At 36.9% G+C, this 144,179-nt stretch overlaps 11 protein-coding genes and 1 long non-coding RNA gene across 17 annotated transcripts in view; 7 read left to right on the forward strand and 5 right to left on the reverse strand.

The window, feature by feature from the left end:
* LOC130986623 (V-type proton ATPase 16 kDa proteolipid subunit) overlaps positions 1-2,002 on the reverse strand; it is a 2,091-nt gene extending 89 nt beyond the window's left edge. The window contains exons 1-3 of the mRNA XM_057910081.1: positions 1,676-2,002; positions 1,293-1,578; positions 1-375 (exon numbers count right to left, since the gene is read on the reverse strand). The exon at positions 1-375 is cut by the window's left edge and continues 89 nt beyond it. Coding sequence (XP_057766064.1) covers positions 243-375; positions 1,293-1,578; positions 1,676-1,754 — 498 coding nt within the window. The 5' untranslated portion in view covers positions 1,755-2,002 and the 3' untranslated portion in view covers positions 1-242. The remainder of the gene's footprint in view (positions 376-1,292; positions 1,579-1,675) is intronic.
* A 5,971-nt stretch (positions 2,003-7,973) lies between these two features.
* On the forward strand, positions 7,974-9,929 carry LOC131025630 (glutathione S-transferase T3-like). Its single transcript, XM_057955426.1, has 2 exons — positions 7,974-8,711; positions 9,918-9,929. The coding sequence occupies exons 1-2, from the start codon at positions 7,974-7,976 to the stop codon at positions 9,927-9,929; spliced, it is 750 nt and encodes a 249-aa protein (XP_057811409.1).
* A 9,523-nt stretch (positions 9,930-19,452) lies between these two features.
* LOC130986624 (uncharacterized) lies at positions 19,453-25,121 on the reverse strand. 2 transcript variants are annotated; one of them, XM_057910082.1, is made up of 8 exons: positions 22,137-22,366; positions 21,953-22,052; positions 21,155-21,867; positions 20,792-21,035; positions 20,593-20,722; positions 20,182-20,505; positions 19,986-20,093; positions 19,453-19,907 (listed from the first exon to the last, which is right to left on the reverse strand). In XM_057910082.1, exons 3-8 carry the CDS (start codon positions 21,183-21,185, stop codon positions 19,524-19,526), a joined length of 1,221 nt encoding a protein of 406 aa, XP_057766065.1. In that variant the 5' UTR covers positions 21,186-21,867; positions 21,953-22,052; positions 22,137-22,366; the 3' UTR covers positions 19,453-19,523. The 2 variants fall into 2 exon arrangements, with proteins under 2 accessions (XP_057766065.1, XP_057766066.1); XM_057910083.1 differs by lacking the exons at positions 21,155-21,867; positions 21,953-22,052; positions 22,137-22,366 and adding exons at positions 24,629-24,682; positions 24,791-25,121.
* Positions 25,122-26,294: 1,173 nt separating this feature from the next.
* Positions 26,295-28,336, forward strand: LOC130986625 (aldehyde oxidase GLOX-like). The gene has a single exon (XM_057910084.1). The coding sequence runs from the start codon at positions 26,485-26,487 to the stop codon at positions 28,090-28,092; it is 1,608 nt and encodes a 535-aa protein (XP_057766067.1). The 5' UTR covers positions 26,295-26,484; the 3' UTR covers positions 28,093-28,336.
* Positions 28,337-49,298: 20,962 nt separating this feature from the next.
* Positions 49,299-51,854, forward strand: LOC130986626 (uncharacterized). Of its 2 annotated transcripts, XR_009089324.1 has the most exons (6): positions 49,299-49,350; positions 49,404-49,499; positions 49,990-50,047; positions 50,348-50,428; positions 50,507-50,549; positions 51,418-51,854. It is a non-coding gene; the product is annotated as an uncharacterized LOC130986626 (long non-coding RNA). The 2 variants fall into 2 exon arrangements; XR_009089325.1 differs by having other exon boundaries at positions 49,305-49,499; positions 51,418-51,853.
* Positions 51,855-56,935: 5,081 nt separating this feature from the next.
* Positions 56,936-57,911, reverse strand: LOC130986627 (histone H3.3). Its single transcript, XM_057910085.1, has 3 exons — positions 57,682-57,911; positions 57,488-57,564; positions 56,936-57,383 (listed from the first exon to the last, which is right to left on the reverse strand). The coding sequence occupies exons 1-3, from the start codon at positions 57,751-57,753 to the stop codon at positions 57,122-57,124; spliced, it is 411 nt and encodes a 136-aa protein (XP_057766068.1). The 5' UTR covers positions 57,754-57,911; the 3' UTR covers positions 56,936-57,121.
* Positions 57,912-75,709: 17,798 nt separating this feature from the next.
* LOC130986628 (bZIP transcription factor 29-like) lies at positions 75,710-79,644 on the forward strand. Of its 2 annotated transcripts, XM_057910086.1 has the most exons (5): positions 75,710-76,027; positions 76,283-77,360; positions 77,443-77,575; positions 77,663-77,747; positions 79,218-79,644. In XM_057910086.1, exons 2-5 carry the CDS (start codon positions 76,438-76,440, stop codon positions 79,421-79,423), a joined length of 1,347 nt encoding a protein of 448 aa, XP_057766069.1. In that variant the 5' UTR covers positions 75,710-76,027; positions 76,283-76,437; the 3' UTR covers positions 79,424-79,644. The 2 variants fall into 2 exon arrangements, with proteins under 2 accessions (XP_057766069.1, XP_057766070.1); XM_057910087.1 differs by having other exon boundaries at positions 75,743-77,360.
* A 12,794-nt stretch (positions 79,645-92,438) lies between these two features.
* On the forward strand, positions 92,439-99,801 carry LOC130986630 (protein IQ-DOMAIN 32-like). Its single transcript, XM_057910088.1, has 6 exons — positions 92,439-92,722; positions 96,010-96,345; positions 96,480-96,704; positions 97,202-97,285; positions 97,387-98,959; positions 99,424-99,801. Exons 1-6 carry the CDS (start codon positions 92,639-92,641, stop codon positions 99,441-99,443), a joined length of 2,322 nt encoding a protein of 773 aa, XP_057766071.1. The 5' UTR covers positions 92,439-92,638; the 3' UTR covers positions 99,444-99,801.
* A 12,461-nt stretch (positions 99,802-112,262) lies between these two features.
* LOC130986632 (uncharacterized) lies at positions 112,263-114,428 on the forward strand. The gene is made up of 2 exons (XM_057910092.1): positions 112,263-112,734; positions 114,123-114,428. Exons 1-2 carry the CDS (start codon positions 112,291-112,293, stop codon positions 114,153-114,155), a joined length of 477 nt encoding a protein of 158 aa, XP_057766075.1. The 5' UTR covers positions 112,263-112,290; the 3' UTR covers positions 114,156-114,428.
* Positions 114,340-118,633, reverse strand: LOC130986631 (uncharacterized). 2 transcript variants are annotated; one of them, XM_057910090.1, is made up of 7 exons: positions 118,243-118,633; positions 117,385-118,002; positions 116,187-116,374; positions 115,666-115,889; positions 115,355-115,548; positions 114,707-114,832; positions 114,340-114,628 (listed from the first exon to the last, which is right to left on the reverse strand). In XM_057910090.1, exons 1-7 carry the CDS (start codon positions 118,396-118,398, stop codon positions 114,530-114,532), a joined length of 1,605 nt encoding a protein of 534 aa, XP_057766073.1. In that variant the 5' UTR covers positions 118,399-118,633; the 3' UTR covers positions 114,340-114,529. The 2 variants fall into 2 exon arrangements, with proteins under 2 accessions (XP_057766073.1, XP_057766072.1); XM_057910089.1 differs by having other exon boundaries at positions 117,382-118,002.
* A 575-nt stretch (positions 118,634-119,208) lies between these two features.
* Positions 119,209-121,400, forward strand: LOC131025631 (uncharacterized). The gene is made up of 3 exons (XM_057955427.1): positions 119,209-119,220; positions 119,322-120,125; positions 120,204-121,400. Exons 1-3 carry the CDS (start codon positions 119,209-119,211, stop codon positions 121,398-121,400), a joined length of 2,013 nt encoding a protein of 670 aa, XP_057811410.1.
* Positions 121,401-125,684: 4,284 nt separating this feature from the next.
* LOC130986633 (auxin response factor 5) lies at positions 125,685-131,589 on the reverse strand. Of its 2 annotated transcripts, XM_057910094.1 has the most exons (15): positions 131,245-131,589; positions 130,448-130,686; positions 130,237-130,349; positions 129,394-129,492; positions 129,238-129,294; positions 128,948-129,100; positions 128,778-128,862; positions 128,528-128,618; positions 128,216-128,380; positions 128,003-128,125; positions 127,844-127,919; positions 127,616-127,751; positions 126,282-127,528; positions 126,023-126,210; positions 125,685-125,953 (listed from the first exon to the last, which is right to left on the reverse strand). In XM_057910094.1, the coding sequence occupies exons 2-15, from the start codon at positions 130,548-130,550 to the stop codon at positions 125,833-125,835; spliced, it is 2,757 nt and encodes a 918-aa protein (XP_057766077.1). In that variant the 5' UTR covers positions 130,551-130,686; positions 131,245-131,589; the 3' UTR covers positions 125,685-125,832. The 2 variants fall into 2 exon arrangements, with proteins under 2 accessions (XP_057766077.1, XP_057766076.1); XM_057910093.1 differs by having other exon boundaries at positions 130,448-131,556.
* Positions 131,590-144,179: the final 12,590 nt, after the last annotated feature.

The raw sequence follows: 144,179 nt of genomic DNA on the forward strand, positions 1-144,179 counted from the left end.
CAAATATGGTCCTTCCAAAATACACCAACATAAAAGTATTAAACAACTTTATTCCCAGGAAAATCAACTCCTCTACATCCTACCAACATAACATGTCAACCCTCAATTCCACTGGCCAAGCACTTCCCACGTGTGCAAAAGAAAATTTGAGACTCAGTAGCCATGGCCAAACAGGGACAACATACTTATAATTCTTAATTTAAGGAAAGAATAGCAACTCGCATCAGCCGAGATTTACTCATCTAATCCGCTCTAGACTGACCAGCACGAGATGAGAGGATGATGCCAACAATGAGACCATAGAGAGCCAAGGCTTCAGCAAAAATGAGGATAAGAATCATGCCGACGAAGAGCTTTGGTTGTTGTGCATTGGCTCTGTCATATAGAATAGCAAAGTGAGTGCATATACCATTGTAATCTCAACAAGACAATATGCATAAAAAGAAAACATAAAGTTAATCTCTTCTTCTGGTTGAGGAAAGCAGTTATAATCAAATGCAACATAGGTGCAACATAGAGTCGCAACCATATCTCGACTGAGAATGGAAATGGCCAAAGGTGCACTAAACAAGAGAACTATCTGATCTCTTTCCCCATGTAAGTTATAACCATGCCCCAGACCCTCCTCATACTTCTCCAGTTCACCTTTAAGCAACCCTTTAGTAGCATAACATCTGGGCATTGTAATTCAAAAGTTATAGATATACTTCTAAAGCAGATCCCACTCTGATCCATACTATGTGAAAACAAGCATACTAGTGATAACCTTGAAAACTAGAAGAAGAATCTAATGCAGAAGGTTTCATTCACTAGTATAATAGTTGTGAGTAGTACGATAAAATAGCCTCCGAATGAAGATAACTGGTAGGAAAAAGTATATGCCATTGTCACATTGAACTCAATGAAACTACTAGTCATGTCGCAGCTTGTTATACCTTCATCAAAGAAGAGGGCTAAAACTACTTCATAAATGTAGTGAAGCATTTAGCAAGAAAGATCCAAATAATCTAGAGTAGGAGTTGCATGAGCACAAAATATAACACAACATTATCCCGCAAACTTACAAATTAACACACTCAGCAATCGATTATATATCAAACAACAATTTCCCTTTCAAATTACCTAACTGCAAACGATCAGTAAATCACAATCAATAAACCAATCATGGAGAGTACAGCTTAACAACATCAAAGCTAAAAAACTACTCCTGACCCAATCGATGAAAAAGAAGGAATTCAACAATTAATCAGAAAATCTTTGAAATCTAACAAGGATCGAGGCACAGAAATTACCTAACACCAGCATCACCAACGATTCCGATGGCCATACCGGCGGCGAGGCCGGCGAGACCACAAGCAAGTCCAGAAGAGAGGTGAGCATAGCCATCAAACAAGTAGTAAGACTTGGCCTTAGGGTTAATACCGGTGCTAATAATCACAGCAATAATCAAACCGTAAATACCCAAAACACCAGCCATGACCACCGGAACAATAGACTTCATCACCAGCTCCGGCCTCATCACGCCCATCGACGCCACTCCGACGCCGCTCTTGGCGGTGCCGTACGCCGCTCCCATACCTACACAGAAACAAACAGTAATCGTAAACAACTTTACAGCAGTTATAAGTTTAGATCTGGAGAGGAGAGGCGGATCCATGGAGCAAGGGGAGCTTACAGGAGAAGACTAGAGCGGCGGCGGCGCCGAGAAAGCCGAAGAACGGTGCCGTTTCATCGCCGCTGAAGGTAGACGACATTTTCGATCGGTTTGGATTCCTGCAAAGATCGGATCTGAGATGATCTTCTCTGGTTTTTGGTCGAGACTTCGCAGAGAGAGAGGATTGTTGTACGTATTTTAGAGCTTCATTATTATATGCATCTATCTGGTTGATTGGATTGCGGAGTGGAGGGCCTCTCCATCACATCGATTCGTCTCTCAATTACATTTTTACCCCTCAAATCGCTATTAGAGCATCCGCAATGGGCTTACTTGATAGCCTACTTGTGGGTTGTGTTATTGAGTAAGCAGTGTTGCATTGGGGTTACTTAATAGTCTAGTTGATAACATTAGTTTTGATTTTTATATTTTTCATTTAAATTTAATTGCTCAAATTTAAATAATATATTTTTCTAATAGTTAAATACGCCATCAAATTTAATCTCTCTCCTTAGATATCGTTCCTCCGCGTGTACTGGGCGGTGAATGCCCTCATCTGTTGGTCGGACCTGTCCAACCTCTCCACTATTTCGGGTGGAGGCTCCGAGCTCGTCTACGACACCGACGTCTTCCCTTTCCCCTTCGCTGCCGCCTTGTTGCCAATGGGCCGGGAAGAAGAGATCTCCTCGCCCGACGCCGAGGTGGTAAAGCCGCCCTCTTCCGTAGTCTTTGTCCTCTTGGAGGCGTGCACGTCTCCGGCGAGGTACATCGACTTGAACTTGGGATTGTTCCGGAGAACTCTCCACGCATTCCAATAGTTGAATGCGGCCTTTTGTGGGCTTTGACCCTTGAAGAGGATTTGGGCCTTGTCCCGGAGCATATCGTCGGAATGGCCGGAAGGCCAATTGTTGCGCGTCTTTGTCCAAATAGCTTCCCGGAGACGCACATCCGCGCTCACTCGGGCCCAGTGGCCTTGAAGTTGCCGGATCTTAAGATCGATGATGGGGTTGACACGTTCGCGGATTCATCCCCAATACGCCTCCCCCTTCTGATCCGTCCTACGGATGGCATCGTTCGTCTCCTCCGCCCAAACTTGGACGATGAGATCCGTATGCTCGGGAAGGTAAGTATGACGGATCCTCACTTCCTTGTCGTGCTTGATTTTGGTGGCCATTTCCTTCCTCCGATCGCCCTTCTTTGGTTTGGAGGCACTCTGCTCTGCACTGACTGGTTCCTCCTCGGCTGGGGTCTCCTCCAAGTTGATTCCTCCCATATCGGGGTGATAATCGGCGGAGAGATCGGGGCACCAATTAGGATCATAGAAAGGGTTGTGTGGATCCATGAAGGAATAAAATTAGAAGAGAAATGAAGGAGAAGAAGAAAATTGGAGAAGAACAAATGTGAAGAAAAATGGAGGAGATGGGGTTTTTTAAATAGGAGAAGAAGAAAAAAAAATGGAAACAGTCGGTCAAAGCACGGAGATCGAGGAAAAGCAGTCAAAATTTTTATTTAAAATTCGAATTTCTCTATTTTTTTTTAAATTAAGGCGCGTGCATTGCACGCGCCTTCCCTCTCCCCCCATCGTGCATACTCGAAGATTCAAGTATCCCTCGAGTAGGTGCCCCCTGCAACGCCCTACTCGAGTGCAACGCTCTACTCGAGTAAGGGCGTTGCCAATGCTCTTAGCTTTTTTTTTCCTACTTTTATTTTCGGTTTTGTTACTTTGTATTTTGTACTCCACAAGTGAGACGTTTCTTTTTGGTAGGAAATTTAATTAGATAGTGTTTAATTGTTATGTGTTGTAGATTTATGATTAAATGGATTTAAATAATTAGTGTTTTGAAATTAAATTTAAGTCAAAATTTAAATTAATTAATTAATTTTGTAATTTCAGCTTATTAATTAAATAATTAAAAAGCAATCAAAAAAAATGTAATCAAAAACTTCAAAATTGAATCAATTGAGCAAAAAAACAATCCAAATAATCCCATGTATGAATCATTTCTATGTAATCCAATAAAGCAATCCAAACAATTGAGCAAAAAAATTATGAAAATCATTTGTATGTAATCGAAAATTTCAAAATAGAGCAAAAAAAAATCCTAAAAAAACAATCAAAAACTTCAAAATCAATCAATCGAGAGCAAGCTGTGTGAGAGGAAGCTTGATCCGACCGCCACCCTACCACCTCCCTCAGTGTCGCCAGCCTCCGTGTCTCTCTCAGCGCCTTCGTCTTGTTCTCATCACCGCTTTCCTCTGCGTCTCCGCTTTCTTCTCAATGTCTCCTCCATTTGTGCCTCTGTCTTCTCTCAGCATCGTCTTTCCCTCACGACGTTGCCCCTTCAATTCCCTCACCCCTGAGATTTGGGGAAACCCTAGTTTCAGGCAGTAGCAGCTAATTGTTGCAGTTTTGAGTCGAAGATGCGAAGAAGATTTAGAGAGAGGTTGAGAGGCGTCGGTGGTGAGGCAAGATTGCTGGTGAGACAGCACTGTGGCTGGAGATGAGGAAGAAATTGGCGGGTGTATGTGTTGATGTTAGAGCACTCCCAGCAGATCACCTAAATGCATCACTAACTCTAAATTTAGGCTAAAACAATTGAAAATGAGATAAAAAATGCATCCAGCAGATCCCCTAAATTGGATGGGGCCCACAAAAAATTTTACACCTACCTAAATTCAATCTTAAATTTACACCCACCATAAATTTATTTTAAGCTTATAATTAGTAGGACCCACACATAATTATTATTTTTATGTAGAAAATAGGAGATCTGGTGTATGCATTTATAAAATTGAGATCCTAAAATTAAATAGGGAAGCTTTAGGGAGGAATATAGGAGCATAATTTTGGGATTTCTGCTGGGAGTGCTCTTAGTGTGTGGGCGTGTGTTTGTGAAGAAGAAATGAGAGTTGGGAAGAAAAGAGGAGTTGATTTACTTAAGTTAAGAGGTGCAATTAGTTTTGCTTAGTAACCTCCTAATTGCCCTCATTATTTCTAAAAAAATGAAATGACTCACTTTTGTTGGGACGACCCAAAAAAGAATATGCATCACTTTCGTTGGGACAACGAGAGTAGCATATAATTCATCTAAAACCACTTTACTTCATAATTTATAGTCATTTAATTCACTTTATATTTTTTGGTGACAACATATGGAATGGAACATTATTTTGTTATGTATCACTTTTGGTAGCACTGATTTTAATAAAATGTTAGATGAGTGTATTGAGAGTTAAAAAAGTGATCCACTTTATTATAAAATAAGAGTAAGATATTAGGAATTGGTGGTGGGGTAGTGTCCAAAAATAATAAATGCAAATTCTTATGGGACTTCCCAAAAGAGAAATAAGGGCACACTCTTATGTGACGAATGGAGTACTTTACATAATTCACTTTTCGATAATTACGCTTATGGCTTGTTTCGATAAATTACCAAAAAATCTCAGCGACAATTTTGCAAATTGCGCATTGTAGGATTAAAGATAGGTTCAATATGAGTTTATAGAAAGAAAAAAACTGCAAAATGATTAAAAAGCTAAGAAGAAAAATAGAATTAAAAAAAAAAGTGATCTTGGGTGCAATCGGTTGTACTGTACAATTGAGTTGACCCGCACTCAGACCCTGACCCGCATCTTAATCCGAACCTGCATCCTGACCCAAATCGTGTAAATGACACTATTCGGTTATACAATTGACACTGCTTGTAATTGACACTATTTTGTTATATAAATGACACTTCGTATAAATGACACTATAACATTGTAAATGACACTGTGTATAATTTACATTATTCATAAATATAAATGACACTTCATGTAATTGACACTATAAGATTGTAAATGACACTGTAAGATTGAAAATGATACTGTTGGGAGCTTAATGAAATATCCTAGCCCTTGTTTTGATGATACCAAAATGCTTAGGTTTTCCTTGTAATAGACTAGAACCTTTCGAACTCAAGTGTTGGAGTTCACCTTCTAGTTTAGCTAGTGTTCTGAAGACTGAAGACTGGAGGAATGAAGAATGAAGAACGAATGACTAAAGACTGAAGACTGAAGAACTCGACTGTTGTTCGCGATTAAAGGCAGAGTTAAATACTGATATTTGACTAAACGAGTTTCTCAATTGAAGGATCAACTATTACTGATTCACTAATGCAGGCCACGTGGATTTAGCGGACTGATACTAAAGTCAAATATCAGTTAAACTTCTTCCTCGGACTGATACTCCAGAAGCTAAAAGGAAGCCACGCACTCCAAGTACAGCCGCATTAAATGTAAAGATTTTAAGGATCGTCCTTTCTCTGCAGAGCATTCTTTTTTGGTGATTACCTTTTCAAAGACGCTTTATCTCATGTACTTAAGTAGCCGTTTCTCACCAAACAAGGAACCTCGAAGATTGAAGCCTCAGCCAAGTTCGAATTTCTCTCCAACGAATGAATTCTTGAAGACCATCTCCGACAACTGATCTATTCAAGACCTCTCCTATAAATAGAGCTCGAGGAACACTTCAATCTTCACCGATTCAAATACACAAGCTGAAAACGCTGCCGAAATCGCCACACAGCCAATCAAAGCCTTCCAAAGTTTGAATCGAAGAAGAGAATCCTAAAGCCAAAATCAGTCTACTACAGATTACATATATTCTCTTAGAACCTTAGGCAAATATTGTTTATCCAAAGCCTAAGTTACCGATTACAGAGAGCCTGTTCTCTGTGATCTTGTTGGCAATTTTCGAACCTCCTTTCAACTGATCGAAAAGAGAGTTTGAGCCGAGAAGAGTTCAGACCAATGTTTTCACTACAAGAGATCTTAGCAGTCGCAGATAAGACATTGTTGTGTCTTAGCGAGCTAAGAGTGTTTGAGAAATCCAATCCAGTGTGTTGGTACCGAAAATTTGATTTTTAGTTGTTCGGTTTGTTGTGCACCCGTAAGCTGTTCGGTTTTCAGTTGTTGGTACTGAAAATCCCAGAGTATTTGTCAGTGTGATCAACTGACCGTGGATGTAGGAATTGGATTCCAAACCACGTAAAAATTCATTTGTCGTTTGTCGTTTTCAGTATTTACTTTCTTATCTGCGCACAAACTCTTAGTTAACTGAAACTGATTTACTGCAAAGTGAAACTAAAATCTTGACAACGTGTTAATCATAAAGGCTATTCCAAAAGAAAAAAAATTCCGCTGCCAGTGTTATAAGTCTAACTGATAAATTTTCGGATAGTCAGTAAGATTCATAACACTCCTCTATTTTATAACTAAGACTGAAGCCTCGTACTTATCAGTTAAAGTCTTGCACTTAACTGATATCTCTTTACTGAAGAGAGATTCAGTATCAGTCTTCAACCTTTGGAATCAAAGTTTTCCTTAACTCTTTCAATAGTCAAAAGGTTGTGTTTGTTTTGAAAAATAGCCTATAGGTGTACTCCCCTCCCCCCATACACCTATTCTAGACCTTCCGGGACCTAACAGATACTATAACACTTTAAAATATTACAGTGTCATTTTTATAACCGAATAGTGTCAATTACATGCATCATCATTTGTATAACCGAATAGTGTCATTTACACGATTTTTGGTCACTATGCAGGTTCGGATCAGGATGCGAGTCTGAGTGAAGGTGCGGGTCAACCAGGTTGTACTCAAGTTTTTGTGTAAAAAAAATTGACATAGGCATATGGGACTAGCCGACTAGGGTCACGATGTGGGTTGAATAATAAAAATAGCATACACGCCACATGCATAGCATATGAGACTTTGCATGATTGATTATATGCATGATTGAGTATTTTTTATCCTTAAGGGCATGTTTGTTAGCTTATTTGAGATAAAGCAAGATAAATAAAATTCAAGATATGTATGGTATATAAAGTAAGATTAATAACATAACTTAGAGCATCTCCAGCGCTCGTGTCAAGCGCTGGGTCGACGCGGGGCGAAGAGGGAGCAGCCGCACTGGAGACGCGGCGTCGAAGGCAAGACCCGGGGCGAGCGGCGAAGGAGTATGGCGCATCCTTCGGACGCGCCCAATTTTAAAAAAAAAATTCAAAAATCGTTTTTTTAATTTAAAAAATGACCGTTGGTTTTAATTTTTTTTTTTAAAAAAATCGACCGTTGGCAATGGAACGACTATTTTGATTTTCTTTTTTTTTATTTTTTTTTATTTTTCCCCTTCTATAAATACCACTCTTCCACTCTTTCAAATTCACCACATTCTCAACTACAATTCTCTCCCAACAACAATTCTCTCTTCTACATTTTTAAATGGATCGTGAATTCGATGAATAACTCGAGCAACAAGGCGGATCGAGGCTTCCAATGATGGGGTTTGCTCCATTTTCACAAGCCTCCAATGTCTTGGCTACGGGAAATGTTCCCACGCCGGCGGCAAACGCCAACGTCCAAGAAGAGCCGGAGGAGGTGAAGCCGAAAGCCAAGGGCACCCGCGCTGCATATTCTAGCGAGGAGTCCGAGCTCGTGGCAATCCTGTGGGCGGAGGCAACCCACAATCCTATTTTGGGGACCTCCCAAAAGTTGCTCCAATATTGGGGAGCAATCGCGGAAAAGTTCAACGCGCTCAATACGTCGGGAGCGCCGCCGCGAAAGCCGGATCATCTCAAGTCCCACTTCGCCCGTGTCCAAAAGGAGACGAAATTCTTCGAGGGCTTCTACAACACTTGCAAGGACAATTGGGGGAGTGGTATGAGCGACGATCAAATCTTCCAACAAGCCCAGACGATGTTCGAGGCGAATTTCAAGAAGCAATTCTCCTACGTCAAAGCTTGGAAAGTGCTTCGTGAATGCCAAAGATTCACGTCGCAAGCCGGGGATGTCCACTCCGCAAAAAATTCGAAGGGCTCCGATGGTGGAGCAACCACTACTTCTTCGGAGCCGAGTGTCGCGACGAGACCCCAAGGCCAAAAAGCAGCAAAGCGAGACAAGGGCAAGGCGAAGAAGGGAGAAGGGTCTTCGGGAGGAGGTTCGACGTTCTCCGACGCCCTCGAGAAGGTGGCCGAAAGCATGAGGGAGCATGCTCTCAAAACAGGGGAAATCGCCGAGGTCAAAAAAATGCAAGCCAAGATGAAACGGGAGGAGATGGATATGAAGCTCTTGAACAAGGACACGACGGGTATGACGGAGGCACAATTGACCTTGCACAACCACCTAGTCCAAGAAGTGCTCAAGCATCGAGGGCTTATTTAAATTAGGAAATTATGTTATTTTTTATTTTATTATCGTATTTTAATTATGTTTTTAATTTTATTTTAATTATTGTAATGTTTAATTTTATTTTTAATGAAATTAGAAATTTTAAAATAAAAGTGTAGAAATATGAATTTTGTGAAAATGGGGATTTAAGCACCCACCTAAGACACAATGCATTGGAGAGGGGTGTGTCTTAGGTGGGGCCCACTCCTAAGACACCCCTCTAAGACACCACCATTGGAGGAGCTCTTAGTGTTTGATAGATCAAGATTAAAATATAGATACTATGAATTAGTTGTTTGATAGTTTAGATTAAAATATAGATTAAGTAATCAAATTACCGTTCTAACCCTATATTAAATTAATTGATAAACTGAAGAAAAAAAAACCAAGGAAAATTCGAATGGAAAATAACTCCCAGCGCCCCGCCGCCCCTTCCCTCCCGTCTCCGTCCTCCCCAGCGCCCCGCCACCCCCTCCATCCAGTCTCCCCTAGAGCCACCCTCCACTCTTTTCTGTGTCGAGCCACCCCCTCCCTCCCAATAACACCAATATATACATACATTGTACCATATTATACAAGATAGGAAATTTTCACTTAGTGGCAGGCAACAGTCAATCACAATCTCAAGCAATGGAAAACTCCGCTTAATTGTAATTGGAGAGAGAGAGATGATATATACATAGAGGCAAAATAGAGTTATAATAAAACGAGAGAAATTTTCAATATCACAGCTGAATTTGGTGAACTTTGGGGAAAAAGTAAGGGCGAAGGCAGCGTCCATGGCGAGGCGACGAGGGTCGGTGAGGAGAGGGGTCAGGGGGGAGGGGGGACTTCGGCGAAGGAAGGGGGAGGTGAGATATGAACCCAAATCTTCCAACCATCTTCTCGAACCAAACCCAGCAGCGTCGAAATCGAATCCAAGAATGAATTGATCAAAACATGGTCAATGGCTTCAACTATCATTCCCAAAAAATTGATGCTTTGCAACTGAAATTGAGAGGGTAATTTTGTAAACCTAAAATCTAATCAAGGTTACTGTAGCAATCTTGATTACAGAACGGGGGGTGAGCGGCGGATCTAGAATCAAGGTGGAACCGTGAATTTAGTGCGACCCTTGCCCTAAACTCGGGCCTGACTTATTATGTATTTATGCTATCAAACGAACGGATAAACCATGTTACCTATCTAATTTGCCCATAACTGCTCTATCAAACGCGGCCTAAAAGTATAATTTCTCCAAACTCACCTTTTTTATGGGATAAGAACTTATCAAGTAAAATTAGCTTCAAGGACATTGGGATATCCCAAAGTTTCAATCCATCAAAGTAAACAAGGGATTCGTCTTACTATTTTTATCTATCAAGATTAATTCTCCAAAGTAAATACCCTGAAAGTATTCAAAACTCACAAGTCACAAGTTACACTTTTATAACTTGTGAATTTTTAATATATTGTGCTCGTGAGTTTACTTTCGTTGTTGTTGATTTTGATTATTGAAAAATTACTTTCAAGTTTTTGTCGCAACATCCAATTATTCAATGTTCGATGGCACACTTCAAGGTTGTGAAAAAGTAGAAAAAAATTGGGTTCGATGTAGCACACCATACTGATAGATTTTAATTCCTAACTCAGTCACAACCGATGAAGAGTCATGCTTGTGGGCTGGGTGATACTAAATTCGAACTCTTTATCATGCATAACAAACAAGTTATCAATGGAGAAATTCTAAAAGGGTTATACATAACAACACTTTAAGGGCCCGTTTGGTATTGGTTTATACCCTGTATAAGTTAATTTAATCTAGAACTATACTGTGTTTGGTATTCTGTTATACTTATGCGGATTTGCCATGGTTAATACCAAGGCCCGGTCTTATTTCTCCATATTAACCCCGCCTAATTATCCGACCTCCCCCCCTCCGACAAATTTTACCTCGCCAATCTGTATTGATTTTTTGCTACCCTTATCACTATTTTCGAGGAAATTTTTTTTTGCCCTAGTTTCTCACTGCCCCCAACATTACCATTCGCCCAACATTACCATTCGTCTCTGAAGCTTCGTGGGTGAAAGAAACACAGCGGCTTGCAGAGGTACTCATCGGAAACCTGAAGATCTGGTGGAACAACAACATTGGGGAATCATCGGCGTCTTCCAGAACAGGTATGCCTGTGTTTTTTTCGAAAGCAATCTGTGTTTTTTCGAAAGGAAGAAACAAATTTTCTTGTGTCTGTGTTTTTTCGAAAGCAATCTGCTATGCCTAAAAAAAATTATGATTTCTGAAAAAGGTTTAATGAATTAATGAAACAGGAGGGGGTCTCGTTTTGGATTTTATAGAAAGTGTTCAGACTTTAACTATGGAAGACGTTAATATGTTGAATAGGATCCCCAAAAGTGTTATCGGCTATACTCGAATAGGATATGCTCTTCAATATTATGTTGAGTTTTATTTATTGTATCTTTTCTGATAAATTGGCATAATTTGCTCTCCATTCTCGCTCAGTTTCTACTTTCTCTGAACCTTTGCCAGATAGTGTGAAATTTTGAAGTTTTAATGGAATTTCTTCATGGCTCGATGGTGTTGAAACGTATTTTGTTATGTGGAAAAAAATCATGTTATTTGGGGCTATGTGTTGTAGAGATTTTAATTTGGGGGCTATGGATTATGAAGTTTTTAATTATGGGATTATAAGTTATAGGGTGAAATAATAAATTTAAATTTTCTTGTGTCTGTGTTTTTTCGAAAGCAAGTCTGCTATGTTTTTAACTCCTATTTTTGTGACCATAATTGTAGGGAAATATAACGAGTGACGATTTGGCAAACCCGACAATCACAAAGGTTAGTTCCATATCCCCAATTTCATTCCCTTTGAATTTGTAGAAATGGATTTGCAGATTTGGGAGTAAATGTGATTCAGTTCCAGTAAGTTTTCAGAATCATTTTAGAAACGATTTGTGTCCAAATCTGAATATGCTAATGCTAAATTTTAGAATTGCATTTTGTTTTCTTTGATTACAAGATTCTAACTATTTGTGACCTGCATTTTAGAATCATTTTTGAATCATTTCTGATCGGCATGTGTGGACTGCATTTTAGAATCATTTGTGAGCTGCTTCCGTGAACTGCATTTTAGAAACGATTTGTGTCCAATTGATTTTGTATTTTGGGAACTGATACTTGAATCAAATGCTCTGTTTGGAAGTTATTATTGTTGCACATAAATTGAAATTAGCTATATGCTGTTAGGTTTATATTTGTTGTTGGTTATATGATGGAATGTGATGTATCCACTGATGTCGTTCTATCGAGCTTGTTTTTTGAGGACTATGTGAAAAGGACTATGTGAAATATTTGACTGTTTTGTCAATCTGCCCATTTCAATATGATTGATTTTGGTGTATTATTTTTCTCGGATGTGGCCATTTAATAAGAATTATTAATAGGTTCATAAAAATGAAATGGGGAAGTGGGTTTCATAATGGGGCGAGGGTTACGTAGATAAGGATTAGGGATGGAATTTCAAAAAATTAAAGAGGACAGATTTGTCATTTTATTTGCTTATCCATCCTATTATTAGGGATACCAAACATAATTTAGGATTAATTAACCATGATATCAAACACTCACCCAATGTTAATAATTCGTGATAATCCACGCTAATTTAACTGGTTAATTTTTATCCTGATTATTCCCAAACAGAAAACCAAACGGGGCCTAAGTCATTATTTACACACCATTCGTCTTTTGAAACTTGACACAACTCAATTCGTTTAGAGAGATGTAACTTAAATGAAATTTAAATGCTTAATATTATAGGCAATTATTTATTAAATCATTTAAAAATTATATCAAAATTCCTAGTAATATTTTTCTATATAAAGTCGTATATTGTTTATAAGTTTACAAAAAAACTGGAGCTATCTTTTTTCTAAATTTTAAGTATACGATGTACTTTTTTAAATATAATTATAAATCTAAAATATAAAATATATTTTATGAATTTTTATTATATCATTTTAATATATATAATAAAATATCACTATAAATAATACTCCCTTCGTCCACAAAGAATGTGTGGTGAAGTGAAGGACACGAGTTTTAATAAAATAGTTGGAAGATGTGATAATAGTGGTAAAATGGTAGTATTAGGCCCACCAAATTATAATTAAAGTAAAGAGTGGTGGTATTTTGTAAATATTGAGTGTGAATAAGGATTAAAGTATAAAAGGGATCTCCAAAAAAGAGAAACAGTACACAATCTTTATGGACGGACGAAAATAACACAATCTTTATGGACGGAGGAGTATATAGTTGAAAAGGTATATACATATATATATACATACATTTATATATATATATATATATGTGTGTGTGTGTGTGTGTGTATGTGTGGGTGTGGGTGTGGGTGTGGGTGTTAAATTAAGTTGTTGTCACTAATGGGAGTAGAAATATCATAGTGAAGCTATAATAGTTTGGAAACGGCTGCTAAAGAGTGGTCGTCTTCTTCGGCGAGGTCAAGCACCAACTTTGGAAAAAGGTGAATTAAAGATGAGGCGATACCACAATAGAATGATTGATTGAACAACATTTTGTACATTTTTATTGTGTTGATTTGAACTCGAAAGAGATGAGTCTACACTTGAACATTTGAACATGAGCTTGAGGCATGCCATCTCCATAAACCATGAGCTTGAGAGTTTGAGTGAGGATGTTTTGTGATCTTTAATGCCTTTTGGAGTTATAAGCAATTTTAACTCGCAATCTACCGTTTTAATCATATGAAAAGGGGCTAAGGCTAGTTTTGAGATTATCCTATATAAGTAGTGTTCGTTCTAGAGTTGACTAAGTAGAGTGAAATCTAATTGTTTTTCGCTAAAGTAGTACTTCTTCTATTCCATTAATCTTAACATATTTTTTTAGTTGTCTAATTAATCATGGCTTGTTTTATTTTTGAGTAATCATCTTCACTTTAATTATATTTCTCTCACAAAATAAAAGTGGGCTCCACCACTTTTTATTTTTCTTTTTACTCTTTAATTATACCCACACAAATTCTCGAAACAAACTAGGACATTACTCATGGGATAGAGAGAGTATATTTTATTGTAAATTTCAAAGGTTGTGTGTAATACAATTTTTTTTTTGTTGTAGATTAATGTTTGATTGCGAGACAAAGTTTTATTTTCATAAATTGTTGAATTGCGGAGTTCATTAAATGCATTATGTGTACGAGTTATGAGTCTTGTGTTAGGTTATAGTAGCAATTTTTTTTTCTAAACTTAAGGGGAATTTTAAATTGGGACGAAAATAAAAAATTTAAAATTTAATGTATTTTTATTTCAAATTTCAAAGATTGAGTGTAAAACTATAATTCGTTTCAACTTTGTGTATTTTACATTAAATTTTCTTTTTTATTTCTACTGTCTTCAACATAATATATTCATAGATAACGAAAAAGTTAATGTACTTATCAGTTTCGTTAAATAAGGAACTAATGAAATCAATAATAATAGTATAAAGGTATACTGAAAAAAATATAGAAGAATCTAGTAAAAAAAAAAGAAGAAAAATATAGAGACCTTTAAATGTGTTTTTCGAAAAATATATTGTTTTGTGTTAATACATTATATACATGCTAGATAATTTAGTGGCCCTCTTTGTATTATGATCTCAATATATGACATCTCAAGAATTGGATCCCACTGAATAATGTAGTGCATGTAGAATATCTTCTATATACTTTTTACCACATACACGACATTCTATTTTTACAATATTCAGTTCTACTTTGCTGATTCAAAGAATATAATCAAATTTTGGGCCACTTTGAGCATATACTCTCTCCATTCCATTAGTAGTGTCTCACTTTTCTTTTAAGTTGTCTCATTAGTAGTGTCTCATTTCCTTTATGACAATATCATCTCTTTATACCTAATATTTAAATAATTTCCATTAACCTACTTTATCTACTTTCTACACTAATTTTCGTGCCCAAAAGAAATGAGATACTATTAATGGGACGGAGGGAGTATGAGGTAATTGGGGTCTTGGTCCCCATTGCAAGCCCATCAGAATTAAATTTTTCTGTGGAAAAGAAATTAAAAATAATAATTAGGCGTATGTGCTATGATGAGTCTATGCACTAGTATTCACGGTTTCGGTTCCAAATTGAATTGGATCGAAATCGCGATTCGACCGTTTCAAATTATAGAATCGGAACTGGACCGTGTAAGAGACGATACGATTTCGATTCGAACCTTGAACTGAAGGTTCCAGGTTCCAGTTTCAATTTTGAACCGTCCGAATTGATTTATTTTATTTTATTATTATTATTTTATGTGTTGTTGAGTAGAAATATATGAAGCACATATCAAAATAAAAGAAACAATGTATTAAGTACAAATTTACGTTGATTTTATTACAAATTGTACTCTCTCCGTCCCACGAATCTTGACACGTATTCATTTTTGAACCGTCCCACTAATCTTAACACGTTTCTAAATGTAGTACTAACAATTACTACATTTTCTTTCCTACTTTATCACATTCTATCTCCTATTTTATCACTTTATTATCTTCTCTATCCTACTTTATCATTTTTATATTTTATTACGTACACACTTAAAACACTAATCTACAACTCCTTAATTCCCGTGCCGAAACCAAACGTGTCAAGATTTGTGAGACGGAAGGAGTATTACAAAGTTACAACTTAAAGATGGAAAATTACAATTTTAGCAACCAATGGAAAAAAAATACAATTTCTTTTGAAAAAAATATAAAATAAGACTTGAGCTTAAAAAATTATTAATAATAATAATAATAAATAAATTAACGGTTAGGATTCAAAACCGTGAACCGCTGGTTTGACAAAACTAAAACCAAAATCGGACAGTTCGGACACGATTACAATTACGGTTCAAAACCGTTGATCGCGGTTTTGATTTCGAGACGTTTAACGGTTTCGATTTTTTTGGGCACATCTGCGCTTATGCTTACCTGCTATGAATATAATTTTATTTATTATCGTAGATTTTTAAAACATTTTATGTGTAGCAGTTGAGTGGTATGTGCCATATTTATAAATTAATATATATAACCAAAATAAAAAAAATATCTTAAAATATAAAATATGAATCATTGTTTACCCTTAGATCATCAAGATCTATAGTAGATTCATCACTTTATTGGATAAATTCATGGTCCTGAGTTCGAATCTCATAGGTAGCGATTTTTTTTTCGAAGTTCAGACATTTACACAATGAATTCATACATACATTTAGATATGATTTCTCTAAGATTAAATCGCAACCATTTAGATTAAACTGTTTTTAGCCTAACTCTCCTCCTTATCCCCTCTTTCCTCCCCCCTCCCCCGTGTCTCTCTCTCTCTCTCTCTCTCTCTCTCTATATATATATATATATATATATAGGTGTTAAAATTAATGCACTCGAAAAAAATAAAAAATTGCTCCCTTCAGAATTCGAATCCAGGATCTATATTCATCCAACAAGATGATGCATCCACCGTAGATCTTGATGATCGAATGACTGAAAATGGTTCTTCGTTCTTATTTTATTTATTGGTCCTTTCTTGAATATATATAGGGTTCATATATATATATAGGGGAGGCCTACCGTGAGAGAACCTCTTAAAATAAGAAATAAGAATTAGAAAAAATATATGAATTTTATGTAGAACACGTATAAATTCGTTGTATACAAGTATGAATTGCGAAAAATAATATTTTGCTACCTTTGGGATTCGAACTCAGGACCATGAATTCATCCAACTGGATGATAAATCAACCGTAGATCTTGATGATCTAAGGGCTGAAAATGATTCTTATTGATTTGTAACCCTGTTGGATGAATTTGTGGTCCTGAGTTCGAATCCCAAAGGTAGCAAAATTTTATTTTTCACAATTTGTATATATATATATATATATATATATATATATCTTTTTTCTTTTAGGAAAAAAGATAGATCTTTTATTGCTCACAAGAACATGGGATATGGAAAAGACCCGCCACAAAGACCGGGGGTTCAGTCCAAACATGATGTGAAGTAAAATCTCTCGCAACTTTCGCTATACAATGAGCGATCGCGTTATACTCACGCTTGACAAAACAAAGACTAAGATCCAGAAGCAAAGCGAGCTCAGCTCGACACAAAGAGGCCTAGACGCCCAATTCAGAAATATTCCTCTCTGCCGAACCAATCGCATCACAAGCCCGTTTGCAATCCGACTCCAACACACCCTTGAGAAAACCCAACTCCTTGATCCACGACAAAGCTTCCTTGATGCCGATAAGCTCCCCCTCCTCCACACTCCAGCATCCTGGTAAGATGATGGACCGTCCCACGACAAACTCCCCATGGTGATTCCTGACAACCATTCCTAAACACATCATCTTTTCCTCATCAAGAAAGGCGGCATCAACATTGCACTGAATAACACCAGGAGGAAGGGGATGCCAGCCAAGACAGACAGCCGTAGCGATCTGCTGGGGACTCGAACGAGCTGCAGAAGCTCGCACCGAACTCCACTCGGCCCACGTCGAGGCTGCTGCCATAACCGAAGCCGCCAGGACAGGAGACTTATTGTTCCAGACCTTACAATTTCTATCATTCCAGATTTGCCAGAGTAACATACAAACTCTAGTTTTGAAAGAGGAATCTGGGTGCTCAACAATATGAAACAAAAACTGCACAAAGGATTCACTAGCAGAGATTAGGGGATTTAACTCTCTGCTCAGCCGACTGATTCTCCAGCAGTCCTCCGCAAACGGGCAGAACAGAAAGAAGTGCCACAGATTTTCATACCCAAACAAACAAATAGGACAATCACTATCAACCGTCACACCCTTCGACAAGAGTCTCGCCTTTGAGGGGAGATTTTCCCTAGCCGCACGCCAAAGGAAGCTCTTAACTTTAGGCGGAACAGTAAGCTTCCAAAGACTACTCCAATGCCCCTCCACATTATGCTAGGAATAGAATTACCCTATACGATCAATGGTGTTAAACTCACGTCAAGAAAGAAAAAGAATGGCGATTGAGGGTAAAATAGTCTATATATAAATATTATTAATATTTTATTAAATAAGGGGATATAGAGAGCAAAATGGATGCTAGGAATAGAATTACCCTATACGATCCCCTAAAACAGTAAACAGAACACACAATCTATTATACATACGAGTCCTGTATTATATTTAAATGGGCCAGATCCAATATGAAGTCCACTAAATTATCCGAATCGGGGTAAAGGCCCAAAAGCCCAACCCATGATCCGTCGAGTAGTTATAGGGTGCTTTATTTACATCGTCGTATCCCTATTGAAGTGGGATCGATTAGATCATCTCCATGTTTTTATTTTGGATTGTAGTGATGAAATTAAAATAATATTGTACTTCTATAAAAAGAGTGGTATTAACTTCTAATTTTATTTTTGAAGTCCTATATATTGTGTTTTAGATTATCTTTTAGTGGGCACCCTTAGAAATATACCTGGCACCATTACACTACAAAAAAAGCGCTGATTACCGACGGCTAAATGCCGTCGGTAAAAAAAGACGGCCGCCGGTAAATAGTGTTACCGGCGGCGATAACGGCGGCAATCTCCCGCCGCTAAACGGTTCGTCGGCAACGACAATAACGGCGGCGAACATCCGCCGTCGGCAGTTAACGGCGGCGCTGCCGCCGGAATTGTCGCCGTTAAACGGCGGAGCCTAGCCGGAGAAATAGCGGCGGCAGACACCGCCGCTAGTTACCGAGGGCTATCTTGCCGTCGGTAGAGAGCCACCGGAGTCCGGCTGACCTTGCCGGAAAACTACCGACGGCGATTACCGCCGCTAACTAGCGGCGGCGAATCGCCGTCGGTAAAAATCAACCGCCGGCCGGTGGTTCACGCCGGAGGATGGCCGGGTATTTACCGAGGGGAAATTGCCGTCGGTAACTACCGACGGCGTTTTGCCCACGGTAATATTTTTTATTTTATTTTTTTATTTTATTTTATTTTATTTATTTATTTATTTATTTATTTATTTATTTTATTGTATATTGTATATCCACAATTTATTTCCGTATTTATACGGTATTGCATACTTTAGACGAACTTCCCAGTCGGCGACCCGACTTCCCAGTGGGTCACCCATCTTGCTTGTGCTATGTGTCAAGCACGCTTAACTTTGAAATTCTTTTCGAGTGATCACCAGTACAGAACACTCGTATTATTGATATATCTACATCTATTAATTCATTTAAATGCTATATACTCACTCATATAATTATAATTTTTGAATATGTGGAGATAATACCTTAAATATGTTGTTAATTAGTGAGCGAGTTCGTTTCGGTCCTTATTTTTATCGTCGGTAAAATATTTAATTAATATTTAATAATTAATTAATTAATTAATTAATTAATTAATTAATTTTTTTTTTTTTTTAACATTAATACACCAAAAGTGTTTTAATTTGGTTATTATAATGTGATTTGAATTTATTTGTTTATGTTAAATGCAATCATCATCATCATTGCCATAAATATATAAAACATTTATAGTTTTAATAATTAAAGCACTTGAAATATATAGTTCAATAAAACATAAATTTGAAAAGAAAGTGCAAATGTAATTTTGTTTGAAAACATAAACATAAGTCTAAGCATCATCATCATCATCATCATCGGCATCAGGGTGTGGAGGTGGCGGAGCCTTATACATCATCATAAACGCCTCCAATTGAGCCACGCGGTCCTGCATCTGTTGGCGTTCTGCTTGCTCTGCCGCCATGCGCTCCTCTATCTGTTGGCGTTGTGCTTGCTCTGCCGCCAATCGCTCCTCCAGCGTGGAGATCCGTGTCTCATAAAGCTGCTGAGACACCGCAGAAGTGCCCGTGCTGCGGATAGACCCCCTACTAGCCTGACTCTGCCCGGCACTCCCGACGCCGTAGATCCGTGACCTATCAATTTGCACCACCTCCAAATACACCTCGTCTAGCCGCTCCTGTCGTCCTGTGGCAGCGGCCAGTCGATGAACCTCGGCCTAATACATACATAACAATGCATAATTGTTAGAAAATAAATACATTCACTAAATATTTGAATAAACTTAAACACTTACGTCAATTCTAGCATCTCTCTCCGACGTATAACTTCCGTCGGCGTACGTGTGGAGGCGGAGGAAGGTGGCATAGTTCGGTGCATCCTGGGGAGTACCAGGATCCAAGCTCTGTATATGCATTTATATAAGATAAATAAGTTATATTAGTCAATATATTAATTTAATTTATATACTTAATTATTTGTTAATTACATACCATATACTGCTGCAGGATACGAGTCGACTGGGACCCGCCCACGTGCCTACTGATCCCTGTACCCTCCCCATCGGGCTCGGACATCCGGTTGGCACGAGCTCGAGTTGAAACAGCCTCAACCTCGGGCTGATGCCAGTAATCCCGGAGTCCAGTCCAGAAATCGGGAGTCATCCAGGCAGGCCTAGACATCTCTCTCCCTTGGCTGATACACTGCTTGAGAGTTGTCTTGTAGTCGCTCATCATGTCGGAGTACCTTTTGCGGGCTTTTGTCTCCCACATGATCCTCACGTCATGCTCATCATCGGGCTGCCACGTAAACTCTTTCTGTTGAAAGAAAGATAATTAATTTAATATCAAACATTTTAACAATTTAATATGATATATTTATATGTATTATAAATTTAATTGTACCTGTAATTCATCAAAAAATTTATCCTTCATCGCCGGGGGCGTCAACTTCCATGTGTACCCGCCTGGGTTTTCAAACATCTTAAATGTGCACGTGCAAGCTTTGGACAGGCCAGTGGGCTCCAACAAAACACTGTGTACAAGTAATTGATTAACTTAATCATGGTGTACGAGAAACAATAATTTTAACTAATGTACTTACCCAGTCTCAGGATGCCTCTGAAATACCGTCCTCCCATCAGGTGCCTTAACCTCTCTCTCTCTGATAGCGGCAGCTGTAGGGCCCCTAGGCCTTCTAGCCCGTGAACTACTAGAAGCCTGGGGAGTCTCGGGAGTCCCAGAAATATGCGTCCCAGACCCATCAGATGTATCTGCTGTAGCTTCTGGCGCATTAACGCCATATCGCCTCCCAAATCCCAACAAACCTCGAGAGGTAGACATGATGCCTGTTGCATACAATTAAATTAACAAACGCTTTCACGAAACGTAACATTAACAGTAACTAACAAACATAAACATAAACATAACAAATTTGCAATCAAATTCAACCAAAATGTGCATTTACATTTATTCATAAGCATCACTACTATCATCATCACTATCGTTAGATGTCAACGGGGAATCATCGTCTTCTGCTTCATCGTCATCTTCAATCTCAACGACTCCACCGAGGGGATGAAGGAGAAGTGGTTGTTCAATGCCTACACTTGTGTGAGTAGGCATAATAGTAACCACTTCTTCTTGAAATGGTTGATCTAATGTTGATGTAGATGCTGCAGTAGACACTTCAACCTTAGATCTTGCGTTGACTTTGCATGCTGACCACCAATTTTTCTTTGATTGGTTCGTACTGGGATAGGGACAGTAAAACACTTGAACTACTTGACTCGCCAAAACAAAGGGATCATACTTCTTATATCTTCGTGTGTGGTTCAGTGAAACTAACTTGAAGTCTGTATCAATAGAAGTTCCCTGAGCCGACAAGTCATACCATTCACAGTTGAACAAGACTGTCTGCTTAATTGGATACCCCGGATACTCCAGCACGCAAACCTCTTGCAGACGCCCATAAAAGTCTAGCACATCTCTATCACTACCATAGACCGAACCTTTTATGCAAACGCCACTGTTCACAGTCGCACTCTCTCTATCATGATCAGTTGTGTGAAACCTGTAGCCATTCACGAAATAGCCGGAGTATGTTTCAATCTCCCTTAATGGTCCAGCTGCAAGCGATCTAATATAAGGGTTCAACTCGTCGTTACAAGGACGACAAACCTGTTTCACACAAATATCATTTAAGTTTGCTAGCCAATTTTAGAGTAAGTAAATGTATATTTAACATAAATTTATCGTCTCTTACGTAATGGTTAAACCACAGAATAAACTCGTTGTGAAACGCGACTTCAAACTCTGCATCAGTCATGTAAGGATTTGCATATCGTTTTTCCTCCTTGAAGATCCTTGGATACAAAGAATCAAATAAATATGTTAACACCTATATATGATGAACACTTCTTATACGTAAATTGAACGAGAATACTCACTTGCTATATGTCTCTGCAACCTCTGCACAATTGCTCAAAATATACATGTGTGCAGCATGCCATTCGCGCTCATCCATGTATCTCTTCGTCCCTCGGCCAAGTGAACGCCCAATAGGTTTGAATATGGCGAGACAAAGAGGATCATCATTTTCAGCAACGGGCATCTCAATATTGCGAGGCAAAGTTGTCCACTTTGTAGATATTTGATCTTCAAAGTAAAACGAAGAGAAGGTTGAGCGTTCCTGCCATCGAAGTCTTCGGTAACCTTCACGAAGCCTAACCCCTCGATTTGATTCAAGATTTGTATTCCTGATCTTTGTTCTGGTGGACCAACATTGCATGTCTTATTCCTCAAGAATGAAGTTTTGTTTCTCCTAAACACATGGTTAGGAGGTAAGAACTTCCGATGATTATCAAACCACGATTGTTTTCCACTCATCGGCAAAGTGAATGCTTCTGTATTCTCCATGCAATGTGGACATGCCAATTTCCCAGCTGTACCCCACCCAGACAACATAGCGTACGCTGGAAAATCACTGATAGTCCATATCAGAGCTGCTCGCATCTGGAAATTTTGCTTCAACGATATGTCGTAAGTGTTCACACCAACCTCCCACAGAGATTTTAACTCGTGTATCAATGGCTGTAAGAATACGTCCAACTTCATCTTTGGGTTTGATGGGCCAGGCACGAGGACTGTGAGGAACATGAATTGTTCTTTCATGCACAACCACGGAGGCAGGTTATACGGCGTGACAATAACTGGCCAAGAAGAATATTGACGCCCTGATTGTGCAAATGGGGCAAAACCATCTGTAGAGAGGCCCAATCTCACATTTCTGATCTCATCGGCGAATCCAGGAAAGACTGAATTCAAATGTTTCCATGCCGGAGAGTCGGCCGGGTGGCGCATTATCCCATCGTCTGTGGAGGTCGCATGCCACCGCATATGTTCAGCAGTTGCAGGAGATGCAAACAATCTCTGCAATCGGGGCGTCAAGGGAAAATAGTGCATCTGTTTAGCGGGCACTTGTTTCTTTCTGCGACTCCCAGATGCACGCAAGCTGTCCTTATATCGTGATTGGTCACAGAACATACAACTATGTAGCTCACTAGTTTCCCCCCAATACAACATGCAGTTATTAACACAGCAATCGATCTTCTCTACTGGCAAACCCAAACCACGTAGATTTCTTTTCGTACTATAGAAGTCTTCTGGACAGTTGTTACCCTCTGGTAAAGCAGCTTTCATCATCGAAGACATCTGATTGTAAGTCCTCTCTGACATGTGGCTTTCAGTCTTTATGCTCATGAATTGAGTCATCCAACTTAATTGTGAGTACGTGTCACATCCTGCGTACAATGGAGTATCCGCTGCATCCAACATGTTATAAATCTGTTGAGCGTCATTATTGGGCGGCTGCTCCAGATTTGGAGGATCTTGATAATTACTAGGTCCAGCATGGTCATGCACCATCCTTTCGTAGTTATTGTATAATCCATCATCCTCATTCATTATAGCATGTTCTCTCGGCATAGACAGCGGTGCTTCCCCGTGACAAACCCAAACTTTGTAATTCAGGACAAATCCACGCCTACTAACATGTTCTCTGACCGTAGGTACATCTAAATACGCTTGATTCTTGCACTTCTTACACGGGCACCTAATGTTACCTTGTCCATCTGTGTACGCCGTTTGATTGAACGCCCACTCAAGGAAAAACTCAAGCCCCGTTTCAAATGCGGTACGATCATTGTATCTCGCGTACATCCACGTACGATTATCACTCATTCTTGCAAATTCTAATTGAAAAAAACAAATAAAACATAATAAATTACTTGAAATCTAACAAAATTTCGACAGCATAACCCCACTATCCTAACTACCAAGTGCTCGACTCTACCAGCAACTATAGTGACCATAGTGGTCCTAATTTACTAAGCCTATACTAGGTCTACCCGACCCCCCAATGTCGAAGCAATAATACAATACAAATAAAAGCAATAAAAATCATGGTAATTAAATTAAAAACAATCATTTGTAGGGAGAAGATCCTTAAGATTATATCAATTTCTATCCCAAAGGGAGAAGATCCTTAAGAAATTGATTAAATCTATCCCACAATATATATATATATATAATAATATAACATTTCATAAACACATAGCACATAACATTTAATTTAACAAAATTATCCAACATATATAAATTATTCTAACAAATTAACAACTTAAAATATAATTTAAAATTAATCATGCTTCATAATTTAAAATTAAACTAACAACATATACTAATTGATTAATATATATAATTTAAAATTAATCATGCTTGATATAATTTAAAATTATTCATGCTTCATATAATTTATTTATAAACAAAGCTAATTATAAATTAATTATTAACTATATATAACAAATAAATCTATTTAATTAACATATAAATACATAAAAAAATTCATAAATAAATAATTAAACAAGAGAAGCGTACGTACGGTGGTGGTTTCCGGCGGGTGTCGTGAAGAAAGCGGCGAAACGAAATCGTCGAACTAAAATAAAGAATATAAGTCAAATTAAATTTAAAAATTATATATATATATATATATATAATTAAAATTAAATGATATCTAGAGAGAGAGAGAGAGAAAGAGAGTTACCGGGCGGCTGGGCACGGCGGCGGTCGGCGGCGGGGTTCGGCGGCGGCGGTCGGCTGGTGGCAGCAGCAGGCAGCAGCAGAAGCGGCGGGGGGTGGGGGGGATCTGTTTTGCGCAGAACTGAAAAAAGGAGGTTACGCGTGCCCTAATATTAGACATTACCGAGGGCAAGTGCCGCCGCTATCTAGCGACGGCAACAACGCCGTCGGTAATTGTGTTAAAATAATGTTTTATTGAATATTCAAAACTTAACGGCGGCGTCGCCGTCGCTAGTTAACGTCGGCGGGTTTGCCGTCGGTAACTGGCCGGTAATTTCGAAGGTTCGGGTCGCCTGAAATGCCGCCGCCGTGCCGCCGTTGTGTACCGACGGCAATAGCACCGCCGGTAGTTTACGCCGGTAAACACGCGTTTTTTTGTAGTGTTAATTGACATATGTATGCCTTTGATAACGTGCCTTAGTTATATACTTATATCAAACATTTGAGAACATATATTTTTTGTAATAGAGAGAGTCAATTGATTAATTTTATGTTACTTTTCATCGTTGATTCTTGACTCCCTTTTATGAACACTCTATAGAAAAATTAATTAATCATTAATTGAGGGCCTAAAAAATATTAATTGATTTTGATTACTAATATTTTTCTGGAAAGCCATACCTGACGGTTCATTTGATGGGTTTTCTCCCATAATTTAATGTTAGTCCAACAATTTGATTGAGAGAGAGGGGTTTCAAAATTAGTAAAAGTAATTATGTCAAATCTACTAAAAAAACACATTATTTTAAATAAGTGTGCCATGATGCATCCATTCGAATAAAAATTCGATATATTAATAAAGAGGCCTTGAATTCATTTTCCCCCATCTCCCAATTCAAATAAAAAATGTAACCATTATACCTCCACGCCATTAGACAAATTAAAAAGACCAATGCATGATTAAGAATGAAAGTCTATATATGCTATAGATAATTATAAATTAAAAGCTGAAAAAAAATGAAAATGACGATAAATAGAAAAATGAATTTCCTCTGTCTAGCTAGTTCAAGATTTTATCTTTTATTAATATTAAGAAGGATTATTTTTAGAAAAGCATAACATTAAGTTGGCCAAGGACGCTAGACTAGTTATTTATTTTAAACCATTAATTGTCCATTCCAACCCTATACATCTACATGAACTACGCTAAAATCTTAATACTACGTTATTTAGTACATTATCTTTAGTTAAGTTTAAATAGTTTATAAATTTTCTATTATCTTTAATTCCATATAAGTTTTATTGGTTTAGACCCAAAAGGATAGTTATTTTTCAGTTCAGGACATGAAAGATATAATAAGCTACTCATAAATTTAAGACTTGATTAAGGATTGAAGTTTTTAGTACAGGTTATAAAAACCAGAATTAATTTTGATCATTTTATATTATTTTTTAATAAAAATTGAAACATAATAAAGAATCTATTAAAAATGAATTATTAAATAAAAACAAAATCAAAATTCACGATTTTATAGTTTTTTAGATTACGATTCACATCTGGCGTTCATTTTGTATCAACCACGCCGACTGCCGTGGGTTAAAGAAATTGGAAAATTAATCCCACGCGCCGGTAGCTTGCGTGTGGTGATCTCTAGAATTGTACAATATAAACCCCATGCCATCACCACCACCTCCGGCCCATCTCCTTCCAATCCAAACATGCCCCCACCACTAATCCTGCTCGTCCTCCTCCTGCTCCCACGCGCCGCCAATGGCGAGTGGGGCCTCCTCCACCCGAACATCGGCGTATCCGCCATGCACATGCAGCTCCTCTTCACCGACCGCGTCCTCATCTTCGACCGCACCGACTTCGGCGCCTCCAACATCTCCCTCCCCGCGGGCAGGTGCCGCCGCGACCCCAACGACACCGCCCTCCCCGTCGACTGCACCGCCCACTCCGTCGAGTACCACCCGGCATCCAACTCCGTCCGCCCCCTCACCGTGCTCACCGACACCTGGTGCTCCTCCGCCGCCGTCCTCCCCAACGGCACCGTCCTCCAGACCGGCGGCTACAACGACGGCGATCGCGCCTCCCGACTCTACAAGCCCTGCGCTGCCGCTGACGCCTCCTGCGACTGGCAGGAGATCAACCCCGCCCTCGCGCTGCGCCGCTGGTACGCCACCAACCACATCCTCCCCGACGGCCGGGTCATCATCGTCGGCGGCCGCCGCCAGTTCAGCTACGAGTTCTACCCGAGGAGATCCGAAGCCGAGAGGCCGCGCAACCTGCCGTTTCTTGTTGAGACGAATGATCCTAGGGTTGAGAATAACCTCTACCCCTTCGTTTTCTTGAATGTGGATGGAAATCTCTTCATTTTCGCCAACAATCGAGCTGTTTTGCTCGATTACGCCAAAGGCGTGGTGGTGAAGACTTACCCGACCATCCCCGGCGGGGATCCGAGAAGCTATCCCAGCTCCGGTTCTGCAGTTTTGCTGCCATTGAAGAGCAGCTCCGCAGCTCAAGTTTTGGTGTGCGGGGGTGCCCCTAAAGGAGCATTTCTCAGCGGTAATAATGGAAACTTCGTGGCGGCGCTGGACACATGCGGTAGGATTCGAATCAATGACCCGAACCCCCAGTGGGCCATGGAGACCATGCCCGGTCCGCGGGTCATGGGGGATATGGTTTTGTTACCCAATGGTGATGTCTTGATCATCAACGGGGCTGGTTCGGGCACGGCCGGATGGGAGTTGGGTAGGGACCCGGTTCTCGCGCCGGTTATCTACCGACCCGACAATCCGGTCGGGTCGAGATTCGAGATCCAGAGCTGGAGCGCCACTCCCAGATTGTACCACTCGACCGCAATATTACTACGTGATGGGCGGATCCTGGTGGGCGGCAGTAATCCTCATATATTCTACAATTTCACGGGAGTTGAATTCCCAACCGATTTAACTTTAGAAGCATTCTCTCCTCCTTACTTGAACTCATCGTTTGCTCGCACGCGGCCGCAGATTATTTCTCCGGCCTCACAGTTCAAAATTGGGTACGCGCAACAACTGGTAGTAGGTTTCAGCGTGGGCTCGGGTCAAGTTGATGGGGATTCGGTTATAGTTACAATGGTGGCACCCTCATTCGCAACTCACTCGTTTTCGATGAATCAGAGGATGTTGGTGCTAGGTGGAGGGAACGTAACGCTAAACGCCAGTTCGAATCAAATTCGGGTCGTCACACCGGGTTCGCCCAATCTTGCACCACCCGGATACTATCTTTTGTTTGTGGTTCATCACAATATTCCTAGCGAGGGTATTTGGGTCCAAATAAATTAAAGGATTTTAGATATATACGTACATTCTTTTGTTAATATCATATACATCAAAAGATTGGATTGACTTTATAGGATCGATCAGGATAAGTGTGTGATTTCTGTTTTGGTTTTGTTTTGTGATTTATTGTTTTTTTATTTGCAAATGCAATGAAAATTGATGGTTTGTTGCGTGGTGGAGTAAGTCGCAACCACGATCCTTTTCCTCCCCAATCAAGAAATGAAAATATTAGTCGTTTGCCACTTCATATATATATATATATATATATATATATATATAGCTGACCTCGTATTACAAATATATTATTAAATATTCTTCTTTCTGCAAAAACTATGATATTTTTATCATTTTTGTTTATCCATAAAAATTATATATAGTGTTTTATTTTTATACACTTCTCTTTATATTTAAAAACTTATTCATATATAATTAATATTTATAAAAAGAATTGATTCTTTTTTCACTCAAAATATATATTATTAAAACTCATATTATTAAGCTACGATATATTTTTTATGAACGAATGAAATATTTAGTTGCATCCATAAATAAATAAATTTATTATGTCCAGTACCCTCCACTGGCCATTCTATCCATAGACTGACTAAACAAAGATGAATTCATGATGAAGTAATAATTGTAAAAAACAACATATTTTAGACCAATCATGTGACTCGTTTATTTAAATTTCGAAAATGATAAAAAAAATAGGATATATATATATACACACACTATATTATTAGGGGAGCGTTGTAATGAGATCCACTATATGTGTTGAGATCTTAGATTGATTTATAAATGTTGATTTAATGTATTCTATGACTATATTTATTTGGAGGGGGGAAATTTTATATAGCTAAATTCGAATCGTGGAGATAGCAAAAATTTTACTAATTTTTTGAATATCGTTATTCAACACTATGTATTACGTATCTTAATTCGACACTATATATTGTCTTATTGATTAGTCTCATGATTTCACAAAAAGTAGTAATCCCAATGGAATATTATATATATATATATATATATATATATATATATATATATATATATATATATATATATATATATATATCTGTTGAGAGATGGAATTTAAAAGCGACTTTACTCCATTCTTTAGACCATGTTGTCCTTCTTCCCGCTGATAATTACCTTTGACTGTTAATTAAAATAATTATCAATTTCTTATTTAATCGAATAATTTATATATATAGAAGTTCTTTAATATTCGTTTGTCATTTACCCTGACCCCGAGCAAATGGAATTATTAAAATATAGTATGTAGAACAATCCTACAAACTTAAATTCTACATTTATTATAATTTTGAAGTAGGGAGCTTGAATGGGTCGCATTTATTTATTCGTAATTAATTTCCAGTCCATAAAATTACTAATTATTTAAAAGGAGAAATCACTATAATTATTCAAATAACTAATTAAAACGGAACCATCCCTAGAGCATCGTCGGTATATAATTTGTTAATATTCCTTCATGTCTAAAAAATAGTTTTAGAACCGAACAACAAGAATCTATATATATATATATATATATATATATATATATATATATATATATATATAGGGTGCGGTTATAGTGAGAACCACAATTATCGTGAGAACATAAGAACCAATAAAATTATTGCATCTGTTATACAAATTAATGCATCCGCTATTAAATTTAATGCATCCAAAAAAAATAATTTTTTTGCTCCCTTCAGGATTCGAACCCAGCATCTGCATCCATCCACCAAGATGATGCATCCACCGTAGATCTTGATGATCGAATGGCTTAAAATGGTTCTCTGTTCTTATTTTATTAGTGGTTCTTATTTGAACCTCTCCCTATATATATATATATATATATATTAAAGCAATCACTTCATTCTAATTTTCCTCAATTCTCATTCATTCTTATTTTTTTTCAAATTTTAATCAATTTTTATATCCAAAAACTATTAAATATCTAAAAATCATTATATATCTAAAAACCATTAAAAATCTAAAAGTCATGATATATTTAAAAATTAAATATTTAAAAAATCATTATATAAATATTCCAACAAAATAAATTCTATCCTACGTGGCGTCTTATAATCACTCCATTCTAATTTTCCTCAATTCTCATTCATTCTTATTTTTTAAAATTTTTTAATCAATTTTCATATCCAAAAACTCTTAAATATCTAAAAATCATTATATATCTAAAAACTATTGAATATCTAAAATCATTATACTAATTTTCCACTGATCAATAAAATTTTATTTATATCCGTACACGAAAAATAGAAAATACATTATTTGTAATTTGAGGTTGTAATGATTATTGTAATATTATACTTTATGACATCAAATTTTACAATTTCAATTTAAAACGTACATGATTTACTTTAATATATATGACTTTGCCCCCACTAACTAATGAGATGATTGATACGATAAATGATTACGTCATGTCTCTAATATCTACCAAATTAAGAAAGAGTTTATCTAAGTTCAGACAATATTTGCAAAGAAGATGGACAAATTGACCTCGATGAACAGGTTTCTCGGTTGAATATCTCGACACAGTCAAGTGTTCAGGATTGTCCAATCATGAGATTAAATTGAAAGAGGAATGCATAATCGCGCTTCTAAAATATATGATCAATCTAATGAACTTTACAATGGCACGAGACTGATAGTAACTCAACTTGGGGAACGCCTAAGTGAAGGCAAACTCATTTCAGGAAAAAATGCGCGCAAGAAGTTTTCTATAGCTAGAATGATTACGATTTCATCGCATTTCACTAAATTCCCAATTCGGTTCTAGAGAATGCAATTCCTATGAGTGTTTGTTTTGCTATGTCAACAATAAATAAAAGTCATGGACAAACTCTTTCAAATGTAGGATTATACCCTCTGAAACATATTTTTAGTTATGGACAATTCTACGTGGTAATCTCAAAAGTCACTAAAAAAAGAAGTCATACGCAGACATTCTACGTGGTTATGGACAACAACTAACGTGGTGTATGATGAAATTTTCGATATATTATGAGGTAATTGCAAATTTAATAATTTATTCAAACTTTTAAAGTTTAAGTCATTAATGATATTATTTAATCTATTTTTTTTCTTATTTTTAATTATTTGTTCCAACTGCAGACATCTAATATAGATACGTTTCAAATAATTGTTCTAATTTCACTTTTAATATTTTTTTGATCAAAATTATGCTTACGTATAAATTTTATAAGACATTTAAATTAGGGAGTATAATTTTTTTACTTTAAAACAATTTTATTAAATTTTCTATTTTTGTAAAAAAAATTCATGAAACAAAAAATACATTAATAATTTCATAAATTTATATTTTAATAGACCCCGTCGAATTTCAACGGGTCACTTACTAGTTTTAATAAAAGTGATATATTGTAAGTGGAGAAAATATCTCATCTATAAGGGAGTATTAATAATAATTAATTATATTGTGAATGGATAAATAAATTTATTATGTAATAGAATAAGTAAATAAATTTAATACAATATATTGAAAGTAATATATTACAGGATAATATTTATAAATGAAAAAAAATTATATATATTTTATTTTGAGCGATAGAAGTATTTGATAAATTGACAACATACTTCATGAAAAATATTAATTAAAAATTAGGATCATATTTTAACAATTAGCTCTACTTCATCAAAAAATTAATCAAAGATAAAAATATGTCATTTCACACACAAATACATTTCTGAGCTCGTGAAATTGATAGTAACAAAGACAAAAACTATATTTGTTTTTTTGAGGGGTAAAAGACAAACAACTACTAATACAATAACTTTTTGCTCGTCACATAGTTCAGCATTTATGCCTGTACTTCACGTGAGAGCTATAGAATGTATTTTACAAATTTATTACTTGTAAATGGTGCCTACCACAAGAAACATAGATTTCTTTGAATTCTGTGCGATATATATAACATCTAATTAAAAATATTCGGAACTAAAACATTCAGTAATAAACTACTCGAATATATAGGACTCATGTTGGATCGATAAAGATTATTCAAAATTGAAATATATTTACTTGATGATTAACTAGAGTCAAAATTATGTTTTTAATACTTACAGAATATATTTGTTAGGAACTGGCTAAATGAATATAACTTTGTGATATTCATATTGGTAAGACAAGCTAAGAGACCTAAGTGCGAATCTCAATCACCACTTTTACAAATAAACAAATAAAAATAAAAATTGGATGTCGAAGATACATTAATATTACTCTATCGTTAATATGATTTAAACATGTTTATGTACACGTACTTTTTTTTATAAAAAGTACGTATATTAAATAAATAAAAAGAGAGCAAAATGAAAACAAAATAACACAGTAGAAACTTCGGCATACCTAGGGGGAGACAGCGGCAACATTAATAAATAATGATAAAAGTTTTATGTTTTGGTCATATTTGGCGAATTTGTTCGGAGTGAACATTCTTCTCTATTTATTTGCGAACACAACTTATTTTTATTGTACTCTTCAAAAGCATTTATCTTCATCATTTTTATAATATAAATTGTCATTACCAAAACCAAAAAAAGAACATTCTTAAACATTATACCTCTAGATACTCGAACTTACAATTTATTGATGAGAGGGAAAGCATTTTACCAATAAACTGAGATTCGTCGTCATATTATCATCATCTTAATAGAGTACGATTTAGATTAATTTAAACTGTTAAAATAAATTGATAATTGATTAATATAAATATTAAAAGAATAAATCTAGAAGAAAAACAAGTATTAATAAATAAGGCGATTTTTGAGATGATCCTATAAAATAGTGAAAATCAATAGTTGTCCATAAATATAATTTCAATAAATTTTAGCCAAATTTTGTATTTTTGGACAAGAATGTCTTGAACCCATTATTTCTTACAGTTTTCGTAAAACTGTTACTCCCTCCGTCCCATTAAAGTTGGCCACATTTCCTTTTTTGTCTGTCCCATTATTGTTGGCCACTTTCTTAAAATGGAAATATTTAATTTAATTAAGTTCAATTAATTAATTTAATTTAATTTTCTACGTAAACCTAAACCCTCTTTAAATAAAAACACACACACACAACACACGCACAGACCCAAAATCTCTCCTTTCTCTTTTCTTCTCCGGCGGCCGACAGCAGCGCCGGCCGCTGGCCCTCCCCTTCTCCACCCTCTCCCTTGTCTTTTCTCTCTCCGTCTCCCTCTTCCCTTCACTTCCCTCTCCCTCATTTTTGTTCTTCTCTGTAAATTCGGAGCCCTAACCTCTTCTCTGAGCTCTGGCGCCGCCGCCTAGTCTCTGTAAATTCGGAGTCGGAGGCCTGGGGTCGCGATTTTGGGGGCTAAGGCTCCGGTTGGGACGAGCGGCTGAAAATCAAAGCCTGGCCGTGATTTGGGGGCCTAGGGCTCTGGTTGGGGCAAGCGGTTGAAAATCTAAGCTTAGCTGCGATTTGGGGGCCTAGGGCTCCAGTTGGAGCGAGCGGCTGAAACTCAAAGCCGGGGACTGCTGAACATTGCAGTCAGGGAGGGCGAGTGGCGATGGGACGACCGCCGGCACCGGCGCAGTAAGAAGAAGGAGTTAGATTGTGGAGTTTCTTGTGTTGTTATCTCTTTTCTTTTTTTTAGTTTCTGGCTTTGCAATTCTCTCTGAGAAATCTTATTTGGGTGGCTGGTTTGGATTCGATAGAGGGGCGAGGACCGACCGCCGGCGCCGTCATCGCCGTCATCGGAGCCCAAAAAATGGAACTGATGTAGTGAGAAGAAGACAAAGATTTAGGTTTACAAAAGTCTTAATTAACTCTTTAATTTTAGTGGACCACACTTAATTAAAACATGACAATCCCTTTCTTAATCTCCGTGCCAACTTTAATGAGACGGATGAAGTATAATTTTTGCTACAAAACTTCTACTGAGGTTATTCATGTGGCCATGGAAATCTCTTTCGAAGGTGAAGAAATCGTATTTCATGGTCTGGAGTCAAAAGAGATCGTTTAAGGCCTCAAAATAGGAATGACTGGCACAAATGAGATTTTGTGTACCATTAATTCATCCCAAGAGTACCTGAAAACTACTCTTGAACGAAGGAATTTAGGCCGAGGACCACTCATAGCGCAGGGTGCAATGAGGTTCACTTTGAATCGTCATTCTGCTTCCGAAAATGTATTATAATAGGAAATTTGAACTACTGACCAAAAGTTACGTTTTTAAATCGTGTCCAAAACGAGCCTTTTTGCAATCCTTAGCCGTCAAATAATTAACGACAAGTTGATCCACATCAGCAACACTTGGAACGTACGAATGAGGTTTTTTCATATCATTCGTCTCAAGAGGCAAAAAGTAACGCTTAACACATGGGACAACAGATACAAATGGGGTTCTTTCATACCATTCGTCCCAAGAGATAGAGCACAACACTTGGGACATTTGGTAAGAATTAGATTCTTTCGTATCATTCGTCCCAAGAGGTAGCGTGCAACTCTTGGGACGACTGATACAAATGAGATTTTTTCGTTCCATTCATCCCGCGCGCAACACCTTGAACGACTAATACGAATGGACCAATTCATACCATTCGTCGCAAGAGATCCCGCCAATTCTTGTGACAAATTGTATAATTGGTTCATTTGTGCCATTCATCTCAGAACATGCAGGATCTCTTGGGACAAATGGTACGAATTGGTCACGCAACATCCTGGCACGCTTAGTGCGAATAATTCTCTTTTGTAAAGCTAAACGAAATATCACGACTAGATCTAAAAAAAATCTGAATAAACACAAAAGTGAACTGGTTGAACACCAAATATGATCGAAAATGTATATTTGGAACCTTAAATCGAAGAATAATGTGAAACACCAAAGTGATCACTAATTTACTAGCTACAAAAATACTGGAACTAACACGGTGTAATCATAGTATAAGTAGTAAATCGAGTATTGTATCCAGAGACTGATTATTGAAAATGCTCTAAGTAATTCTAATAAATCCTAAGTAATATTCAGGCAAACAAAAATATGATGGAGAAAATAACTAGACTCAACACAAAAGAAATAAACTCAGGAAAATAAACCAAATAATAAAGACACTGGCCCTAAGGAATGTACTATCATTAATTAAACACATGCATACAACCTATTGATTCAATTACCAATTTTAATCAAGCTATGATGAAAGATCATAGTCCTATTCATAATCTTCTCTAACGAACAACTGTGAAAGTGGATTAATAAATTCCTTATCACATTCAAGTCGTAAGAGAATAAATTAACTCCTAAAAGTACACAAAGAATAGCTTCCTACAGCCAACGTATCACATTCAAGTCTCAAGGTAAAACTATATCACATTCATGAAACAGCTGAACAATTATCACATTCAAGTCTCAAACTGAACAACTAGACATGCAAATTATTGATCAGGTAATTCACAAGAAATCAAGCACCAGAAATCATGAATCACAAGCTAGAGGACAAATTGACATCAATAAATCAAAAATACATATTCAATCAACTATGTACAAACCCTAGAATCATAAACGAAACTAGCCAAACATAAATAAATAAATAAATAAATAAATAAAAGACATAATATAAAAGAAAGCAATAGGTAAAGATAATGATATAAAATTCTAAGTCTAAAAACTAAAGAAAATATGAAAAAGGGGTGAAGAGAGGTATCTAATAGGTAAAGATAATGATCTATATATAGGCACAAGGGATGAAGACAGTACAGAACTCGAAAATACTGATAAAAGCCCCAAAATATGCAAAAACGCGGACACAACAGCGAGTTCGGCGACCCAGCCGGTGCTCGCCGCCAGGGTTGCCGTCGTTCCACTACTGCGCACAATTTTCTTGTTTCAGCCATATCTCCCTCGGCCGAACTCTGATTTGCGATCTGTTTGTGCCCACGAACTCGTATCGAGATGTTCTACAACTTTCATAAGACCGTACTTCAAAATTCAGCTTTCATATTTCTGTAAAATTCATCAAAATTTGAGTAAATATCATATTTCACAAGATAAAACAATATAAGCACAAAACAACTATTAAACACTCAATTCCCTATAAAATTGACATCATAAGAATATTAAAAACCATAAAAAAAAAAATGAGTGTTATCACAAAGTCGCCGAAAAAGTATATGGAGAAGATGATTGGAAAAGTAAATAAAGAGAAGAGAACTTTTAGCAAAACTAATACCTAATAATATGAACGTCACTGCCAAAGAAAATCATCTACGTCCAAAGAGGTTGGGTTTGAAAAAGATAAAATAGAGAGAGATAAAGAAATAGCATGAGATCTAGAGAACCAGAGGAGAGAGAAAGAGTTGGTTGTTAAAATTGACCATGAGAAAAAGAAAGAAAGAGTTGTGATGTAAAAGAAAGGGCGATTTAGTTCATTTAGCTGAAGATTGGCTAATATTTATTGAAATTATATTGGTGAATAACTATTAATTTTCATTAACTTGAATGGACATTTCGCACCATTAACACTTAATAAATCTCAAATTAAGTAGATATGAATGAATTTCTAAATAAACTTGGAAATTTTAAAGGGCCCAAATTAAACAAAGATAGAAACAATGGAATTTATGGGAGAAAATTGGATATAGATGCAAAGAATAGTAAACATGTGAACTATCACATAAGAGTAGGGTTTATCCCGAACACACTTTCCAACAACTGTTACAAGTTTCCCTCTTCATAGAAAGAAACTGGACACAGCTGCAAAATGTTGAGTTTGTTTGCATGTGAAGTCCAACTTATATATGCTGCTTAATTCACATGAAAGGAGGTCAGTTACATTTTTCCATACATAGAACTTAGTTCCTATTCACATCACTCTTTGCTCTTTAAAGATGGTTTGTAAATTAAGATATATATAAAGGTGTCTTTGTGCAACCCAAAGAATTTATATAGAGAGAGGCTATACTGGTAAATGTGTTGGTGTACAAAAACATCTTTAAACGATTGTATCGTTTTGGTTAGGTTAATGTGATGTTATATAAAGTGTCTGGAATATGCTAGATGTTATTATAATATTAATTCATAATTGACACACACACATATATGTATTGTGTATATTGATGTATAAATTCGAGTAAATGTGTACTTTTATCCTTTCATTTAACATAATATGGAGGAATATAAATTAAACAAAAGTCGCAAAGGTGGCAGAGCCCCTCCTCGAAACTACATTTGTTTGAAAGGCTATATCAAAATTGGGTCTAATCTGGCTACGGCAAGAATTATAGGTCCGAAAATTTTCGGACTTAAGAAATGTGGCGCGAATTGTTTCAGTCTTATTTATTGACTTGTTGTTGGAGAAATAAATATTAGAAGGTGAAAATGGAATCTATTTACTTTGAAAGATAAAATTTAAAATATATTCATTAATTTTTATAAAATTTATGAATTATATTTTCTTCGTTCATAAAACTTGTAATTTGGTTTGAAGGCACGAGTTTCAATAAATAATTAAGAGATGTGTATAGAGTGGAGAAATGAATTCACTAAAATTGAGTGAAAAAATGGACCCACCAAAATTTATATGTTAAATGGTTGGATTTTGAAAATATTGAGCGTAAATAAATTTAAAATATATGGTGGTTTCCAGAAAATGAAACATTATAATTTTTGTGGATGGCTGAAAACAGTTAATGAGACTATAATTTTCGTGGACGAAGAGAAGGTACTTGTTGGGGGTTGGTCCAACAACTACAGATAAAGACGCTGGGGTCGTCTTAGACGGTGGGCATTAGCAACCTGAAACTACAAATACGTTAGAGCCCTTCTAGAAGCACCGGTGGGGGTGTCGATGGAAGGGCCTCTGACGTTCAAGTCAATAACAGTATAAGAAATCGTATTGAAAAGAAGTAAAATATATTAAATAAATGGTTAGATCAGATCGGTCAGGTTGACGAAGTAGAGAGTCGTTAAGCAATCAACCAAGGTCATCGGGACATCTTGGATTATCTGGTTACTGGAATCCCTTGGATTGAGAGCGTGGAGGCGGATTAGTGTGAGAGATGAGAGAAGGTGGAGAGAACTTGTTAGAGTGTGAATGATTAGATGACCTGAATTACCTAGTTGGTTATGTTTTATACTGTGGTAGCCTGACGACTAGGGTTTCGCTGGCATGTCTCTTTAAACTTTAGTCGTTTCGATTTTCGTGGGATCGTATCTCTGACCTATTTCCTGCCTTCTTCCTCAAGTCGCTGTCCTTTCTAGGGTTTGAGTCGATGGGTTTTGATGGGTGATGGCCTATCGTATGGGCTAAATAAATAGAAATTAATCTAATTCTAGACTCGACTAGTTATTTGGGCCGCGAGTATTTATTTAAATGGAATATGCAGATTTTGCTCATTACAGTACTCATTTTGGATATTTTTACTCTTATGCGAGCATCAATGCATCTTTTACCATTTTGCATTAATGCTCAATCACTGATGCTCGGGTGTTCGACTCGCAATGATCAAGTATGTCGAGTATTAGTGCATTTTCTAAGAATGCTCATCCACTAATGCTCGATTGTTCGACTTGCAGTGGTCGAGATTAGTGCATTTACCACTAATGTTCGACTTAAATTGGTCGAGTATATCGAGCAAAATTTGCAATTTAAGTAATATAGAACAATGAGATGAAGCTTCAAATCTCTTAAGTGATAGCCATTTTGTTATTTTAAGCTCAAATGAATAATTTTCTTTTATAGTGAATATTTTCTATATTTTCTAGTAAATTTAGCACATAAATATGAAGTGAATAGTCTGTTATAATATTATATTTTATTTAAATTCCTACTCAATATTTTTTAAGAATTGTTAGCAAAACAAATTAATAATAGAAAATCTTTGTGAGATTGTCTTACATCCAGATTTTGAAGCAAAGCACTCAAAATAAGTATTTCTGCTGCAATCCCACCAATGGAAAATCACTAAACTCGCTAAAATATAGTCACACGAAATAAGACATCTTTCAGGGATCATAACAACGGAAATTGTTGAGTAAAATGACGTAAGAAATAGACTCTTTTTTAAGAATAATTTTGTTGTTGTGTGGCTAATTAATGATGATTGTTATGATGAATCTCTTGTAACAGAAGATGCCAAAGAGAGTTCACAGACATAGTTGTATGAGGGGTGGGTCAGCCACATGATCAAAACACATGCATACTACATACATAAACTTATCATTTTTTTTTTTTTACATAAACTTATCATTAATTTCATCACAAGTCTACAACTGTTAGCATCACAAGATCCCCTATATTTTGAAGTGGAAGAGCAAAATATTCTAAAGGTTGTGTTTATTTTGATAGATAAATTTATCTATAAAAAATTATGGATAATAAAAGTTTATGTTTTTAAATGTCTCTTTTCTTTTTTAATATTTGACACAAAAGTATTTTTTTTTCTTCTTATTCATCCATTTTTGAGTGGATAATATTATCCATCCTTAAAGTGAAAATAAGAAAGAAAAAATATTTTTGTGTTAAATATTGTAAAAGAAATGAGACATTTAAAGATATAAATTTTTATTATCCATTCTTTTTCATGAATAAATTTATCCGTAAATGCAGTTGAATGGGAAGGGAAGATAATCATAGCAGCAGAAAAAAGAACAAAGAAATTGTTGATGTCTCTGCCTCCATTATGTTATTTTGAGTACCAAGTGATGATGTGGCAAATACTTTATTGAATCGGCATCTATATATTGTATTTTGGTCGCCACGATGAAATAAAATTTATTAAAAATTGAATTGAAACTTTAAATGATATAAAATGTAAGTCTAATAACAAATTTAATACAAATGAAAGTTTATTAACTGATTTGATACAAATAACATAGTTTAATAACTTTAAAAAATTAACCCTATATAATTTATTGTCAATAAAGTTCCAATCGACATATAAATTATAATGTAGTTGTCAATAAAATTCTAATTAATTGGGAGATACCGTCACTGATATCCTCATGATTTATTGCAATCAAACGAAAATTAATAACACCAATTATAAGCTCGAAATCCATACTAAAGACAATAAAATGAAAGTGAATATTAATTATGTAGTTTTCGATCCATTATTGATCAATAATACACAAGAGTCATCCTACACTTGTGATCAAGCATCACCAATAATTTTCAAAGGCTAAATTTATTCATCAAAGATAAAAATTGGCACGAGGTTGAACGGTTTTATGAACTAAACTAGTGCATAACCCGTCGAAATTCGACGGAAAATTATTTTAAATTATTATTTAAATTATACGATGCTCTCTTTATCCTCTAAAATCATGCATACCTTTTCTTTTTTGGTACGGCCCCTAAATTTATGCATACCCTATTTTTAGACACTATCTCACATATAATTTTTACAATTTTATCTTTTTAACTTACACTATTTACTCATAATCTATTTAACAATACCCTCGCTGTAGGATCCTTTCTCCACTATCATTACTACAAACTTCCATGCATAATTTTGGGTGACGGGGGAGTATTTTTGTATAAATAATTATTTTTAAATTTATTTAATTTAAGGTAATATAGTTGAAATTATATTAATCTGAATCATATTCATCAATTAAATGTTAACATTTTGTTAGAATAATAAATATTTTTTTATATAAATTTTTATTTAATAATATTTTGAAAAAATGTCAATATTGAAGATTTTATTTCATCTGAGCATCATCTCGTCTAAACCACCCTATATGATCATATCATCATCTAAAGCCCGGAAGACGACATCTAATGTTTGAACTCCAGATTTTTGAGCATCATCTCGTCTAGACCTTAAAATACAAAAACTGAACTTTTTATGCGTCAATTTTTTTAACATCACTATCTGGAGGTTTAAAATCAAATTTGACTTGTGAGATTGTATGATTTAGAGCTTCTAATATCATAACTAACTTGTAAACATCATTTTGTATGGAACTTTAAAAAATTTCAACAAACTTCAACGCATTATTAGTAGAGATGTCAATCGGGCCAGCCCACCGGGTTTCGGGCCAGTCCTATCGGGTTTCGGGTTAATCAGGTGCGGGCTAATCGGGCTGGGGATTTTGTCGGGTTATAAATTTTCAACCCTAACCCTAAACGTTCGGGTTTCGGGCTAGCCCATCGGGCTAGTCGGCTTAAATGCGTACAATAAAATAATCATTTGTATTTTGTTATTTTTAATGATCTAATGTATAATGTATAAAATATACATAGAAATCAAAAAGATAAATTATATAGCAAGCATGAAATGCAAAAAATATAAGATATTGAAAAAAAATATCAAGATTACATAACATATAAAATAAGTTGGTAACAATAAAATGTTCAACTTTGTTAACGAAAAAACAATAAAATATCCAACAATAGTTTGAATTCATAGAAAGCATCTCAAAAATACAGAAAAGTAAAATGATGAGACTTTATAATATTTTGTCATTTTTTTATTTTTATATCTAAATATTTAATATTAAGTATTCGGGTTTCGAGCTAACCCATCGGGTTAGTCGGGCCGGCCCTATCGGGTGCCGGGCTATTCGGTTACGGGCTAATCGGATTGTAACTTTTATCGGGTTGAAAATATTCAACCCTAACCCTCTCGGGTGGCGGATTAATCGGGCCAGCCCACGGGTTTCGGGCTAGATTGACATCCCTAATTATTAGCTTCAAATATTATAGTAATTATGTTCCAAGAATCATTTCGTTTGGAGTTTGAAAAAACAAATTTAACTTGTGAGCATCATAATTTAATTGGGTTTCGAGAATCATCTCGCTTGGAGCAATTGTATAAGTTTTATTTTAGTGAAACCTTATAAAAAAAATCAATGTGAAATGAGGTGATTTATATGAATTATTCACTCGATTGAGATTATTATAAATTTAATACATAAATAAAGATTTCTAATGTATTTTAACATCATATCCTCTATTGTTCTTTATCTAAATTCTTCATCTATGCATTACTAATTTCATAATTTATCTATTATTATTATTATTATTATTATTATTATTATTATTATTATTATTATTATTATTATTATTATTATTATTATTATTATTGAGGAAACTGAAACAAATAAAGTTTTTAGATATGACAAATATATTTTTCTTCCCTATACAAATAAAATGTACGGATATATTTTATAAAAAATAAAAATAAAATTTTAATTTTTTTTAGGGAAATTTTTAATTATTTTGATAAACATAAAATAAGATTTTGTTTTAAAGTAATCAGGTTATAGAATTTGTGCCTTATTATTCAAACATGTAAATCAATGACCGAACTCGTTTATAATTTACATACACGTGCATGTCTCAATATAAATTCATATAATATAATATATTGCAACATATACATATAATATATATACGCTTTTGAGAAATTTAAAATTAATAACAAATATACATCTAATCACTAACATTCAATTAAAATAATTTATTGTATATAAATTATAATTTTTTTCTTGTCAGACATGTAAATCTAATTTTTATCGAGATAAAATAAATAATAAAATTTATTAATTTAGATTATATGTAAGTTTTTATTATTATTATTATTATTATTATTATTATAAAATAAATAATAAAATTTATTAATTTAGATTATATGTAAAGGTAATAATATTATTATATATATACATTTATAATTAATTATATTTATTAAAATTGATGAATCTTTATATGGAATGTAATAGTTAATTAATTAATAAATGATGAAGATTATATATGGTAAATTTTGAAATGGTGAGATCCTAGATATGCCACATAGGTTAAGGCTTAATCCTATTATATAATAGATATTTATTACAGACTTTTTTATAAGTGGATGTTGTGACTTTTCCCCGTTAAATAATTCACGTTTGGGCGAGGTGTTAATGATTTTATACATAGTAGTAGTACTATTTTTTAAAAGTGGATATTATAGTTTTTCCCTCTAAAATAAATCCCATTTGGGTTCGCCTCGCACAAACTGGGCTTAAGATATTTGGGTCCATTATCATCGCTTGGAAAAACATACTCCATCCGTCCACGAAATGAGTACCCATATTTCCTATTTCGTCCGTCCATGAAATGAGTACTCATTTCTTTTTTAGGCAAGTGTACCCCACACATCCCTTTAATTAATACACTAAAAAAGTGGGACCCTTATTCCACTAACACCACACTCAATAATTTTCTTAAAACCCGTGCCGTCCACAAATGGGTACTCATTTCGTGGACGAAGAGAGTATTTCCATGGAAATAAATTTTGCAGAAGAAAGATAAATTCCCATTCATTCAAAGGCCTTTTTGGTTTATAACTTTTTTATATGTGTTAGAAAGTAAATACTCAACCCATTTATATGAGCAACAGCTGTGCAAAGAAGAGAGCTAGCACAATCTGAATGTGGGTGGTATTGCTGCCGCTTTCTTTAAGGCTGAAAATCGGACATGCGTAGAAATTGTGCTGCGAAATGAGGGTGGAGATCTGGTGCAAGCTAGAGCTCGTGGTTTCCATTGCTGCATGCGTGTTCACGAAGGGGAGGCGATGGGTTTTCATGAGGCATTGTCGTGGATAAAAAGTTTACGCCTTCGGATGGACAGCAAGATCGTGATGGATGTTGTCAATTCCTCCTATATGAACAAATCGGAGTTTGGAGGAGTAATAGAAACGTGTAAGATCTTATTTCGTGAGAGTAACTCTTTTCGGATTAGACATATCAGTAGAGAGGTTAATGTTTTAGCTCATTCTATTGTGTCACATTATCCCTTATGTGTGGACCGAGCCGTCTCTTGTCGGATTAGACATATCAGTTGAGAGGTTTTCCACTTCCCGGGTGTTCTTGTGAGATTCATCAATAAAGTTTTCTTGGCATAAAATAATATAGATTAAGTTGATATTTAGCTTCCTAATTTCTCAAAATATTATTTCTTCCATCTCACTTTACTTGAGTTAATTTTTTTTTCGGCACGATTATTTAAGAAATAAAGATTATTGTGAAAAATATGTGAAACTATATTTATTGTAGTGAAAATTCATTACCTAAAAAGAAAATATGTCAAGTCAAATAGGACAATCCAAAAAGAAATATAGTGAAAAATGAAAATTGATTACTCAAAATGGAACGTTCTTGGTTACATGACTGCACTGCATGAGTCCGTTGGAATCATGCCATGTGTAAAGTTATTTGAGGTGGTTTTAATTTATTTTCTCTTTTCCTTTAAAGCAAATTCACCATAGTCACTTCACTCTATCTATCTTGGTTACACCTTAATTGATGTCAATTTATTTTTCTTATTTTCATGGAGATTTCTCTCACCTCACGTCCATTCATCTTCTTCCATCTGTTTTTTTCTTTTTCTTTTTTTGATAATTGTATTAATTCTGTTTATGTTTTGTTATTATTACAACTAAAATAATTTAAAATATTTTGGTTATTTCTAATCAAAATATCTAGGGCTACGACAGTTTAATTGTGTGAGATGCAAAGGGAAGTTTTGTCGTTGTCCCAAAATAAAAAAAATTATGCGTCGATCTTATCTGTGGTCAAGGTTCCTTACTTTGTCGTTGAAAGTGGCCACCGAAGTATAGCTTTCGTTTGCTTTCGATGTCGACCTCATAAGGTAATTACAAAGATAATATGAAATAGTGCTTAATAGGATATTTTAATGAAATCTTATTGCAATTGAACCTAAGGACCCTATTTATTAATAATTACAAAGGTTTCTTATTATGAAATGACTTGCCTTACATTTGAACCTAAAGACCCCATTTATAGCTTATTGTTGAGATACAATATACCAATGCCCATTTAACCTGGTTTCGAAGCCCAATTAATATTAAGAACATAGTTTAAATTACATGTGTTTTTGTCTTTCTGCACTAATTAGATCTAATCAGATTTCAAGTCGGATAATTGTCTGGCTTTTCGCCTTTCTTCAAGTTGGCTTTTCATATGTGAGAGCTTGAAACTCGAGTTTCTTTTTGACCTGCAATCTCATTTAAGATAATTTATGAATATTTATCGTTCGTTTTGGGATATAAATCAACTATTGGACTTAAAATTAGATATTGGATTTTGAGCCTTTACTCATAAATCGAGCTTTTTAGACAAAAACATGGACCGCCAGAAAACATCCTCATCAATAGTTTCACCATCACAGGCACACCACAAATTCAAAAGAGATAATCTAGTAGAGCATTGTTTTGAGAACCATCACACCATGCAACATAATTAAATAAAAATAAATAAATAATAAATAAAAAACAAACATGTGGATCATGGTTTCGCCATCACAGGCACACCATAAACAAGTTATGATAACATCATCACCATGCATCAGTAATCAACTCCATGAAATAGGTCCGTGCTATAGCATTGACAGTACTCGGCTATCTTGTTGATGTCAACGTGGTCTACCGAAAAACCAGCACACAAAGCTTCAAGGAACTTGATCGCCAATATACCGCAATCATGTAAGTTTTCCTGGAGCGATATCCTGTCGTAGAATGTGACTTTCCAAAGGTCCTTGACAGGATGTGGAATGTAAATGTCTTAATTAACTCCAATAGCACTACAGAGCCATGCAACCGACTTTCCCACATGTTGAAAATAAAGTACCGTGATTGTTTCATTGCTAAGGCCAAGGTCATAAAGTACCTAGTGGTTTTGATTCACATAAGCTACTCCGTAAACACAGTCGCAGGATTTTCATGGAACATCATGTTGTTTGACGACTTCAAGATTTCATAAGGCATCCTGGAGTTCAATATGATCTGGACAACAATAGGGTGATAACAGATCATCAGTACTTCCTAAGGTACGAAGTTTCAGTAAGTTAATCGTTATATACTTTCATTTTTCATTGAGTTCCTACGCGATACAAATAAACATACGTAATTACACTTATTTGGACGACTCCAATTCTGTCAGGAACCTCCACAAGACATGTTATTCAGGCTTCGGCCTTTTCACATTGATAATCGCGCCATATCATGGTTAGTTGAACTTTTTCTTTATTTGGGTAAACATAAAAATTTTAAAATACTCCCTCCGTCCCACTGTATGTGAGACCTTTTTTTTTACACAAAAATTAAGAAAAGTCTATTTTATTTGTAGGTGAAAAAGTGAAAATGTGTTTAAAGGTAAATCTTTACCAATAAATGAAAGAGTCTCACTTACAGTGGGACGCCTTAAATAGAAAGAGTCTCACATACAATGAGACGAAGAGAGTAACTATTTTCCACGCGACGATGTCGCAGCGGGCTAATGCATTGCAGGTAGGGATGGAAACAGGCCGGATCTGGACCGGATCTCATCAATACCAGATCCAGATCCGTTTTTATCTATTAGATCCAGATTCAGATCCAGATCCGCGGATCTAAAAATTTTGGATTCAGATCCGGATCAGCGGGTCCAGATCCATGGATCTACTATTTTTAAATTAAATTCAAAAAAAGATTCACAAAATCAACAACATCTAATTTTCATCATGAAAAATATTGCACAAAATACATTCATGCAATACAAAGTCTCAACATAGAAAATCAAGTCATCAAAAATTCAAAATAATTCTAATTTGTCATTATTTTTAATTTTTAATATATCTAATATTATTAATAAAATAAATATAAAAAATAAATAATATATATTAAATAAAACGGATCCACGGGTCGGATCTGGGTCGGATCCGAATCTCAAATTTCAAAATCCAGATCCAGATCCGTTTTAAAAAATGAGATCCAGATCCACGGATCCAAAAAATTGAGATCCAGATCCGTAATCCACCTGGACCGGATCCAGGATCCATTGCCATCCCTAATTGCAAGTCAAGCAAGTAAGACTTTTCCCTAAAAAGAAAATATCAAATAGGACAATTCAAAAAGAAATACTCCCTCCGTCCATGAAAGAACTTCCTAGGAGTGGCACGGGTTTTGAGAAAAAATATTATTGAGTGTATTGAGAGTGGATAAAAGGTAGTTGAGTGTATTGGTAGTGGTGAAAAAGTGTTATAATTAATATTGGAAGTTGTGAAAAGTGAAAAGTAAGAGGATTATAAGTGGTGGGGTATAGTCCAAAAATAGGTAGGAAGTTCTTTTGTGGACGTCCCAAAAAGGAAAGATAGGAAGTTCTTTTGTGGACAGATGGAGTATATGTAAAATCAAATGAAACAAAGAGAGTACACATTTGAAGACATTAGGAATCCAACAATTATCTAATTTTAGTACTTTTTTAGATTGTTACATTCAATTAGTAGGGAGAGAGTATTTTTAGTATTAGTTAAAAGTTTGTTCACAATTTCTCAAAACATAATAAGTCGAGAAAATAATAAAATTTAAATAATGTATGGGGCAGTTCGGCCTAATGGACTAAATATGATTAATTCCATCATTATTTGACTGTCCCATTCAATTAGGACGAAGAAAGTACTCCCTCCGTCCATGAAAAAAGTCCCATTTGGGACTTGGCACGAGTTTTAAGAAAGTTGTTAAAATAAGTGTAAGTGGATAGAGAAGTAAATTTATAGGGATAGTGTTAATAACAATTTTAATTGATTAATACTTTATTAATGGGTAAATAATTTCAAGCAACATTGAGCAAACAATTTCAACAATAAATTCAAACAAATTCGATTCCAACAAGAAATGAATTTCAGCAACAAATTCAACAAATCAATTCCACCTACAAATTTAGGTAATTACAGCAACAAATTCAAACTCTCTACAACAAATTCGATTCCAGCAAATTCAACAACTTTCTGGATATTCAAAACAAATTCAAACAAATTCAACAACAAATTCAAACAACAAATTCCACCAAAACAAATTCAAGCTCAGGGGGAGCGAGACGGCGAAATCAGGGTTTCGAGCTCTGAGAGGCGACGATTTGAGGGTAGAGCGAGGGGTTGTCGTTGTTACCTGAGAAATAGAGAGAGCGAGGGATGAAGGGCAACGCAGAGAGAGGCGGTCGGCGGCGGCGTTCCTCGCCAGGGAAGAGACTGGGCTCGGCGGCAGTGGCGTTCCGATCGTCGCGCTCAGGGGAGCGGTGAGAGAGAGAGAGAGATGAGCTAGGGAATTTAGGGTAGATTCTGGATTTTGGGGATTTAGGGCTAAGTGGTGACAGAGAGAGATGAAGCCAGGGGAGCGGCGCTCAGGCACGGCTTCGCCGGAGAGGGAACCGCGGCGATCGCGTCGCAGCCCTCGCTGCTGTCACCTTTGCCGGCAGTAGATGAAGGCGGCGCGACGTCTGGGTTGAAGGGTGCGTGAGAGTTTGAGAAGAGAGAGAGGGCGTGAGGCGAGAGGTGAGAGAAGGGAGGGGCACCGGTGGTGGTGCTCGGAGAGCCGGCGACACCGGGAGGAAGGAGGGGGGCCGCTGCGTCTATGTGTGTGTCGTGTATGTTTTGTGAGTGTGTACGTGGGTTTTAATTTCAGACATATAAAGGATAATTAATTAAGATAATTAATTAAGACAGTTAAGTTAATTAACGAATAACTAAAGTGTTTAAATTTGATTTGTAATGGGCCCATCAATGGCAACTAAACTAAATAGTGGCAACTAAAATAAATAGTGAAACAAAATAAGGGTAAAGTTGTAAAAAAAAGTGAAATGAAACTCTTTTTCGTGGACAAAAAAAAAGAGGAGAATCAAGACTTTTTTTTATGAACGAAGGAAGTTTTTTTTATTAAATCAAAATCTGTTCATGATTTTTGAAACATAAAATGTCAGAGGAAACAATAGGGGTTGTTCGGTTTGATGGACTACATATAATTAGTTTCATGATATTCTGTGATTGCATCAAAAACAATTTTAAGACAGTGAGATATTTAGTTTTAATATAGATGAGATATTCTATGTGATTGCATCAAAAAGCATTCGACTCCTTGAAACTAAATCGACCTAAAATTATCTAACGTTGAATTGAAATGATCTAAAATTAATTTTATCATAAAAATAATTTAAAAACTCATAAATCATTTCACCACTCATAATACTAATTAGGATAATTTTTCATCACTCCCAATCATAAAGTGAGGAAGTAATTAATTATATATGACATTATTTTAAAATTTAAAGTACCGTATTAAAACGTATTCATCAAGACTAATCCAATTTAATACTACTAGAAACTAAACTTGAGATTGAATTCATTGAAATTAATCAAGATTAACTGTAATGAGAATAAATCAATTCATTGAATCCATTCCTTCGCCGCTACCGTCCACCACCCTACCTCCTCAGTCGCGCCGCCGTGAGCTCTCTCTCTCTCTCTCTCTCTCTAATTGTACATTTAATCTTTGTCAGCTTCCCACTGTCGCTTTTGTCGTTGTCACCGCCGCGCGCCGCTGTCGCTGCTGGCCTGCTGCTCTGCTTCGAGATCGAAGATGGAGTTTGGTTGAGGTTATTTTCTAATTCCTCATAGTTTTTGCTGTCAACGAGTTTGGCAAATGCTAATTAGATGAAAGGTTAACTGGGATTGAATTTGTGCTTTTCGATACTGTTTTGGGGCTAAATCAACTGAATTAGTGTGAATTTCGCTGAGCTATTTTGAATATTAGATGTGATTTATGTGATTTTGCTAGAATGTTGTTGAGATGCTTGCAATCTTATTTTTACAATCGAATGGGATCAAAAAGTGGACTCAATTTCCACTTAAGAGATATTCTTGGCTATGGTGGATGGAAGCCGGCTTGATTGGTTGATATTTAGGTCGAGCAAGTGTGATCTATTTATTAGTAGAATAATTCCTTGCATAACAATAACTGAAATGGAATTATTATTTGAGCCTATGTCCTTTACTCTCTTATACTAATGATGGGTGTGTGTGCATCTCTTGTTAATTGTTAGCTGTAACTTGTAAGAACATATGCTGATTTTCTTTCATTAGCAGATTTTTTCCTGATAAGGCTGCTTCGTAGGCTCAGGAAATAGTTAACGAGCTCATTCAGGTTAGTTTTCCTGATAACTGTTTAACTTGCTTTTGTAGACCTCTCAAGCATGATTATCTAGCCCTAATAAGAATACAAGTTGATGTTTATGATCTATCAATTTCAGAAACTCGGTGATACCAGATACCTTAATTAGGCTTTCCTGTTACTTGAGTTTTTGAAGACATGATTATCATACAATTCTCCTCCCTAGGAGCAACAAATAAACATCTGTAAAATTACTGAGATGAAATTTGATGTGTTTGCCAAATATTAGAAACATGTTGTGTATCGGTGATTTATTTTCAATTTCACCTGCAGGAATTAAAAATAAGGCCATGCCCCATCATATTTGCATCTTTTTCTGGTGGGCCAAAAGCTTGTATGTATAAGGTTCTTCAGGTAAATACTATTCTTGCTCGTCTGATGAAAGTCTATTTATCTTTCTTATGTAATTACTTATTTATCATAGAAACTCAGGACAATGAGTTCTTTGGTTAAGCGTGAAGAGCAAATCAACCAGGTAACTTCATTGAGCACCCTGTTAATATTATGTCCGAGATTGAATTGCAGTAGGCTTTTCACCAAGGGAAATACATTGCCACAATTGCCATGAAACTGAAGGGAGCTGCCTAATCTCGCTTCAAGATCATGATCATTTCTTATTTTGTCCAAGATTCTACATCTTTATTTGCTAAGATGCCATTGTATTTCTTGCCCTGCTACACATGTTCTACTTAATACAATATCTATGCCACTGTCCAAAAAGTTTGCCTACCTTAAATTTGAACTAGCATATGGTGGTATTTATGTGTTCATTATTTTTTGAAATTATGTTATTCAGTTATGCATATGCTTGTGAGATGGAATTTCATAGCTGCAGCTGTTAACTAAAACCTAATTTGCATGTTAGCTCAATTTGAACTTTGGAAGCCCTTTTCTTAATCCTCTTAGTTTCTTCTTGATTGGTTGATATATATATATATATATATATATATATATATATATATAGATGGCATATAGATGATTGAGTCGGGTTGTAATGTTAACGTTCTTTATCAGCCACAGTTGGCGAATTTGCACATGTTCCCTGATTTAACGCCTCCAAACACAAGTTTCTCAAACATAGTGGAATGTGAAAGTGATGATATTTTGCAGAACATGTGTTCTAGGCTTACCTGCTGTTTGTTACAAAATGAGATACTCAATAAGAAAGAGTCAAATACTTGATACTTGACTCAGGAATTCATTTTAGCCCAGTAGTTCCTCTTCTTGTTATTAATTGTACACTTTCACTTCTGCTAACATTCATCATCTAATTTCCTCTGAATGGTCTGAGACTTCCCTGTGGAGACTACCCTTATAATGTGTATATGATTATTTATTAACAGATATGAGTACTAGATCCCATCGTGGCCGTCATGGAGGATCTAGCAGTGCAGCATCATCCCGTGCATCATCGACATTGCAAGCATCGGCTTCAGATGTAGAGTTAGAGCAAACGGTATCTGATGCACTCTCAAACAATGACGGAAGGATTTGGAGAGTTGCAGCAGCAGCTTCAAGATGAGCGCGAGCATAAACTTCGATTGGAGGAGTCACTTCGGTTAACTAATGAGATGCTTCAACAGTTCATGAGGTCCCAACAGTCGAGGAGTAGCGGCTCAGGAGATTCTTAGCTTTCGTGTAGTATATTTAGTACATTTTGATACATTATTAAGATATTTCGCTTAGATGTAGTTTATTTAGTACTTTTTATGTTATTATGATATTTACATATAAATATATTGTTGGATATTGAACAATGTCGAATGAATTTTAAATTATGTTTAGATTATGTTGTGATTGGATTTATTGATAAACATGTTGTCGTAACTACGTATGTAAAATACAAAAATGAAAAAACATAAAAAAATAAAACTTTACCGAGGGATTACCGAGGGAAATCACCCTCGATAGATTTGAAAAATATGACCGTAAATTACCGAGAGCTACATACCACTCGATAATTTGAGCAATTTTACCGAGGGATTACCGAGGGAAATTTCCCTCGGTAAAATTAACACAAAAGCCGACACCATACACGACGAAACATTCCCGAGGCCAGATCTCTCGGTAAATCACTCGGTAAAATTACCGAGGGAAATTTCACTCGGTAAAATTTTTACCGACATTGAAAATAACGACGGGGCATTTTGATCGGCGATTTCTCGGTAAAATTTTTACCGAGGGAAAATCATGTATTTACCGAGGGAATATTCCCTCGGTAAAAAATTTATTTTTTGTTGTGAATACCAATGCCCATTTAACCTGGTTTCGAAGCCCAATTAATATTAAGAACATAGTTTAAATTACATGTGTTTTTGTCTTTCTGCACTAATTAGATCTAATCAGATTTCAAGTCGGATAATTGTCTGGCTTTTCGCCTTTCTTCAAGTTGGCTTTTCATATGTGAGAGCTTGAAACTCGAGTTTCTTTTTGACCTGCAATCTCATTTAAGATAATTTATGAATATTTATCGTTCGTTTTGGGATATAAATCAACTATTGGACTTAAAATTAGATATTGGATTTTGAGCCTTTACTCATAAATCGAGCTTTTTAGACAAAAACATGGACCGCCAGAAAACATCCTCATCAATAGTTTCACCATCACAGGCACACCACAAATTCAAAAGAGATAATCTAGTAGAGCATTGTTTTGAGAACCATCACACCATGCAACATAATTAAATAAAAATAAATAAATAATAAATAAAAAACAAACATGTGGATCATGGTTTCGCCATCACAGGCACACCATAAACAAGTTATGATAACATCATCACCATGCATCAGTAATCAACTCCATGAAATAGGTCCGTGCTATAGCATTGACAGTACTCGGCTATCTTGTTGATGTCAACGTGGTCTACCGAAAAACCAGCACACAAAGCTTCAAGGAACTTGATCGCCAATATACCGCAATCATGTAAGTTTTCCTGGAGCGATATCCTGTCGTAGAATGTGACTTTCCAAAGGTCCTTGACAGGATGTGGAATGTAAATGTCTTAATTAACTCCAATAGCACTACAGAGCCATGCAACCGACTTTCCCACATGTTGAAAATAAAGTACCGTGATTGTTTCATTGCTAAGGCCAAGGTCATAAAGTACCTAGTGGTTTTGATTCACATAAGCTACTCCGTAAACACAGTCGCAGGATTTTCATGGAACATCATGTTGTTTGACGACTTCAAGATTTCATAAGGCATCCTGGAGTTCAATATGATCTGGACAACAATAGGGTGATAACAGATCATCAGTACTTCCTAAGGTACGAAGTTTCAGTAAGTTAATCGTTATATACTTTCATTTTTCATTGAGTTCCTACGCGATACAAATAAACATACGTAATTACACTTATTTGGACGACTCCAATTCTGTCAGGAACCTCCACAAGACATGTTATTCAGGCTTCGGCCTTTTCACATTGATAATCGCGCCATATCATGGTTAGTTGAACTTTTTCTTTATTTGGGTAAACATAAAAATTTTAAAATACTCCCTCCGTCCCACTGTATGTGAGACCTTTTTTTTTACACAAAAATTAAGAAAAGTCTATTTTATTTGTAGGTGAAAAAGTGAAAATGTGTTTAAAGGTAAATCTTTACCAATAAATGAAAGAGTCTCACTTACAGTGGGACGCCTTAAATAGAAAGAGTCCCACATACAATGAGACGAAGAGAGTAACTATTTTCCACGCGACGATGTCGCAGCGGGCTAATGCATTGCAGGTAGGGATGGAAACAGGCCGGATCTGGACCGGATCTCATCAATACCAGATCCAGATCCGTTTTTATCTATTAGATCCAGATTCAGATCCAGATCCGCGGATCTAAAAATTTTGGATTCAGATCCGGATCAGCGGGTCCAGATCCATGGATCTACTATTTTTAAATTAAATTCAAAAAAAGATTCACAAAATCAACAACATCTAATTTTCATCATGAAAAATATTGCACAAAATACATTCATGCAATACAAAGTCTCAACATAGAAAATCAAGTCATCAAAAATTCAAAATAATTCTAATTTGTCATTATTTTTAATTTTTAATATATCTAATATTATTAATAAAATAAATATAAAAAATAAATAATATATATTAAATAAAACGGATCCACGGGTCGGATCTGGGTCGGATCCGAATCTCAAATTTCAAAATCCAGATCCAGATCCGTTTTAAAAAATGAGATCCAGATCCACGGATCCAAAAAATTGAGATCCAGATCCGTAATCCACCTGGACCGGATCCAGGATCCATTGCCATCCCTAATTGCAAGTCAAGCAAGTAAGACTTTTCCCTAAAAAGAAAATATCAAATAGGACAATTCAAAAAGAAATACTCCCTCCGTCCATGAAAGAACTTCCTAGGAGTGGCACGGGTTTTGAGAAAAAATATTATTGAGTGTATTGAGAGTGGATAAAAGGTAGTTGAGTGTATTGGTAGTGGTGAAAAAGTGTTATAATTAATATTGGAAGTTGTGAAAAGTGAAAAGTAAGAGGATTATAAGTGGTGGGGTATAGTCCAAAAATAGGTAGGAAGTTCTTTTGTGGACGTCCCAAAAAGGAAAGATAGGAAGTTCTTTTGTGGACAGATGGAGTATATGTAAAATCAAATGAAACAAAGAGAGTACACATTTGAAGACATTAGGAATCCAACAATTATCTAATTTTAGTACTTTTTTAGATTGTTACATTCAATTAGTAGGGAGAGAGTATTTTTAGTATTAGTTAAAAGTTTGTTCACAATTTCTCAAAACATAATAAGTCGAGAAAATAATAAAATTTAAATAATGTATGGGGCAGTTCGGCCTAATGGACTAAATATGATTAATTCCATCATTATTTGACTGTCCCATTCAATTAGGACGAAGAAAGTACTCCCTCCGTCCATGAAAAAAGTCCCATTTGGGACTTGGCACGAGTTTTAAGAAAGTTGTTAAAATAAGTGTAAGTGGATAGAGAAGTAAATTTATAGGGATAGTGTTAATAACAATTTTAATTGATTAATACTTTATTAATGGGTAAATAATTTCAAGCAACATTGAGCAAACAATTTCAACAATAAATTCAAACAAATTCGATTCCAACAAGAAATGAATTTCAGCAACAAATTCAACAAATCAATTCCACCTACAAATTTAGGTAATTACAGCAACAAATTCAAACTCTCTACAACAAATTCGATTCCAGCAAATTCAACAACTTTCTGGATATTCAAAACAAATTCAAACAAATTCAACAACAAATTCAAACAACAAATTCCACCAAAACAAATTCAAGCTCAGGGGGAGCGAGACGGCGAAATCAGGGTTTCGAGCTCTGAGAGGCGACGATTTGAGGGTAGAGCGAGGGGTTGTCGTTGTTACCTGAGAAATAGAGAGAGCGAGGGATGAAGGGCAACGCAGAGAGAGGCGGTCGGCGGCGGCGTTCCTCGCCAGGGAAGAGACTGGGCTCGGCGGCAGTGGCGTTCCGATCGTCGCGCTCAGGGGAGCGGTGAGAGAGAGAGAGAGATGAGCTAGGGAATTTAGGGTAGATTCTGGATTTTGGGGATTTAGGGCTAAGTGGTGACAGAGAGAGATGAAGCCAGGGGAGCGGCGCTCAGGCACGGCTTCGCCGGAGAGGGAACCGCGGCGATCGCGTCGCAGCCCTCGCTGCTGTCACCTTTGCCGGCAGTAGATGAAGGCGGCGCGACGTCTGGGTTGAAGGGTGCGTGAGAGTTTGAGAAGAGAGAGAGGGCGTGAGGCGAGAGGTGAGAGAAGGGAGGGGCACCGGTGGTGGTGCTCGGAGAGCCGGCGACACCGGGAGGAAGGAGGGGGGCCGCTGCGTCTATGTGTGTGTCGTGTATGTTTTGTGAGTGTGTACGTGGGTTTTAATTTCAGACATATAAAGGATAATTAATTAAGATAATTAATTAAGACAGTTAAGTTAATTAACGAATAACTAAAGTGTTTAAATTTGATTTGTAATGGGCCCATCAATGGCAACTAAACTAAATAGTGGCAACTAAAATAAATAGTGAAACAAAATAAGGGTAAAGTTGTAAAAAAAAGTGAAATGAAACTCTTTTTCGTGGACAAAAAAAAAGAGGAGAATCAAGACTTTTTTTTATGAACGAAGGAAGTTTTTTTTATTAAATCAAAATCTGTTCATGATTTTTGAAACATAAAAAGTCAGAGGAAACAATAGGGGTTGTTCGGTTTTGATGGACTACATATAATTAGTTTCATGATATTCTGTGATTGCATCAAAAACAATTTTAAGACAGTGAGATATTTAGTTTTAATATAGATGAGATATTCTATGTGATTGCATCAAAAAGCATTCGACTCCTTGAAACTAAATCGACCTAAAATTATCTAACGTTGAATTGAAATGATCTAAAATTAATTTTATCATAAAAATAATTTAAAAACTCATAAATCATTTCACCACTCATAATACTAATTAGGATAATTTTTCATCACTCCCAATCATAAAGTGAGGAAGTAATTAATTATATATGACATTATTTTAAAATTTAAAGTACCGTATTAAAACGTATTCATCAAGACTAATCCAATTTAATACTACTAGAAACTAAACTTGAGATTGAATTCATTGAAATTAATCAAGATTAACTGTAATGAGAATAAATCAAGATTCATAAACCATGCCTAATTCAATCTAACAAAATACTATACAAGACTAATTATCAGTTTATTTTTTTACTCATTCTCAAGATGCAAGGATACAAGACTATAAATCTTCATAATTAATCTCAAATAATCTTAACTAATTTAATCTTAAATGATCACCAAGTACTCAATTTAATCTAGAATAACCAAAAGCTACAAGTGTATAAAGCGTAGAGATAAAAACTGTAGTAAGCAAAAAACAATTTCTTGAGTAGAATCTGTAAAAATTTACAGAAAACAATTATAAAATCCCAACCACATTATGCCTATAATGCCCTATCCTCAGGACACAGTCTAGAAAACGATAAAAACCAAACTATTAACTTCTATCTAATACTACTAGAAACCCTAAATCAAATTGCATTAACCACCAAATCAAGCACGCTCGCCGCGAATCCGCCTAGCAAGCTGGATATCCTTGGGCATGATGGTGACCCTCTTCGCGTGAATCGCGCACAGATTTGTATCCTCAAATAGCCCCACCAAATACGCCTCCGCCGCCTCCTGCAGCGCCAGCACAGCGTGGCTCTGGAACCTCAAATCAGTCTTGAAATCCTGAGCGATTTCACGAACCAATCGCTGGAACGGTAGCTTGCGGATTAGAAGCTCCGTGCTCTTCTGGTATTTCCGGATTTCACTGTTTGAATCATCACAACCACAAGTTAGGTTAGAATCTCGGTTTCAATTGTTAGAAGTAGATGAAGATTATTGGATTCAATAAGAAAGGGGGCTAGGGTTTACCGAAGAGCGACGGTTCCAGGGCGGTAGCGGTGGGGCTTCTTCACTCCGCCGGTAGTCGGAGCTGATTTCCTCGCAGCCTTCACGAAATCAACGGAAAAATTAGATCAATAAACACAATCGAAAATAATTAAACATTCAACATCACAAAATCTAGACAATTAATACGAGATTGAGAAATAACTGAATCTACAGACCTTGGTAGCAAGCTGCTTCCTTGGGGCCTTTCCACCGGTAGATTTACGAGCGGTCTGCTTCGTACGAGCCATCACTTGAGAATTTGAAAATTCAGAAACTTGGTGCTTATCGCAAAAATTTAGAGGGGCGGGGGTATATATAGGGGGTGGGGTGTAGGTCTGTTTTGAAACGTGGAGTTATTGTCTTTTTTACAACGGCAATTTGAGAAGTCGTGAGGATCCGTGACTTGCCTACTCTTTGTTTCTCATTGGTCGATCTTAGTAATGGACGGTTTTGATTTGTTTGTTTCGGAAATCATGGGATCGTGACCGAGTTGTGTTTGTTTTGTGTGTGGCTTTGTGAATGCTGTTTTTTCTTTGACTCAGCTGAGTGGGTTGTGGGCCGCAACTCGTTTGCCCACTCGTTCTCTTTTCCTTCTTTACGCTTTTTATTATTCTTTTTACAAGTTTAGTTTAGTTAAAAAAATACTCACCCTCGAAAGAAAAAAAAAGAGATAAAAACATACTTCACTCGTCCCCTAAAAATATGTATAATTTTTATTTTTCATTCGTTCTATAAAAATATACTTCATCCGTCCTACTAATCTTGACACGTATTTCTTTTTAGTCTGTCCCACGAATCTTGACACATTTTCAAATAAAGTAATAATTAATCAAAAAATAAGAGGTCTTAATTACATTCTATCTCCTACTTTATCACTTTATTACCTCATCTCCTACTTTATCACTTTTATACTTTATTACCTATACACTTAAAACAATAATCTATAACTATTTAATTCTCGTGCCGAAACCAAACGTGTCAAGATTCGTGGGACGGGAGAACCACATATCACATTTATAATAATAATTCTCCTACTAAACATCATAATTAATATGGAACTATTTTTCCACTCACACTACAATTTACAGAATTTCTTAAAACTTGTGTTCTTTTATACTATGCATATTTTTATTATTAAAATGCGATTTTATATAAAAAGGGAAAAGGAAAAAAGAACAAAGAAACCCTAGAGAGCACAAAAAAGCAGACTTAGGGCCGAGCCTCATTAAAACCTTTTCATGGAAAACCCCGTGGGAAAAACCAGGAAAGGAAAAAGAGTTCTCGTCAAAAGACAAAAACCACGACCAGAAGAGCGTAAAGGAAAGTTTCTGAAACTCCGGCCTAACCATCGTTTCAAAACAATCACGGCTCAAACTAGTCACAACCGAAACAAGAACAAGCAAAGCAACAAAGATGATGTCCGGTGAGACGCTGTCGCCATCATCCAAGAAACAGAAAAAATAGTTGAACCTCAGCCGGTTAGACGCCGTCGCTGAGTAAACCAAACCCATGTCCCCAAAAACACCAAGTGAGAAGAGATTTTTTCCGGTTATATGCCGTCGCCAAATCTCTCAGTAGAGACTACACACGAGATCGAACAGCAGCAAGCTGGAGATCTTCTTTGAGAACCCTACAGATCAAAAGACAAACGAGACAGAGGCCGGAAAGGTCGCCCTTGTCCCATGTCATCAATTCTTCATACGAACGCGACTATGAGTCGCCATATCCAGAGAAACCGCAATCTTAATATCCTCAATAGCAAAGGGCCACCACTCTTCGATCCGGGCATGATTAGCCATAATATCCGCCACACTATTTCCTTCTCTATAAATATGCGAGATCTGAATTCGAAAAGTTGAAAGCCAATTTAAAGTCTGTTTCCAGAGCGGTAGAAAACGCCAGGGAACATTCAGAGAACGAGATTGAAGAAGCTGGACAACATAAGACGAGTCTGCTTCAATCCAAAGCCAATGCCAACCACGAGAATTCGCAATTCGAACAGCATGCATGATCGCGAAAAGCTCCGCTTCAAAAGCGAACCCCGAACCCCCTTTATAGTGATAACAACCGCGAACCGCACCCCAGTTATCGCGGAACACACCGCCCGCGGCAATGCTCCCAGGTTTCCCAAGTGCCGAACCGTCAGTATTGACTTTAATCCACTGCCCCGCCGGTGGCCACCAGTGAACCTCAATCATCATAGGGGGCGAAACAGCGCGCATAGCGACCCCAATTTGCCTAAGCACCAAATAATCTTGCCAAGAGTTATTAGAACGCCCAAGCTTAGGGAAATTGGAATCCATCTCCTTAAACGCAACTTTCAGGAGCCCAAGAATCATATTCGGGTGGAAACTAGCATCATTAAAAGTCACTTGATTGCGGCAATCCCAAATTTTTCAAATAAAATTAATCACCCCAGCTTTCCAGTAGGACCGAACTAATGGACTGAAATCAGTGTTCCATGCAGCAGCTAACATGCTATGAATATCCAAGCAGTCCAGCATGTGCGATTTGGCAAACCAATCAAAGAAAACCACCCAAGTCTGCCGGATAACACTGCAATTCCAGAACAAGTGGTCAATAGACTCTTCAGCCAACCCACACATCACACATCTGTTGGGGCCGTGCATGCCCCTTTTGATTAGACCATCCAGAGTCGGCATCTTCAAATGCAGAATCCTCCAGGTGATAAGAGATCTTCTGTCAGGAATAAAACGCTCCCAGATCCAAGTGCCCCAAAGAACTTTTGGAAAATGCGGAGACTGCGAAACATAGGCAAGAGAGGCCGAAACCTCCCCACTAACAGAAGGTTTCCAGAAGCGAGTGTCACTCTCTTCCCCAATTGGAAGCAAGAGAATATCCATCACAAGATCAGGAAACTGAATAATAAAATCCGGAGTGAAATGCCAAACACCATCATAGAAGTAATCACTCACAGCTTGCTGCAGGAAGTCTCTCATAAAAGGCGGAATATGAAGCTTGTCCGCCAACTTGTAACCCAGCCAATCGTCATGCCAGAAATAAATGTGTTCTCCAGTGCCAATATAGGAATAAGAATCCATCACCAAGGAGTTCACATGCTCCCTCACGCCAGTCCAAAATGGAGAAGAAGCCAAGAACATCTTGGCATAGCCAAAATTCGACAAGTAGCGAGTCGCCATGACCGAAGGGGCGAAGTCTCGGCCTTGCACAAGCTTCCAGGCCATCTTCATCAAGAAGCTTCTATTCATAGCCGAGAAAGACCTAACCCCGAGGCCACCTTCCGACCGAGAAGCGCAAACCCTAGACCAGCTTACCGGGCACGAAGGCTTTTTGTCCACATGTCCCGACCAAATAAAGTTGCGGCACTTCCTATCCAGTTTATAGATGAGGGATTTAGGCCATCTATATATCATCATAGAGTGCGTTACCGAACTTTGAATCACAGAACGAACCAAGCAAATTCTGCCAGCCATAGATAAGTGAAGCCCCTTCCAACTTGAAAACTTGTTGACAATCTTATCATAAATACCAATCAAGTAAGAAGCACGCATGCGACCAGAGAAGATCGGGACTCCCAAGTAGGTAACCGGCAAAGATCTCATCGCAAAGCCAAGCTCATTAATCACACGATTCTTCATAATGCAAGAAACGCCCCTCCCGAAGAAAACGTTAGACTTAGCAGGGTTACAGATTTGTCCCGAAATATCACCATAGAAATCCAAGATTTCTTTGATTTTGCGAGCGTTTTTCATCGACGCCTTACAGAAAATCAAGATGTCATCAGCATAAAGCAAATGAGTAGGAAAAGCTGCCTTTCTGCTGAAATCCATGGAAATAATGTGACGAGAAGTCACACAAGTGAGGAATAAGTGACTCAAAACATCCTCAGCAATTCCAAAAAGAATAGGAGAGAGAGGATCACCCTGCCTAACTCCCCTGGAACAAGCGAAGTAGCCACTCAACTGCCCGTTGTAAAGAATGGAAATCCGGGCAGAACTGAAGATAATGGAAATCCATTCAATGAACTTTCCATGGAAACCATTAACCCTGAGAACATTCAGAATAAAGTCCCAGCGCATAGTATCAAATGCTTTGCGAATATCCACTTTGCACGCCATATTCGAGCGTTTGCCCGTGTGATTCATGCAGCTAAAACCTTCAGAGCCAAGCATGATACAGTCATGAATCGAACGACCTCCAATAAACCCAAATTGGTTTGGCGACACCCCAACTGCCGCCACTTCCCCCAATCTGGTAGCGAGGATTTTGGAAATAATTTTAAAGAAGAAATTTGACAGAATGATAGGTCGCAAATCAGCCACCGTCTCCACCACATCCTTTTTTGGGATCAAAATTAAGATGCTAGCATTGCAGCCTGCAGGCAGATAAGAATTAAGGAAGAAAGCACGCACCGCAGAAAGAATATCCAGTCGTATAATGCTCCAACAACTCTGAAAAAACTTCCCAGAAAACCCATCCGGACCCGGCGAGCTATTCGCATCCAAGCTAAAAACCGCAGCCATAATCTCCTCATCATCAGGTATATGCGTGAGTTTCCCATTCTGATCCTCAGACACAAATTTATCAATAATACCTTCCAGCATATCCCAATTCACATTACTGGGGCTTTCGTCTTTAAAAAGAGAGGAAAAGAAATCAATAATATGTTGCTGAATATTCCCCCTATTATACGAGACTACATCGCCAATCTTCAAGTGCTCAATCCTGTGACTTTGCTTTCGAAAGCGAATAGCACGATGGAAAAAAGAAGTATTACGGTCTCCGTCAGAAAGCCAGTGCGCACGACTTTTTTGTTGCAAAAGACTGTTCTTCCTGGCAAGCAAAGAAGACAACCGAGCTTGATGATTGACCTCCTCCTCAAAAAGAATGTCCGTGTAACCCTGGTCAGAAATCTTGTTCTGCACGTCGAGCAACGAGACTTGCTCCGAATTAATCTGCATATCCACCTGCCCAAACACATCTTTATTCCACGCCCTGAGGTCATTTCTGAGACGACGGAGCTTGAACATGATTTTAAAAATAGGACAACGAACGTCAGTCCCAGCATCCCAAGAAGACGCCACTCGCTCAAGAAAGTTGGGGTGAGAAGTCCACATATTCAAGAATTTGAAACGTCTCCCCTTACCCATCTCATCGCTGCATTGGAAAATCAAGGGAGAGTGATCAGAGGTAAGCCTTGGGAGCGCATGGGTGTTAATCGAAGCCCACAAATTCGTAAAACCAAGGGAGAAAAACGCCCTGTCCAATCTAGACTCCACATGCCGAGGAAGTAAAATCCGACCAGACCACGTAAAGCGAATGCCAGAAGAAGGAGATTCAATCATATCCGAAGCCGCGATGAAGTCGCAAAACTCGCTGCAAGAGCTTCTCAAAGGGGCCACCAAACTACGTCGCTCATGAGCTCCCTTAACGGCGTTGAAGTCGCCAATAAAGACCGTGTTCCCATCAACAAAAGAAAGAAGGTCTGTCCACAAGGCACGTCGAGAAACGTGGTCATTCGCACCATGCACAACAGCAACTCTAAAGAAGTATGTTTGCCAAACACAATCAGCAATAATGACTTGATCCGAGGAGAGCAGAATTGTGGTCTGAACATCCGGACTAGTGAGCAACCAGATGTTCGGTCTCTGAGGCTGTCGACAATTTTGATGACGAGGGACCAAATTAATCAATCTCCAATAGCTCTGGCGAACTTTCTGAAGGCTTTTCTTAGGCTCAATAATGCCTACAAGAGAAGGCAAAAAGGAACGACAATGCTCCTTAAGAAGAGATTTAGAATCGTCCGAAAAGCCTCGGACATTCCAAACCAAAAAATTCATAAGAATTATTGATTAATTCTGGGCTGAGAAGACCCCAGCTCCGCTTCCTTATCCCACCGTTTGTTTGCTACATTGTCCATAGCCTGCAAACTATCCGACTCTTGATAATCAACAATATACTCACGTGGTTGATGGCCATCATCAGCTGCCTTCTGGAGACTATTTTTGATACTTTCTTGCTGAAGAAGAAGAGCTTTATTATGATTGCGCGCATTCTTTTCATTTTTTGGAGGACGCCCTCTGCCACGTTTAGGTAAGCTTGATCCTGAGGCCTCATGCTTTAACCTTTCCACTTTAATATCATTTTCTAAAGCGAGAATTTTTTTTCCTTGCTTGTTTGGTCCGCCGAAACAGGAGCAATAGTGCTCTGCGCATTCTGCTGAGAGATGGTGTCGCGATCCCTCTCATGTCTCTCCTCTTGAAGAGAAACCTGAGTCAAGCCTGCTGCCACATTCTCCGTAACGTCCCCCCATGGTTCGTTCATTTGCTCCTCCTGAAGAGAAGCGTGGTGCGAGCCTGCTGACATTTTCTTCGATACGTCCCCCAACTGTTCTATCCTTTGTTCCCCATCAACCTGCAAAATAGATCCTTCTGCCGTAATTAAGTTTACGCCCCCCAACTGTTTGGTGAAAAGTTCCACCGAAAGAGGCTGCTGTGATTCCCTCTTATCAGTAGCATCTCCCATCTGTTCGATGCTATGCTCCATAGAAATATGTTTAGTGGCAGCAAATTCCCGACCCTTCTCTTGCTGTTGAGATCTCATTCCTTGATTATTATTATTTTCATCCGAAGCAATGTTCATGTCGATGTTTCCCACTGTGTTCTTAAGAATGGCATCCTGCTTGTTAGTCTCCAAATCCTCTTGAATCGAGGAATTTTCGAGGATGGCGAATCTGTTACCATCCTGGGACCCCAGTTGATTATGCTTAGAGCCCGAGCTCCTGTTACACAAATTTTCCAAAAGATCCGGCCCTGTAAACTCCTTGTGCGAAGTCACACTCGTTTCCTTAGCTCCATCTTCCGACTCCGAGTCAGATGCCACCTCTCCATCGAGAGGCTGCTTACTCTTGTCCTCCACAACAGCCTTCCATTCCGGGCCTCTAATGATTTTCGCCTCAGGTTCAATATTTTTACCTGCTTTTCCTCGCCGACACTTGTCCGGCGAGTGACCAGTTATCTTACATTTAGTGCAATATAAAGGAATATATTCATAACTGAATTCAATGTTAAAAAAAAACTCGCCTCCATCAATCGTCATGAATTCCGGGAGAGGTTGAGAGAGATCAATTTCCACTAAAATACGAGCAAAGTGAGCTACTTCATCATCAATAGACGTACCATCAATCTTCAACGGTTGTCCCAACCATCGACCTATGCCCGAAAGAACCTCCGGATGCCAGAACTCCACCGGCAGGTAATATACTCTCACCCAAACTTGAGCCAAGGAGGACGATTCTTTATATGGGTTAAAAAAGCGAACCCAATCACGAAGACGTATCGAACCTGCAGGAAGATCCCAGATCACATGTCGTTTAGCGGCAGCTTTATCTTCCTTGTTGAGGAACTTTAAAGTATAGAATCCTCTTCCCATCGGCATGAGAGACCAAGGAGATTTAATCGCCCACAACGATTGTAATTCCGCCTTGAGTTCTCTAGTGGTCCTAGGTATTTCACCCTTATTCATCATGAAACGACCAATAAGCGCGTGTTGGAATTTTGACGCCTGAAAATTCTGAATTTCGCGAGGAACTTTGAGCACGCCATGTCCTCCTTGAGCAAAGGGTTGAAGCGCGTGGAATTTATGTGCCGGTAAGTCCGGCTTCCTGACCCTTTGGGGTGCCGTGACATGAGCATAAGAGGACACCGTTCCAACAGCTTTCACGGTAGAAGAGGAATAACCAAGCAGCGGCTGCTGATTCTTCTGCGTTGAAACACTCGGCAAACAAGGGTTATCCTTGGAGGTTGGTAAAGCTTGGCCAGCAACGTCCGTAGAGGCTATGATGAAGTTGTTCGAAACTTGGGGCAGATTAAGACCACCCCTGTCGATCGAGGACTGCTGAAAATCATCGGAGGACATGATCGGAGAGGAGAACGGTGGAATTTGTGCAATCGTTTTAACAGGTCAACCATCTACAGTGTTCAGAGGTTTGGTCTGGCCTCTTAACCTGCTGGCAAGGATGGGCAGACCCCAAAGGCAGGGCTGTCCGAGCGGCGGCGAGGATGCGCTCTAAGATCCACGCTCTCAACAGTCAATCGGCTATCACAGCATCCACCCCCTCCGCGAAGACGCCGATCTATCACAGCAAGTACCCCTCCCCACCGTCGGAGCGATGCAGCGGCCGGCGATATCCAGTGACGTGGGTCAGAGCGTCAAGCGGTCGCCGATCCAGTCAACTAACAACAGTTGAGACAGCAGCTGTGAGCGAAGGACGCCGGCCGATCTAACAGCAGCTGAGAGGGAAGGACATCGACCGAGCGAACAGCAGTTGAGAGGGGATACGGCAGACTCCGGCTCCGGTCGGAAGCGGCGAGCTCGCGTCCGCGGCTGGAGCGAAGAACAGCAACGACGTCGTCACGAAGACGCCGATCTATCTCAGCAAGGAGCCCTCCCCACCGACGGAGCGAGGCAGCAGCCGGCGAGAACAGCAACGACGGCGTCAGAGCGCCAAGCGATCGCCGATCCAGTCAACTAGCAGCAGTTGAGACAACAGCTGTGAGCGACGATGGCCGATCTAACAGCAGCTGAGAGGGAAGGACGTCGGCCGAGCGAACATCAGCTGAGAGGGGAGGCAGACTCCGGCTCCGGGCGGAGGCGGCGAGCTCGCGTCCGCGTCTGGAGCTGTTGCGTGCAGCGGCGGATATTGACTCACCGAGGAGTCGAAAAATTCTCCACTATGCATATTTTTATGTGACAATATTAAACAAAAAAAAAAGATACACGTTTTATTAAGTTGTATATCTATGTGCATATCTAAATTGATTATATTACCTTTTATATCTTCAATATAATTATACTCTTATATTTTTGTAAGAATATCTCTATCACAATTATTAATTTTTTGTTGAAAAATATAGATAGTCGATTGATTTTCTTGAGGGCGAGAAAATCTATCAGCTACCTATATTTTTCAATAAAAAATTAAATTTTATTGTAAAAAAATAATTTTTAAATATTTATTTTCATTTTTGGATTACTTTGACATTTTAATAAAGAGTTTAGTATATTATTTTATAGTTAAAATTATAATGAATCTCACATTTTTAAATAATCATTTACCAAAAAATGCAATAATTTTATCATGATTATATGTTTTTCTTACACTTTTTCAGTATAAGTACAATTGTATTGAAAAATGTACGAGCATCTGCAGTCGTAGAGCTCCATCTCTGGCTACTAGGTGGGTCCCCCAATTCGAGCCACCAGACTCTTCAACGGTAAGGGGAACCTTCGCACCCAACCCACCCCATATCCTTTGGTGGTGCTACCAAGTGCTTGAGACGTCCCACTTCTGTGCCCGACTCTTCTTTGCAAGCTCCTCCTCGAGTTGGAGGGTTTCGCAATGCATGGGAGCTCGTGTTGGCCAATCGAGCCTCGATGTTGATGCTTTAAGGCTTTTTGTAAATAACAAAACTAAGCCATCAACATCCAAGGACATATTAGCCCATTCATCTTAATTTGAGGACACACATAATTTAATTATAAAAATTAAAAACAAACTCTTAAGCTAAAGACACCAACAATATCATTGCTCGACTTGTCTTTGATAATTGAATTTATGAAAACAAATTTATATTATAAGGACTTTTATTCGCAAAATGCATATGCAAATTCATTTCATACTTAACTCATATAATAAGTAATTATACTTAAAATATGCACATAATAATAATAATAATAATAATAATAATAATAATAATAATAATAATAATAATAATAATAATAATAATAATCCTTTAAAAAAACGAGCTTAGTCAAGTTAATAAATTAATTAAACAAGCCCAACTTCTTAAAATAAAAGATTAAAAGTCAAGCCCAACAATTAAATAAGAGCAGCCCACTATTTTTATTACTCAAATTTTGCAGCCCACATTTAAATAAAACAAGGGGCCCAATCCTAATTCTTCTCTTCATCAACACAGCCACGTCTCTCCCTTTTCGTCTCTCTCTCTCTCTCTCCTCACAAAACACAGTCTCACCGGGGCACACAGCCGCCGCCCTTTTCTTCCCTCTGACGCCGCTGGCCATCCCTCGCCCCCTCCTCTCTCTCTGTCTGTCTCTGACCACTGGAATTCACCGACGCCGCCGTACCAGCTGCTGCCTGAGCCCTAATTCCTCAAATCCAGCCACCACTCCGGCGACTGCGCCACAGCTTCATTTTCCAGCAGCGACAGCGCCACACACGACGCTGCCTCCGCCTGAACACCCTCACCAACTAGCTCTCTCATCTCGGACGGTCAGCGACAACAGCCACCGCCCGCCTTCTACTCTTGCTCCGCCTAACGGACAGGAGCGGCATCGTGACGGCAACAACAGCCCACCGCCGACATGCCTTTCCCTTCTCTGCCGCCTCCGTCGCCGCCCTCTATCTCCCCCTCCCGACACAACAAGTACAAAATCGATGGAAAATTCGAAGCTTCAAGACTCTATTTTATTCATTCATTCATGTTTTCCTATGTTTCTCCAGGGGTGGTTCTGAGGGCGAGCGAGGTGGTCGATCGCACAGGGCCCCGAAAAAATAGGGGCCCCAAAAATATAGATCCATATATATATTATGTATCTGATAAATAAAACCTATAAAATTATTAACTTGTGTAAGGTAGCGCAATGTTGTAGGGCCATTTTTTAGACTTTCTTTATGTGTGATCGAATCTTACTTGTAGAAAATTCTTGCAAAAAAAATTCCAGCTTCTTTTTTCTTTTAGCGATTTTTCATTTCTAATTATTTTTGCGATTTATTTATCATGGCAGCACCAGACACACTATTATTTTCTGAAACTTTTTTTTTTCAGCTTCTTTTTTCTTAAAAGCAAGGTAATTTCTTTAAAAATTTTAAGTAGAGCAACACTTTGTAAGTGAATGACATAGTTTTTTATTTATTAAGTAAATTCGTGGGACGAAGGGAGTATTGTTTAATCAAATATTTTTCTTTGATCTTATCTTTTCTTTCAGCGATTTTTCAATTCTAGAGATTATCAAGGTAATTTCTTTAAAACTTGTAAGTAGAGCAAATCTATCTATACTAATAGAAAAAGAGCCTAAGCATTCTATGGGACAACTTGTGGATTGCCTATTTTACCCCTATTATTTATTTTGTATTATATATTTATAAAATAAATCTATTTGATATATATTTATTTGTCACCCAAATCTATAAATAATATTTTATATTATAAAACCAAATATATACATTAAACCGTTGTCAAATTAATTAGATGAAAAATTTATTCTCTACTTAGGTCCAATATTGTTGTTTCCCTCATCTAATCTAATTATACTAATTTCTAAATAAATCCCTAATATAATTGGTATTTATACATCACAATTCGTTTTTCCCTAAAAGAAGTTAATCAATTAAACCAACTATCAAGGGGATTCCAAAATCTTATCACATTAGAATTCTATTTAATTTATTACATATTTTATTTTAAAGTTATTTTACAGTATTATATATTTATAAGAATATATTATTCATTAGATATTACACTAAATCTATGTGATATATATCTATAGCTATTGATAAGGCTTATAAATAAATATATTCATCCAATAAATTATCTAATGAAACTAATAAATTAATAGATTTTCTAAAATAATGAATTATTAAATAAAATACCATTAATTACACGTACAACGTACGTTCTTTCTGCTAGTTTCTTTAAAAGTGTGAATGACATAGTTTTTTATATATTTGTTAAGTAATTTAACAAAAAAATATATTGTTTAATAAAATATTTTTATAATACATTTTTTTCTTCAAATTTAAGAATTCGCACAGGGCCTACGTTTCCCCAGCCCCGCCCCTGTTTTCTCCATTTGTAAAAACATTCAATATCTTTGCTCACATACATATATGAGTAGATATATAAAGATGTATGCATATATACACTGTTATACAAATGTATATGGTTGTAACTTGAATGAGTTAGAGGCAGAAATCTTGTGAATGAAATCTGCTGGAACTCAGAAAATCTGTTGGATTTGTGAGGAGAATGGACTTGATTGATGCTCTTGTTTCAGCCTTGCCTTGAGTTTTTCCTCACCAAAATGAATTTGTGTGAAATGAAAGGAAACTTTACCTGATAAGATAGAGAAATGGCAAAGGCACGAAGGGTGACTGCCTAATATTTATCAATAACCCCAACAACCCAACCTTTTAATTAAAAAATCATTTCTCTTTCTTCCACATATACAATCTACTACTTAATTAAATTCTACGACTTTTATACTTTATCAATAATTCACTACAACCTAAATATATATACATTTTCTATTATTCGTTATCACATTTTTTAATACTCCCTCCGTTTCATGAAGTATGACCTAATTCTTTTCGACACGAGAATTAAGAAATTGATATTTTGGGTGTTAAATATGGTTAATTGATATTTTGTGTGTTATATGTGGTAGGTGAATAAAGGGTAATTTTTTTTATCATTTTTAGAAACAGATCAAGCTTCGTGGGACAACCTAAAAAAAAAATTGGGTCATGCTTCGTGGGACGGAGGGAGTAATAGAATGCCAAATGGCATTATCTTATTTGTTTGAAAAAGGTTGGTCTGCAAACGCAGACACAACCGGTTATGGCCACAATGATTTTTTTATATATTTTTCTTGTATAAAGTTTTTTGTCTTTTCTGATGACCGGTGGTTTAGGTCGTGAATAAATATAGTCTTAGGCATTACCCCTGCTGCCTGTTTGCAAAAGTTGGTGAGGGGAAAGCATGGTATAAAGTGGCTGATTGTAAGATGCCGTTGCTTTCATAGATAAACTTATCAATAGAAAATGATACTTTCTCCGTCCCACGAAGCATGACCAAGTTTTCTTTTTGATTTGTTACACGAAGCTTGACCTGTTTCCTTATATGACAAAAAAATTATCCTTTATTCACTTTTTCACTTTTACACTTACCACGCTTAACACACAAAATATCAATTTCTTAAAACTCGTGCCAAAAAGAACTTGGTCATGCTTTATGGGACGGAGGAAGTATATAATATTATTCATCCTTAAGTGAAAATAATGAATGAAAAATTGTGAATTTCTCTTTTGTGTAAAATGTGGGTAAAGAAATGATACATTTAAAACCATAAATTTTTGTTATCCATCTTTTTTCATGAATAAATTTATTCTACCATAAGGGTGCGTTCTCTTTGGTTGTTAAATTTATCATAGGAAAATGAGGGATAACCAAAATTCCACTTTAAATCATTCATTTCTTTTCTCTCATTTCTTACTTGACTCTTATTTATTCCTCATTTTCACTACAAAGAAAAGATAATATTATCCCTCCAAAAATTGTGTGATAATATTATCCCTCATTTGTAGTGAACATGATGAATGAGTAAGGGGTCAAGTAAAAAATGAGGGAAAAGAAATGAAGGATTTAAAGGATGAAATTTTGTTTATCCCTCCTTTTTCTCGTGATAAATTTACAACCAAATAGAACGCATCCCTAAGTGTTAAAAAATAGTGTAAGATAATGAGGTGACAATTAAAACCCTTTTATTTTGGGATTGCTGGATCTGTGATAATTTTTTTGGGTTTCACTAATTAAAAGCACGCGTGTAAATGCACAATTACTAAATTTAAATAAATATGCTATGCATAAGAATTTAAATAATTTAAATTTATAAAAAAATTCATAAATTATTTTCATTTTTTAGCCTAAATCATCTTAAGATTCTAAGTTCAAAATTATTTTAAACTTAGCAAAAAAGAGCGGGGCCTTTGTAAAAGTTAGGTGTTAGGTGTTAATGTTGATATATGGAGCTTATAAACTCAATCAAACACCATCTAACCAACTTGATCTTGAGCACATTAAATAAATTTTTGCGACATCAAATAATAATAATAATAATAAAGGTCCGAATTTATATTTCCCATAAAATTAGAAGTTATATGACCACTTTGGGGTTAAATTAAATAGATAAACACCCTTGCACATGTGTACACACTTTCTCTCTTTCTCTTGCGCCCCCCATTAGAACGTGTTCACTCGATGGTGGACTCGACCAAGAACTCGATCGAGGCCACTATTGAGTAATGTGTCCGCTCGATGGTGAACCTCGGACAAGTCCACATCAGTCTTTCTGTATTTTGGCGTTTTTTTGTTCAATGCTAATCTTTATATTTTTTTTGTGCAGTTTGTCGTCTTCAAATTGTTTGAGCCATATCCCGAAGAGGCAGAAAAGGTATACTACATGAGCTTAGATAACGGGGATACACTTCATGTTACATACATGCCTCTCGTACGTATTGCAACGAGGAAAAAGTCGGAGCCTATTTCGGTAAAAAATAAAATGGCTATCACAGAGCGTGTGATGCATACAGTGAAGCAGTTGACTGTTTCTGCCTCGAAGCGGCGCATACAGAGTTCTTCCGCAGTTAATAAAGGGGATATGTTGTCAGCATGGAGTTCTCTGCGGAGAATCGGGCAAGGACAGCCATGACTACATTGATCATAGGTTGACCAAGCTCTTGCATGATGAGTCTAATGAAGGCCTCATTGGTCATGCAAATATCGACAATGTTTGTAACCTATAATGTTATTTAATAGCCAATTTATTGACATTACAAACATATAACATAGTTTATAATAACAATAATTACAAGAAAATATTATTGATCTTCATCACTCGATGGTCGCTCAATCAAGTTAACCATTGAGTGACCATGGGAAATCTCCAAATTTTATCATTTTCTTAAGATTTGTTATATTATTAAACAATTCACAAAGTCTTAAATGACATATTTTTGCTAAAGGTATTGCAAACTAAACATATCAAGTGTATTTAGTGTAAATCATTAAAGTGTAATGTATCTCCTACATAAATGATAATATGAGCATATATCCTGAAAATCAAAAGATGTTATGCATGCTGATATGAAACATGTAACATCGATAATGTTTATAACCTATACGGTTATTTAATAGTCAAATACATTTTTATTGACATTACAAACACATAATATGGTTTATAATCGCAGTAATTACAAAAAAAATTATTGATCTTCATCAGTGGATGAGTTACTCCATCGAGTTTACCATCAAGTGACGAGAAAAATCTTCAATGGCGGACTCAACAGGGAACACACATAACATCCCTAATCTGATGCATAAGGCGATTACGACCTATCTGATCAACTGCCATGAACACAACAACAATGTCCCCATCTACGTACTATGATCCATCTCCACGACCATTGTGTTGTATAAGAATATGTTGCCACAATGACATTTGTGATTTACAATATTCAAAAAAATATTTATATTACACTATCATATGCATTATATTAAAATATAGCCAAGACCGAACATAAAAAGTAAATATAAATCAAGAAATTTTGAGAGAATTGCCTCGTACACGATGGTGAACTCGATCAAGTTTACCATTGTGTAGCCAAGAACCCCACAACTAACTTTAAACCTAAAATTATCAATTTGCTGATCAAGTACTCGATCGAGGACTGTGGGCGAGTACTCGATCTATGGACTCACCAAATACTCTGTCGATGGCTCAATCGAATACTATTAACTCTAACCTTAATCATGTTTTTATCATGTATTTGCATGTTATTAAACACTAAAATCCTAAACCCATTTAAAATAATGCATTTTTCACATGAGTCCTATCGAGTAATCAAGAGCTCGATCAAGTTCACCATCAAATCTCGAAGAACAACCCATATTTTTTCATATATATTTTTGTGAAAGATATTGTTTACGCATATTAGTAAATTCTTAAAATAATAGTGGGATAAAGTATAGTTTTTGCTTCTATTTTGTTCGACTTTTGCATGAGTTTCTTGTGCAAAAACAAGTGTTATTTTCTACTTTTTAAGAACTTTCATTTTTTTTCTAGTCTTCAATGCATGAATGAGTGATATTAGTATGCATGAAATGAGAGAAATTTGTTATTGCATAAGAGGAATAGTGTATTTATTTATGAAATAAATATACATCTAAAAAGAAAATAATCAACATTACTAACTTTTTATACATGTGCAAGTGTGTTTATGTCTTTTAACCCCAAAATGACCATATAACTTATACTTTATGAACTAAAGCTAAATAACTTTTAGTTTTATGAAATAATAATAATAATAATAATAATAATAATAATAATAATAATAATAATAATAATTGTGTCCACAATTTTCAATATTTTCAAGGAAATGTACTCCATGTTTGGTTTTATATTCGAAAACCCTCAATTTTTAGTGTTTTCAAAAAGTATTGTGCTATATAAAATTTGGAAACCAGATGATGCCTTGCCGGATGATTATATGGACGACATTGTTTTATTGAATGAGGTGGAAAATAAATTCACCTTAGACTAAGTTTATTGATGGTTGGTTATTGTTGGTCATAGCTAGAAGACAAAAAATATGATAAAAAGAAGAAGAAGGTGAGATGTTTGAAAAACCCAGTTTATCAAAAGGTGAGATGACACATGTTATCTTGTTATTGCATGAGTAAATATTGCAGAATAAATGTGACTGCAAAGATGCATCAGGACCTATCTGCAATTTATTCTAAATTGGAGGTTCAAACTGTTATAAGAAGTATGAGTTGTTATAACGGCTTCTTTATGCAGATGGAAGTTCGACGTCATTTTCTTCTTATTTGTCAGTGTACATAGAGTGTGTTATCAGATGTAGTTGCATATAGTGTGTTGTAATCTTCATCTTGAGATTGATCTTGCTGAGAGAATATGGAGATACAATTTGTAGCTTGAGAGTGTGTGTTTCTAGAGAGTTACATTGTAACGGTTGACATCACTAGTGAATTTCTCTGGTGTGATATAAGATCGTGATTGACCCTCTATGGACATAGGTCGACTTGACCGAACCACATATATTCTTGAGTCGTTAGTTCCTTGCTTTACTTAGCTTCGATCTTGTGCTTTTTTAACAAATAGTATAAAAAAGAAAATAGATTTTAGGTTGAGGTAAGTTATTGATAAAACATAAATATTGTATAATTTGAGTTATAGATTGTGTATATGAAAGAGAGAGAAAATATTTTTTTATTATTAATAAATCGGAAGAGACTCAGTCTCAGGCGTCGATTCAATCAACACCCATGAATGAATCGATGACTCAAAGACACCATTGACAAACATGGTGGAGAAGACGAAAGGGGGCGTCAACTAGGGTTTGGGTGTTCTTCGCGTGAATGGCAGATGGGATAAGAAAGTGGGTTTGGTTTGTTTTTGAGAAATGGGTTGGGTGAATTAAAAGTCCAATCAAGTTCTTAGGTTAATGCGATTTTAAGAAAGAAAAAAAAGGTTTTAGATTAGTGAAGTAATTTAATGTTAATTAAGTTGGTTAAATAAATTAATATGTGGGCCAGCCTGGTAAAATTGGTAAATACATAAAAATAGTAAGGATATTTTAGTAAATTATATTGTGGGTAGTGTTTAAAAATAGAAAGGGAACATTTTTTGTGGACATACTAAAATGACAAAAAATGAACATTGATTGTGGACAGAGAGTAGAATTTAGCGAGATAACTCACATTCTATTTTTTTTTTTTTTTGACTTGGGGGAGTTGGGGAGGGGGAGCAGTGAGGTTTGAACTCGGGACCTCACTGTTCACACACAGGAGGTCGCACCGCTTGGTGTCCCCTTGAGGACTCATCATTTTGTTTCTAAATTCTGTATATAGTGATATATTTTTGAAAAATACTAAAAATTGAGATATTTTAAATAGAAAACGAAAGTTGAGGATATATTTTGAAAACACAGAAACTTCAGGAATAATAATAATAATAATAATAATAATAATAATAATAATAATAATAATAATAATAATAATAATAATAAACAACGACATGGGGTGAACCTTGTATCAACATTTGAATTTTTGTTAACAATGCAAGACCACCCATCACATTGTAATAATCCCACTTGAATTCACACTCCCTATTGAAAATAAACATTGTACTCCATTATTTTGTTTTTATAATCCTTTACAAGATCGGACTTCTCCACACTTGCACAAACAAAACAACAATGTATTTTTATCAAAAACGGAAAAGAAGAAAAAAACAAAGAAGGTAATTCCATTTACTCATAATCCCAGTCACTGTCAGAAGGTCAGCACAATAAGAAAAAAATAGTATTAAAATAATTATTATAATTTTTTTAGTTGAATAATTATTAAATATTAAGTGTGCTTGTCGGTATACGATTCGTTGCCTGCAACTAAGATAAGCAAGTAAAATTTAAAAATCCAATCTTTCTAATTCTGCAATAATAATCGTCATTTTTTATGCAAATCCAAAGTTTTTGTCAATTTTCACACACCTCTCGCGCTCACTCTCTAGCTAACTCCTTTTTTTTTTTTTTTAATTAATTTTTGTCTTTTTTCTAACGTAATCTCCGCCATTTTCAGCGGGATCTCTTTTCAACCCCATTTGAATAGCGGTTGTGCCGTGAATAAACATGGGTTTTTTGGCCATTTAAGTAATCAGGTACGATGATTTTCTGGTAGTGATTTTTTCTTTTTACAGGAACTGATTTGTTGGGTTTTATTTCCTTGTTTAATTTTTTTTTTTTAACTAATGTCGAGTTCGAGTGTGAATGAACTGCATTTGAGGCTTGTAGATTTGAGAAATTATGTTTGTGCCAAGTTAGGGTTTCTATAATTTTATTATTGTTGAGTTATTAAGATTTGTGGTAGCTCTGATTATATGATGATTGGGAAAGTTGGGCTCTTTGTGCTGTAGGGTTTTGCTGAAATAAAGTTGATTGTAGATAACTGTTAGGTTGTGAGAATTAATTGGGTGATATTTCAAGTGAGGTGAGAGAAGCTCAATTCTTTTGGAAGAGAAGAAAAGGGGGGAAATTGTTGAAGATTCTGGGTGGAATCTTGTTGATTTTGATGGCTCAGACCAATCTGAAGCAATCTCCAGATCAAATTTTTGGGGCTTCTTCTCACTCGAGGTCTTTATCTCAGCCGTCATTCATGGCGAATAATTGCCTGCCCCCTTTAAGCCCTTTTCCTCCTAGTGAGTCTTCATTGGCTTCTTCAAACTCTAGTTTGAAAAACACGTCAATGGAGGAAACGGATGTCAGCTCACGAGGGCCTGCAATGGGTCTCACATCTCCTAGGGAGAATCCATTCCGTGGGAGTGGTCTTCCCCCTCGTAGAGGGCATCGCCGTTCTAATAGTGACGTCCCATTAGGATTCTCAGCTATGATTCAGTCTTCACCTCAGTTGGTACCCATAAGCAGCCAGGGAGGTTTAGGTCAAATGACGAATACAAGGGAGAAGTCTGGAAACAGTATATCGGCTGGGATGAACAAACTCGAAGTGGAAGAAGTTAATTATGCAAAAAGTGAGGATATGGGTGAAAGAAAGTCTGAGGGAGAGGTTGTGGATAACTTGTTTCAGTCGCTGATGGATTTAGATCACGGGGATACTTTGAACTCTTCTGGTGCCAACGGTAGAGATAGAGGCACCCTTGTTAGAGGCACAACGATTGCTGGTGGTGATAGCAACGTTTACGAATCAGAAAGCCTGAAAAAGAATGCTGCTGTTGCACCCCAAATTCGGCATTTTAGGAGCCTTTCAATGGATAGCGGCATTGGAAGCTTTCAGTTTGGTGACTCACCACCAAACTTACAGAACTCTCTGTGTAATCGGGCAGATCAGCTCTCGCCAAGCAATTCATTGAGTGAAAACTTAACTGATATCAATTTGGATTTTGGACACGGTGAATTTAATGAAGTAGAGCTGAGAAAGATAAGGGCAGATGACAGGCTCGCAGAAATTGCAGTATCGGATCCAAAGCGAGCAAAGAGGTACAATTCTGTTGAAATATTTCTTTGAACTGTGTGACATTTTTGTGTGTGTTCAATTTGTGCTATTTTTTTTTCCCCTCAGAATATTGGCGAACCGGCAGTCAGCTGCTCGTTCTAAGGAGCGGAAGCTCAGGTACATCTCTGAATTGGAACACAAGGTGCAGACACTGCAAACAGAGGCCACCACGCTATCGGCTCAAATTACTATTGTTCAGGTGCATGGCTGAGGAATTCTGATTTCTCATGCTCTCATTCAATCAAAATTAGCAATGTGGTTTAACTGATTTGTATTGGCTTTTTAGAAAGACCATGCTGAGCTGACTAATCAGAACAACGAGTTGAAATTCCGCATTCATGCTATGGAGCAACAAGCACAACTGAGAGATGGTATTATGTTTGTTTGACTAAATTTTCTGAAATCTACTTGAATTTGTGAATGCATTTCACGCAGTATACATCCATTTGCATCATATAGGTGTGATAATATTATCCCTCATTTATTTGTAGTGAAAAGGAGGAATGAGTAAGGGTCAAATTCTAGTATTTTGTAGGAAATGAGAGGAAAGAGAGGAAGGATTTAAATGGTGAAATTTTGTTTATCCCCCATGCTAAATTTACAATCAAAGAGAACGCAACCTAAGGGTGCATTCTCTTTGATGGAAATCCTGGAAAACATAGATTTTCACCCCCACTGTTTTTACATGTTCTTTATGATGGATAATTTTCCCAAGGCAGAATGGTTAATTAATCAGCCTCTTTTTTATCCTTTTCATTCCAATCCATGATAATATTTTCTTACAACTTTCCTCTCTAGAGATAAAATGTATTGAAATAAAATGTTCTCTTTAGCATATGTTCTTTTTTGTTGTAAATTTATCATGAAAAAATAAGGGATGAAAAAATTATCCCTTTAAATTCGTCTTCTCTTTTTCCTCATTTTCTACAAAAGAGAATTTCACCATTTCTCAATTTTCTTTTTCACTCCAAGGAGAGAGAATATTATCACACCAAATAAAAGAGGGATTTAAAGGAATAATTTTTTTTTATCCCTCATTTCTTTATGATAAATTTACAATCAAAGAAAACACACCCTTAAACCTTAATGGAAAAGGGTGGAAAACATATACTTTTACCCTTTTTCCACTCTTTTCACATGTTTCCAATGGTGCATAATTTTCCCCATGCAGGATAGATAAGAAATTCGGTTAGTCCTTTTCACTCCAATTCATGAAAATATTATTATGAGGTATTGATGAGATAATATTTCCTATCTAAAATATGGGAAAAAGATGAGATAAACTTTTTTTCCACCTTAGAGGACATGAGATAAAAAAGTGGGGACCACTAAAATGTTAAATGTGACAGAAAACATTCCCATATATTCGTATTCTTTATTTCTCATGATAAATTTACAATCAAAGAGAACCGACCCTAAATAAAAAATAAACATTTGATAACATTGAACAATTTATAAGAATCCACACTAATCCAACAAAGTAATGAGGCCAAACATTTGATAACATTGAACAATTTATAAGAATCCACACTAATCCAACAAAGTAATGAGGCCATGGTGTCAGTAAATTAGAAAAGATTACTTTCCATTGTTGTTACTTCATATGCTAATAATATAAGAGGATTCCCCAAGATCAAAGTATGCAAGAAACTTTCTTTTCAATGCAGTGATTCTTATGTTTAGCTGGTATTTTATCGATGATTATGTTTTGTGTTTGGTCAAAACTTCACAGCATGATAGAATGCCGATACATTCCCCCTCTTCTCCTGGTTTCCGTAAGTTTGATGGGTTAAAGCTTATGCAAGAGTAGTTTTGCTGAGCATTTTCACTTGTTATGGCAGCTCTGCACGAGACGTTGACTTCAGAAGTTCAGCGCTTGAAGTTTGGAAATATGGAGCTTAGAGACGAGGGTAGAACTTCTAATGGTATGGCACCTACGAAGCATAACTTGTTCTCCTTGCAGCGACAGCAGCCCAATCAAGTACAACGGTTACCTGTTACAACTTCAACCTCGACCACAGCTCCAACTGCTCCTGCTTCTGCATAGTCGACTAGACTGCATTTTCGAGTCTCTAATTTCAATCGATTAGCTAAATTACAGTATCTGGTACTGGAGATGTCTTGATAGCGAGGTTTGGTTTAGACCCAATATATCATATATAGTCTTTAATGTTTATTTGGTTATATTCATACATGAGTTGCTTAGAGAATAACGATGTTGGATTTGTTTTACTGGTATATATAAAGGTGAAAACTACAGTTTGGTTTTGCTGGTGTAAGCATTTCAAGATTTATTGGGACTAGTCTTGTTTTAAGCTCATTGATTCTGTGAGAGTTGAATTGAAGTAGTTGCCGTTAAAAGAGATTAGTTTGAAGAAGCGTAAGATTCTTTTAGAAGTATTTTGGTATCGTGGGAGAGGGAGAATCTTTCATGTGACTGGGACTCCACCATTGTTGAGAGAGAGACACAGATTCTTCATTGACACATGGGACTGCTCTTGCACGTTTTAATTGATAACAAACAATATTCTGAAGGAAATCTCTCAAGAAAGAGAATAATATTCCTCGGCAAATAATTGTTGTATTTGAAACTTGCATCAACTGCAATAATTCCGAAGGGATTATTGCAATAGTTTCATTCTCTTGTTTTCTAGACAACTAATTTTAGTTATAAGAAGAGGCCATTAAATCTTAATCTTAATAAACTTTAACTATTATTATTATTATATGACACTATAATAGTCCTCCTTACAATGCACAATAATAATTATAGTTAAAATAATAAAGTAAAGATATATAAAGCTAAATTTAAAATAAAAATATAAATATATTAAATGAATTTGTGTATTGATTTAGTGTTTCTTAAAATTTATAACATTATATGCTATTATTCTAGTATAATAATTACATAATGTCTTTTTAATTATTTTTATACATGTATATAAAACTAAAATTAAAAAATCTAAATATGTTAAATGAGTTTATGTATTAAATTAGTGTTTCTTAAAATAAATTACAATATATAATAGCGTTAATGCTATTATTCTAGTATAATAATAACATAATGTCCTATTAATGATTTTTATACATAAAATAAATAGAAATGCATGATTTAAATATTAAAATACTTAAATTAAGAAAAAAGGAAGAAAAACGACGTGTCTCACGGATTTGCATACGCGGACGCACCGGCGACTAAATAAAACGACGTCGTTTTTTAGGCATTTTCTTAGACCGAAATTTTTGTCATTTCGTGTAGTTTAAAATTAGGGATGATTAGTCGCTCGACTTAGGGTTCTTGTTTCCTTTGAATTTCTCCAGGCTGAGTAGCCATTCTTCATTCGTCTCACCTTCGCGCGACAATTATTGTAGAGCTTAGGGTTGGCGCGAGGTCGTATTTGTGGGAGGAAGGAATGAATGAAGGAAGAAAGAAAGGAAGAAACAGAGGGAAAAAGAACTGAAGCTAGCATGAGTTATTCACGAAGCTCATCTTCGAATGAGAGGTGGACGTCTGAAATTGAAAGGAGATGTATGCATAACATCCCTGCGATTTTGAAAACTTCACATACTGAGAAGAATCCAGAGATGAGATACGTGTTTTGTGAACAGAGAAATTGGAATGACTGTGGATTTTGGGAGTGGGTCGATCTTGAGCTCACACCATATTACAAGAACATTTTTAACAAAATAAAAATTCAGAGGGAGAATGCTTTGAAGAACATGGAGGGCATGCTAAGGCTTTAAAGGTGTTGAAGGCGATGGAAGTGAAGTTGTTGAGTAGACAAGTACAATTGATGTGAATTTGAAAGGAATAGGACGTATCATTAGAATGCTCTCTTTTGCTTTGATAGTCGTGGTAATTATATTAGTGTATTCAAAGATGTAATGAACCATTTTTTTATGAATGAACAAGCTCATTTTGATGTAAATTAAACATTATATTCATGTTCTTCATTGATGTACAAAATTAAAGGCTATACCAATTGAGTAAAATGATAATATTCATTGATTCATAAAAGAGAATATACAAAATGTATCTTGTTATTGATAGGCTATGAAGTAAATTTTAGCGTAGAAAATACCAGTTGGCTATTATAAAATCAATAGGGACATAAATGATTTCAGTCGAAAGTGGACCTACCTATCTTCTTACTCGATCCTTCGATTTCAGTCGCGCTACTTCCTGCTTCGATTTCAATCGTGCCGCTACCGTTCTCAACTCGTCGATTGTGTCACTGCTGGTTTTCTTGTTGACAAATTCTCTCAGTCGCTCGAACTCAGAATGAAGGATCGAACAGAATAAGATCAGAGATCCAAATTGGAGAATGAAATTAGAGTAATTGGGATTTAGAACTAAAGTTAAAACGACGTCATTTTGGATGCACGTATTGCCACCGTGAAAAAAATGCCACACTTAATGTCATATAATTTTAGTAATGATCCACGTCATTCTCGATCAACATTAATCCTAATTGGAGTTCTCTTCGTGTGCACATTTCAATTAGGGAGCTAAATTGAAAGGTTATGTGCAAAATATAAATTCGGATAAAGTTCGTGTATTTTGCGGCCATTAACCCCAAAATATAAATTATTTAATATGTTAAAACTTTAAATTATCATAGTTTGTTCATATTAAATCCATTTTTTACAAATCATATATCAAATTAAGGGTCATTTTATAAATTTTCATTCAAAAGTATATTACATATTTATTTTTAAAAAAATTTATAATTTTTCATTCGTGACGTATATTACATATTTATTTCAATATATAGTTAAACGAAAATTAAAAAATATGTTCTATCTACAAAACGGGAAAAACAATGAAGAAATTTAAAAGTCAAAAGGTTTTTTTTTTTTGAGAACCAAAAGAAAACACTTTCATAAAATCAAGGAAAGTTAACAGCAAGTGGAAGCTCCCTATCAGTCGACATAGGCAGAGCATTACATAAAGCAAATGAGGCAAGACTATCAGCTATGGCATTTCCTTCCCGCGGAGTCCAACTAAAAGCGACGTGGTGAAGAGTATTCCCCATCTCGAAGATTGTACGTAACGTATCCCCCAGATAGGAAAGATCATTCTCACGCTTAATCAACAGCCAATACAGAAGCTGGTTTTCTGTTTCAAAGATGGCATCCGTGATTCCACGTTCGCGGCAAAGATGGAGGCCTTCAAGAATGGCCATCGCTTCTCCCTCGATGACAGAAAACTCGCCCTGCACAAAACCGAACCTGCAACTCTTCAGTCCGCCTGCACCATCCCAAAGCACCACCCTAACTCTAGCACCTTTGTCAGCACCTAAAGCCGCATCACACGAGACCTTCATTTGGCCCTCTCGACAGCAATCCAGCTTGAGCGGAAGATGTTGCTGGAAAGAACCTTGTTGTGGGCTCGTCCAAATAGCCCTAGAAGCAACCTCAAGGCACTCAATATGGGATAGTTCCTTATGCTGGAAAAGAAGGAGGTTCCTGGCGTACCAAGCTGACCACGCAATAGTAGCAAACTGAGCATGAACTTCCGGATGAGGAGAACTGCGGATCTTTTCAAACCATTCCACAATCGACCAAACCCCAGACTGAGGTTGGAGTCTGAGATTCGAGACAGCCCATAAGACTTCCATCTAAACACAGTCGCGAAGAGCATGCTCTAACGTCTCCTCATGAGCACCACACCTCCTGCAAAGAGGATCAATCTCCACATTCCGACTTCATAACAACATGGCCGTAGGCAGTGCATTAGCAAGATATTTCCACATAAACAATTTTACCTTGGGTATAACCTCAAGGCCCCAAATCCACTTCCAAAGTCCCCCGGCCGCCATTGAAGAAGACGCTTCGTCACGCTGCCTTAAATCCATAGCCAACCGATATCCAGATTTCACCGTGTATGTATTGAGTTTTCCACCAGGCCAAAACGGCTTGTCACGCTCATTGGGATTGCACCTTAGTTGTATCATCATTCGCCAACGATCTCTAGGCTCGATGAGCTCCTCCACTTTCTGTAAATCCCAAGATGAAAGATCTTCATCCATAAGGTCTTTGGCCTTTCTGTTTTTGTCTGCCTCTTCCACTCGAGCCACCTTAAACAATCCCTTTCCAGACAGGAGCCAAGGGTCTTTACCAATCCTGATTCTTTCTCCATCCCCGAGTTTCCACGCCACTCCCTTCGCGAGTAGGTCTCTGCCAACAAGGATGCTTTTCCAAACAAAAGATGGGTAATGAGCATTCCTAGCTAAAAGGAAATCATCTCGCGGATAGTAGCGGGCCTTAAGAGACCGAGCTATAAGAGAATCTTCATTAGTAAGGAGGCGCCAGGCTTGCTTAGCAAGTAGAGCTTGGTTAAATAAACCAATGTCGCGGAAACCAGACCCGCCTCACCTTTATGCAAGCAAAGTTTCCTCCAACTCTTCCAATGAATTCTTCTCTCTTCATGCTTTTGCCCCCAGAAAAAATTTGCCGCAATACTGTTAAGTCTTTGGCAAATCTGGTCCGGTAAAACAAAACAACTCATCAAGTAAGTGGGAATTGATTGAAGGACCGCCTTAATAAGAACCAACTTTCCCGCACCGGACAAGAATCTTCTTTTCCAATCTTTGGACTTTTTCCTCGTTCTATCAATCAGCATTTGAAAAATCTCACACTTTGAACGACCCACCAAACTTGGAATACCAAGATACGTACCTCGACCTCCACTTCGGCTCACACCCATCAAACCCGCCAACTCCTCCTGTTTTGCCTCAATAACGCCTTTGCTAAAGAAGATAGTAGACTTCTCTAAATTTACCTTTTGGCCCGAAACACTCTCGTATTTTTTGATGATATCCCCAACCACGTTCACCTCCCTCACAATACCACGGCCAAAGATAATACAATCATCCGCGAAGAGAAGATGGCTCACCCTCGGGGCTGATCTACAAAGTCGGGCCCCATGCAAAATATTGTTCCTTTCAGCTTGTCGTAGAAGCCCCGAAAGAGCCTCGGCACAAAAGAGAAAGAGGAACGGTGAAAGAGGATCACCCTGTCTCAACCCCTGCTTGGAACAAACATCTCACCAAGAAAACCATTAACAAGAACTCGAAAAGAGATAGAAGAGACACACCTTATAATCAAATCCACAAACAAACGATCAAAACCCAAATGTCTCATAATAGAATTCAAGAAACTCCACTCAACACGATCATAAGCTTTCACCATATCCAGCTTAAAAGCAAATACACCATGAGATTTTGCCTTATTCAATTTCATCATATGGAAAATCTCAAACGCAAGTAAAGCATTGTCAGTAATTTGACGACCCGACACAAAAGCAGACTGACTCTCACTAACAATAGAGGGAAGACACACCTTAAGGCGATTTGTCAAGACTTTAGAAACGATTTTATAAATCACGTTACAAAGACTAATGGGACGAAAATCTGAAGGGTGGACACATTTTTTCTTTTTGGGGATAAGGCAAATGAAAGTAGAGTTAAGGGGATCAGGGGAAGCACCATTATTAAGGATATCAAGCAGTATAGGAACAATATCGGTTTTAGCAACAGACCAACAAGAGGAGTAAAAAAGGGCAGGCATACCATCAGGCCCGGGGGCCTTAAGAGGATGCATCTGCTTGAGGGCAAAGACCAGCTTCTCCTGGGTGTAAGGTCGCATGAGCTCTCGATTCATATCTTCCGTAACTACCGGCTCAATGGATTGCAGGACTTCAGAGGGGTTATGGAGAGTTCCCGAAGTGAAGAGCTCCTGGAAGTGAGAACGAAACACCCCATCCATTTTAGAGTTCTTTCTAGTCAGCCGCCCATCAGCTCTTTGGATTTCCTTAATATGATTTCGCTTTTTCCACCCCTCGGCCACTTTATGGAAAAAACCGGTATTTCTATCCCCATGAGCCATCCAATCGGCACGCGACCGTTGTTTCCACATCAATTCCTCCTGTTTTTGGAGTTCGTCTAACTCATCTTCAATCTGTCGTTGTTCCACCTTTGACCACGTCTCATAGCTTGGTTTTTTCAGCTCAACCAGACGACCCCTAAGATCAGCACATTTTTTCCTTACACTACCGAACACCTGCTTCTCCCAATACTTAAGATCACGGCCCATATCCACAATTTTGTTATTTAACTCCCAGTTGATCGCATGCCAAAACAAGAGCGCCAAAGATTTTCACAAAGCTCCATACAACTGTCATTCCTAAGCCACATCGCTTCAAAACGAAATGGCTTAGGTCTAGATTGTATCTCCTCAGATCCCTTTTCCAGGCAAAAGAAAAGTGGACAGTGGTCGTTAGCTTTCCGCAGAAGATGTGAAACTTCTTAGTCCGGAAACATGCTTACCCATTCCGCACTTCCAAAAATACGATCCAAGCGTTCCATAATATTATCATGACCTCTCTGATTGTTAGACCAAGTGTAAGGATCGCCAGAAAATCCAAGATCCGAAAGATTACAAGCTTCAACAGTTTCTCGAAAAAGCTCCAAACGTGAATATGCCTTCAAGTTTCTACCCTTCTTCTCGAAATGATACAAAGTCTCGTTGAAATCACCTCCACAAATCCACTTCGCCGCCACATTGGGTAAAATAGAGCGCATGAGATCCAAGTGAGAATATGCTATTCGGTCTTGCTCCAGCCATAAAGCCCACAAAAATCCCAAACATCGTGAATACCATCCTCTATAGAGACCAAATTATGATGAGCTAAAGAGGACTTCAAACTAACAGTCAAGTCGTCAGCCCAAAGGAGATACAGGCCACCGCTCTGACCACGCTCAGAGCACACACAATCAACATCCAAAAAATTGCTGAGACCCGTAGCAGCCAAGATAGGTTGCCATTCTGCAGTAGTAAGCTTGGTTTCCATGAGAAAAACCAAATCGAGATGCTTCTGTTTGGTTAACCAAACAAGGTGTCGAATTGTCGTCGGGTTCCTAAGCCCTTGACAATTCCAAAATAGGGAATTCATTGTGCCCGGTGGGATTGCAAGGAAGCAATCTTCGTCGATGGTGCAGTGGGATGGAGTTTGGTATCAAGAGAAGACCCTTTAATCCGCTTTTGAGCAGTCTCGCAGGGCTCACTCTTAATCAAGAGGCTGTCACTTTCCTCCTCTCGCGAGTGACGCTTCTTATCAGACATGGCAATAGAAAGGTTTGGATTTTGAGATGTGGGAGAAGATCGGGCGCAACGTTTCCATTTTTTTGCGCTCAACCGTGAGGGTTGAGCACTTGAGCTAGTGTGGCTATGTTTATTAGGTATAGAGAGTTTGTCATTGGTTTGTGTAGTGGTCGGTTTTCCAAAAGTTGGATTGAAGTGAGCTGTAGATAGAATTGGGGTAGGTGGGCCGATATGAGTATCAATGGGAGGGTTGTTCTTTAAGGGTGGAAACTGTAGATTAAGAAATTCCATAATATCAGTGATGGGAGTGAGAGCTGTTGTGGCTGAGGTAAGAGTTGATTTTGGTTGATGTTTGGACTGGGGAATGGTCGCCGAGCTAGAAGGTGTCAAAGAGGGGGGGAAATAGGAAGAGTGAACGTTGGAGGGACATTCGCGGAGGCAGAGAAAGATTTTTGCTTTGTGGCATGGGGATCATTTGCTGGAGACAGATTAAGAGAGGTAAGATTTGCCATAAGATTAGGAGGCATATCCAGCTGAGGTTCAGATTTGGTAGACAGAGAGTCTGTGGTGTTTGTGACATGAGTATCGCAGATAGGGTTATAGGAGAGGGGAGGGGGTTGAGGTCGACAGAAATTATTTTGGGTTAGGATTCGGGATTGGAGATCAGCTGAGAAGGGAGGAGGTGGATGGGGTGTATTTGGAGGTTTGAAGGTACGGGAAGGGGAATTTGATTTTTGAGCTGGGCGGATTCTTTTGAGGGGGGAAGCTTTGAGGTTAGGGCCATAGAGAAGATCCTCATAGTGTTTGCCATGGTCCTCCTCTTCCGATTATTTCTCACAGGCTCTAGTATGCTGGTCCAATAGGCCATACCGATAGTAGTAGATCGGTAGATTTTCATACTTAAGGGAGATCCATAGCTGTTTTCCTTCATACGAGATAGTTATTCCTCGAAGGAGAGGCGTCGTAATATTACTCACTTTGAAGCAGACAAAACAACATGCAAAGTCAGTATCTGTGTCGATCTCTTCAACATCTCCAACTTTCTTAGCAATATGGCGTAACACTGCTGGTCTGGTGCAATTCATCGGTAAATCATAGGCCCGAACCCAGAAACTTCCTCTATGGATACTAATATTTGAAGGTTGCTCAGCTCCATTCAGACCAGAAATAGCAAAAAGATGATTGTCAAAATGCCATGGTTGTCTTTTAAGAACCCATTCCCTAGGGCTGGGAAGTTCGGGATCGGGTATCGGGTACCCGATTACCCGACCCGAAAAAATCGGGTATCGGGTACCCTATACCCGAAAAATTCAGGATCGGGGTCGGGGTCGGGTATTTAGGGTGTGAAAAAATCGGGTATCGGGTATACCCGAATTACCCGATTTTTTAATTAATATATTTTAAATTATATAATTAAATTTATATTAAACTTAGACTTAGTCTTAGCAGTGCCCACTGCCGTTCCCATTTCAAAGTAACCCCCAATCCCAGCCCCAAGTAATCCCCAATCCCAGCCCTAAGTAACCCCCCCCTCCCCTCTTTCCTGCCGCCGCCGCCCCCACTCCAGGGCAGAAATCCCTCCCGTCTCCGATGAGCGGCGACCCAGCGGCGCCCCTCGCCGCCCGTCATCGCCCAGACCAGAGCCAGTCGCAAGTGAGGAGCTCGCTCCCAGCCCCCCAAGCCGCGACCTCGCCCAGTCGCCCCTTTGTTCCGCCGCCGAGCTTGTTGCCCCGCAGCAGCCGTGCCGCTAGTGGAGCTCCGACAACGTCACTTTTTTTTTTAATACAGATTTTCTATGTTAATGTTGAATTTGCTGCTTTGAATTTGGTCATTGTCTCATTGAATTGGAATTGATTTGTATGATTTTCTTGATCTGTATGAATTTCGACTGAATTTAATGATTAGCCTCATTTGAATTTGCTGCCCTGCTGCTGCTTTGAATTGACTCGGTTTAGGGAAATGGCGTAAAAACTATTGGGTATTAGGGTACCCGATTTCATTTTCGGGGTCGGAGTCGGGTATAGGGTTTAGGGGATTTTCGGGTTCGGGTACCCGATTTTTTCGGGTAGGGTACCCGAACCCGACCCGATTCCCAGCCCTACCATTCCCTATCTTCTGCAGATTGAAAATTGAATAGGAATAAATTTTTCCGCCATTCCTTCGCTCCAAACTCTTTCTGAGTTTTCCAAGATTTGCGCATAATCTCCATTAGATGAAATCCATGAGGAGGTTTCACGCTCACAAGTTTGCCCACCAAGCAAAAGTTTTGATCAATCACCTGCGTATCCTCACCGGCGATGGCCCCAGAGATATCCACAATTTCACTCTCACGATCAGTGCGCTCAACATCTCCCGGATCGAAACCATAACCCCTCGAAGATCCACCGCGTTCCATAGCCTGCACCATAAAAGAAAAGAAAGAGAAGACAACACACTCCACACACACAGAAGGAAAGGCAGGGGGGAAGAAGACTGGGGGAGGACGAGAGACTCAGGACACACGAACAGCAAGCGAAAACCGTCGACGACAAGACTCACGAGGAGAACAATAAACCCTAGAAAACCCTAGGGGACAGGAAAAAACCCTAGAGAGCCCTAGGAACTTAAAAGTCAAAAGGTTTGTGATGGTTTATCGAGGGACTAATTATGGATGGTTAAATTACACATAAATTATAACACTGTTTTATCCTTAATTTATAAAATTGTAATTAAAATTAATTTGAAATCAATTTTAAATTGAAGACTCTTTTTCATATACTAGTATAGATTAGCACTTACACCCAATACAATACGCGAGAAATGATTTTATATTTTTATATTTATATAAAATTGATACCAACTTAATTGTCATATAACAAAAAAAATACTCCATTCGTCCCACTTCAATAGGCTCATTTTTTTTGGGTAAAAAATGTGTACTTAATCGGTGCGGACCACACCACTTTCCTACTAAAAAGTAAGTTTTCTTAATCTGCGTGTCCAAAAGAAGTGAGTCTATTGAAGTGAGACGGATGGAGTATAATTTTAATTGAGGTATTATGCCCTTGGGATAAAAATCCAAATTGAGGGACACTCATAGGATTATTAGGATATACTACCTCCATCCCATAAGAGTGTGCCCTTATTTCTATTTTGGAAAGTTCCACAATAGTGTGCATTTGCTATTTTTGGATACTATCCCACCACTAACTCCTTATTTTTTTACTTTTACTTTAAAATAAAGTGAATCACTTTCTCCGCTATCAATATACTCATCTAACATTAAATTAAAATCTGTGCCACCAAAAGTGATACACGCTCTTATGGGACGGAGGGAGTATATGAGGATTTGGAGGCATATTTGGCCACGAAAAATTCAAATAATTCGGACGAACCTCATAATTTTGAGAAGGATCGTTGAATTTTGCGAAGCAGAATTTGATTCATTGGATCAAATCAATTTGGAAATCCACTCATAATAAATACTCCCTCTGTCCCCAAATAACTTCCAAGTAGGGGACGACACGAATTTTAAAAAAAAGTTGTTAAGTGTATTAGTAGTGGAGAAAAAGTATAATAATTAGTATTAATAGTGGTGAAAATGTGTTATAATTAGTATTGAAAGTGGTGAAAATGTGTTATAATCATTATTGAAAATGATGAAAGGTTGAAAACTAAGAATATATAAAGCATTATTAATGTTGGGGTAATATCCCTAAATAGATAGAAAGTTATTTAGGGAACATCCCAAAAAAGAAATATATAAAGTTATTTGGAGGACGAAGGCAGATATAAGATTTTTTATATGAAAGGAAAATGTAAGAGTATAGATGATGATTATGGGAGAACTTAAAAATGTAGAGAATGACTATGAGAGAAATACCTCATTAACATGGTATATATAGAACATTGAGAACAAAGTGACTGTTCCTAACAACAATATAAAAATGACTAGTGAATTATTTAAAAATATATACACGATTGTAATTGTAAAGTATCAAACAATTACGTTGAACAAAAAAAAGGATATGCAAGAAGAAAAAGATACACGAAATTACAATCAGATTTTTCAAAAACAAGTTTATAGCTTGGGAACCGTGCAAAAGGCACGCACAGCCGCACAGCGGGCGCGTGCAATGCACCCACTCACACTATGCAAGCTGAAAGCATCCAGATACACAAGCGCACGTTCATCAACTGTTGTGGGGCCCACTGCTACTAGCGTTGTTCGAAGAAGTGAATTTGCTTTCTTTGTTTGCTACCTTTACTTCCTCATTTCTAATGGCCACTTATGGAGGTAGTATTATTACTACCTTGGAACCTTCCACAGTGAAAAGCTCTAAAAGCATCTGCAGCGGGACTCACGAAGTGGACGCGTGAGCGGAGCCCCCTGCTGGTGCGAGCCAACTGACAATTGCACACTCAATGCTCGAGAGGAGAGAGAAAGTGCGTGTAATATATGTACTAATATAAAAAATTATTGTTTTATAATCAATTTTTTTATATATAAAAATTGTTTAAAGCATAAGATTTTAATATTAATTTTAACTAAATATAGCTTCACTAATTATAATGTACTACACATTGTAAAGAAACCTGCACTTTTCAATGTCTGATTCAATGTAAAATCAATTTAATGTAGTTTTTTTTATAGTGCACTACACATTGTAGAAAAGCATACATTTTTCGATGTGAGATTCAATATAAAATCATATTAATGTAGTAGCTTTCTCTTTTCATAGTGCACTACACATTGTAGAGAAGCATTCAAGCATACACTTTTCCATGTGAATTCAATACAAAATCAACTTAATGTAGTTTCCAAATAATTTTAATTCTAATTTTCCATTTCATCTTTTGACTAGTATGCCCGCTCGTGAGATGCACGACCAATGTTGAAATTGAACGATATTTTAAATAAATAAATAAATACATATATTAAATATAATTTAAATATAAATAAATGCAAACATAAATCTCAATAAAAAAATCGCAGTTATGAACAACATAATGTCAATAAACACATGAATCTGAAAACATTTGAATTTTCAATTTTTGAACTACCAATTAATTATTTATAATTGATAAAAATGAACAAATATAAGTTTAATCTTTTTAGTTGCCTTAAATTTTTATAATAGAAAAAAATATAAATAAAAACTATTAAAAATAAATTTCAACAATAAAATAAAATAAAATAAAAATAGAAAAAGGAATGAAAAAAATGAAGAACCGTAGCATTTAAAGAAAGAAGATAGGAGAGAAAAGAGGATGGATGAGAGAGAAGAGAGAAAAAAAATACTTTTGTGACTTTAAATGATACTAATAACTTATTTATTTTAAATTTATTTTATATAACTTTTACATCAAATTAAAGATCTTGTCTTCATCTTTAATTTAACATCCATATTGAATATTTTTTTATGAATCAAAATTTATGATTTTTAAAAGAGAATCAAAATAAAAAAAGAAAAGTGAGGTGAGAGAAATTTTGATAGGAAAAAGTAGCCGTTATACTGCTCTTTTATATATTATATAGATTATTATTTTAATTATCATTTTGTTGTTAAAATTCAATATTTATTTTAATTTACAAATACATTTAAAATAAAAATAAAATATAAATGAAAATTATTATAATATTTTTAATTATTGCATTTTAATTTTTAATTAATGTAAGATTGAATTTGAATTTTAAAATGCAATTTATATTGTTAATTTAATATTTAATTTAACTGAAATGTATATTAAAAGTAAAGATGGGGTTAATAGGTTTCTGGCTGCGGATGCTCCAAGTGCTCCCGTTGAAGATGCTCTTAAATTCTCAAAGAAATACTTATGCTAAATGTCAGACTTTATTTTAAATATAGACATAGTCATAAAATAATAAACCAAATTGTTTTTTGACTTAAAAAAAATATAAAAAAAATCACCCATTAGTTTTTATGTCCGGAATCTAGACACAAGTCAATTAGATTTAAGAAGATATTTTGAGTCCGCATTTCCGAAAATGCCCCTACTATCTGTTTCAAGTTCCGACGACAAAAACTCCTCACTGCTCTGCTCTGCTCCGGCCTGCTCCAGTGTAGTACTGTAGTAGACTACTAGTAGTAAAACAAACAGCATTTTCCAGAGAGAGAGAGATAGAGGTGAGTGAATTTCCAGAGATTGAAGAAACATGGGAAAATCAACTGCATCGTGCTTCAAGATCATCGCCTGCGGCACCGACTCCGTCGACCATGGCGATCTTCAAACGCCCCAAGTATATATCTATCCATTTCTTCCTTCCTAAATATTGTCATTTCATTTTACTTTTTACTTTTCTTGTTTCACGCTTCGAGATTCGAATTTGAAGAATCTGCGGCTTCAATTGTTCATACGTATGCTGCTTTTAATTTTTAGTTTGTTCCCAGCAGTTGGAGTCTGCATTCACTGTTTTTCAGTTTTTGGATGGTAAGAGTGTTGAGATCATTAATGCATCTTGCTTTGTGGCTAAATCTGAATTTGACTTTATTCAGTTTAATTCGACTTTTTTACTTTTACCTTTTCCGATGAGTGTGTGTATACATTCTGTGCTCATTTGATCACCTGACTGATTTTAAGTGATGAAATCTAGAATAGAATCTGACGGAGTGACTTTGGGTGCGAATGGACCTATAATCACTAATCACTATAACCTTTTTTCAGTCTACAGTTGTAATTTTTATGCATAATCTTGATTAAATGCTCGGCTGTTTTTTTTTGGGGTAAAATCTATCTTTTTAGGGCCACATCTCAAGGAAAAGATGGCAATGGCATGCTATAAGTTGGAATCTTCCATGGAGAAATTTAGTTGTTCTTTCCTGAATGCATTGTCTTCCTTTTGTTCTGTTCCAAGATATCAAAGGAGGTTTTCTTCCAATTAGATAAAATTGAAATATTCTAAGAACTTTCCATTGACTTTGTCCCGATAAGGAAGCTCTATGCAAACGGCCTTCTGTCAGGCCACACAGTTGGTTATTGCAAATGGAATGAGGACTGTGGATACAGTATTGTGGCTCAGTAGTGATGAGCCATTGTGGTCTGTCGTTGCTGCATTATTGTGTTAACATAAGGAGGATGACTTGTCATTATCACACTACTTTACCTATATTTAATGCAACTAAAGAAATTCAGGTTGTTGATTGTGGTACCCCCTCGCTCTCCAGTCTTGGTTGAAAACGGAAAGATCCTATTTGCAGCAATTATAGAGAATGGGATTCTTCTGTCCTATTTTACTAGTAGATTCATAATCATAGAAAAATCCTGTTCTGCTGAGGTAATATATTGTAGACCCTCCCTCTCCATTGTGAATATTTGCTTCATAGTCACTACATCCTCTCTCTCCTGCTCCCTCATAGTTGTATTCGGCTTTTATCTTCATTTGCTTTCTTTTCCCTCTATGTTGTCTTCAAGTATGTAAGTAAATGACCAAAGATATTATATAAACACTATGAGTGTTGCTTCTGTAATGCTGGCCAAGGGGCAATACTAGAAGTTTCGATTTTCGTTTATGGCATGTTCCTATATTTGTACATGTGACTTGCTTGTGTGCAATAAACCTTACAAAATTATCACGTAGAATCAATAACTGAAAGCTCCTTTGTCAGATTTTAAGCATGTTTGTTTGTTTAAAAATAAATTTCTCCTAAGAGTAATTGCTAAATTGACTGCATATAGAAACTATAAGAGCTCACTGCTCCACATGTTAGTATGTTACTTGATGACATTTTATTTATATATTTATTTATTTTTCATTCCATGATCTTAGCTGTGTAGTAAGTGGGAACTTTTACCGTATGCTATAGATGATGATAATAAAAACAACGGTACCTTTTTGTGCTTCGTATATATATCTGCATCTGCATCTGACTAACATGGAAGTATCTGTAATTTCTACATCTTATTGCTGATGTTTAATGTGATTTACTTGCGTTTTACTTTTACTATTATTTTCAAGTTTCTAAAACCACACATTCTTCCTATTTTCAGCGCCTCCCTATTCTTTTTGCTTATCAATGCACTTGATTTTAAAGTCACATGTGCTTCCCAATTCCTATGACTAAGCACACCTGTCATGTAGCAATTCATATTCCACTTTTCCTCATTTTCAATACCCTTTGTAGTTTAAAGGTGTCAATTTAAACATATGAACCAATGACATTTCACATGAAAAGGCAACACTGGAATTGCTCTGAGATAATTAAACTTGAAGGATATTTACATTTGTTATGAGACAACACTTTGAGAGATGTCCCTAATGCAAGAGCTACTCGTACAACATAAGTTTCATAATCCAGTTTAAAGCTTTACCGTGCTGATTCTTTTATTGTTCAGTCTAGGTTCTTTCATCAACTTTTATAGTTGAGAGCTAGGTAAATGTCATTTATAAACATATAGCATTGGACTAAATCACCTTTTAGCTAGCTTTGTTTTTGGCTGTGTGGGAGTATGGTGCTACTCTCTTCCTGAGAAATTGATTATTATCTGTATTTATTGATTGAATATCTATTTTATTCCTCCTTCAGAGGATTACTAAGCCAAAAGTACCAACAGATGTCATTGGCAAAAAAAATAATGCGTAATGCTACACTCTTTAACCTCCTACCTATTTGTTTAAGGAATGGATAGCCATGTAAAGCATCACTACTGAATTCATTGATATTCAGTTTCATTTAACCTGTTCCACACCTCCACTGGTCTCTTTGACTAGAAAGGAATTTGTTAGACATATAAGTTAGGGACCCCTAACTTAACCCAAAACCATGGTCAAGGGTAAAGGGTTGACCCCCTTTTATATACCATTCCACACTTTCATGTGGAACCGATGTGGGATATCGTAACAATCCATCCCCCATTAAGACCGGACATCCACAGACGGCTCTCACTCTGGGGAGCCTTCGATTGACCCAGGTAGGTCGCCTTTGAGCCCCTGGAGTCGTGCGGCACTCTCCCCAGGTAGCCCTCTCCCGTAAACTTCCGGATCCGGAGGTTGGACCAAATTGTTAGACATATAAGTTAGGGCTCCCTAACTTAACCCAAAACCATGGTCAAGGGTAAAGGGTTGACCCCCTCTTATATACCATTCCACACTTTCATGTGGAACCGATGTGGGATATCTAACAGAATTGAAGGCTTTTATTGAGCATCAAGAGGACTGTCAAGTGGAGGTGTGGAACAGGGTTAAGTTTAGAGTAGCTTGGTGGGGTCAAATCATATCAAATTTAGAGCCTACTGTTTCAGATTTAACTAGGGACTGGACTTGTACTGTCGATTTAGGATTATATTATTATATATACACACACTTTAGGGGAGACTCGTTCCTTGTACTGCTTTTTCTTAGTAATGAAATTGTCTGTTTCTAAAGGAAAATTTGATTGATAGTAAGATCACTTAAATATGATCATCTATTAAATAGTTTGATGTTGTGAAGCTCTTAAAGAGTTTAAGAAAGGAAATCAGATCTTAAGCACTCATAGTTTGTGAAGGTATTTGTTTCTTTCCTTGTTAACTTTTTAGTCTTATTTGCAGAGCAAGGTTTCAAGTGCTCGGAGCGGGTGGAGTTTTCGGAAGAGATCTGCTAGACATCGAGTATTGAGTAACACTATTATATCAGAAGCACCTTCTTTCACTGATAAAGAAAGCCCGGAGTCTACTGCTGCCAACTTACAAGTGCAGCCAAACTTGATTGTTCCAGAAAAGGCATCTGTAATTCAATGGATGGATGAAAAGGACAAGATGTCTGATCAAGTGGACTCAAATCTATCAGACATAATAGCTACCGAAAAAGATGAGTGTAGTAGTGTAGATGCAACCCCCAAAGAGTCCAGTTCCATTCTAATACAAGCTATTATCAGGGGATACCTGGTACGCATGTTCTTGTTGTTTAATTAGACATAGATGTATCATGTTGTTCTTGGTTAATTAGACATAGATGTATCACACTGTTTTTGGTTAATTAGACATAGATGTATCACGCTGTTCTTGTTGTGTGTTACCAGACCCGAAGGATGTTTCTGAAGCAGAAGAACATAATCAAACTGCAAGCTGCTATTAGAGGACATTTAGTTCGAAGGCATGCTGTTGGTACACTTCGGTGTGTTCTAGCCATTATCAAGATGCAAGCTCTTATACGAGCACGCTATGTCCGTCTTGAAGGATCGGGTGACTTTGAGAAAAAAAAGAAGTCAAACAATGCAGCGGATGATCTCAATCCAACAGTCTTGGTAACAACATTTAATCACCTGTTGTGTGCGTGTGTTGGCCAAGCAGTAAGGAGTTAATGCCTAAGGCCAAAGGTCTTGAGTTCGAGTCCCCTGTGGTGCGGCCTTTAAATTTATTTATTTAATATTGTTAATATAAAAAAAAAACATTTAATCACCTGTTTAATTTTCAATTTTTCACCCCTCTCCTATTCTTCCTTTCCATGATTAAGTTTTTGAGGTTACCTTGTCATCTTTTCTCGATATACATTTGAAGCCATCTTCTCTAGTTTTTGGAAGATTCCTCATTCCGAATTTGAACTAGTATAATTTTTAAATATTATTTGATTTTCATTTTTAAGTGGTTATAACTGTTTATTGTTGGCCGTTTCTTTTGCGGACTGAATGAAAATTCTATTTTTTGCACTAGTTTGACTTTTACTGGACTTAACCTTATGGATACAAATTTCTTTGGGGTCCTTTTTTACCTGACTTTTCACATCCATGTCTTTCCGTTTCAGATGAGTAAAAGAGAAGCCAAGGCAAATGGTACATACACCTATATTTCGATTGAAAAGTTACTTGGCAATAAATTTGCTCGTCAGGTAAAACATTTTGTTCTGGTTAAGTACATTTTATCTTTCCACCAAGGCAGACGAGTTAACTCATGTAGACATTTTATTTCTTTGCTGGATTTAATTTTTAGCTTATGGCATCTATGCCAAGGACAAAGCCCATCAACATCAAATGTGACCCTCTAAAATCAGATTCAGCCTGGAAATGGCTTGAAAGATGGATGTCAATTTTACCAGTGAGCAATGAAGAGCGAGACAAATCTGGGTCAGCTCCAGAGCAGCATAAGAAGGAAAACCTTGGGTGTTCTGATGGCAAAGGGGATATTTTAGTTACATCAGGATTTCAGTGCGAATTGAAAGACTTTAATTTTGCTTTCGAACCATCAGCTGAATCATCTGCAAAGGATAAAAACTTGATTACTCATGATGCTGACAACTTAGATATCCATGCATCATCAGACCCTCCATTGACAAGTCATGCCAAACTGCAGAACGTTGAAGAGTCAAATTCTAGATATGATATAGCACAATCAGGTGTTGAAATGACGGAAACAGATTTGATACAAAAGATGGATGGCAAGCCTATCTTAGTTAAGGATGAAACTCAAATTCAGCAACTCGTGCATGAGTCAGAAGAGTTCTCCTTTGAGAAACCTGAAACTGAGAGGAAACGGTTTCCTCAGAAGGCAAGCAATCCCTCTTTTATTGCTGCCCATTCAAAATTCGAAGAACTAAGTTCCGCTTATACTGATCCACAATTCAAGTCTGCGGAAATTGGATTAGATAATGCTTCCATATCCAATGCCGTGGCCATTCAAGTTGCTGGCTCAGAATGTGGCACTGAGCTTTCCATTACTTCTACCCTTGATTCACCGGATATGTCGGATGGGGGAGTCTATGATCTTGAGCTCGAACCTAAAATTTTAGATGCAACTGACCCTCCTAGAAGCAGAGAGAAATTAGGACGTGAAGCTTTTGAGAACGCCAGCATACTGGGAACTGAACTGTCATATTCCAATATCGATCACTTGGAGACACACGAAACTGTCCACCCATCTGCTGGTGAGTGTGTTAATTCTGTGTTTGCTTCAGACTCACCACGGCATGAGAAGAAGCTGGAATCCGATCAAAGCAACATGCTGCAGGTGCAACTGGGTTCTGATGCAATCCATGTGGTGGACAAATCATCATCCGAAGTTTCTCCAAGAAGCCATGTAACTCTCCCTGGATCTCAAGCAACGCCTTCCAGCCAAATTTCTGTCAATTCCAAGAAAAGCAATGGTGGAAAAGTTAACTCCAATGATAAGAAGAAGTCTTTATCTGCTGATAAGAGTTTAGTCTCAACTCCCAATCGTGATTCTGCCACACAAAGTAGCTTGAAGCCGTCAGAGGAGCCTAAGTCTGGAAAGAGGCGTAAATCCTTTGGTTCAACAAAACTTGATCTCACAGATCAGGAACCAGGAGAAAGTAGTAGCCGAAATTCGCTACCAAGTTACATGCAACCAACTAAATCAGCAAGAGCGAAAGCGTTATCAAGTGGATCTCTAAAATCAAGTCCAGATGCACAAGATAATGATATCCTCATAAAAAACAGACCCTACCATCCTGGTAGAAATGAAAGAGAAGGATCTCCTCGTATTCAGCACTCCCCATCTAAGGCAAAACAACAAAATGCAAAAGGAAATGGCACCCAGTCCCCTCAAGGTACTATTTAAACTTCTATGACACTCAAGCTTTTTATTTTACTATTATTTTATTATTTTTATGTTTTTATAACTTCATGCCCATATTAAAAGGATGCAAATGATCTTGCTCGACTGTTGATAATATTATATTGCTGAACTGTGCTCAATACCAGTTTCTGGTGATTGGGAAAACGAATTAATTTTATTGCTGAAAACTTGCCCGACTAGTTGTTTTGCGTTCTGCCAATATGCCTAGCGATACTTATCAATATATTCCAGAAAATACCAGAATCACTTTTGCTTTTCCTTGTACTGTCACTGGAAATCAAGCATGTGATAGGTAGCTCAGTAGTGAAGCCAGCTGAAATCCATTTCTGATATTGTTTGCTCCAGAAAATTGTTTGCCGTATAGTTCTTTCTTCGTGTCACCTCATTAACTTTTGTCGTGCATTTTTGTTTCTTCTTGGTGTTCACTTAACTCAGACCGGAAATGGCTGCGGTAGACATGAATATTGTGATCGCGATTGATGATATTCGAGCTTGTCCCGGATGGCATTTTGCTTTCTCGGTTGCTGTGTAGATTCGTTGCCATTTTTCTCATGATATGTACAATTATTGTATTATTGAGAGAGTTGTAAAGTCAGTGAGCATGGATGTAAATTTACCATATCGTTATTTACTTTCAACTGATGTTTTTTTTTTTTTTGCCTTAAAACGTCTCATTTGAGTCAAATTTGGCAATATTTGTATTTTGTAGTATGGACTGTATTGAGGTTTTAGTTTTTGCTGTTTTTATGATTTGCTGAGTCCCAACTGTACTTAACACTAAATCGTGAGGCAATGAATTCCTTTCAACATTTATCGATGTTTGCCTTTTCCGCTATAAACTAAAAAATATATAAACTTTTCCGGGTGTTTACTTTTGTGGATTGGATTATAGGTTGATCTAGAGCATCAACAACCCTTGCACCCATAGTGGGTGCAATAGAAGTGGTCCCACTTTTATTGCACCCACTCCAGCAATGGTATTGCACTCACTTGGGTGCAATGGATTTTATTTTATTTTTGATATAGTTTTATTCTAGTTTCCATTTTAAATTTACAATAATTGATAAATTCAAATTTTATTGAATTCAAATTCAAATCCTACATTGATTGAATTAAAGTTGCAATACAAGAAATTAAAATCCTAAATTACTTAAATTAAAACAAACATAAAATAAAAAAAATCCTAAAAATCATTAAATTAATTGATCAGTTCTAATTAGAAAATTCTAACTAACAATAAATAAATTTTAATTAAAATTATATTTTAGAAATATACTAAAAAAATCAATAATACGAAAAAAGGAAAAAAAAATACGAATTTTTTTTTTTTTTTTTTGGTTTGAAAAGGGGCGCGTGTAAACACGCCCCCTCCTTCGCTCCCACACGCTGCTGGTGCGTTCCATCGCCCCACCCCCATTGCACCCGGGTGCAGCAACGCCGGCGGGTGCGATAGGCCGGGTTCGATCCGGCCTTCGCACCCAGCGTTGGAGGTGCTCTTATTGTTCATTAAGATGGATTAAAATTTTGGGATATCCCAAAATTCTTTATCACTTTTATAATTTGAGCAAATTTTGTTTAATTCATTTTTTATTGAAAAGGTAGGATTAGAGAGATTTTAGTATTGAGAATAAAAATATTTAGTCATATATCTTACTTATGAAAAAGTAAATGTCCCCCTAGGGTTTGAAAATTTTGATATAATGTTTGGATTTCAATTTTATTGGTCTTTTAGGCTTCCACTATTGGAGGAAATTTACAATAAGTTTAATTGAGGCAGTATAAAATTGAGATAGCACAATTGATAGCTGGAAAGCTTCCATCAATGATGGGCTCCACCTGAAAAGGATGACGTGCACGTGTAATTCTACCCTTCTCAGCTTGCACAGCATGCACGCGCTTGCTGTGCGGCTGGACATGTACGTGGTGCGACCCCAATGTTGTTAATACATTTAGGGGCCGTTTGGTTTTGGTTTCAACGCCACATTAATTAATTTAGTCCAGATTAGTAGGGTGTTTGGTTTCCAGACGCGCATTGCGGGCGGCCCTGCCTAATACCAAGGCCCGGGTGAAATATGGCGGATAACTCCAGCTTACGAATACCTCCCCCCCTCCGATTACTCCGCTACCCAGGCGCCATAGAGACTACTTTTCCTTTATACCCTTCGCACAGACTTCAAAGTTCGAATCTAGAAAGGCATAACCCTATTCCTTCCTCATCTGTTCCTCCTTCATCACGATTCTGCAGCAAAAAATCACAACAAGGCGAAATCAAACTATTCGGTAAGAATGATGAAAGTTCGAATCTTCTATCTGTATTGTTATTGATTTTTTTTTTCGATTTATATATTCGAAATATTTGTTGTCATCGCCGATTCCGACCGTTTCCAGAAATACATTACTCATATTTGATTCAATCCATTGATACTGCACTCGGGCGTCGTTTTTTTTAGGAATGTATTATGGCTTTAATTGCAACGAATCTGTACTATGTTTGTGTGTTCTTCGCGTTGAATCTATTTTGGGTATAAACATGAGTATGCGTCTGCTTCGTGCCCTAGGACGCCGATTATCGAATTACGTGTAACCCAGCCGGTATCTCTGCATCGTGCCCCAGTTTGGGGGAATTCATTGTTGCTTATTGATGATTTGCTATCTCCCTGTATTTCACAGAATTGGAGGGAAAACAGCTTTGTTTACACAGACGAGGATAGAGGCAATAAAGGTTAGATTTTTGACTCAGCCAAATCCTCTTTGAGTCTTGATTCTGCTCTACGAATGCTTTCAGCTTGCATTTTAGATATTGTTGTTACCTTGATTTTTATATAGTATATTCCAGCATGGAAATATGTATTGCTGCATTAAACTATACGAATGACTTGAACGAGACTTTTTTTGTGGCTTCCAGAGTCTTTATTCTCCTCCATGAATGATTTAAGATTACATTTAAATAGTGCAGTTGGCATTATAGGTAAAGAGGTCTATTTTAGCAGGGAAATTGATAACACTCATGTTTCCATGGTTTTAGTGTTCATATGATGTCAATTTTATAGGAAACTGAGTGTTGGATGATTGTTTTATGCTTAATTTGCTTTATCTTTTGAAACATGTTTCTTACTCGAACTTTGAAGGAAATTTCAGGTTTATTGAGTTCGAATTTGGAAAACTTACCTGAAATAGAAGTTGTAGATCGTCTCGATACGAGTTCGTGAGCGGAAACGGATCATAAATCAAAGTTCGGACGAGAATGTTATGACCAAAACAAGAAAGTTGCGCGGGGCGGCGACCCCGCGGCGACCGCCGCCCGAAGAAGGATTTTTGGGAAGGATCCGGCGACCGGCCGGCGACCGCCGGGAAGCCCGCCGAGTTTTCGGCGCTACCTCCGTATTTTTGCGTTTTTCAGGCGTTTTTCAAGTCCTTTTCGAGTTCAAACTCTGTATTTTACCCTGGTACTATAAATAGGTCTTCTTTTGACCTATTTTGGGTTCCTTTTTCAGTTCCCAACTTTAGTTTTTCAGTTTTATAGCTTTAGATTTTTATTGCTTTCCAGTTTTTAGAGCTTGGATTGGATTTCCACAAGATTGAAGATTCAAGATCATTCTTTCAATTTTATTTAATTCAGTTCTTTCAATTGCGTACTTTTTAATTATGTTTATGTTTTATTTCAGTATGTCTGGCTAGTTTCGTTTAGCTGATTCTAGGGTTTGTAAACAGTTGATTGAATTTATGTGATTTATTTGTTAGTACCTATTTACCTTCCAGTGTATGATTCATAATTCCTGGTGCTTGTTTTCTTGTGAATTATCTTATCAATAGTTTGCATGTGTAGCTATTCGGTTTGAGACCTAGCGGAGATAACTGCTTAGCGGATTCAGGAATGTATGATATGATCTTAACCTTGAGACCTAGCGGAGATAGGTGGATTATAGGGAGCTATTCTTATGAGCTATTGGGAGTTAGTAGATTTTCTTGAGACCTAACGGAGATAGATAATTTACTAATCTACGATCGTTGCTGCTCTAGCGAGAGTAATTGATTAATTAAGTGATCTCTCATCATAACTGGATTAAACTGGTACATAGGATTAATAGATTTATTATGTGGATTTAGTTAATGAATTTACTACCCTAGGATCAGTTGTCTTTTAATATTCGATTTTCCTACGTCTTTTTAATTATTGTTAATTGCGTTTTAGTTTAAAGTTAATTAAACCTTCCTTCTTTCGTTTGCCTGAATATTACTAGAGTATAATTAGGATTACTTAGAGTGATTCGTCATAATAGTCCCTGTGGATACGATACTCGGTTACTTAATTTGTGCTACAATTGCACCGTGTTAGTTGCGGTAATTTGTTGCTAATAATTTAGTGATCAGAAATATGTGTTGTTACATTAAACTTGAAGAATGATATGAATGAGACTTTTTTGATGGTTTTCAGAGTCTTTGTTCTGTTCCATGAATAATTTAAGGTTACATTTAAATAGTGCAGTGGGAATTATAGGTAGAGTTCTCTATTTTATCAGGGTAATATGTGTTGTTTCATTAAAATTGATGCATGACTTTAATGACACTTTTTTGGGATTTTTGTGAGTCTTTATTCTGCTACATGAAATGATTTCAGTCAGCATGATATGTTTTAAGAGGGACAAATGTTCAATTGTTGCATTACACTTGTTGAATGGTTGCAGGAAATGTTTTATGATGATTTTCAGATTCTTCATTACGCTGTATGAATGCTTACAGCTTGCTATGTTTTTGCATTTAGCTTGATATGATAATGTCTATTTTAGTTAGAGAATATGTGTTGTTTCAATGGTCCAAATGGATAAAAGATGTGTGTAATCAACAAATAGTCGTCGTATTTTGCAGATTATAGCCATAACTGCAGCAGTGTGATATTAATGTCTCGTAGAGCAGGTCTGCGTGTCCGTGACATATGCTTCCTTTTATTACAAGAGATTATGAAAGAACACATCATTCGTTTGGCAATTATGCTTGCATATTATGTTAAGGCTAAATCCAAAAAAAGAATGCGTGGTGACACGACACTAACATACGAGCTTGTAAGTAAGATCCCCGATCAAGAAAAACATTTAAGTCGTTTGATTGGTCTAAATGACGTAGATTGTATTTCAAACCTACGTATGGATCGACGAATATTTGGTAGACTTTGTGTGATTTTACGTGAGAGAGGGGGTCTAGTGGATGGCAGATTTGTTACTGTTGAAGAACAATTAGCAATGTTTCTTTCAATATTAGCAGTTAGCACACCATAAAAAAAATCGAGTTGTGAGATTTGATTTTTGGAGATCCGGCCAAACAATCTCGCATTATGTCCATGCGGTTTTAGGGGCCATTATACGTGTGCACGATATCTTTTTAGCCAAGCCTCAGGCTGTTCCCGACGACTGTACGGATCAACGGTGGCAGTGGTTTAAGGTTGACATAGCATAAAGAGATTTTGTATTGATTCCATAGATCGATACATTTCATATAATGATGTTATAAACTCATGAAAATTGTGTTTTGTGCATAGGGCTGTTTAGGTGCGTTAGATGGCACTTACATCAGTGTCATGGTGGGTAGCGAGGATAAGCCCCAGTATAGAACAAGGAAAGGTCAAATATCAACAAACGTTCTTGGCGTTTGTGATCGAAACTTAAATTTCAGTTACGTCCTAACGGGTTGGGAAGGATCGGCAGCTAACTCCCGAATACTAAGAGATGCCATAAACCGGCCTCATGGTCTAAAAGTGCCAAAGGGTAAAATTTATGAGATAGTATGCTTCAACATATCCTTTATCTAAATAATTACGCATACTTGACATGTGAAACTTAACTATTATGACACTTTGCTGGGAAAATACTATTTGTGTGACAATGGTTACGCGAATAGCGAAGGTTTTCTAACGCCTTATAAAGGTGTTAGATACCATTTGAAAGAATGGGGTCCAAATACCGCAAGGCCGCAAAACAAGGAAGAATTGTTTAATTTGAGACACAGTAAGGCTCGTAACGCCATAGAGCGAGCATTTGGCATTTTAAAGATGAGGTGGGGTATTCTTCGATCCCCATCCTTTTACCCAATACGGGTTCAAAATCGACTAATTATGGTTGCCTTTCTACTTAACAATTTTATTCGAATGGAGATGCCAACCGACCCAATTGAACAACAACTTGAATCATTGGTTGAAGATAGTGGCTTCGATTTAGATGTAGAAAATGATGAGTTCGTAGATACCGTTGAGTGTTCTCCCCAATGGAACGCCTCGAGGAATGCATTAGCCGAATCTATGTTGACACATTACTTGAACAATAATTAGATTTGTGGCTGCTTTACTTAACTGATGATACATTTATTATTGAGCATGTTGAAATGATATTGATGTTTTCTATAAAGTTTTGTTGAATTAGTTGATTTATTAAGTCTGAATTATATAATGTTCCTCGCCTCTTAATTGTGTTTTGATGGTTTGTGTGGTAGGATGGACGCCGCTTCCGTTGTATCAACACCAACCCCTCCATGTAGCTGTGGTAATGGCAATATGAAGTTGAAGTGCGCTAGTTATGGTTCGCGGAACCCCGGGCGATTCTACTACAAATATCCGTTGGGCGGTGGTCACGACAAAGATTTCTATTGGTATGACGAATACCATAGCCTTGGAACACGAAGGATGTCTCATGCTGCTGGATCTGCCCACTATAGTACTGTGCAACAGCCCCTGCCATCTAGTCGCATAGCACCAAATGTGTATGTTACTGCAGCAGATTTGGACTCTCCCCGTGGGTACATGGCTGTCCTCAGTGTCGTGATTTGTCTAACTGTAGCTATACTTTTTCTTGGTATTGCCATAGGTAAGATAATGTGAGGGGGAGATGGGGATATTTGAGGAAGCCTCCTTTTGAATTGATCACGAATCTTGGTTGTGTTTTGTTAGTACTAAATTGATGTATTCATGTTTTCTGTTCATTATTGTGCGATGACATTTTGATGTGACGACTATATTTGGTGGAGACGTCCATTTCCTTCATGTAGCAGATTTGGCTATTATGGTATCTTCAATTTGGTTGTTGTTTAGAAGCTGAATAGCAGATAATGCGTATGAATCTTCTCTTAAATTTTAGTTGATGGTTTCTTAAAATTTAAATAGACGTGCTACCATAAAATTGAACTCTCAAATTTAATATATTTGTCGATTTCCTTTACTCGAAGCTTGTGAATTCTTTTCTCCCTTTCACTTCTCAAATTGGTGAATGGAGTTAATGGAGGCATAAAAAGAGTTTGACTAGAAAAATGGTATATCCACTCAGCCACACAAATCGAAGGTGTTTAAATGCTAATTACTTCAAGATTTTTGACTATTTGTGGTACTTCAAGATGGAATTAATATCAGGTGACATGAGAATGCATGGGGAGACGCCATGCAACCCCTAACGTCCCAACAACCCCATTAATTATGGTTAGGATTAGTAAATGTAAGCATGGTGGACAACTATAAGAAGATGAGATGTACTTCAACATAATTTCAAACCAAAAATCGCAAGCTAAGGCAAATCTTCAAAACAAGAAAGCCATCACTCGATAAGATGTCTCTCCCTGAAGTTGGTCCCCAAACGCTGTACCTTTACGCCCATAAATGGGACGTCGCGAAGGATACGATGCTCCTCGCATGTCTTATCCAAAAAAAAGAAGAATGTGCACCATCTTCCCCTGATCTTTGCCCAAACGCATTAATATATGCGATGAAGGTGCTGAATTCGCAATTAAAGGCGGACGTGTCCCTGATTGAAGTCGAGGAACGAGTCAATTTTCTTCGCAACCGATACGTGTGTTTCAAATACCTGTCGAATCTTGGCAAAATCGTTTGGGACACAAGCTCAAACGTTGTTCATGCCACTGACGAAGTGTGGATAAGGCTCTTTAAGGTATTTTTGCATCGTACTCAAACCATTATTCTCGCGTTCCATGCGATTGAATTTGAAGTTATATGAAACATTATAGTTTATGAGATCATTTATTGGCTTGAGTATGTTGTAGGAAAATTGTTTCTTCAGAGCCTACTATCATAGGGGCGAGCCAGAAATCTATCAAATGTGTGCCTTATTCGGCATTCATGACGTCAAGGAAGAGATGTCTCATACCGTCATCCTCATCGAGAACTCTTCGACCGTCAACAAACAATCCGACCACAAAGCCATCAACGAAGAATCTAGCGAAGACGAGGTCACTTCCCCTATACTTAAACCGAAAAGAGTTGTGTCTAAGGAACTCTTCCCGGACGATGCTTGTTCAATTGTGGAGCCGACTTTCCCTAAGGCATCCAAGACTAAGATGCACGGTTCATGGTCGGCAATTAAGAATAAGTTCGCCAAACCAACTGAGTCTATCTTTCCTGCTAGAAACACTTTCCCGATGAAACCGAAGGACGACAAAAATCCCGACGCCGGGAACGGTGGAAGTTCTTGTGCGTCGTCGTCCCCTTTCAAATAGGCCATGTCGTTATCTAAATTTGTTAGTTTCAATTTAGCGTCCTCAATTATCCTTTTTTTGGAGTCATGTTTTGAGTTTCAAGTTTGTTTTGTTAGTTTTAATTCAGCGTCCTAAATTGTTCTTGTTTTGGTGTCATGTTGTGAGTTTTACGTTTGTTTAGTTGAGTTGCTATAAACTGTACTGTTGGTGTCAACTTGAAAGTTTGAATTTTGATATCGGTTGTCACTCTAACTTTGCATTTTGCAACTCAACTTTGTTATTCTTTGAGGTGAAAAAAAAAAGAACGAGTAAACATGAATAATTCACCCAAGAAAGCAGAACATACGACAAAACAATGAGGCTACAAATAACTTGAACATATGAAAATCACAAAATAAGTGCAAATTTTCGATAAAGCCATGGCAATAAGAGAAACATCCCCCAAAATACATTCAAAAATCCATAATTACTAATATCCAACAACCAAATAAACGCAGACTTAAAGATGAGGCGACTAATATCCAACAACAAAAACAAACACAGTTGCAACTCTCACAAGAAGTTGTTCATTGCAAATAAATAACATTAAGGCACTCATCTTCAGTTTTTTCACTTACGCTTCATATCTAGGAGGTAGAACACGTAATCGGCCTTCTCCTCATCCGGGAGACTCGCAAACACGTCGAGACGCTCAACCTCCTTCGCAAGCAAGTCCGTTATCTTGAACTTATCAGTTTTTGACAGCCCGGGAATAGCACTCAATTGAGCAAAAACTTCCTTCCTAGCCTTTGAGACGTCTTTGTCGTAGCCCATACTCTCGGCGATGATCTCAAGTCTACTTTCCGTACCCCGACTAATCTCAGAGAAGGCCTCAAACATTCTGTCATCGATCCCCGAACTACGCTTCCGCTTCCTACTAGATGCCCGCACCTCCTCGTCACCCTTTTTAGTGACCTCGGGCTTATGGGTTTGACTTACACTATCAGCCATTTCACCATTTTCGAAGATATCCTCGAGTGAAACGTGATAATCACCGAGGGGATTAATCGGTGGATTGAGATCGATATTCCGGTACATGTCATGTGCCGCTTCCATGAGATCCTCCGCCTCATCACCGTTTGCTCTATCCTTGCCGAAAATGATTTTCCAATCGTCATGATATGGCCAGCTTTTGTAGCGCATATTGCTTGTGTTTTTATTCGTCTACACGAAGATGGAAAACTATAAGATGTAGATCGCATACGAAGGTGTAATTTTTAAATAAAAAAAGCTTACTAACCCTGACAATGTTCTCCCATTGTTCATTGTCGCAATCGATCATGAACGTGCCCTTCGCGTTGAATCCAACTCCACTGAATTTAAGGATGTGTGTGAGTGAGTTATAAGTCTTTTTCCAAGTCGTCACCTTCGAATTGATGTGGGGCATCCCTTTCAAGTCCGAGGTCGGAAATTCTTTCTTGATGGCGTCTTCTAACTTATTCAAATAGCCAGCGCGGAATCCATTGTCGGACTTCCATCCTTGCGCGACTAGCTCTTTCAAGGCAGCAAAGAGTACTTCCTCTTCCCGAACGGACCAACTGCGACGTGTCTTATCCGTTTTGTTGACACGGCCACCCTGCGCGAATCCATTGCTACCTATAGACATATTCACCAGTTGGTTTTGATGTTCAAAATGCAGCACCAAAATGAGAAGATACAGATCTAAAGAAATAAAGAATCACCTACTTAACATTCTAGTATTTCGTTTTTATCTGGCTTGGAATATAGAAATGAACACAACTACTACGTATGTATAACACAAAAATTTCGTTCAGCACATCATTCAACATATGGTTTATTATTGCAGCAAATAAAATAACAAACGCATCATCACCGTTGAGAAGAACTGGTTTAAGATTTGAACTGGCATAATAAGGTATTCATTTTTTCAACAAACCTTAAAAAGTATACTACAAGCGCAACACCAAAATGAAAAGTTATAGATATACTAATGTAAAAAATATCAAAGAGAGCAACATTCAGAAATCAGAGACAATGGAGTATTGAGATAAACATCAATTGGCATTGAGGCGATCATATAGCACAGCAAACATTCAGATCCCACAGTCAAATGGTCAGGTAGATAGTTGTGAGAAGGGAAAGCAAAGATGAACCTTGTGTTGCAGAGCTCATTATCGTTGGAACTAGGGTTTCGCTTTGCTGCCTTCAATGGAGAGAAACGGTTCGTATCCTTTGCAATATTGTGTTGGCGGGCAAGATTTATGTAGGTTTTACATGAACGTGAGTGAAGGGTAGAGAGGGGTTTTCGAAAAGTATTAAGGACAAAAATGTCAATCCTTTTCATAATCCAATCCGTATTATGGGAAACCAAACTAAAGATTGCATAGTCTAGGTGGAATAGCAAACACCAATTAAGCTTATTAATCAAGCTTTATCCACGTTAAATAACCATTAGATAAACTATACTGCCTAATCCCAAAACCAAAACCAAACGCCCCCTTATTTAAAATTTCAATTTTTTATTTGTTTGTTTGTACTTTGATTTTATTCTCTATTTTTCCTTTTTTTTTCAATAGTATGTTTTTTTAATATATTTTTTCTTGCCATCGTTTTTATTTTGGAGTTGCAAACAAATAGCATGCATGCTATTAAAAATTTAATATAATATTTGATCTTCAATATTATTCTGATTTACCATTGTTTGAGAATGATCTATGAGCATATAAAATCAAATCAACATGAATCTTAAGCAACTCTTTAAGAGTTGAGGTTGATTTGTCAAAACAAGAGGTTGCTACTTGTTGGAATATGGAGCCTAATGCCTTTTGGGTTGTTGTATGATCAGCTAATTATGCCCAGTTGATTAGGGTTTAATTATCGCTATTATAAATAGTTGTGTCTCCTCTATATCTTGCATTCGAAAAATATCATAGTAAAAACCTAGCTTGACATCCCCCCAAATGTAGTTACATATCATAACAAACTAGGTAAATAATTCTCGTGTATCCTTCTATTGCTTTCGTTATTTGTGCATATGTTATTTTCTAACAACTGGTATGAAGAGCTCCAAGTTCGGTGGGAGTAATCACGATGGGCGATGGAAATATTCCTATAGAGAAGTTTGATGGTTTAGACTTTGGCTTCTGGAACATGCATATCGAGGATTACTTGTACGGTAAGGATCTGTACAAACCCAACAAGGCAAAACCAGAAAGGATGGATCTGGATTAGTGGGAGTTGTTGGACAGAAAAACGATGAGCGCGATATGTCTATCACTGTCCAAGGTTGTGGCTTATCACACGACTGGAGCAAGGTCGGCGAAGGAGATGTTGAGCATTCTGGAAGAGATGTACGAAAAATCATCGATGGAGGACAAGGTACATTTGATAAGGCATTTATTCACTCTGAAGATGATAGAGGATACACCGGTGCAACATCTAAACGAGTTCAACATGATTGTCTCACAATTGAGGTCGGTTGAGATAAAGTTCAATGACGAACTACTTGCCCTAATTATACCATCTCTGTAAGAGAGTTTGGTCGGAATAGTAACTGTAGTTAGTGCCCAGGAGACTAAACTGCAATATGACTATGTTCGCGATCAGATGATTAGTTAAGAAATTCGTATGAAAGAATTTGGATCTAGTTCAGGGGTCATCATTGAATACGAAGAACAAGGCAAAACGAAGGTGAAGCATAATCAGGGTAGGTCAAATTAACGAGTATGGACATTACAAAACTCAGGGCTTGTTTGATAGCCCATATAAACCTAGATAGCAGTAATCTTGGCTTAACTATTTGTTTAATAGCCCAACTATATTAGCTATCAGTATGATGTTGAGTATGGTGGCCGCAGAAAACTTGTTGTTATACTAGATGGATGTAAAGACAATATTCCTTCGTAGAGATTTGAAGGAAGATTTGTATATAACACAACATGAGGGATTTATAGTCAAAAGAAAGAAAAGGCTTGCGTGTAAGTTAAAGAAGAGCTTGTATAGGTTGAAGCAAGCTCCAAAGCAGTGGTACAAGAAGTTTGACAATTTTATGATTTAGATTGGTTTAACAGATGTCATGCTGACCATTGTTGCTACTTCTAGAGGTTCGACAAAAATTATCATATTACTTAGTTATATTCATTTATTCGTAAATTCTATCGACTTATAAAAAAGACTATTGATTTATTTATTCGTACATTATTTTATTTGTAAATTCTAAACTATTATATCTTGATTGAAGATATCAACTACAAAGTTTTTTCTCTTCGAGGGTAACTAGAAAAGTTTCTTAATGTCAAGATATGCGAACTTTTGTCTGTAAATGGTGAGGTCTAGGGTTTAAACCTCCACCGCTCCCCCTTCCCCAAGTCAAAAAAAAGAAGAAGAAAAGTTTCTTAATAAAAGTAGGCATGTGAAGAAAAATGGCATGAATTTTAATAAAAACTGTTAAAAAGTTATTTGATGGTTGAGTTATGTATAAAAATAGTGTTTAAAGAATTGTAAATGTAAGTTGTTGGTAGGGTCATGTACACAAATATAAAGTAATGAGATTGAGACAATTTTTTTTGGAACACCTCAAAAAAAAAAAAATGGGATAAATTTTTTGAAGACGTGGCAAACCGATGCCATTTTGCACTTATAAACATTCAATTAAAGTTTAAATTATATATTAGGTAAAAAATATTTTCAATTTTAATACTAATATTTAATTAAATTTCCCAATTATAAAAATATTCGGAATAATTATTTAAATTTTGACGTGTGTTCTGGGTATTTTTGAATAAATTGTAAATTAAAATAACTGAAGGGAATATTAAGTGTAGAAATGAGGAGCAAATGATAATAAAAATTGTGTTGAGCCTTAAACCCTGTGCACACACAACACACACACTAGACGAAGGGAAGGAAGGAGAGAGAAAGAAAATGTTGAAGTTCTTGTCGAAGGTGAGGATCGAATTCAACGCGCTGGACCCTCGATTGGCATCGTGCATGGAGTTCCTGGCGCAGTGCAACGCCCGCAAGGCCAAGGAGTCCAACCCCAGCTGCCAGATCCAAGTCAAGCGCCGCACCGACGATTTCCCCCCGCAGATCACCGTCACTTTCGTCAACGGCGTCGAGGAGACCTTCGACGCCACCTCCACCCCCGCCCAGCACATCCGCACCCTCATCCTCGACAAGGGCCGTGTCCTTGAAACCGAGCAGATGTTCCGCGAGGCCGGCGAGAAATGGCCGGTTCTTATCCCCGATCATGAGCTTCACCAACCCTTTACGGGAATTAAGGTTTTTTTCTTTTCTAACTTCTGTTCGGATTTTCCTATGATTTAATATTAGTTGAATGACTAATTTCGTTCAGGCAATTCGTCGAACATGATATGGTGTTTCATGGTTGAACTTGAGTAGATCTTTTTTTTTTTTTATGGAAGAATTCGTTGTTTAATCAGATCAGATGGTTTCGTTTTGTGTCTGTTGAAGTTGATATTGCGTTCCCACTGAATTAGAATTACTGGAAAAATGCTATATAAAGAGAGTAAAAAGTTGTTGGATTAGAGGCTTGAACTATTTGAGAGGATTTCTGTTCTGTTCAAGAAGCTGGCCATTTGATTACTAGAAAACAAAAAGGAAAAAAGAAAAATGATTGCAGGCTTATATTTGAGAATCCAATTGAGCCGAATTTGTTTAATTTTTAAATATAAAAAGGACCGCAGAAATCTACTTGTAATTCAGATGTTAATGTTTGTCTGGTTAAAGAATCTTGGTTCCATCACTAGATCTCAATAACCAGATTTTTCTTGAGAAGTCATTGAGATATATATTTATTTCATAACTAAGTTGAAAAAGACTGATTTCAGATTATTATAGATTGTTTGATTCCTATTGGAGTGTGGAAATTGTGGAGTTTATCCAATAAGTCAATGTTATAGCAAGATAGGATTATAGTCTAACTAAACATAACATTTGTACTTGTGGATTATTGCAGCTCTCTAGCGTTTTTTATTCATTCATTCTTGTGTGCCAACATCATTAACATTAGGTTGAACAAGTGTTGGGCCTCTATGATTGAAAGATTGTGTTTTAAAAGACTTCGATCTTTGACCAATCGTATCTATTTTCGTGATTTCTTTTCAATGTAAACAATATGTATCATCTGAAATGGATTACCACTTAGAGGTAGAGCAGCCGTGCTATTAGGTGTAAGTATGTTGTGTTGAATTTTACTTGACTGTTCAAATATATTATCTCATTGTATCATATGACCTGTTTTCTGGAAGATTTAATGCTCAAACAATTCGTGGAACGATGTCATTTTTCCACATCCTTTGTCAAATGTCAATTTAATTTCACTGAATAGTACTAAGATATGCATCACATTTTCAAATGCATTGGCTTTTCTATTTAGATTCTTTCATCTTTGCCTAGATGCATGTCCAGTATTGCTCTTTCTTGTTCATATAATTAGAACACAACTCGACTGGACCTGTTCACTTGTCTATGCAGATTAGGGCCTCCTACTCTTTAGAGAAATAAGAAACTTGGTTGTCATCTGGTTGCATGGATTCAAATCTAATAAGTTTAATCTATTTCAGGAAATCGTTGGCGGTCTTGTTTTGCTTGATTTGTTATGGTTTTGCATTCTTAAATTTTTAAAATAATTATGATTACTTGTGCAGCCAAAGAAAGCAGAAGACAAGCCGCAGCAATGAATGTTTGAGGATTGGATTAACCACATGGAATTTATTGAGCTGCAATTGCTATGTTGACAGTCATATTTCTAGAGTTAGTGTAAAATTTTTGCTTGTAGCTTTTGAGATATATTTTGGAGATCGGTAAAGGTATCTTTGTGGATCTACAATAATATAGTATGTTGGGTTTTTGTTGCGATTTCAATTAGCAATTAAAAACACTCAAAATCTCCAAGAAACAGTCAAATTACATTATTGCAATTTATTATGAGAATGAAGCAAATTATTTACCAACAGTGAATTTGAAGGCTTCCAACAAGTTCAAGAAGCACTCCAACAAATTATTATACACTCACTCATATTTACAATGTGTGGTGGTTGTTTTTGTGTAGTGATCATCGTTCTTCACGTCTAACTGTGTTTGGATTGGACACCATATCCATCATCATCTTTTCGGGCGAATCTTCCCAATTGGTAAATGTTTTCAAGTCGATCTGCAAGAGATTAGGTTAGCATTAGAACGCCGTGTAAGCTTGACTGCTCAATCAAATACAGTGGAACAATTAGGTTACCTTGCGCCTTTGATCTGTAAAAATCTCTTCTCGCTTCTGATAAGAAGCTTGAACCTCTCGAGCACTTCTCCCGCCTAATCCCCATACCTCTACTTGGAAAACTGAGGCTTCAGTTGGGAGGAATCCCTATCAATGTGCACACACAGATTCAGGTCATCAATCTTTTCCGAATCTATGTACTTTCTACCACAACTATCTTCCAAATTCGGAAGCAAAGACTGCTTACTACTCATATATAAGTCTCTCTCTTCTATAGGATGAAGATTCGAAGTAAGAATATTAATGAAGATTCCACTGTTCAATCTTGTCATGGATGTGATTAGAGAGGGAGGGGAGTGTTATCATTCTTTTAAGCACTAACTAAAATTACGTTCATGCACTCAATAAAACACCACAGGTCTCAGGTGGATTCAGAGTGCATAAAAATGGTGTATTCACCATTTCCTCAACAACCAAGAAAATGCACATGAACTATTCTGTATAAACTGCTATTTCTGGGAGGGGATTGTTGTTTAAAATTCAAATTAAAAATTAGGTCGAGAAAGACTTGGATATACTATTCAGGTAATGCTGAGTGAAAGGTACTAAACTGCTAAGAAAACAACGAAACAGTTCACAAATCAAACAGTTGAAGTTGTATGGTAATACCTGATTGGGGAAAAGGTTGCCATGTTGGTATGTTTTATCAATAGCATGGTGACGTACGGTAACTCTCGCAAAATCATCATCCAAAAATATTCTTTCATTTCCTAAAGTTCCACCAAAACCAATGCCCACTGGTTTGGGTTTAGCCTCATAAGCCCTACCGCGTGAATGACTATAGACAAAGTTTTTCTCCCTTCCTGCCAATTCAGTAAATCTCCTGTTACTATTACTCATCCAAGCAAAAAAAAAAAAAAATCTATATAGCAGAGAATGCCAAACTATCATTGAATAAACACCAAGTTAAATTGACTGACCAGAGGATAAGAACGCATGAAAGACTGGGCTTATAGCATACAGACTGCCAGAAGTTCCATAATAAATATCTTTATTTTCAAATCCCTCATCTGTGAGGGCCCCAATGATCCATGGCCTTGCGTTGCTCTTTTGCTCACATGCAGAAATAAGTATTAACGATGGACCATTGTAGCCCCCGACCCTTGACCAAAAGCGGTTAAGACCTTTGCCATCAACAGAAGACCTGCATGTAATTTTCCAAGTGAGTCTTACTAAGCTACATCTAAAATCAGATAATGCAGTGGCAATGTAAAATTTAGATGAGAAAAACGACAGTTACAATGAGTTTGCGTTTGTCTGTATAGGGTTTTAGGACTTGAAACATAAAAGACAGGCTAGAGTATGATATACGAGAAACAGGTAAACTTATACTGTAAAATACAAGCAGAAACAGTTCAAGAATTTAGTAGAGCAGGAAAAACTGCAAGAAAACAAGTTAAGAACATAGACACAGTCAAGTACTGTAAAAGAGTGGACAAACTGGTAAAGTAGGTTTTCGTCCGTATCATAATCATCGCAGGGCAAGCAGGCTTTAGACAGCTCTTCACATATAGCACCTCTCAAGGAGAGTGAGATCGCCCAAGCCCTTCCAGGAGTCAAAAGCCGAATTTCAGAAATTGCTGAAGAGGAGCTCTCATGAGCAGAAGAGCATGATGGCTCTGATTTCTCCTGCAATTGGTTAGTTTTAAGGTTAGTAGCAGAAACATACTCCCTCCGTCCAAGAAATGAGTACCCATTTGGTAGTGGCATGGGTTTTAAGAAATTGATTAAGTGTGTGTAAGTGGAATAAGGGGCCCACTTTTATTGTAAGTGAGTTGTGTGGGGTACACTTACCAAAAAAGGAAATGGGTGCTCATTTGGTGGACAGACCAAAAAGAAAATATGGGTACTCATTTCGTAGACGGAGGGAGTAATGCAAAAGGCTTGTGAATTTCCATTGATATCATCATCTTCTCAAAAGACAGTTTTACAAGAGACTTGTCCTCATAAAATTGACAAAGACAAAGACATGAATATGGAAAAGAACTATTAACACCTATAGTACTGGGGTAAATAACAACTATCACTAACCTATACAAAACCCCCAAAAGTGCAAACAAACCTATTATTCATGCATGTTTGTCAAGCTTAAATATACCATCTTTCATATCTCTTCTTAGGTATCAATGGATGTCATTTTTGAGATATTGAAGCTGATTATCCTCAAGCTTTACTTTCAATCCCAGTCCCTACGAGTTCCATTCCTATAGGAATCAGAAGTCTCCAGAAACCGTACTGCACTCTAACTTTAAAGTAGTTTATGGTATACGATGTTGGCCAGAACTATTGCCCAAGAAATGGACCAAAGCATCCATCTTAAACTTATACGAAAATCATAAGACTCAAGTAACTGAGTTGTATCTATGCTGTAAATCAGGCCCATAACATTTCTTTTTCTTTCCTTTCTTTGGGGTGGGGAGGTGCATATATCACTACTTTCTTCTTAGTATGAGGGGGTAGGAAGTGATATGGCTTGGAGGAAATCAAAATAAAAAAAATTCTGTCGGATGCACTATTACATCATAGGAACTCTTTAAATCAACGTAATGCATTTTCAGTGAAATCCTAAGAGAACTTGCATGTGAAATTATGTGTAACATCATACATAACAATATGATGAATGGAACGAAGTGTACCACCTCCGGGGCCGTAAGGTAACAGAGTCTTGCATGAACGAATAGTTGAAAGCAATCTGCAAGGTTTGGTACATTCTTCAGTGCCCAAAGATGAATTTTTGCGGCAGGAAGTTGAATATCTAACTCTGACGCAGTGGAGTCCCAAAAATCCAACGCAGCATCTCTGTCACCACACTCCTCAATAGCTGAGAATACCAAATGAGAGATATCTGGAATACTAAATTTCCCTTCACTCTTCCCTGCATTCAGTCTAAACATCCTAGAATCACAGACGAAAATCCAACAGATGCACAAAAGCATATGAACATCACGAGGCAACAACGCCCCACTAATTTTGCAATTATCATCAAACAGCTCAAACTGCAGATCAACTTGAAGCCCGGCTTTGGAACACGCCACAGAAAATACCCGAAGCAAATTATTTAACAATGTGGAAGCAACCGCCCTTCCACAGATATTGGTGTAACCTCTCAGGAACTCTATTTCATTCACTCCATTTTTATCAGCCACAAAAAACAAGTCAACTATTGCAGAACCTAGATGACTAAACAACAGGGGCAATTCCTTGAGCACTGCATCTTGACCAGATTCAACATTCGCACAAGTCAAATCGAAACATTTCTGAGACAAAAAAGGGGAAGACGGAGTAAACAATTAACAGATAAATTTGGCGTAGGAAGAAGATATCCTGATCAAAAGATCAAAGCTTGAGGCAATCAACTAACAAATTTGGGAAACCGAACGCAATATCGAATTTGATTTTGAAAAGAAAAAGAAATACTTAATCCGGTAAGTGGTAACCTAATTCTAGAAACCACGCAATGATTCTAATTTGTGGTTACAATGTTGTTGTTGAATTACCTGCAGAGAAGCAATAGGAATTGATTGAGTTTGGGGATTGGAGAGAAGAGGAAATGATTTCTGGAGAGAAGGGAGGGCTCCAGTTGACGCAGCTAGTGATTGTACTTGGCGTAGCTCCGGTGATACTCCCTGCTCCGTCGATGAAGATTGCCCCATTTTTCTTGATTGCTAAACGATTCTCTCTCTCTCTCTCTCATAATAAACAAGAGTTTCTGGAATTGTGAAGGTGGGGCCAATTTAACTGCCTTTACCGACATACATCCCTAATCATATTTTACCAATATAATTAAATACCAAAAAATGGATTCATATTTATCTCCATCTACATTAGACTACTGCTATAGTGCTATTATATAACAAATCAATTTTTTTTTCAATGTTATTATCAATTTACTCGACTTTAAAACTATATACTAATCTTTTTAAACAGTGTCACTGTATCAAATTCTCAGCATCGGATGGATTCTGATTTCTGCAAGTAAATTCATTTTAAACTAAGATGCACATTTGTATATACACGAACTCCGGCATGCAAAGGTTAAAGTAGGATATTTTTTAAAGAATATTGAAAGTTGGATTTTTTATTTTTTCGTATTTCGAAGATTAGTGATAATCAAGCAAATCGCGTCAAAATTAGGCTATAAATTGATAATGATTGTTTATGCATTATTATTTCATTCAAAAGACCGCAACCTTTTTAGTAGCGCTAGCTATAATTATAATTTTCTTTTTCCAGGATTAATGCATGAACTTTAATCAAAGTATATAATTTAATGTTGATTTTTGAAATGTCCAAATGATAATCTCATCTGTAGCCATGTCACATAAATCATATTGCAACGCGACGATATCGTTGTGTTTATATGGACTAATATAGCATATTCCCATCTACATGCACAAGCACAACTGCCAAAATCTAATTATTAGTAATATTTTTACAATGTCTGAGTGGGAGTGTGCGTAACAATGGTTGTCCAGGTGATTCTTTTACTCCCAGTCGAGGATTGAGGCAAGGGGACCCCCTATCCCCGTTTTTGTTCTTGTTCTGTGCTGAGGAGCTTTCTGGTCTTTTACGCCAGGCGGAGACCCAATCCCTTATCCATGGGGCTCGCCTGTGTCGTACGGCGCCAAGGGTGAGCCATCTCTTGTTCGCGGATGACTGCATCATTTTCGGTCGGGCAAATCTGAGGGAAATTATGGTGGTTAAAGATATTTTGCAAACTTATGAGGGTGCTTTTGGTCAGAAAGTTAGTTTTGAGAAATCTGCCATCTTTTTCAGTAAGGGCATCCCGGAAGAAGAGAGGCTTCTGCTAGCTGCCCAGCTTGGTGTTCCCTGTGTTGCTAAGCATGGTAATTATCTTGGTATTCCGAGTATTGTGGGACGGTCAAAAATTGAGATTTTCCAGTTGTTGGTTGATAGAACAAGGAAAAAGGCCAAGGATTGGAAGAGGAGATTTTTATCAGGTGCCGGCAAATTAGTTCTTATCAAATCCGTTCTGCACTCTATTCCTACGTACCTGATGAGTGTATTTGCTTTGCCGAGTCAGATTTGCCAGAGATTGAACAGTCTAGCTGCGAACTTCTTCTGGGGACAAAAAGATGAAGAAAGACGCATTCATTGGAATAGATGGAGCAAACTGTGCAGACCCAAAGGAAGTGGTGGACTTGGTTTTAGGGATCTTAGGCTTTTTAATCAATCTTTATTGGCGAAACAAGTGTGGCGGATCCTTCTTAATCCGGAGACCATTCTTGCTCGCTCTCTTAAAGCTCGGTATTTTCCAAGGACATACATTTTGCTAGCTAGTAATGCTCATAACCCTTCTTTCATTTGGAATAGCTTATTAGTTGGTCGTGAGTTGTTATTGGAAGGTATTGCGTGGAAAGTAGGCAGTGGGAATCGGATTCGTTTTGGTTGCGACCGGTGACTCCCCTCTAATTCTGGTGGTTTTGTTACTGCCAAGGTCCCAGAAGTTTGGAAAGAAACGAAGCTTACAGATTTTATCTTGGACAACCCTCTCTCATGGGATTTGGATGGTCTTGCTGAGTTCCTGGAACCCGGAGATCTATGGAAATTAACATCCCAGATTGTGCCTTCTTCGAATTGTCCGGATTCTCCCTTTTGGCCTGATGGAAAATTTAACTCCTACACTGTGAAATCTGGCTATCATCTGGCTTGCTCGCTTAGCCAAAGATCAGAGGCTTCTTCTTCTAATCAGGATGAGTCGCTCTGGCATTGGATATGGGGATTAGAAGTGCTACCGAAAATCAAGCTTTTTATGTGGAAATGTCTAGCTGGGGCAATTCCTACCTCTCAGGCGCTTTTATCCCGATCAATTAACATTGATCCCCTTTGTCGTCGCTGTGGTAATGATATTGAAACGCTGGAACACGCTCTGCGAGATTGCCCTTGGGCCTCCTTTATATGGGAGGTCTCGCCCCTTCGTCTCAGCCCGACTCCTGCTAATGGTCAATGCTCGATTGCTGCTTGGTTTGAAATCATCCGTCAGATTCCTCATGGAGAAATTCACAAATCTTTTGCTAATCTGGCTTGGGCGATCTGGCACGCTAGAAACCTCTTGGTTTTTCAAGATAAGGAGATTTCCCACTTTGATTGTCTCTCTGCTTCTCAACGAGTGATTTGGCATAGGCTGGTTTCGGCTCCTAAGGCGGCTCCTCCTCCTGTGGCGGTGGAGTGTAGGCGTGATCATCAAGTGAAGATTTTCTGTGATGCTTCGGTGGTGGAGGGTGTTGGAGTGGGTATTGGTGTGGTTGTGAAAAACAAGGATGGCCTCGTTCTGTGCTGCTGCTATGGTTTCTCGCATGGAGTGTTCACGGTTCTGGAAGGGGAAGCGAAAGCCGTTCATGCTGGACTCCAGTTGTGTAAGGACCGAAACTTCGATGATGCTATTGCTGTGACTGATAGCCAACTGCTCTATTGGCGCTTGGTTAATGGTGAGCTCGATCTTTCCTATCTTGGTGACACTCTGGCGGGGATTCGTCTCTTGGCTGCGGAGCTACGTTTTTGTGCTTTTACTTGGACTCCTCGGGAAGGCAATGCAAATGCCGATTGTTTGGCGAAGTTAGCTAAGTCTAGTCGTTCTGATTTTATTTTTTCTGATGTTCTACCCAACCTTGGGAACCTTTCTTCTTTGTCTTAATGAAGTTCCTTCCCTTTCCCTCCAAAAAAAAAAACATTGATTTTCCAGATAAAATCTTCATTTGTTGCGATGTTTCATTAGCAGAATTTAACACTACACGTCAACAAATTCATCTAATTTTTTTTTTTTTAAGGTAACAAATTCATCTAAATTATCCATGAGAAAAGCTTCAATTAACCCCCTCACCGTTAAAAAAAATGGGTCAAATTAGTCAAGTTTACCATGGATTATTTTTACCGCTTGCACAGACACGAGTGCCTATTCTCTTACACACTCGCATCTTTTCACACACTAACACGTGCTTTTTCATGCACTAAAATTAATGTCTAGATGTGTGAAAATTTCGAATTTGTGAGGTAGTGTGTGTGTGTGAGAAAGTGAAAGAGTCAAACAACCAATAAACGCAAGAGCCATTTTATAAGTCGGAGGGGCCAATTTAAGCACTTAATCATGTCCCATGAAGTACTCGAGGGGTCATTTTACCCTTTTTACAAAATTGTAATTGTGTTTATAATGCTCCCTCCATTTATGAGGATTATAACGTGGTTTGGAAGTATAAATTTTAATAAATAATTGAGAAATGTGTATAAAATAAAGAAAAATTTATTAAAATTGAGTGAATAAAGAATCTTATCAAAATTGATATAATAAGGTTGAATTTTTTTATAAATACAAAGTGTGGATGGAGTTTAAAATATAAGGGTTAGTTTCCAAACAATGAAATACTAATCCCTCCGTCCCAATAATATTGTCCCCTTTCTTTTGAGCACGGAGATTAAGGAGTGTGAAATTAGTGTTGTAAAGAAGAAGGCCCCATATGTTTAACAAAAAGTAAGTATAGCTTAATTTTTCTTGTAAAATTAGCAAAACTAAATTCTGTAAATTAAAGGGAACAACAAAAAATCTTTAGATTTCAACAAGAAATTAACGGCAAGAACAGAAAATGCAACAACTAAAAATGTAACAAAATTCTACAGATTTCAACAAGAAATTTCAATAAAATCTTCATCCTCCTCAACAAATTTCAACAATTCCTTCTGCAAATTTTTCATCATCTTCGTTAAGCAAGAACAGAAAATGCAACAACCAAAAATGCAACAAAATTCTGCAGATTTCAACAAGAAATTTCAACAAAATCTTCATCCTCCTCAACAAATTTCAACAATTTCTTCTGTAAATTTTTCATCATCTTCGTTAAGCAAGAACAGAAAATGTAATAACAAAAAATGCAACAAAATTATGCAGATTTCAATAAGAAATTTCAACAAAATCTTCATTAAACAAGAACAGAAAATGTCCGCCGGCAGAAGTAGAAGGAGAGGGAGATGAGGCGGTGGAAATTGGAGAGCACACCACGGCGGCAGCCCTATGGCTGTACAGTCGTCGAAATCAAAGGGGTGGCGTTTGGATTTGGTGATTTATGGCTCGGAGGCGGAGAGAGAGGTGGAGACGATAGCCCGTCGCTGCTGCTTCGCCGAAGGGAAGCCGATGGCGGCTGGTTCAGAGGAGTGAAAGGGGGGAAAGTGGTGTCAGGTGAGCGGCGCTAGCTGACACCGTCGGAGAGGGAGACGGCCAACGGGCGAAGGCGACGAGAAGTGATAAATTTTTTGTAGACGGACCAAAAAAGAAATTGTGGCAAATTTATTGTGGATAGAAGGAGTATTATTTATTCAATCAAACAAGATATTACAAGAGTAATCTTATCTGGTCTATACTATTTTATTAAAATGAGGTTTATTATAAAAGAAAAAGATAAAAATCCCTTGAGAGCACAAAACGCAGACTAAGGGCACGAAACTCTAAAAGAGATCGTTAAGCTAAGATACCTGAAGACACTAGCAATCCCATAAATCAGGATAGTCGTCCATCTCATCTGACCAACGTCTATGTACTATATTATTCATTGCCCTCATGCTATCACTATTGCTACAATCAACTACAAAGTCCCTCGGCTTGTAGCCCATTTCCCCCGCATTCCTGAGATGACCTTTTATGCTACCTTCCGGAACCGCTTGCATTGGCTCACTTCCCATGCCCTTTCCCGTGCCCTTTGGGCGGCCACGTCCCCGCTTGGTCGTCTTGTCCGAGAGCATTTTCATCCCCTGACTAACCTGCTCTTCTAACTGACTAATGCGACTAGCAATATTGTCCGGGCCAAGAGCGGACAATTCCTTGTTACCTTCATGCAAAACACCCCCTCTTTTGTCCAAAGTTGGGTCACGTTCGAGAGCAACAACTGTGTCGTTAATAATCGGGCTGTTCTATATTAAAAAGGGAGTTCTCAATTTCAATGGCAATTGTGAAAATATTTTTAATATGAAGGTTAGGAATTAAATGATCCATTCACAATCCCACTATCTCTCGCTCATATTCTCTTAATTAAAGTATTTAAGCCCACTAACTTACGAAAGATTTATTTATAATTCTATAATCTATAAAAAGGTTTATTTTCTTTTTCTTTAACTTATTATTTCTTTGTTTTATTTCTTTCTAAAATTATGGAATTCGCTTAACTATAATATATTTAATATGCATATCAAATTAAAGATCACGATAAGAGCTTTAATTTGATATATTTTATGTAAATATTTTATTTGAAATATAAAAGCTATATTTATTTAAAGATTAAAATTTTAAAAAAATCTCTCTCCTCTCTCATCTCTTTTTGAATAAATCTATTTTTTAATTATTTTTAAATTTTAACTTTTTTTTTGTCTTTACATAATATCAATTTTCATTATTGTGAATTCTTTTTTATTTTTTTTGTTTTTCAATATTCAAATAAAATATATCTAATTAATTAAAGTTAATTTTTATTATATTTATAAATATGATATTGAGTTGAAATCAATTTTATAAAAATTTAGAAATATAAAAATATTTTCCGTACATTGCACGGGATGCAAATGCTAGTTTTACAAATGGAACACTTTTTTATATAGTAATATATTTCTTCTCACGCTTCTTTTCATAATTTGCAACCCAAACATTTTTTCAGCCCAACGGCCCAAAGAATTAAAAAGCCTAAAATAAAATATAGTAGTATGAAACATCCCACTAATAAAAATCTCTATCTACACCGTTATTATCTTCTTCTTCTTCATACTAATCTTCGGACTTCGAAGACAACAATTGGAAGGATTAATATGCAATATTCACAACTTCTAAAGTCATTTGCGTTTCATGTACACTGCAAACCTAAGTTTGGGTTTGGAGGAGTGTCAAAAGCTGCAAAACGCAGCAGTGTATTAAAAAATGTGTTTCAGTTGGAGATGCCCTAATACTATATCAACCTTCAGGTTCTATTATCTTTAATTGTAAATTTTAAAAAATGAGAAAGTTATATCACATTTTATTGGTCTTCACTTTTTTTATCTATATTCTCTTCCATGTAAATTTATAATAAGAGAAAGAGCTAGGTCTAAGAAAAGATAGGAAAACTTTATCACATTTTAGTGCTCTCTCTTTTATCCCCTATTTTTTAGGGTGAAAAAAAAGTTTATCTCATTTTTTTTTATGAAAAAATATTATCACATCAATACTTCATAATATTAGTGTTATTAATTGGAATGAAAAGAGAGCCATATTCTTTTGGATGGAAAAGAAAGTTTATTACACCTTTTTCTCACGTTTTAGTAAGAAAGTATATCACACAGTTTATGATAATATATTTTAATATTAGCATAAATTAAAGTGAAAAATAGAAAAAAAACAACTGCATAGAAAAAATGTTCATCTTGTCTATGAAAAATTATTCACTCCATAAAATATGTGAAAATAGCGAAAGTATATATTTTCCATCATTTAGGTATGTTCTCTTTTATTAATAAATTTATCATGAAAAAAATGAGAATAACAAGAAATTAAATCTCTCTTAAAATGATTCCTTTTTTCTTCCACTCATTTTTTACAAAATAGATTTCTACCATTTCTCATTTATCATTTTCACTTCAATGAGGAATAATATTATCACACCAAAAATGGAAGGATATTGAAGTGAAAAGAATGAATGTAAAAATAATGAAATTCTTTTTCGTGGAAATTGATGGAAAAGAAATGAGGCATTTCTAGGAAAAATTTTGTTATCTCACTTTTTTTTATGATAAATTTATCATGGAAAAAATCTAATTTGTTGATTTTTTTTCCCACGATAACTTATGCATAATTATAATTCGTTGACTTATGTGGTGAAATACTTTTATCTTGTTCAATACAGAGACACTCATTTTTCTTCATTCCTGCAATTTCTTGCCTGCATTTAACGAATTTGTAGTTGTAGTAGGATTGATTTATGATAGATAATTTAGGTAGAGAGTTGGTTTAATAGATTAGAACAAAAATACAATGGAAAAGCTAAAAACGTGCTCTTTTTGAGTTGTCTAGCCGTAGGTTAGAAGAATCCCAATTTACAGACAACATTCATCATCTTCATTCATTCCTTACCGCAACTCACTTGCATCGCAGAGTTGAGCAGCTGCATTCCTTCCTCCCCCATCTGCTTCACCTCCGACGGCGACAGAATTCTTATGCATCTCACGCACCCAACAAATTCCCTGCAAACCTCCTATTAGTATTGCAACTGTTAATGCTTTCAGTTTAATAACATAAGCCCAACTACTCACTCCCATGGATCATCCCCTACGAGGAGCACGTCGCTCTCAAAGTCCACGTACACGAGCTTCCACCCGGACCCGGGGTCGTTCAGCAGGCCCTCCAGCCCGAACATGCGTTCAATCTCCGAACGCAGTTGCTTGTACGTTTTGAAGCTCGACACATCAATCGACCTTCCAACAGATCCAGCCTTTTGAATCTGCGAAAACACGAGTAATTTATGAGAAACGAGACCATCATCGCAAGCACTGTAATGAGGGTAGAGATCACCTTTGTGTAAGTCCGGAATCTGGGAGTAACTTGCTGGAAGGAGCTCTGCTGCAGGAGATTGTTGTCATCGAAGTCGACATTGCTCGAGGACGCCCCACCCGAGTTGTCAGCGTATTCCTGTATGGAGAAAGTCTGAGAGTCTGCTAAGCTGGCCGACGTGATCTGGGACTGGACGTCTTGGGTCGAGCAGAAGCCCCCGACCATATAATCCGAAGGGTTCGGGAAGTCCATGTTCTTCAGGGCAGAGAAGTCGTCCAAGATGGAACTCGAAACACAAGGGTCGACCACCGTGCTCCCGCTGTTACTACCATCAAGATTGAGGCAGCTATATATGTCACTCTGGTTGTGGTTCTCATCCGACAAGTCTTTCAAGACGAGGTTCGACATGTCGTGATGAGGCAGCAGGACAGGGAGATTGCCGGCACACTTGGGACCATCATCCCATAACTCTTGTCCAACTGAAGGCAGCATCGGGTAAACAACTTCGGACGACAAGGGAGACTGATCGGGCTTCTTGAACATGGACAGAGATCCCGTGTTTCTGAACGATCCGGAAGGAGACGGACACATCATATGATACGGACTAAAATCAACCTGGTTGGTATATTGAAGCATGGCATTGGTGGCATTGGCAGACTCTACTTGGGATGGATCGACCGGACTATGTGTCTCCAGACGCGATTGTGTTCCACATGGGCTCGTTTGGAAAGGCACTGAGCCACCAATCTGGCTTGTGACCACGAAATCATTGTTCAAGCTTTGTGGATTCACAGGCTTACCCGACAGTTTCTCTTCGCTGAGCTGCCCCTCCGACCGGCACTGACCTGATTGATTCTCAGCAGGAACGGAGTCTAACTTCGACAGTTCATGACCAGCTGCCGGAGACGTTAGGTTCCGGGAGATGTTAGGTTTTCCTGCTGGTGAGATACTCGGATTAGTTATATATGGCTGGCCGATGAAACTCTGAGAATGAGTCTCACTTTGCAGACAAACATCCTGCGGTACCATCATCTCGGGTTTCTGCTTGATGGCCGGTTGCATTAGAGACCTTGGTTCTTGTAACGCAACATCTTTCATCTCTTGCATAGAATGAGGAGTCATCATCATACCATGAGGCTTTGCAAGCATCTTCAATAATTGCTCGGACCACATGCTTGATATCGAGGGGCATTGGAACTCGCCATGTGGATTGTCGGGAACCCTGAGGAAAGGCCGATTCATCAAAGAATCCCATTCGGGTGGTGCTCCTGATAGATACATGGGAAACAACAAATCAGCAAGTAAGACAAAACAATCAAAACAAGTCTGATGCTAACAAAACCAAAACGCGCGACCTATGAAAGCCGAGTGGAAAGGGCGTTTCAGGTTCGCGGTTAGAGATGGAAATATGAAGAGGCTTTCAGGAGTCTCGATTTCCCAAGGGCTAACACGATTCTGCTTATCACCGCATCCAGGCTCGTCCCACTCGACCTGTTGTTCAAAATGAGCATCACATTAAATAATTTATGTATCTAAAGATTTCACTTTGCAGCAAGATTCAAGTCCCTTGTCAGTTTAATTACCTGAAGACTACGCCACTTTGAGTTAGGCCATCTTAATGGATCTATGTCGCTTATTCCTATTATCGTGCCCATGTATCTGTATCAAGAAAAACAAGTCAAACAACATAAAGCAAAACCTGAGGTGATATGAATACAAAGCAGATCTGCATCGCATGTTACCTCCGTTTAGTGGATTCTTCGGTTTCAAACATAATGCCGAACCTCATACCAATAGAGAGCTGCGTGCCATAAACTGCTTTTCTATATTTAGCCAACGGAATGACAAATTCTGAAGGGCATGCCCTACAAAATGGTTAAGGTTTCATGTTCATTTCTCCACCTTCGACTTGGGAAAATACAAGGGCAGATCAGTTAAGGACTTATTTCAGATACCTCGGATTGTAGAAGATTGTAAATGGGCTTCTATTAGCAGCAGCGTGAGCAGCAGCAGCAAGGATTCCTATATGCATGCTGTCAGCAGACAGAACAGAAGATGGCAGAGTCGTTTGCTGACGGTTGGCACGCCTCACTCCCAGCAACAACTGCGATTTCTCGTCTCTACAGTAAAAGTATTGGGGGGATAAAATATAAAATTCTCTCGTTTTACAAGCATTTCTTATGAAACATAAATAGAATTTAATTTGTTTTTCGTAAAAGCAAATCAAGATTGGAAAAGGTAGTTAAACATAAAGTTACAAACACTACCTGATAAAGAGAACTGCATCTCCTGCTCGAAGCCGCTTTGCTCCAACAAACATACTCCAGCCAGTCGTCAGAAGGTGCCGTTTTGGCTGCCCTAAATAAGAAAAAAAAAAGTAAGAACAGTGAGGTTATACTTATAGAGAGTGTTTCAGAAGCGTGCCTCGAGTATATGTATAACTTTAAAGCTGAACAAGAAAATTGACCATAAAAACACTTAGGTAACTAAGTTAATAGAATACAATAGTGTGCTTACCCCGGTATATGTGGCGAAAAGTCCAGGTGTTATCATGTAAATCCCGGACTACTAGTTCTTGAGTTGGAGGTTGCATCGAGTAATCCTGAAAATGGTAAGCATGGAATAAATTGAGATATCATTTTGAGGTATAGAGACTGAGTATAAAATCAAATAGACCAAAACCATACTAATTGTGGGAAGAGCTTTTCGGCAGCCCTCCGAGGAACTGAAAAGCCGCCATGTGTGCTTGTATCACTGGCCGTCAAAGTTTTGCAGAAGAACTCAGTTGGATGTTTACTAGGTTTTAGTCCAAAATCAGGTATAGGGAAAACATCTTTTTCCTGCCAGAAGGAAAACACGCATCATCAAGTGATAAGAAGGCACACCATATGGAAATTCAAGTCGACACCATACTGTTTTCAGATGTAGTCGAATGGTAAAACAAGTTGAGAAACAAAATTACAGTTGCCAGACTTACAGTGTTTACACACTGCAGGCTCATCTGGGCGTAGATCTCATCGGTTTCTTTGTCTGCCTATTGATACGAAGACAGTTAAAACGATGTAATGAGTCGCATAATTTGCAAATTCTTGTGAACCAAAGCCATTAAATAATTCTCTCTGGAAATACTTACATGGAGTGTAACGTTGTGAACTTGGCACAACAACTGAGTGGGGAGATTCGGATAGTTCGGTATTTGTGTCGTTGCTGATCTATTCGTGGAAACGGCAACCTGATGCAGAGAAATCGAGATATACCAGCTCAATCAGAATCCAACTCGACCAACATGACAAAGTCAATGGCGTGCCGTCTCTAATAATGGAAATGTACATCATATATAATATCATGGATCTGTTTTCCGAAACAGTAGAATGTTTTGAACTCCTCAATCAGTCTATTATTCTAGTAAATGAAAAATTAAAAAGCAAAAACGTAAGGAACGTGCACGATCCTCACGTAAACACTAGAATAATGTTCATATCGTATCCCATTATCTTCATTTTTCACCTTATTAACACATGGAGAACACTCTCTAATAGAGCACGATGTTCTACTTTCCAAAACAGAAATAGCATTCACACATTGGTGTTTACTTCTCAAAGGGCCAAAATTCTGCGGAATCTAGTAAAGCTCGGAACATTTCAAATGGAAAGAATGTACTGTAATTGATATATAGCTATCTAACTCGGTTTCACTTAAGCTTAGACAAAAGAGCCCTGAATAAGCACACAAATAAACAGGGCAGACTTAATTTCTACACAGAAAACTCAAGTTAAGTATGGCCAACAAACGAATTCAATCGGTGAAGGTGAAAGACAAGTTCGAGTTAGCATGATAATTGCACTAATTACACAATTAGCTAGAAAAGCTTATACTAAAAGGAATCAATTCCACTAGAACTAGTATATTACTTCCAAATTTGGCTCATTTCACTGATTTCATGTATGCAACGTGCTTTCGAGACGAAGAGACGAACCTGCTCGCTATGCCCTTGTGGGAAGTAGTATACAAGGCTTCCCACCTGAGGCAAGGTGACCAGTGGACCAGCACAAGCATGCCACAGCTCAGAATTTATCGCTTTCTTTACCCCTAAAAAGATCAACAGTCATTCATAAATTTCATATAATGCCATTGAATTTCGCCTCTTTTCACCAAAATAACCCAAGAGAAGGTGAAGTAGAACTAACCAGTGTGATCCTGCATTTCTTTCAACAGTTTCATGCCATCAATTAGATTGCTTCCCCCACTCACCAAACCTCCAGGCTTCAGCTTTTCTTCAACAGAAACCATCTCTCCCTTTGTCTCTCCCTCTCTCAACGCAAACACACACACACACACACACACACAAACTCTCTCTCTACATGAATCTCACAACAATGCCAAGAGGCTCCATCTCTTGCAGCAAGCAACGGAGCCAAGAATCAAGCTTCACAAAGAGATTGGAAATCACCCCATCAAGAAAAGAATTGCAATATAAACTAGTAATAAAGTAGTTGAAGAAAATGCATGTATATTAAAAGAGAATTCAAGTAGGGAGTAATATTGTCTTGGAGGGAACAGAGGAATAAGGCCAAGACAAATATTCAGAGAATCTAGTGGTATGAGAGGAGCCAATCAAACAAAGCATGCTCTAAAAAATCCAAAACCAAGGAACAAAACACACACTGCAAAAAAGTAACAGTGAAAAATCTAAGTGGGGCTTCCTCGCCCCCCTCCCCCTATCACCACCAACCCATCAACAGCTAAAAGGGAATTTTCTTTTTTATTAAAAAAGATATAAACACACACACACACAAAGAGTATGATTTTAGAGGGGTCAGTTTCCTTTGCCCATCAAAGCACGCGGATCAAAGCATGAGTGGTTGGACTATCAAGTGTTTCTCTTCCCTTTTTCGCTCTTGATATTCTTCTCTTAAAGAAATTGACCTTTCAATACTCAAAAATGGCGCTTGAGAGAGCAAATTGAAATGGAAAAAGGCTTCACCTTTCTCTTTCTCAATCAACATAACACCAAAAAGCTTCAATCTTTTTTCTCCCCTTCTCTCTCCTCTCTCTCTCCTTTAACAATAACATTATTCCATCTCGTTCACTGTTCTCGAGTTTCTCGCTACATGTTATTTCAAGGGATTGCCTCAAAACTGGCAAAGAGTGTGATTACTCTTAAGCTGCGCATAAACTTGCTGAAAATAGTTGGTTCCGTTTTGTGAGCTGAAGAAATGAGAAACAGAAATTTGCAGAGAAAATCAGACAACCTTTGCTTGCACCCATAAACTACTCCCATGTACTAGAAAGAATGTAAGAATGTAGGTACCATTTTTTTAGTATTTTAGCTTTTGCAACTAAAAATAAATCCTAATTTATTTCCAAATAAATCCTCTCATTAATCCCTATACATCGTCATGTGGGCTTAACGTGTGTGTTACTAATTTTGATTTTATAAATCGTATTGCTATCCATTACAGAAAATATTTAATGACAAAAATCATTTAAACCCACAAATTCCAAAACCATATAAATATTTAAGAGTAAAATTTTGGAATAGCCAAAATGAATCATAAAACACAAATTATGGCCACTCATTGAAAAAACATAAATTTTGGTCATTTTTATAGCTTTGGGACGTTTTTGCCCTTAATTGGGCGGACTGGGTAGGGTCAGGAGCGCGGGTCGCGTGCCGGGTAGGATCAGGCACGCGGATCGGGTTAGGCACTTATGGCACTATTAGTGCCATAAGTGCCAACGAATTTTTTTTTTTACTCCCACTGCCCTGTCTACCCCCCAGACCCCAGACCCCACCCGCCCCCAAGCCAAAAACAAAAAAAAAAAAAATTACTTCCCCTAGATAAAAATAAATCAAATTTTACTTTTGTTATTTTATTTTATGGCACTAATAATGACATAAGTGCCAACGAAAATCCAAAATAAAATAAAGTAAAATGGTCTTTTTAGCACTTATGGCACTATTAGTGCCATAAGTGCCAAACATGCAGAACAAATATAGAAACAACAACATCATCTAAACCCTAAATGGAACATTTAAACCCTAAATGGATAATCTAAACCCTAAATGGAATATCTAAACCCTAGGGGAAGTGTTTAAAAAGTTTCTTTTGGCTTGGGGGTGGGTGGGGTCGGGGGTCTGGGGGGTAGACATGGCAGGGGGAGTAAAAAAAAAAATCGTTGGCACTTATGGCACTAATAGTGCCATAAGTGCCTAACCCGACCCGCGTGCCTGATCCTACCCGGCACGCGACCTGCGCTCCTGACCCTACCCAGTCCACCCAATTAGGGTTATATTAGGCATATTGCCTAATTAATGGCCATAATTTATGTTTTTTCAATTAGTGGTCAAATATTGTGTTTGCATGTTCAATGTGGCCATTTGACACCATTGTTTCAATATTTAATGTCAAAAACCATATAAATAACCACAAATTCGAAAATCATATAAATATATAAGAGTTTCAAATAAATATTTTTATTTAATATAAGAACGAAAAATTATTCTCAGTCTTTGGATTTGAAAATTTATGATTGATACACCATTTTATAGATGAATGTAGTACGTGAGTTCAAATTCGAAAACAAAATATTTTAATTTTTTTTCCTAATACAATTTATTTTACAGTGAATGCAGTAACTTTACATGTCAGGACACTATTTATTCTCAGTTCTCATGATAAAATATGATTTTCACAATAATCTATATATATATATATATAGGGAAGGGCTAAAATAAGAGCATTTCTTAAGATAAAAATCATTTTCAACCCTTAGATCATCAAGATCTACGGTTGATTCGTAATCCTGTTGGATGGATTTATGGTCATGAGTTCGAATCTCAAAGGTAGCAAAAATTTATTTTTCATAATTCATACTTTTATATAACGAATTCATACGTGTTCTACATAAAATTCATACATTAAAAATTGTTCTTATTTCTTATTTTAAGATGTGCTCTCACGGTAGCCCACCCCTAAGAGAGAGAGAGAGAGAGGAGTAAAATGATCTAGTGAAAATGGTCAAATGTAATGGAGAAATGAGAATGAATTTGGAAAGTGAAATATTCAAATCATATGGATAATATTTACTTGGAATGACGAAAATTTCACCACATGAATTGAATACGTTATTCGTGTCTTATAAGAGATTTATATTGGCTTATTCGCTATTTTTATTCTCACAAAAATAGTTAACTCTCACTGGATTAGTTAACTCTCACGGGATCACAGCTGTGTGTGTGTGTATAAGGGTGGCTACCGTGAGAGCACATCTTAAAATAAGAAATAAGAGCAATTTTTAATGTATGAATTTTATGTAGAACACGTATGAATTTTTTGTATAAATGTATGAATTGCGTAAAATAATTTTTTTGCTACATATGATATTCGAACTCAGGATCATGAATTCATCCAACAAGGTGATGAATTGACCGTAGATCTTGATGAACTAAGGGCTGAAAATGATTCCTATTTTATATTTTAAGGGGTGATTTTATATATAGAGGTGCACTATAGTGAGATTGTTATTTTTCGTGAAATCATGAGTACAATGAACTAATTAAGGGCAATATGTAATGTTGAATAAGGCAGTATATACTGATGAATAACGATATTAAAAAAATTGGTAAATTTTCGCTCCCTTCTGGATTCGAACCCTGGTAAAAAAAATCGCACTCTAGGTAAATATCAGCAGTAGGATACATGAAATCAACACCAACAAATCAATCTAAAATGTCACCACATATAGGAGATTGAGTTAGAATGTTATTTTTCGTGATAAATAAGAATAACTAATAAATTAATAAATTTTATAAATAAATTATTTAGAGTGCACAAATAGTAATATTCAGTTAATGTGGTGAAATTTTCGTGTTCTTTAGGATTCGAACCCAAATAATAATGACTATTCATCAAGTTAAAAAAATAATAATAACTATTCATGCGTTACAAGCAGCCTATTCATAACTTTTATTAATTTATTCGTTAACTATATATCTCATGATTAATTCGAATAAATATTCCACCATAAAAATTTTGAATATCTTATGATCTGAATTTATTCTCATTTCTCACAATATTTAGTCATTCTCACTAAATTCTTTGAAAATATAGTGAGAAATAAGAATAAATTTAAAACTTGAAATATTCAGATCATAGGACGGATTATTGATTTGAACTAATCTCGATTTGTTAAAGGATATTGAATCGAATTAATCTCGATTTAACCAAAGCGAAACCAACTTAAACATGAATCATGTTTAATTGTAAGTGCTTACATCTGAGCATAGCATTATGAACTTTATATGCTGTAAATTGTTGTTTGAATCGTCGTATTGTTTGTACATCAAAAATATAAACTATTATTACAATCAATAATATAAAAATTTAATTATTATAAAATATCTTAATGGAATATCTAAACGGTTTATACTTTAATCAATAAATGGTGAAGTTTCTGGAGTTCAAATTTTACTGCTTTCTTGTCAATGAGGTTTTGCTTTAGTGGCAAAGTTGAGGCACCAAAAAATTCTCCTTTGTGAGAGGTCTTGAATTCAATCTCGTTTGGATGCGGTGATGTTTTCTCACTTTAGGTGGTGTTGTATTGCCGTCTGCGTACAGTGTTGTATTGTTTGGGAGTTTCTCGCCTGCATAGTGATGTTTTTCCACCATTTGGGTGGTGGTGAGGTCCCGTATGCGTGCGGGTTGCATAATTGATTATATTTAGATACCTTTTATAATTTAAAAAAAAAAGATTGTTGTTTTCATTGTTCAAATTAAATAAAAAAATTATAAAATATGTATTATATCGTAATTTATAACTCCACTCTAATAATATTTCTTACCATGTAACTCATGTTATAAAATATACTCCCTTCGTCCTTATAAAAAGTATTCAATTTGGTATTTTCGTCTATTTTTATAAAATGTATTTAAATTATTTTTTGGTAAATTTTTCACTTATAATAAAATGAAATTCTTACTCCATTCACAATACATTTAATTACTTTATTAAAATTGGTATTATTTATAAATTAATGATGATTTTTTATAAAGGTGGAAGAAGTATTTCGGAACTTATAACTCCACGTATTTATGAGTTGGTTCTCATTAAACTTCAGAGATCAGTTAACAGAGAAATCTACCACTCGTCTCATTCTTTTAAATTTAGAAACCAAGTTTCAACTTTTCTCCATTTTTTAAATTGATGTGACGTTTTATGCAGCAGTTCGTAGAACTTTTGTACAATTTGGCAATTAGATATATTATCACACACCTTTAAAAATAAATACTACTCTCTCGGTCCCAATAAAAGTGGTCACTTTTATTTGGGCACGGAGATTAAGAAACTTATTGTTATGAGTTAATTGAGTGTGGTTCACCAAATTTAATTTGATAATTACTTTCCTCCATCTGACTTCTTCTCCTTCTCACTAAGTAATTAAACAGTATAACTTCATTATTACATTACCTCTTCAATAAAAGAGTTACGTTTTCTGAAGAAATAAGTGGCCGAGGACCGTACGGAGAGTGTACACGTTTGTTTAATTCAATTTTTCCTAATTCGGTAAATAAATCATTGGCCTGCTTTTAAGTTTTAGTTCGAATTTTAAAATTATTATAAATATAATATATAATTATCTTTATTATTTATTTAATATTTCAAATTAAAATTTTCGATCAACTTTACACGAGTCAAGCTGGAGCTTGAGTAACATATTGATTAAGATTAAGAGTTCATTTTGAAAAAAAAAAAAAGATTAAGAGTACATTTTAAATATTTTTAAGTTTTTCATGAGTTTTTGATAAGTTCGAGCTCGAACATCATTTATATTAATATTTGACGAGTCAAGCTCGAGATCAAATTGACATTATCAAATATCACACAAGTCAAACTTGAACTCAATAAAATGGGTGACGAGCCGAGCTTGATCAACAACACATAAGGTCGAGTCGAGCTCGAGCCTGTTAGTATTTGGCTCAACTATATGTTTGTATTTATACAGCAATATCAGAATTAATGTGTCGCACAATATTTATAAGCATTGTTGAAGTCTAGTTCACATTAGATGTTCATTTGTTCCAATTCAATAGGATTTTTTTTTATAAGAAAAAAGGAATTTATAAAAAAAAACCATGGGTACCAGCAGTACCAAGATCACATTACAGAGTCACAAGAGATGAAGCATCAGCTAACCATCCCTCTAAGTTCGAATCTAAATCAAGAAAACCGAAAATCTTACCCCAACTCCACATCCTCACCTTAATCTCCGTAACCACTTTGTGTATGTCTCATCCTTTGTTTTCGAATCTGCTCACATTTCTACATCTCCAGACGACCCAGTTAACACAACACCACAGCGCAAGTAAGAATTTTCTACTCCTTTTCCAGATTCCCAAATTAGAAAACGAAAGAAAGTGTGACACCACGTTAGGTGGTCTCACAAAACACATACCAAGCCAGCGAAGGATATCGTCCCAAACTTTTTCCGTCTTCGGGCAATGTAAAAGAACATGGTCATTTCGATAGAATATGTTTTCTTATTTAGACGTCTCATTTCAATAGGTCATTTCCTAAAATGAAAAGTCAATACATAATAAATATTTTCACATAACTCATTATTTACTCTAAATATTGTTGTCTCAAACACATAATTATCTCTTCTTTATTTCTCTCTTCTACTTTTTGACAAATATATCATAAAAAAGATTACTTTCTCTTTTGTATTATCATAAATTATTGATTTTTTAACATTCGTGTTCAAGTTATATGGTCTATTGAATTCAACAGAGGGAGTATAATGAGCTATTTAAAAATACCTATAAACATTAAAGATTTGTTATTTTTTTAAATAAACTTAAAATCAAAGAGACAAAACTTAATTAAGTAGCAAAATATTAAATATTTTTTCGACCCAAATTGAAAGGTCTCTAAAAAGTTGAGATGAATAGAGATGAGAAAAAGACAAGAAGCGGGCGCATTTTAGCACGTGGATTACGAGGTATGAGCAAAAAAGGGTCATTTCCTCTCATGTTTGGGCGCATCAAGACTAGACCATTTTCGTGTTATTTTGGGGAATATTTTATATTCCAAAAATAAAATGGAATTAAATGTTTCCTTTCGTCGTATTTTCTCGGGCGCTGTTGAATTTTTTTGTTATGAGCTTTCGCGTCAGATTATTATTTTTTTGACCGTTGGGGCATGCGTACAGTGCACGATAGTCTCTAACATACGGCGCACATTAGGAATGGACCTCGAAAGCAGCTGCTCTGCCGATTTCCTATGTTACTTAACCAGGAGCTCTTAACAACTCTTTTCTTAACGAAAATATTATGTTTACACTTTGCAATTAGCAATCTTTGACATTTTCTACCTACCCTTAATGAAGTATTATTTTACATATCTTTTAAGGATTGATTTTATCATTTTGGTATGTGTACAATAAATATGGTATATTTATTTTGATATATATATTTTTAAGGACGAACTAAAATAAAAACACCTCTTAAAATATAAAATATTAACATTTTTAGCTCTTAAATCATCAAGATTTACGGTTGATTCATCACCTTATTGGATGAATTCATGGTTCTGAGTTCGAATCTCATACATAACAAAAAAAATTATTTTTCGCAATTTATACATTTACACAACGAATTCATAAGTGTTCTACATCAATTCATACATTTTAGTTGGTTCGTATTTTGGAGTCACAAATGGGTAGGGTCGGTGCCTCTAAAGTTCGTCTTCCCTAGGTTGTATCATCTTTGTGCTAATAAAGAGGCCCTCATTAGTGAGTCGGGTACTTGGGAGAATGGGGTCTGGAAGTGGGAACTGAGCTGGAGACGAGAGCTTTTTGAAAGAGACTTGAGGGGGGTTGAAGCTCTGTTATCTTTCATTTCTGGTGCTAAGCTTGATGCAGGTGCTGTTGATGATTGGTCTTGGACTGCTGTTAAGGATGGTATCTATTCCACAAGATCGGCATACGAAGTCATTAAAAAGACAAGACAGGAGAGGCCAGCATCGGAAGCGATCAACGACATCCTCTCGAAGGTGTGGAATAGCCCAGTTCCGCATAAAGTTAGGGTCACAACATGGCAGACGCTAAGAGATAGACTTCCCACGTGTGTCAATCTTAGAAGAAGAAATATTCTGGTGGACGAAGTGGATCTCGGCTGCAATGCATGCTTTCATAACGAGGAGACGATTAACCATTTCCTTTTACATTGCCCGAAGACGGAAAAAGTTTGGGACGATATCCTTAGTTGGCTTGGTATGTGTTTTGTGAGACCACTTAACGTGGTTTCACACTTCCTTTCTTTTACTAATCTGGGAAACTGGAAAGGGAGTAGAAAATTCTTACTTGCGCTATGGTGTTGTGTTAACTGGGTCGTCTGGAGATGTAGAAATGTGAGCAGATTCGAAAACAAAGGATAGGACATACACAAAGTGGTTACAGAGATTAAGGTAAGGATGTGGAGCTGGGGTAAGATTTTCGGGTTTCTTGACTTTGATTCGAACTTAGAGGGATGGTTAGCAGATGCTTCTTCTTTTGTGACTCTGTAATGTGATCTTGGTACTGCTGGTACCCATTTTTTTATAAATTCCTTTTTTCTTATAAAAAAAAAAGTTGGTTCGTATTTTATATTTTAAGAGTTATTTTTATCCTAGCCCTTCCGTGAATGTAGATCTTTATGATCGAACCATGTAAATTCTTGCGTTCTTTTAACTTTCCGTTAGAGCTGTTATTTTTAGGCTTAACAATATTTATGAACAACTCATTTCATAAATATTTTATTAATTTCTAACAAATCTACTTTAATAGATTTTTTTTCTTCACTTTATATATATATCTTTCAACCATTTATTAGAACTCACATTTAAATCATACAATCATACTATATTTTTTGGACCAAAAAAGTATATTTTACTGAGTATTATTTCAGTCATAAATAGGACAAATATTAATATAATATTATATCATATCATAATGTTCAATATTTTCGTTAATAATGTTACGTTTTTGGCAAGTTAGTATTGATAAGGATGATATTTGGGCCTCTGCTCTGAGCAAGAAAGTTTGACCCAAATACCCGATTCCATGAAACAGGACCAGGCCTCCGTTGTGATAGTAATTAAGGAATCAATGTTCACCAACACAGAGTCAAGCTAGAAAAAAAGGCAACTTGAAGTTAACAGAGAATAACTCCCAGATTACGACCAAAGCTCTTCAGAGGAGACGACCGTCCAAGGAGCTAAGGCATGGGAACTCTAAAGGGATGCTGATATGAGAAAAAAGACAAAAAGAAAACCTTTTCAGATGAGGAAAATGAGTGCACCTAGGAGGGGTTGTTGTAAACGTCTTGCAAGTAGTCCTTTTGATTGCTCTTTGCAGTTGCATGAACGAAGGAAAATCTGATTGTCGGCCCACGTGGAAGATACTAAAGAGGAAAAGATGAAGATACCCATGGTTGTGAAGAAGACTCTAGAAAGACGAAAGTGCTCCTCTCGTATCCAGACCTGAAATTACTGTTGAGTCCCTAATTGTAATAGTCTATAAATAATGAGATCTTATGATTGTAATCACACATCATATTTTCTAATAATAAAATTACTTTCAAATTTAAACACAATCTAGCCTTTTCCTTTAGACTACAAATAACGGCAACCAATTTGCCAGTGGTCGACCGCCACATAGGAAATTAAAAAAAAAAAAAAGCAAAAATGAGATGATCTATGCTGAAGTCGACCGACCGTGGTCTCCACCCCACCAAATTGAGACCTGCGGTCTCTTCCACATTTTAGATAGGATTTTGATGATGTGTTGCAATTTTATTGGTTGGTTGATTTTAATTTAGATATTAGCATAAAATTTTAATATCTATTATATATATATATATATATTAAAATTTATAATTTTAATTTCTCTATAAATAGACCTCATTTGTTTATAGTTATACATACCAAAATTTTCTACTTTTTGCAATGGATCCTAGAATTTTTTTTGAGGATTCTCAAAATTTCTCAAACTCGCAAGATTATTATCCTAATCTTGATAATATTGATAGCCAAGTTTTTGGATCTGGTTCAAACCCTCAATTTCCATATGATCTCACTCGTGAAAATTCCACTCCAGAAAATATCCACCCCACAAACACAAACACCTCCAGCGGTCCGAAAGGTTGGAATGATCAAGAAGATTTGGCGCTCATGTATGCTTGGTGTACTTGTAGCTCGGATCCAATTGTTGGCACTAATCAAAATAAGGCCACTTTATGGAAACGCATTCAAGCAATGTATGAAGAATCTCGGGCTGACAACTCGCGATTAATGGGAGAGAAAAGAAGCATAGAGTCATTGAGAAATCGTTACAAGAGGTTGAATGCGAATGTAACTAAGTGGGTGGGTGCACATGAGGAAGCATATGCTAGAAAAAGTAGCGGCATGTCTGATGCAGATATTGAGAAGGAAGCACAATTTTTTTATGGAACAACTAAGTTTACGCACTATGAGGTTTTTGAAAAAGTCATGCGTCATCATCCGAATTGGGAGCTGAAGTTCGGCACTGAGCGTACGCGTGCCCGTGCAGTTGATGATGAAGATGATGTTGACGAAGATCGTGGCAGTTCCAAAAAATCAAGAACCACCGAGGAAGATGAGAATCCAAACAACTCCACCTCTGAAACTCCTGTAAGTGAAACTTCAACAATCCGTCGTCCTGCTGGTAGAGATAAAGCAAAAGCAAAAAGGAAAGGAAAAGCTAAAATGTCACAACAGTCGATTATTTCTGAGGATTTTACTGCAGAACTTCAAGCCCTGAGGATCGTACGTGAGAAGGAAACTGATGCAATTAACAGAATGGGAAACTGTATGTTGGTGCTCAACGCGGTTTTCCCGGTATGCTTGGTAGTTTTGATTGCATGCATTGGGAATGGAAAAATTGCCCTACTGCATGGGCTGGGCAATATACAGGAAGAAGCGGTAAGACAACAATCATCTTGGAAGCAGTCGCATCTCAAGACCTATGGATCTGGCACGCATTTTTTGGAACTCCAGGTTCAAGAAATGATATCAATGTGCTTCACCAATCGCCTGTTTTCAAAGATATATTGGAAGGTCGAGCACCAAAGGTTAGTTATGTGGTAAATGGCCATGAAAAAGATATGGGATATTATCTCACTGATGGTATATATCCTTCATGGGCAGCATTTGTCAAATCTGTTAATGGTCCACAAACTCGAAAACATCAACTGTTTGCTCAACATCAAGAGGCTGCTCGAAAAGATGTTGAGCGTGCATTTGGAGTTTTACAAGCTCGTTTCAATTTTATCAAACGACCATGTCTCATGTGGGATCGTGATATGATGGGAAAAGTAATGCTTGCTTGCATTATTATGCACAATATGATAGTGGAAGACGAGCGGCATACTTACCTAAATTACTGTGATCCAACAGAATTTATGGAAGTTAGAAGGTTCAATAGCCAAAGTGAAGATGTTGAAGCTAATGATGATCCTAATTTTGAATTTTCCACGGAACGGATTGCAAGTCTAGCAAGCTATATGAGGAACAGGACACAACTTCGTAACAGGGAAGCTCACAATGCTCTAAAAAATGACTTGATCGAACACATTTGGCAAAAGTTTGGCGATGATAATTAAATGCTTAGTATGTATTTTTTTTTTCTATTTCGAATTTGCAATGTTGTAGTTTATATTTATAGTTTGTCGTAATTTAAATTTGTATTAGTTTGTTTTTTTTTTCCTTTTAATTTTTTTGTAATATTTTAATTTATATTTAATATAATTAAAATTATTACGATTAAAAATAATAATAAAATAATTATATATAATGTTGTGGTTGGGTGGTTGGATGGTCATTGATAAATCAACAAAAATAGAGGTGGTTGGGTTGGAATAAATATAGTGATGTGAAAGAGAGAGAAATTAATTAAATATTGAAGATGGTTGGATGGTTGGGTGGTTGGATGGTTGCTGATAAACATAGGCTTATAAATTTATCTTGAATACAAATTAGGAAGAGAAATCTCAGTAACAACACAACTTTTTCGAAAAATTCAGACCTTTATTTAACCAGAAGTAAAAGTCTTGGGTCCTACGGGTTAGTATCTCTTCTCTTTATTAGAGGAGTATATTTTAGCGTTGGCTGAAGCACCTTCGCCTAGTACATATTATTAATTTTAATTTTTTTGAGGCGTAGTACATATTATTTCAATATTTTCTTTTTCAATAATGTTAGGATACCCAAGTCCCGACATTACAATATCCACATGGCTTGTCAAATTTGATAGGGAAATCATTTTTTATATATTGTGTATATCCACATTAGATTCAGCGTGGTACGTAAATTTTTTCATTACCACAATTTGAGCCCTGTGACATTATTTATGTTTCTACCAACGCCTATCTGTTGGTATCCTATGAAAACAATAGCATGGTATTACTAATTTGTTGTTAAATTGAATCTAGTGTGTATGAATATATATATTGAGTTTGTTTGATTTCTGCCAACGAGGTCTTGTTTCAATGGTAAAGTTATACTCCCTTCATCTCACTATAAGTGAGACCCTTTTTTTGGGGCACGAAAATTAAGAAATTTGTATTTTGTGTGTAAGTAAAAAAATGAAAAAAGTGTTTAAATGATAAAACTTTTACCCAAAAGGAAATAGTCTCACTTATGATGAGACACCCAAAATAGAAATAATATCACTTGTAGTGGGACAAAGGGAGTAATATCAAGAAACAATAGGGCCGAATGGCCCTATTCAACATACAACATCAAATTTTGTCCACCATTTGAAAAAACATAAATTTTGGCCATTTTTTGTATGTCATGACTATTCTACCCTTCTCTCTCTCTCTCCTCTCTCTTTCTCATCTCTCTCTCTCTCTCTCTCTCTCCAGGGGCTCCTCTCTCTTTCTCATCTCCCTCTCTCTCTCTCTCCAGCGGCTGCGCGGCAGCGGCACCGAGCTTGAAGAATTCGTCGGAGCTCTCGCGGCGGTGGTGGAGGAGATCCTCCCTCTCTCTCTCTCCAGCGGCTGCCGCTCTCTTCTCTCTCTTTCTCTCCAGCGCGCGGCGGCGGCAGATCTGGTCTGATGAGGCGGCGGCGGTGGATCTGATCTGATCGTTGCGCCGCCTCCTCCATCGGCAGATCTGATCTCCGTCTCCTTCGATTTCAGCCATGGCAGATCTGATCTGATCTGTGTGCTGCACGTATGGCACTATTAGTGCCATAAGTGCCAACGGAAATCCAAAGTAAAATCTTGGCACTTATGGTACTATTAGTGCCATAAGTGCCTAACCCGACCCGGCACGCGACCCGCGTGCCTGATCCTACCCGGTCCGCCTCATTAAGGGTAAAAACGTCCAAATCAATAAAAATGGCCAAAATTTGTTTTTTTTCAATGTGTGGCCATAAATTGTGTTTTATGCTTCATTTTGGCTACTTCAAAATTTTACTCTAATATCAAAGTACTTATTCTCAGAGAGATTTTGAGCTCAAATCTCACTTAAAGAGTGGATTGTAAATTTCATTTTATTTGGATATCGATTTAATTTGAACTAATTTATTTATTGATTATTGCGCGGATCTTTATATAATACTCCATTTGTCCGGTAAACATAGTCCTAATTAAGAGGGAGTGACACGAATTTTAATAAAAGTGGTTAAGTATATTATGAGTAAAGAAAGAGGCCCAGCTTACGGTAATATTAATAATGATAATTAATTATAAAACATGAGTTTTTTTACTACCATATTTTCTCTCCTCTCACTTTTTTCCACCAAAATTGTTCTCTCTTTTTTTTTTTCTATTTTTTTTAATTGTTAACTTCGATTCATGAAAAAATATTCAATATGAATGTTAAATTAAAGATCTTACGAAAAGATCTTTAATT

This window comes from Salvia miltiorrhiza, chromosome 5, assembly GCF_028751815.1.
Source record: "Salvia miltiorrhiza cultivar Shanhuang (shh) chromosome 5, IMPLAD_Smil_shh, whole genome shotgun sequence".
Classification (NCBI taxonomy): Eukaryota; Viridiplantae; Streptophyta; class Magnoliopsida; order Lamiales; family Lamiaceae; genus Salvia; species Salvia miltiorrhiza.

Excerpts from the sequence above, each read along its gene's own strand:
- LOC131025630 (XM_057955426.1), top strand. The coding sequence starts at position 7,974 with ATGGGGTTTGCTCCATTTTCACAAGCCTCCAATGTCTTGGCTACGGGA.
- LOC130986624 (XM_057910082.1), bottom strand. The coding sequence starts at position 21,185 with ATGATGATAGTAGTGATGCTTATGAATAAAT. Across the intron at positions 20,723-20,791 it reads CAGAGGCATCCTGAGACTGG|TGTTTTGTTGGAGCCCACTG; the intron begins GTAAGTACATTA and ends ACTTGTACACAG. Across the intron at positions 19,908-19,985 it reads AGAGAGATGCTAGAATTGAC|GCCGAGGTTCATCGACTGGC; the intron begins GTAAGTGTTTAA and ends TGTATGTATTAG.
- LOC130986625 (XM_057910084.1), top strand. The coding sequence starts at position 26,485 with ATGCCCCCACCACTAATCCTGCTCGTCCTCCTCCTGCTCCCACGCGCC.
- LOC130986627 (XM_057910085.1), bottom strand. The coding sequence starts at position 57,753 with ATGGCTCGTACGAAGCAGACCGCTCGTAAATCTACCGGTGGAAAGGCC. Across the intron at positions 57,565-57,681 it reads GGAAGCAGCTTGCTACCAAG|GCTGCGAGGAAATCAGCTCC; the intron begins GTCTGTAGATTC and ends GATTTCGTGAAG. Across the intron at positions 57,384-57,487 it reads CCTGGAACCGTCGCTCTTCG|TGAAATCCGGAAATACCAGA; the intron begins GTAAACCCTAGC and ends TGATTCAAACAG.
- LOC130986628 (XM_057910086.1), top strand. The coding sequence starts at position 76,438 with ATGGCTCAGACCAATCTGAAGCAATCTCCAGATCAAATTTTTGGGGCT. Across the intron at positions 77,361-77,442 it reads GATCCAAAGCGAGCAAAGAG|AATATTGGCGAACCGGCAGT; the intron begins GTACAATTCTGT and ends TTTTCCCCTCAG. Across the intron at positions 77,748-79,217 it reads ACAAGCACAACTGAGAGATG|CTCTGCACGAGACGTTGACT; the intron begins GTATTATGTTTG and ends TTGTTATGGCAG.
- LOC130986630 (XM_057910088.1), top strand. The coding sequence starts at position 92,639 with ATGGGAAAATCAACTGCATCGTGCTTCAAGATCATCGCCTGCGGCACC. Across the intron at positions 92,723-96,009 it reads GCGATCTTCAAACGCCCCAA|AGCAAGGTTTCAAGTGCTCG; the intron begins GTATATATCTAT and ends TCTTATTTGCAG. Across the intron at positions 97,286-97,386 it reads GCAATAAATTTGCTCGTCAG|CTTATGGCATCTATGCCAAG; the intron begins GTAAAACATTTT and ends TTTAATTTTTAG.
- LOC130986632 (XM_057910092.1), top strand. The coding sequence starts at position 112,291 with ATGATAATAAAAATTGTGTTGAGCCTTAAACCCTGTGCACACACAACA. Across the intron at positions 112,735-114,122 it reads AACCCTTTACGGGAATTAAG|CCAAAGAAAGCAGAAGACAA; the intron begins GTTTTTTTCTTT and ends TTACTTGTGCAG.
- LOC130986631 (XM_057910089.1), bottom strand. The coding sequence starts at position 118,398 with ATGGGGCAATCTTCATCGACGGAGCAGGGAGTATCACCGGAGCTACGC. Across the intron at positions 116,375-117,381 it reads ACCTTACGGCCCCGGAGGTG|GAGAAATCAGAGCCATCATG; the intron begins GTACACTTCGTT and ends AACCAATTGCAG. Across the intron at positions 115,549-115,665 it reads TCATGCGTTCTTATCCTCTG|GAAGGGAGAAAAACTTTGTC; the intron begins GTCAGTCAATTT and ends CTGAATTGGCAG.
- LOC131025631 (XM_057955427.1), top strand. Across the intron at positions 120,126-120,203 it reads TGGAAGGTATTGCGTGGAAA|GTCCCAGAAGTTTGGAAAGA; the intron begins GTAGGCAGTGGG and ends GTTACTGCCAAG.
- LOC130986633 (XM_057910094.1), bottom strand. The coding sequence starts at position 130,550 with ATGGTTTCTGTTGAAGAAAAGCTGAAGCCTGGAGGTTTGGTGAGTGGG. Across the intron at positions 128,619-128,777 it reads TTTTCGCCACATATACCGGG|GGCAGCCAAAACGGCACCTT; the intron begins GTAAGCACACTA and ends TTTCTTATTTAG. Across the intron at positions 125,954-126,022 it reads GTAGGGGATGATCCATGGGA|GGAATTTGTTGGGTGCGTGA; the intron begins GTGAGTAGTTGG and ends GGAGGTTTGCAG.